Source organism: Phodopus roborovskii, unplaced genomic scaffold, assembly GCF_943737965.1.
Source record: "Phodopus roborovskii unplaced genomic scaffold, PHOROB, whole genome shotgun sequence".
Classification (NCBI taxonomy): domain Eukaryota; kingdom Metazoa; phylum Chordata; class Mammalia; order Rodentia; family Cricetidae; genus Phodopus; species Phodopus roborovskii.
The window spans coordinates 1-120,885 of record NW_026125082.1 but is presented as its reverse complement, the minus strand read 5'-3'; the positions used below and the strand labels follow the sequence as shown (position 1 = coordinate 120,885).

General features: G+C 38.0%; 1 protein-coding gene and 1 pseudogene across 1 annotated transcript; both read left to right on the top strand.

The window, feature by feature from the left end:
• Positions 1–7,531: 7,531 nt before the first annotated feature.
• On the top strand, positions 7,532–98,986 carry LOC127225856 (glutamate receptor ionotropic, NMDA 3A-like; the record flags this gene model as incomplete). The annotated part of the gene is made up of 5 exons (XM_051189478.1): positions 7,532–8,136; positions 38,719–39,766; positions 84,951–85,096; positions 89,600–89,715; positions 98,560–98,986. Coding segments are annotated over 5 exons (2,088 nt in total), but the record flags the coding sequence as incomplete, so codon positions are not given.
• Positions 98,987–120,111: 21,125 nt separating this feature from the next.
• LOC127225847 (calcineurin subunit B type 2-like) lies at positions 120,112–120,609 on the top strand (annotated as a pseudogene).
• The last annotated feature ends 276 nt before the right edge of the window (positions 120,610–120,885 follow it).

Here is a 120,885-nt window from a genome sequence, read left to right as displayed (position 1 = left end):
AAGGAGAGCTTGGGACCTTAAATGAGAAATTTATTATAGACACTATTGAAAAGGTTGCTGCAGAATTGCTCAAAAGAATATAGATCATGCATCCATCACTCATCTAAAGTAAAAAAGATACTACTGTTATAGGAGAATGGTCCTCAGGATGAGACTTTAATACGATGACGTTTATAAATTAATCACTTATGTTCTTACAGTAACCCACTGTTTATGTTTACCTGTATAGTGATCATCTGTTTTCAGATACTTGTCTTTACTCTTCTAAAATTCAATTAGAGAATCCCATACAATACAGGTATCTGCATCCTCCAACTTGTGCTGGCCTTTTCCTGGAATACTACTTCCTTCCTAGTCCTGTGATATTCCATTATTTGATTTCCTGTAACTGCCAGGATTTATAATTACATTAAATGGTTATTTTTCCAGCTACTTAGATGTTGTTCTTTTTTACTCAGTGCATAGGCAATGTGGCACAACTCAGAGTAGAATGTTAAAAAAAATAAGAATAAATAAAGAGGAAAAAGTTAAAATTGCCTTTCTGGATTGGATGAGTGTTTGCTAAAGGATACAGTGCCCATGTTGACTAGGAGATGTTAGTCTATCACCATTGTTGCAAATGTTCTTGGTATTTCATATTCCTTTACTTTTTGTTTATAATAGATTATTTAATGCCAGAAATAATAGATTACAGTATCCAGTTTAATGAGAACTGGAATTATCATATATTCACATGATTGGTCTTTTAAATAATTTTATATTATATTTATGCCATTATTACATAGGAATTTATTAGTTTGTTTTGTTTTTGTTTTTGTTCTGAGACAGGGTTTTTACTGTGTAACCCTGGCCATTCTAGAACTCATGCTGCAGACCAGGCTGGTCTCAAATTTAGAGATTTACCTCCCCTCAACCTTCTGAGTGCTGAGACTAAAGAGGTGTGACCACCACTACCCAACAGGAATTAAGTTTTATATGACAGAATTAGGAATTTAAGTTATTTTATTTTTCTAACTATTTTGCTTTCTCAATTCATGATCTCATATCTCCTTCCATTTTATTTTATATTTCATGTAGAATTTATTAATTCAGTATATTTAGTTGATGTTCTTTATATATGTTAACTTTTGTTCTAATACTTCTTAACCCTTTTTAGTACTTCTATTTTTAAACTATTCTTGCCTTTCTTTTTTTATTTAAATGTTTTTATATTTTTATTTCATTTAAAAACAATCTTATTTTACATATCAATCCCAATTCCCTCTACCTCCCACCCTCACATGTCCCCCACTGAAATCTGATCCCAACCCCAAACACTCCCCAGGGAGGGTAAGGCCTTCCATGAGGGATCATCAAAGTCTGTCACATCATCTGGGAGAGGGCCAAGGCTGTCCCCTGAGAGAGTAGCCCTCCATGAGGGAATGGACTCCCAAAGTCCATTTGTGCACTAGGGATAAATACTGGTTCTATTGTCAGAGTTCCCATAGATTGCCCAAGCCTCCTAACTGACACCCACGTTCAGGAGGCTTGGTTCGGTTCAATGCTGGTTCCAGAGCTTTATGACTGGGGTCTGTGAGCTCCCACTAGGTTGGGTCAGCTGTTTCTGTGGGATTCCCTAGCATGGTCCAGAATCCCTTTGCTCATCCCTCATCCCTCTCTACAACTGGATTACAGGAGTTCGACTCAGTGCTTAGCTGTGGATGTCTGCTTCTGCTTTCATCAGCTACTAGATGAAGACTATAGGATGGCATTTAAGGTAGTCATAAATATCATTGTAGGGGAGGACTATTTAAGGTAGCCTTTCCATTATTGCTTAGATTCTTAGTTGGGCTCATCCTTGTGGATCTCTGGACAGTTCCCTTCCTAGTGCCGGATTTCTCTTTAAACCTATATAATGGCTCCCTCAATTAAGGTATCTCTTTTCTTGCTGTCCTCAATTCTTCCTCAGACTCAGTCTTCCTGCTCCTTCATGTTCTCCTCCTGCAACTTGTTCCCCCTTCCTCTTTCTCCTACCTCCCTTCCCCCTCTCCCCATGCTCCCAATTTGCTCAGAAGATCTTGTTCCTTTCCCCATATCCAGGGCATGATGTATGTCTCTCTCTTAGGGTCCTCCTTGTTTCCTGGCTTCTCTGGAGGTGTGCATTGTAGGTTGGCAATACTTTGCCCTGTGTCTAACATCCATATATGAGTACATGCCATGTTTGCCTCTCTGTGTCTGGGTTACCTCAGTCAGGATGGTTTCTTCTAGTTCCATCCATTTGCCTGCAAATTTCAAGATTTCATTGCTGTTTTTTTCTACTGAGTAATACCCCATTGTGTAAATGTACCATATTTTCTTTATCCATTTTTTGGCTGAGGTGTATCTAGGTTGCTTCTAGATCAGGCTATTGCAGATAATGCTGCTATGAACATAGTTGAACTTTTGTCTTTGTGGTATAAATGTGCAGTCTTTAGGTATATGCCTAAGAGAGGAATTGCTGAATCTTGAGGTAGACTGGATTTCCTGAGAAACCACCATACTGATTTCCAAAGTAGCTGTAAAAGTTTGCACTCCCATAAGCAATGAAGGAGTGTTCCCTTTCTCCACATCCTCTCCAGCATAAACTGTCATTGGTATTTTTAATTTTGACCATTCTGACAGGTGTAAGATTATCTCAAGAGTGGTTTTGATTGCATTTCCCTGATGGCTAAGGATTTTGAACAATTTCTTAAGTGTCTCTTAGCCATTTTAGATTCATCGACTGAGAATTCTCTATTTAGTTCTGTACCCCACTTTTAATTGGATTATTTGATGTTTTGAGATAGCTTCTTTTTATTTTATTTTTATTTTATAAATCGATTCCAGTTCCCTCTCCCTCCATCCCTCCCTCCCTTCCTCTTTCCCTCTCTCCCACCCTCTCATGCCCCCAACCACCCTCCTCCCATGTCCCCCACTCCTCTTGTAGGCTGAAGCCCTCCAGGAGGGGTCATCAAATCTGTCAAGTCAATTGGAATAGGGACTAGGCCTTCTCTCCTGTCTCTAGGTTAAGGGAGTATCCCTCCATGGGGAATGTGCTTCCAAAGTCCTTTTGTGCACCAGAAGCACATCCTGGTTCCACTGTCTGGAGGTCCCTTAGACTGCTCAGTCCTTCTAGCTGAGACCCATGTTCAGGGTGTCTGAGTCAGTCTCATGCTGTATTCCCAGCTATCAGTCTAGGGGCCCATTAGCTCCTCCTTGTTCAGGTCAGCTGTCTCTATGTGTTTCTGCAGCCTGGTTTTGTCCTCCCTTTCTGCATCTGGATTCCAATTCTGTTCAGTGTTTAGTTGTGGATGTTTGCTTCTGTTTCTATCAGCTACTAGATGAGGGCTCCATGATGGTGGATAAGTTAGTCGACGATCTCATTATCAGGGAAGGACATTTATGGTAACCTTTCGACTATTGCTCAAATTGTTAGTTGGGGTCAGTCTCTGGATATTTCTCTAGGTTCAGTTTTCCCTTCAAACCTATAATGGCTCCCTCTTTTATTCTCTCTCTCTCTCTCTCTCTCTCTCTCTCTCTCTCTCTCTCTCTCTCTCTCTCTCTCTCTCTCCTCCTCATCTATTCCTCCCCTGACTCAATATTCCCAGTTCACGTGCTTTCCTCTCCTCCCTTCTCTTTCTCCTAGCTTCTTGAGTACTTTGTATGTTTTGGAAATCAGCCCTTTGTCAGATGTGGGGTTGGTGAAAATCTTTTCCCATTCTGTGGACTGACGATTTGTCTTGTTGAGTGACCTTTGCCTAACAGAAGCTTCTCAGTTTCAGGAAGTTCCATTCATTAATTGTTGATCCCAGTGTCTATGCTACTGCTGTTACATTCAAGAAGAAGGCTCCTGTACCATTTTGTTCAAGGGTGCCTCCCACTTTCTCTTCTAGGAAGCTAAGTGTGGCTGGGTTTATATTGAGATCTTTGATGAATTTGAACTTAAGTTTTGTGCATGGCAATAGATAAAAATCTATCTCCAATCTTCTACATGTCAACATCCAGTTTTGCCAGAACAACATATAATATCTTGGGGTAACGCTAACCAAACAAGTGAAAGACCTATATGACAAGAACTTTGAGTCTTTAAAGAAAAAATCAAAGAAGATACCAGAAAATGGAAAGATCTCCCATGCTCTTGGATAGGTGGGATCAACATAGAAAAAAAAATGGCAATCTTACCAAAAGTAATCTACAGATTCAATGCAATCCCCATCAAAATACCAGCACAATCCTTCACAAATGTTAAAGGAACAATACTCAACTTTATATGGAAAAATCAAAAAATCCAGGATAGCCAAAACAACCCTGTACAATTAATAAACTTCTGGAGGCATCACCATCCTTGACTTCAAGCTCTACTATAGAACCATAGTAATGAAAACAGTTTGGCACTGGCACAAAAACAGACAGGTAGACCAATTAAATCAAATTGAAAACCCTGATATTTATCCACACACTGAGGAACATCTGATTTTTGACACAAGCTAAAATTAAACAATGGGAAAAAAAAGAAAGCATCTTCAACAAATGGCGCTGGTATACTTGCTTTCAAAAATTGCATTTCCAATATTCTAATGTAGGCTAAGCCAAAAAGCTTCATTCAAATTTCCTTAATTTGGCTCAACAAGTGTTGTAAATTTTTGCTAATAACTTTGACAAAATTTGTAAGGTTTGAAGTTGTTTATGACTTCTGTGTGTGTGTGTGTGTGTGTGTGTGTGTGTGTGTGTGTGTGTGTGTGTGTAGTAAGTACCCATATGTGTCTGTAGAAAGCATCACTTTAGTGTCATGAGAAAAATTCCAAGTGAAGCTGAATGTAAAGCTGCTAGATTAGTATCACTAAATGCTTCTTAAAAATTACTTAATAAATATTTATTTGAAGAATTGACTTTCTTAAGATTGTGAAAGAATTAACTTCAACTTCTCTAGTTCCTCAATAGAATTGATTATAGGAATGAGCCTGATTACATGGGTTAATCATTATCTGGTGGAGAAAGAAAAGCTAAATCCTGTGTTCCTTTTTTCTTTTCCTTTTTTTTTTTAAACTTTATTTATTAATTTATTTTTTATTTTACATATCGATCCCAGTTCCCTCTCCTTCCCTCCCTCCCTCTTACCCTCTCTGCCCCCTCACATGCACCCTGACCACCCCTTCCTCCCATCCCCCCACCCCAATTCTTCATGTAGGGCAATGCCATCCAGGTGGGGTCATGTAAATCTGTCAAGTCATTTGAAGTAGGGAATAGGACTTCTCTCCTGTCTCTAGGTTAAGGCAGTATCCCTCCATGGGGTATGTGTCCACAAGGTGTTCCTTTTTCTTATCAAATTCTTTTAAGTCTCCAGCTATTGCTGAGTAATCAATTTGATCAGGTTATTTTATTCTCATTCTTGCTTTCATACAAGACTGTTCCTCACACTCATCAAGTGAATTCCTCTGTGGGAAGTACTTGAATGAACCTTGGTTACAATTCAGGCAAACTGTTGGGTCTTGAAACTATGCTGGGAATGATTTGTTCCCCGTCATTTGATTTTTAGCCCCTCTTATTATCATCAAAGTCCAGGAATTGGGGTAATAAACAAATAATTCCAGTTGACATACACTATATCTGACTCACTCTGTCAGAAAAGAGGTTTAAGACACAATTTTAGTCTATTGTGTGACATAAGCACTATAGTGCAAGCAAGGCTATGTAGTAGAGAGGTGAACGAAATATGACATGCATTGTTTTTGTGGCCATCAGAAATAAATAAAAACTTGTCACCACATCAAGGACTCAATAAAGCAAACACATTGTAAATGCACATGGATATAAACAAATGAACAAAAAAAAATTTAAAAATAAAAGCTAAAAAAAAAACTGTTCTACATTCAAAGAAATAAGAAATAGTTTACTCTGAGCCAATATGGGTGATCACAACCAGAGAACCAGAATTCTAGTCATTCTAAATGAAAAGGGCCACAGTTCAAGAGTTTACATAGGCTTTTATATCCACAAAACTAACTCAACAAATATGTTCATTGGTACATTAGATAGGTGGGATCCAAAAACGCAAGGGGATTGTTTCTATAATTTCCAGATATTATTACCTTCAGTTTCAGAACTTCTTTTTTTTTGAGGGGGGTTTGGTTGATACACACACACACACACACACACACACACACACACACACATATATATATATATATATATATATATATATATATATATATATAATTACACACTGTAAGAAGTTAACCTAATACTCATAAGACTGCTGTCAGGTCAAACACAGAAGTTAAGGTAAATTGTTTTAAAGAGTTTTAAATAGTCTGATTATTTTGGTTCTTAATCTACTATTTTCTCTATAAACACATTGTTCTACCCAGCCAAGGTCAGTCTACAGAATCTTCAATATAGCTACAGCTTCAGCAAACTTCAGTTAACAACAACCTAGAAGACTTTCTAGAAATATGAATGAAAGCACTAAGTTTGGACAAATGAATATAAACACAAACAATCCATTTCCAGGTGAAAAGAGAGTCTGCATGAAAATGCTTGCCCCAGTTCAAGAAAAAAATGAATTATCCAGTATGGCTTGGTATGTGTTTTAGGAAAGAAAAATTATTACAGAGTAGAATTTTGGCACGTTCTCAGAGATAGTTCAATATTTTCCAACTGGAAGATAGTTAATTCAATTTGATCAATATTTTTGGTACAAACATTTATAAACCTTTGTTCTAAACTTTATCAGGAAATCATGTGTCAAGTGTATGTTGTTGGGAAGAATAAATGACAAATATATTAATGTTGTAAGATTACCCTTCAACTATTTAATTTATAATTTGTGACTGTTGATAAACTCTTCCTTAATTAAGCTGGCAAGTTCCATGAGTAGATGAAATAATAATTTAAGTTCCATGAATATATTCAATGGAACATTTTTGATAGCAGGAGTTCAAGATCAATGCATATAGAAATGTAATCAAGCCTTTAACATTGGACTATACACTTAACCATGATGTTTGTGCCCCAAAATAGTTTCTGTGTTTTAGAAGAGCCTTGCTCAAGGGTCCAGAGTTCTATTTGTCTTCTATGTTTTCTTATACAAGAATTGCATTGTGCTAACATGTCTTTAATAGTGGTTTCACAGAAAGAAAAGTAATTTCTTTCAATTATTTCTCCTTAATGGAAAGTCTAACAAATGAGTCATTAAACACAGTGTAAGAAATGTGATGCATTAGGGGGACTAAATGTAAGGAAGAAAAACTCCATAAAAATCTATGACTAAATATATGATTACATCACTTCTTACACTTATACCAAGAGCTATTTGTTTTCTGGTACTCTCAACAAAAATCTTCAGGAAACTGAGATAAAGAGTTGATTGTCATTAGACAAAGAGCATTACTATTTCAAAGTAAGAGAATTTTATCCCAGAGGAAGTATCACAGGAGTAAACAAAGACTTTGGGCTCACAGGACAGCAAAACTACCTTGTCATTGTCTTTGAGCAATACTTTCTAATTCTTCTTTCTTCTTATCTTTAAATACAGAATCCCCTGCACCTACAACTGAGTTTAGAAAATTCATTAAGTTCTGATGCTGATGTCACTGTCTCAATTCTGGCCATGAACAACTGGTACAATTTTAGCTTGCTGCTATGCCAGGAAGACTGGAATATCACCGAGTTCCTCCTCCTTACCGAGAATAACTCTAAGTTCCACCTTGGGTCTATCATCAACATCACTGCTAACCTGTCTTCCACCAAGGACTTCCTAAGCATCTTGCAGGTCCAGCTGGAGCACGTTAAGAACAACACACCCACGATGGTGATGTTTGGTTGTGACATGGAGAATATCAGGCAGATTTTTGAAATTTCCACCCAGTTTGGGCTATCACCTCCTGAGCTTCACTGGGTTCTCGGAGACTCGCAGAATTTGGAGGAACTGAGGACAGAAGGCCTGCCTTTAGGGCTCATTGCTCATGGAAAAACAACACAGACTGTCTTTGAGTACTACGTGCAGGATGCCATGGAGTTGGTTGCAAGAGCTGTAGCCACAGCCACCATGATCCAGCCAGAACTTGCTCTCCTTCCCAGCACAATGAACTGCATGGATGTGAAAACCACAAATCTGACTTCTGGACAGTATTTATCAAGGTAGGATTAAAGACTGGGTTAATTCTCCTCCACAGAGCTGGGATAGCAAGTAAAAGTTTCCCATCTATTCACTGTGCAGAAATCTTGATTCTGGATAGCTTTACAGGCCAATAGTTCTGAGATGGTTAGGGGCAATGAAAGACATGTATCTCATGATGTGTTACTTATTTTGAGTTGTAGTCTTTGCCCTGTAATGTAGAGACAGTACTCAGACCTGGTTAGTTCTTCACTTACTGTTGAGTTTTTGGCAGATTATTTAAAATCTTGAACCTCAGTCCTAACAAGTAAATTGGAATAACATAGAATAGCTTGATATAATATAATAATTAGTCCAGGAAATTGTATGTGAAAATTATTAATGCATACTTGGCTCATAGTAGATAAAAGCAAGGAATTATTTCCTTGTTTATTCTTTCCCACATCAGTAGGCCTGAACAAATCTTTATAAATACATAAAAAGAAAAAAATAGTTGCATGAAAATGGGCATTTCTCTCCTACAATTGTTTAATGCATTTTAGATTCTGGTTAAAAGCAGAGACTTCAGAGCCACACCAGCTAAAATCTTAGTTCTGTCTTTTGGTTCCTGTATCACTTGATCAGGTTACACAATTTCTCTTTCCTTTGTTACTTATGTTGTATGTATACTTATAGAAAATGGATATAAAAATTTAAAGATGTAAGCATAGAATGTGGTTACTTGTAGAATTTTTGTGATAGATAAGATAGAAAATAGATGATTCATGATGTATGGATGATGGATCAATAGATGATATGTAGATAATATATAGATGATTGATAGATGATAGATAGACAGACATCAGACAGACAGGGTGGATATATATTATTTTATACATAATTACATGTATGTATCCTATAATTTGTACCTTTATTCTTTAGTAGATCAGTTGATTCAGAAAGATGGAATGGAAAACTCCATCTAAAATAAAGGACAATCCCTCATACAGAAATAGCCCTATAATTACTCAGAAAGGGAAATGTCCTTAAATGATATTTTTAGGTTACTTGATTTTTATCTAGGAAAGGGTGACCTATAGTCAGAGAGACCAAGTCAGAGAATTAGTTCTTTTTTCAGAGGTGAATCATGCCAGTGTACTAACACACATTTTAAGGTAAAGAAATGGCATTTGAATTACAGAATATAGCAATTTTATGGTGTTTTTTCTTAAGAAAACACAAATATTTGGTAAAAGACCAGGAAGTCATCATAACTTTACACACAATTGTACTGAGCACTTACTATACACAAGCAATCTTCTAATGACCAAGTATGACAAAATTTAAGACAAAGCACAGCCTAATATTGTTAACAAAGATGTAAACATGGTATGACGGTATACACCTCTAAACCCATGCATTTGGAAGACAGAACCAGGAGATTCTTTGTCAGTTCAATGGGCTACACATTGAGTTTCAGGCCAATCAAGGAAACATAGCAGGACCTTGTTTCAAAAAATTAAAGAAATTCAAACAAATTTTTAAAAATCTATTAGTGATAAAAATGTATAATACTAACTTTCCCTTTTCCCATAGCATTTTAATCAAACCAAATATATTTTACTTAGTGGCATTTGCACAAAGTTAACCCATTTGTACCCTAGTACATATCTGAGCTTCAGTATTTTATTTAAGAAAAGAAAACTGTACATCATATAAGCAGAGCTTCAATTTATAATCCCAGTGTTTCTTTGGGAGGACATCATGTCACCTAGTATGCTCTTGTCTCTTGTAAAATTAACAACACAAGAAAAAAAACGTATCTGTTTGGATCTAAAACTGTTTAGCAAAAAAAAAAAGAGAAGAATTTTTTGTTGTCTTGGGTGGCATATACATTTTATCAAGGTCAAACGATCTTTCTGGCTTCCCAAAGTTTAATTTAGAGTTAAATCCCATTTCTCAGACTGGCAAGATTACTCAGTGGAGAAATCGTTATCCTCCAAGACCAAGAATTGAGTTTCATAGTAGAAGGAGATAACTGCCTCCTGCATATTGTCTTCTGACTTCCATAATTGCACAATAGCATATACATACATGCATACACACACACACACAGACATATACATGCATACAAACCCACACACACATACACATGCTTGTGCACATACACATACATGCATTTGCGCATACACACACACACTAAATGAATTTTTAAATTTTTAAATCTTCCTCCATGAGGATCCTATGGCACTTTTTATACTGAATTCTACAGTGACACTTAGCCTATTCTATCCTTACCTACTTGGTTTCTAAAGAGAATACAATTTCCATTAAATTGAAACACTATTATTCAACCTAGTCCAAAGCCTAGCATCTAACATGCTTAATAGATAGTTATTAAAATGTATTTCCCGAGAAAGAAAACTTTAAATTGTATCTGTGTCTTCCACTGTCATTGACTGTGGAAAATGGATGGTTAGTAAGTAAATACTTTCTAAACTAAATATAAACTTTTAATTTGCCTAACTACTTATGCTCTGGTTTTCTTCTTTCCTTTTATTTCTTTTATTTTTTTCTCTTTGGTGAAAGGCTCTGTCCTCACAATTGTTCCCACATGTTTTTATCTCATAAAGTTTGAAAGTCATAAAAGAAGAGTGTGAGGTTTGGAGACCAGCAGCAGTTCACAATGCATAGGGGTCAGTGACAATATTTTCATCCCCATCAGGGAGGTATGAGAAATAAGCTCAAAGAACTTCAGAAAATATGACTAGGACTTTTTTAAACTCCCAGAGGGATACCGTCAAAGAAAAAATTCAAAGAGTCAAGACAGGGTCAGGGGAACTGGGCAAATCCCTGGAAGGTGTCTTTATAATGAATAACTTAAAGGTTGCCTCAAGCCACAAAACCGCTGTGGGTTTTCCATCATCCTTATTTATTTTGTTTAACTCATCTTTTAGAAAGTTAGTTATTCTCACTCCATAAGTCACATCTGCATACAGTAATTTTCTTAATTGTCCCTAAATTTTGTGAGGTTGACCCCAATCCCTGGTTGCATAATAAAAGCCGGTGGGGATAATGAGCTGTGACTAGATGGTACCAGAGTTATGCAAGCTTTCATTTCTCACACAGTCATTTTCGGTTTGGGCTGACAGAATTGTTAACATTTTAAAATGTTAATGAAATCACCCCAAACATGGCATTTTCAGCACAGGCTTTTAAACTAGGAAAATAATTTCTTGTGGCAGACTACACAGACATAATTACAGGTATAAGGGATTTCATTCTTCTCGGTTGCCCACAGTCAGAGCAAATGTCCATCATGACTCAGTGTAGACAAAAGCACTAGAGGACCAAGGTCATCGTGTTATCTTTAACAATGTGTTAGAGAGTTGTTTTACTAAATGTTAATTGTTTGGGGGGCAACTGTAGGAGGCACATTATTGTGACAATCCATCCATGAATGCACATCTGTGAGTTTCTACCCAATCAGTGACCAGTTTTGAATTGGGTGGAAGTATAATGAATACTTGAGTTTGTCATGTTAGAGCTGACAGGATAATACATAAAGGGAAATTATAAAATTCTAAGATACGTACTTTTTCCTCGTTAAAAGGATACTTCTTATGTAGTTCTGTCTGTCCTAGAACTTCCAGTCTTCTGTTATCAGTTTCCCATGTGCTGGGATGACAGGATTGCACCTCTATGCCTAGAGGGATATGCACTTTTTCAAATACACACACACACACACACACACACACAAATAAATTCATTAACATTTTCAGAGATTTTTATGATGTACTTTAATAAATAAATATGTTTTCACATTTGAAATAATTAAAATTTTCTTTGGGCTGCCAAGTAGTTACCAAATAAAGACACAGAAACTTAATATTAATTATGAACACTCAGCCCTAGATAGGGCTTGTCCTACTAGCTCTCTCAACTTAATTTACCCTGTTTCTATTCATCTACACCTATTTCACTTTGGGGCTTTTTACCTCTTATTTTTACCTCTCTACTGTCAGATTTCCTCTGTGTCTCGCTGGCAGGCCCCTGACATATCTTTTTCTTTCTTTCTCAAGCCTAAATTCCTCCTCTTCCTCTCCATGCCTGGAAGTCACACCTATACCCCCTCCTCACCAGTGACTGTTCAGCTTTTTATAAGACCAATCGAGTACTTTAGGCAGGAAAGGCAAAACAGCAACACATCTTTACATAGTTAAACAAATGCAACACATCTTGGCATAGTTAAACAAATATTGCACAATATTTCAGCCTTTTTTTCTAAATAAGAAAAATGTTTGGTTTTTTAATATATTTTACTTAACTTTGAAAACAAACTTGTTTTATATGTCAATCCCAGTTCCCGCACCTTCCTGTCCTCCCTGATCCCACCACCCCCATCTTATCCCCTTTCTGTTCCCCAGGAGGGTGAGGCTTGGGAAGTCATCAAAGTTTGTTATATCATTTGGAGTAGGGCCCAGGCCCTACACCATGTATATAGGATTTATGTGGAATGGACTCCCAAAGTCCATTCATATACTAGGGATGAATGCTGATCCACTACCATAGGCCCCATAGACTGTTCAGTCTTCCTAACTAACACCCACATTCAGGGGATCTGGGTTGGTCCTTTGCTAGTTTCCCAGCTATAAGACTGGAGTCCATGAGCTCCCCCTTATTCAGGTCAGCTGTTTCTGTGGGTTTCTCCAACCTGGTCTTGATCTCTTTGTTCATCACTTCTCCCTGTCTGCAACTGGATTCCAAGACTTAGGCTCAGTGTTTAGCTGTGGGTGTCTGCTTGTCGTTCCATCAGCTACTAGATGAAGGCTCAAGGATGGCATATAAGGTAGTCATCAATCTCATTATCGGGAAAGGGCATTTAAGCTAGTCTCTCCACTATTGCTTACATTGTTAGTTGAGATCATCCTTGTAGATCTCTGGACATTTTCCTAGTGCCAGATTTCCCTTAAAATTTATTATGGTTTCTTCTATTATGGTATCTCTTTTATTGCTCTCCTTTATTCTTTCCCTGACTTAATCTTCCTGCCCATCACGACCACCTCTCTCCTCCTTTTCCTCCTAAATCCCTCTCTCCTTCCCCCATGAACCAAAATTGCTTGGGAGATCTTGTCCCTTTCCCCTTCTTCAGGGGACCATGTATGTCTCTCTTAGGGTGCTCCTTGTTTCCTAGCTTTTTTGGTGGTGTTAATTGTATGCTCGTATCCATATATGAGTGAGTACATACCATGTTGGCATTTTTGTGGCTGGGTTATCTTACTCAGGATGATTTCTTCCAGTTTCATCCATTTCCCTTTAAATTTCAGAATCTATTGTGTTTTTCCAATGAGTAGTAATCCATTGTGTAAATGTACCACATTTTCTCCATCCAGTCTTCAGTTGAGGAGCATCTGGGTTAGTGCCAGGTTCTGGCTATTACAAATAATGTTGCTGTGAACATAATCGAACAGATGTACTTGTTGTATGAATGTGCATCTTTTGGGTGCCTATGTGTGGAATTACTGGATCTTGAGGTAGACTAATTCCAATTTTCCTGAGGAACTGCCATACTGATTTCCAAAGTGGCTGTACAAGTTTGCACTCCCACCAGCAGTGGAAAGTGTAACCCTTTCTCCACATCCTCTCCAGAATAAACTGTCATTGGTATTTTTGATTTTAGCCATTCTGACAGGAATAAGATTGTATGTCAGAGTTGTTTTGATTTGTGTTTCCCTGAGGACTAAAGATATTGAACACTTTCTTAAGTGTCTTTCAGACATTTTAAAGTCCTCCATTAAGAATTCTCTATTTAGTTCTCTACCACACTTTTGATTGGATTATTTGGTGTTTTGGTAACTACCTTCTTAAATTCTTTGTCTATTTTGGAAAACAGCCCTCAGATGTGGATTTGATGAATAATTTTTCTGATTCTGTGGGCTACTGTTTTGTCTTGTTGACTGTGTCCTTTGCCTTACAGAAGCTTCTCAGTTTCAGGAGGTCCCATTTATTAATTCTCAATTTCAGTGCCTGTGCTACTTGTATTGTGTTCAGAAAGCAGTCTCCTGTACCGATTTGTTCAAGGGAACCTCCCACTTTCTCTTCTAAGAGGTTAAATTTGGCTGGATTTATGTTGAGGTCTTTGATCCATTTGGGTTTAAGGTTTGTGTGTGGCAATAGACATGAGTCTGTCTGCAGTCCTCTACACACCAGTATCCAGTAATGCCAGCACAAATTTTAGAAGATGCTTTCTATTTTCCATTGAATAAATTTAGCTTCTTTGTCAATAATTGGGTATTCATAGGTGTGTGGCTTTAAATCGGGGTTTTCAATTCGATTCTATTGGTCCACCTGTCTTTTTTTGTGCCAATACCAAGCTGTTTTCAGGACTACAGCATTATAATAGAGTTTGAAGTCAGGGATGGTGATGCCCCTAGAGGTTCCTTTATTTTACAGGGTTACTTTGGTTATCCTGAGTCTTTTGTTTTTCAGTAGAGTTGAGGATTGTTCTTTCAAGGACTGTGAAGAATTGTGTCGGGATTTTGATGGGGATTGCATTGAATCTGTAGATTGCTTTTGGCAAGATTGCCATTTTCACTATATTGATCCTAATTATCCAAGATCATAGGAGATCTTTCCATTTTCTGTGAACTTCATTAATTTCTTTCTTTAAAGATTCAAAGTTCTTATTATATAGGTCTTTCACTTGTTTAGTAAGCATTACCCCAAGATACTTTATGTTGTTTGTGGCTATTATAACGGATGCTATTTCTTATTTCTTCCTCAGCCCCCTTATCATCTGTATATAGTAGGGCTACTTTTTTTGTTTGTTTGTTTTTTGTTTTGTTAATCTTGTATCCTGCTAATTTGCTGAAGGTATTTATCGGCTATAGGAGTTCCCTGGTAGAGTTTTTCAGGTGACTTTAGTAAACTATCATATCATCTGCAAATAGTGGAAGTTTGACTTCTTCCTTACCAATTTATATCCCCTTGATCTCCTTTTGTTGTTTGTTGCTCTAGCTAGTACATCAAGTACAATATTGAAGAGATACGGAGACAGTGGACAGCCTTATCTTGTTCCCAATTTTATAGGAATTACATTGAGTTTGTCTCCATTTAGAATGATGTTGGCTATTGGTTTGCTATACATTTCTTTTATAATGTTTAGGTATGTTCCTGCTATCCCCGATCTCTCCAAGACCTTTATCATGAGAGGGTGTTGGGTTTTGTCAAAGGCTTTTTCAGCATCTAGTGAGATGATCATGTGGTTTTTCTTTTCAGTTTATTTATATAGTGGATTATGTTGATTGATTTTTGTATGATGAACCATCCCTGCATCCCCAGGAAGAAGCCTACTAGGTCATGGGGATGATTTCTCTGAAATGTTCTTAGATTGATTTTCCAGTATTTTATTGGAGTATTTTTGCATCAATGTTCATGAGGGATACTGGTCTGTAGCTCTCTTTCTTAGTTTTGTCTTTGTGTGTCTTGGTTACCAGGGTAATTGTAGCCTTGTTAAAAAAAAAAAAAAAAAAAAAGTTTGGCAATGACTGGTCTATTGTATGGTACACTTTGAGAAGTATTGATATTAGCTGTTCTTTGAATTTCTAGTAGATTTCTGCACTGAAACCATCTGGCCCTGGGCTATTGGGGGAGAGGGGTTGATGAATGCTACAATTTCATTAGAGGTTATAGTTCTATTTAAATTGCTTATTTGGTCTTTATTTAATTTTGGTTAGTGATATCTACCCAGAAAAGTATTCATTTCCATTATTATTTTTTTTTTTGTGGAGTGCAGATTTTCAAAGTATGACTGGAACATACTCTGGATTTCCTCTGTGTCCATTGTCTAGTCTCCTTTTCATTTCTGATTTTGTTAATTTGCATGTTATTTCTCTGTCTTTTGGTTAATTTGGATAAAGGTTTTTTTCTATCTTATTGATTTTCTCAGTGAACCAACTCTTTCTTACACTGATTCTTTGTATTATTTTCCTAGTTTTTACCTTATTGATTTCAGCCCTCAAATTGATTATTTCCTGGCATCTACCACTCCAGGGTGTTGTAGAGATTTTTGTTGTAGAGCTTTCAATTGTGCTGTTAATTCTCTAGTGTGACTATTCTCTAATTTCTTCATGTGGGCATTTAGGACTATGAACTTTCCTCTTAGCACTGCTTTCAAAGGGTCCCATAAGTTAGGGTATGTTGTATCTTCATTCTCATTGGATTCTGGGAAGTTTTTATTTTCTTTCTTTATTTCTTCCTTGACCCAGGAATGGTGTAATTGTGCACTGTTCAGTTTCCATGAGTTTGTAGGGTTTCTGCAATTTGTGTTGTTGTTGAATTCTAACTTTGAAGCATGAAAGTCTAATAAGATATAGGGGATTATTCCAATTTTTTGGACCTATTGAGGTTTACTATATTTCTAAGTATGTGGTCAATTTTAGAGAAGGTTCCATGTGACGCTAAAAAGGTCTATTCTTTTGTGTTTGGATGGAATGTTCTATAAATGTCTGTTAAACCCAACTGGGTCATAACCTCTGTTAGTTCCTTTGTTTATTTGTTAAGCTTCTGTTTGGTGGACCTGTCTAGTGTTGAGAGTGAGGTGTTGGAAATCTCTCATTGTAAGTGTGTGAGGTTTTATGTGCAGTTTGAGTTTTAGTAATGTTTCTTTTAGGAAAGTGGGTAACTTTGTATTTGAGGCATAAATGTTCAGACTTGAGATTTCATTTTGATAGATTTCTCCTGTGATGAATAAGAAATGACCTTCTTTGTCTCTTTTGATTGATTTTAGTTTAAAGTCTAATTTGTTAGATATAAGTACTGCTACACCTGCTTGTTTCTTGAGACCATTTGATTGGAAAGTCTTTTCCCAACCCTTAACTCTGAGGTGACATCTGTCTTTGAAGTTGAGGTGTGTTTCTTGTTATGCAGCAAAAGGATGGATTCTGTTTTTGTATCTATTCAGTTAGCTTGTGTCTTTTAATAGGCGAGTTAAGATCATTAATATTGAGGGATATTAATGACCATTGATTGTTAATTTATACTTGTTTTTGATTTGCTGTTAGTGATGATGTTGTGTGTGGATCCTCCCACCATTTTTATTTTGGCTGTTGGTAAAGGGGGATTATCTACTGCCTATGCTTTTGTGGGTGGAGTTAATTCAATTGGGTTGGAGTTTTCCGTCCAGAACTTTCTGTAGGGCTGGATTGGATGATGTGTATTGTTTCAATCTGGATTTGTCATGAAACATCTTGGTTTCTCCATCAATAGTGATTGAAAGCTATACTGGGTATAGTAGTCTGGGCTGGTATCTGTGTTCTCTTAGTGTTGCAGAATATCTATCTAGGACCTTCTGGCTTTCAGAGTTTCCAAGGAGAATTCAGGTGTAATTCTGATAGGTTTGCTTTTATATGTGACTTGCCATTTTTCCTTTGCTGCTCTTAGTATTCTTTCTTTATTCTGTTTGTTTGGTGTTTTGATTATAATGTGGCAAGGAGACTTTCCTTTGTGGTCCACTCTATTTGGTGTTCTGTAAGCTTCTTGTACTTTCATTGGCATGTCTTCAGGTTGGGAAGGTTTTCTTCTATGATTTTGTTGAATATATTTTCTATTACTTTGTGTTGGGTTTCTTTACCTTCTTCTATGCCTATTATTCTTAGGTTAGGCCTTGGTTAGGCCTTTTCACAGTGTCTCATTCCCTGGATATTTTGTGTCAGGGATTTGTTGGACTTAAGATTTTCTTTGGCTGATGAATCTATTTCTCCTAGTTTATCTTCAACACCTGAGATTCTCTCTTCCATCTCTTCTCGTAGGTGCAAGCAGTTCTAATACTCTGATGGCTCTCTTACTTCTGTGGGTGGTAGTAGGACTCTTTCCATGGATGGAAAGCTGGAGCAGGATGCTGGCAGTCTCCAAATGAGCTGGTCCAATGGGTGGGCTCCCCTGCAGGCAGTCCTCAGTTCTCAGTCCTCAGGATCCACCGAGCAGGGCACCGGAAGACAAGCCAAAAAAATAGGCCCACACTTACCCACTCCTGTGGTTGGAGGTGGGACCAGGACCAGGACACTGGCAGCTTTTGGTTGGACCACACTGCTAGTGCCCGTTTAAGTTTTAACATTGTAAGACTATATATAATAATAACAATTATCAAGTAAGAATTACATTTACAATATCCAGCTCATTTGCATTTGGCAAATTCAGAGAAAATACTCTATTATGTATCCTATCTTGATGAGTCCAAAGTTGTATACCTAGTTTACTTTCTATCCTAACCTGTATTACCAACCCAAGTTATCTTTTTAGACCTCAAAACACTTTCTTAGATAAATGATTTAAGTGTTTATGTTTCTCAACCTTATAAACTTTGCATCTCTTATGTAAGCCTCTTTTCTAATTTTCATAACAATGAAGACTATAACTACCTTGTCTTTAACTTCATTAGAGACCTGAGATGGATGTAATATTACCCAAGTAAACATGAAGTGCAGAGAAGCCACTTTCCAAACTATAGAATTAGCAAAGACATCTGGCTGTCTGGACAGTCATCCAAAGTTTGTCTGCAACTTTGGGGTATATATCTTCAGCCTAAGGCCTAGAATATCTGACAGATTCCTGTGAAGCAGGGATTTTAAAGGACTGTCCTAATTTGTCTTGGCAAAGTTTAGCAGTTGCATTGTTTTGTGTCCTGCTTGCCAGTTATTACAGTATACTGTCAGCAATCAAGGTAAGGTCAGTTTCTTGCCAAAATGGATAGCTTGGCCATAATGAAAACAAACTTCATATGGAGTTCTTTGATGCATATCATCATTTTATTAAATAGATTGGTGCTGTCAGAAGCAGATATGTCTCACTGTCATGAAAAAAAACCTTAGTTTACTAAAAATCTTAAATGCCATATTCTGTAGATCTCTGAAGTAATTGAAAATCACATATCTATCTAAAATAACTGTTTTACCTTGAAAACATGACAACTTTGGTTGTTATAGATGACTAACTACTAACCTGCATTTCTTAATTATCCTAAATAGTTTGTAATAATGGATTTCAAGAACTAGAACTTTATATTACATTTTTAAGTGAGCTACATAACAATATTTTAAATAAGAATAGAAATATATGTATAGTAAAACAAAAATAACCTTAAATTTGTATCAATATACAAAAATCCTTACCAGTGTAAAATATTTGAGATAAATAGTTGTCTTTTTATCCTATATTCCCATATCCCCACTAAATGATGACAAATGACCATCATCCATTGAGTGATCAAAAACGACCCACACTGCCTCTTGGGAATGTGAGCATTGGGTTCTCTAGACTGTTTTTCTGTTGCCTGGAGGTGACAGTATCCCCAGAGAACCCCAAGAAAATTGAGATGATAATCAAGTCCTATGAAAACTAGATATAACATTTGTTATCCTATCTCAGTGTAATGGAAAAATGTAAGGCTTATCTAAACTCCTGACTAGACTAGTCTGTGAGGCTGGACAATCTCAGCTAACAGCCTTGAATTTTTTACAAATGCAGAACTCTGCCGAAACTGCCAACATCAGCACTCTGAAAAGCAACATGTCTTTACATGAACAAATACGAACATTTTGTATAGTTAAACAAGTATTCTGAAGAGCGTGGTGCTAATTCACAAGCATAGAAGATGAAATGTGTGACTTTATTCAGTCCTGGAGAAGAAATGTAACATAATTGGAGGATTAATTGTATATGAAGAGAAATTGAATTTTTCTAGAATAGTACTCAGAATACCACATATAGCTTTTATGCCAGGCTAAGGAGTTGCATTTCGTATGTCTAATGGATGTCAGTGGAAACAGAGCATTAGCCTTGACTAATTTATAAAACCACAGTCCTATAAAAAATTAGCAGAATAGAACAAGATATTATAAAATCCTTGAAAATATTTTTTAAAGCATCAGGATACAAGAAGTTATATATTTCCTCCTTTGCAGACTCTGGTGGAAGCTAAGGTGGATTTTACCTGCTGTTTCTGGGATTCTGATTCTTCATGCTTATCTTGAGGCCCTGAGTATGAATGAACCCATTGTTCTCTGGGAAACAACTTATTGATTTAAAAATGGTCCAATCAAAGGCAATTATTATATAAGAATCAAAGAACCTAGACAAAGACACCTTCATCTCCCTGGCCTAGGAAATTTTTTACTTTTCAGCTAATCAATCACAGAAATGCTGGTCAATTTCATGTTTTTTGTTGTTGTTTATTTGTTTGTTTGACTGGAGTGTGAACTTTGGGTCTCACACATGCTGGATAAGCCTTTTACCACTGAGCTACTTTCCCAGACCTATTTCTTTTTGTTTGTTTGTTTGCTTGATCTTATTTTTAGATAGGTTCTGTTCAATTGACCAATGAGGCCTAAACTTACTCTATATCTAAGAGTGACTTTGAACTTGTGCTTCTCCTACTTCAGTCTTTCAAGTAACTAGAATCACAAGCCTGTGCCACCAAGTCCTGCTTTAGAGCTCAGCTTTAAATCAAGGAGTAGAATGAGTAATGTCTTCTTTGAAAAGCTTCTGCACTTCATTTTGGTTGTCTGCAAGAATTCCATCAACTGGATAAAGCCATGTGTTCACCCATACATTTGCCTAAGATACTGACATTGCTCATGCCCTCAGCTGGAACCATGAGTAGAGAGGACTCAGCCTTCAGAAAGCTCCCAGTCTCTTTATCTTGCTTCTCTCAGGAGGGAACACGGGCATCTGATCATTTTTATCCATTTACCTTAACCTGGCTGTTCAGTTATCAGTATCTTTGAGCCAGCTACTTCTACTACTGTGTATCCTCTGGCATCTGCTGCCATTCTTATACACTTTGTCTTTATTTGGTTTTATTCAACATGCTAAAGACCCTTTTCCCTCCTAACTGTGTTTGTCTTTGTTTCCAGACAATATTGAGATTCACTGTACTTTCATTATTAGTAATTCTTTAATCTTTGATTCCATACATATTGTTAAGAATCTATTGTGTGCCGGGTACCAAAAGATACTAGAAAATTCTAGGGGGAAGTGCTAAAGCATGTATTAAATAACCTTTAAATTTAGGATGGTGCCATGTCCATGTCTGTTCCTGAACACTAGAAAAATCTTCAAAAAAAATCAGCTTGGGATTTCTTTATTTTCATATAATTCTAATTTAGGATACATCTATCTATTAACACATGAACTTTAAAAGAAATACACTTGCACTGAACATAGAAGCCCCAGGCTGGATGCTGCTGCTCAGCACAACTCTCTAGTGCCCCGAAGAAAACACATTGCTTATGAGTGACCTTTTCTGTCTGACTGTGACCCTCTTAGCTTAACTTGCTCTGCTGGAACACTTGGGGAGTTGATACTTATAGAAGAAAATGCATGTTATAGAGTTTCATATGCATCCATTAGGAAACCTGGTAGCCAGACCAGTTGACTGAAATACTTTGGCTATTTCTCTCCTTCTGGGTCACTTAAGGATTGTCATGAGTTGAGTCTAAAATTTGTGCTAATTCATGAGGAATTAGCTAATTCAGATAAGGAAACTGGAAAATGCACATTAACTTGGGATCTAATTTTGATGAATGCAGGAGGATTCAGGATCCAGGAAGTTTTAAACTGGAATATTTCTTCACATTAGGGAGCTTCCAAGTTGTTATTTTCCTGAAAGGGAATTATATTCTTTGTTCACATTTTTACTTCATATGCTACTATTGTAAAATAAGACAAAAAGAAAAAAAACTCTTAATCTGAATCTGTAGAGAGAAATATTACAGCTCTACTCTGAATTGTAGATCTGTCTCAAGACTCTCTATTCTTCATACCCTGTAACCTTTCAGAGGAATGCCTGACTAGTAAATACTCTGGAATGTTCCATTTCCAGAGCCATGTTCCAGCAATGCTAGAAAAAAAAATCCACAATGATGCAGATTCATGCTAGATCTCAAGAACCAGCACGTAAGTTAGGGCAATGTACAAAACAATCAGTAACAGTCAAAGAATGGTCAAAAACCACAATTATGAACAGCCAAAGTCCTTAACAAAACCCAGGGAATAAATAAAACAGCTGGGATATGAAACAATCTCACTTCTTTGTGATATACAGGAGAAAACAAAACAAAACAAAAAAAAATGTACAGCACATTAAAGAAAAGTAAGAAAAAGATGGGTACCTTAAGCATGCATCAGATTTCTAGCTACAGTCTCCTCTTCCCACACACCAATAACAGCACAGCACAAATGTATTGCATTATGACTTGCATTTATTAGTAATTTCCTCCTCTTGTGGGAAAATTCAAGAATGTCAGCATCTCCCCTTCCACTATGAAGTTTTACTTACAAGTAAATTGGCCAAGTATTTGCCAAATTGCAAGTATTTGGCCAAACACAGACCCAGATGATTCATACATGTGTGCATATATTCATTGTTAAACTGATATTGTCCATTGACTTGTAGAAGTTCTTTTTTTTAAAAAAAAAAAAAAAGATGAGCCTGTATGTTGTTTTGAAATACAACAATATCAGTGATTACAATACATTGTCACTCTGAGGCTCAAAAATTAGCAATTTCTAACTCCTATTGAGTTCATTATCATCAGTGTTTTCCCATTGAACTAATTTCTATTTTTGTTTCTTATCCATTATTCAGAAGAAAACATATTAGGATCTTAATGCTTTAAACACTCCATAAATTAAAAATGCAAAAGCTTCCCGGCTGATTGAGACCATTCTTTCAATAAAGCAATGAACACTTTAAGATACTTGTCTTTTCTGAGAAGATATATATTTAACTGTATTTGCCACCCAGACCTATGAAGAAGTTCAAAGCTGACTCCATGTGACAGGTGCATGTGGGTCTCTTCATCTTCACAGCCTGTGCAGTGAAGCTGACCGGCAAAGGCAGGGTCCATTCATTCCCAAAAGCAATGCTATGACAGTACTGTTTTATTTTTTTTCTCCATGTAAAATATGTCGAACCCCTTGTTTCCAGGGATTCTGTTGTCTAAAAAGTCAAAGATGAGGCTAATCAAGTGACACTTAGAGAACACTTAAAGTTCAAGCTACAAGAAGAACTAGGGGTACAAAGTTTGTTATGCATTTAGGTTAAGAAAGAAGATAGAGTTGAGGTCTATCCTGGAGAGTTATCTCCATTTTGATAGGGTTGGCAATAGGTTCATTCAACAACAATGAATATTTTCATGTTAGCTCTCTGGCTAAAATGTTTAAATCCTTAGTATATAAGGAAGCAGACATGGTGTCTAAGTCTGTAAAACAAGCCACAAATACAAGCTGAGCTAGAAACAGATATGTGAATGGAAAAAGAGCCTCCTGGGATGGAAGAGAAGAGTGAGATAATAAAAGAGAGTTTGAAAAATAAATAGATAAAGGTCATGAATAGTTGAAGTTCACAAAGTACTATTACATAGATGAGCTGGAGAAGTAACAGAGAAGTAGTAATATACCAAGTGAATTGGTTCAATGGGTAAAGGCACTTGCCACTAAAGGTGACAACTTCCATACGCTTACTCAGTATGCACCCAAATGCCCCAATGCAGAAGCACAAACAAAAAAATTACATAAGTGAAAAATATTTTTATTAAAGAACTAGTATATCTGGGGCTGAATAAAAACAGAGCAAGAAACAAATATTCAGGTTGAGTATGTAAGAATAAATATACCTGACAAGTAAGCCCAATAAACCTAACTAGATCTAGATGGTGCTGGAGCATGGGGTATTTGAAAGAATGACACCAGTAGCAGTAATGTTAAAGATCTCTAACCAGTGCTAGGCATAGTGGGGTATGCCTGTAAATCCAGCACTTTGATGAACAGGCAGGAGTATTAGAGTTCAAGGTCATCCTAGGCCACATAGAGAATTCAAGGCTAGCTTGGGCTACATAAAACCTTATCTCACAGAGGATGAAAAGGGAGAAAGAAAGAAAATACAGTGCTAATTGAACAAAGACAAAGGGTCAAAATTAATCCTCACAGGCAAGATTATTAATAGAGTGTAATAGAGGAGGAACAGATCTCCCATTTATCAGAGGAAAATAGTAATATAATGAGATGATCATGAGGGGAAAGTCAGATCATTTTTCAAGATGTGAGAGAATGAGGATGCAGATTTTGTTAATGAACTAAGAAAATTCCAAAGGAGAAAATGAACATTAAGGCTTTATAGAGGAGATAGAAATACTATGTATAGATAAGATGAATGGACTGCCATAGTGGCAAAGGGTGGTACAAACAAAATAGAGAAACATGAAAGGAGCAGAAAACATGTGAGAACACTTGACAGATTCAGAGTTCATGAGCAAAGGAAGACCACAGTAGAAGTCAGTAGATGACCTGTGGGTAGTCAGGGCATGAAAGATGACACACAACAATGGCAAAGCTTTTAAGCAGCACTGGAAGACTGGAAGCAACTAGACGTGGAGAGAATTATTTCAAAAGCAAGAACAAAACACAAATTTCAGATACACATATTTTTAAGACATTATATACCAAATTAGATAAAGAAAAGTCATTAAATTTTTGTTTTTTGTTTTGAAAATTCATCAAATATCTTCTGATCATCATTGCCCTTCTCCCATCCCCTCCCAGGTCCTCCCCCACCTCCTCACCCTTCTAACTTCATGCCTTCTTTTCCTTTAGAAAATAAACAAGAACATTAAGAAAAACAAACCAGAATTTTAAAATAAACAGTGAAAAAACGCAAGAAACACACACCCAAAATAAACCATAAAAACACAAAATAAAGGGGGCTAGAGGAATGGCTCAGAGGTTAAGAGCACTGACTGCTTTTCCAGAGGTCCTGAGTTCAATTCCCAGAAACCACATGGTGGCTCACAACCATTTATAATGAGATCTGGTGTCTTCTTCTAGCCTCTGGCCTGCAGGCATACATGCGGACAGAACACTGTTAAATAATAAATGAATAAATCTTAAAACACACACACAAACACTATATATATATATATATATATATATATATATATATGTATATATATACATATATATATATGTATATATATGAAGCCACAAAATGCAAGCAAAGGATCAGTAAAGTAAAACAAAAAAAAAGGAGACCAATTAAAGAAATATGAGCCAAAAAATAAGCATGCAACAATCTGTATAACCATGGTAGGTTATAAAGTAAATTACTATGGGGGAGTGGAAGATATCCCACGGAAGGGGAGATAAAATATATAATTATGGAGATGCAGGGGGCAAACTCTAACAGATGATTTAGCAGGGAGGTAGAAAGAAGAGGGTGGTAAGGAAAAGGACACAAGGAGAAATAACTAACACTAAGGGCCTTATGGAGGGGTGTCCTATAGAAATTTACCACAGTAGAAGCTTCTTAAAATACATTCATATATGAAGTAGATTGAAATGGAATCACTAAATAACAGAGGAAGCAATGCTCCAACTACATATCTGTCACTACCAAGTGAAACTTCCAGGCCAAAGTTGGTTTACATCTCATTGGGTTCTTGACTATTGTTGATCCCTTGGGGTCCCATTGAATTTCCAAACAACTCAAGCTATTGCCAAGATGATTTATTGATTGCTTTCTAAAAACTAATGGTAAGGCCCTGTTGCTGAAATTTATATAAATATATATTAATTCACTCAGTTATAATATTATTTTTAATATTAAAGTATATCAAATTAATAGTAAGTTTACAAGGATTATTTACTATACATATAGAATATATATGAATATATGTATTTATCATTGAAGTTGGAGAAGTCAAACTGGCACATAAATAGAGCTTTAATTTAAAACTTTTAAGAAAATAGCATTATTTTTGGTAGGTAACACTTTAAAAATTCACTTTAGAATATTTTAGTGCAAGTTAAAATGAAAAATGGATAATGGGACTTATTTAGATAAATTTAATTAGGTAAAATATGAATAATGAAATTTATTAAAAATTAGAATAAACACAGTAGTCACCATTCCATAGAAAATGTTCACTGACTTTTTCTGATTTGTTCCTGGAATATTTACCTGCTTAAAATATGCTATTAAAATAGTAAGCAGAATTTTATTTGTGAAAGTACAGTAAGCGAAGCTCAAACCATGCAAAAGCTCAAAATATTAGAGCAGTTTGTAAAAAAAAATAAATAAATAAATAAAAATAAATAAAAAATAAAAAAATAATAGAGCAGTTTGTATATGACCAAAGTGATAAGAACAGTTAGGCAGCTGGATCCAAATAATCCAGTTGTAAAATTATCCAGTAAACATGGGTGAAAAAAAGAAATTTTATGATAAACCACAAATATAAGACATAAGCCATGTGATAAAACATCAAAATGGTGGAGTCAAATAAATCCAAGGGCTGTTTTGTCTTTTCTGTGTCATTTCTGTTCATTTATTGTGGGGTTTTGTTTGTTTGCAGTCTTGAGGACTGAACTGAGCCCCCCACACATGAGGAAAGCACTCTGTCACCACTTTCCAAGATGTTGGTTTGGAGATAGATTCTCACCAAGTTCCCCAACCTGGCCTTCAGCTTACTCAATTGTCTGAGTAGGACTTGAACTTGTAAACCTCCTTCCTGGGCCTCCTGAGTAGCAGGACTATAGGCTTGGACCATCAGACCCAGCCAAGTATTTTTAAATAAATAATTAAAATAAGAAAATCTCTTGAAATCATACTTGAAAATAGCTAATTGGCAATTAGGAAGTAAACATATTAAAGTAGATTTTTCTTTTAAAGGTACAGAAGGCAAACAAATTTGGCAACATTAGAAATGTCAATCAGTGGTTGTCTACAAAAACAAAGTACTGAAACTGACTAGTAGAAAATTTACAGAAGTCATGAATGTAATTCATTCATGTGATGATCAAATATCCTACCACCACACATAGATTGCTTAAAAATCTCCAAAAATGCACCTAAACTAGATGATTGGTGTAGGCTTCCCAGAGCTTTAAAATATGGATAGCTCTAATGATACCAAGATCCACAAGCGACCTGATGCAATTCCAAAGTGTATTTCTTTCATAAATTAAGGTTAACTATTTAAAAATTAATTTCTTCTACTGCATATTAAACATTTGTTCTAAACACCTTGCCAAGAAACTTCTATACATTATCAAAGTTAATTTGAGTGCTATGAACTCCTTTAACAGTGCCGCAAGCTGAAATGCCAGTAATGCATGAATAGGAAGATATATGGCATGGGTGCGTATGTGCTCATATGTGGGGATTGGATTTGGTTCTCCCCCTCACCCCAAAAACTCAGACCTTTATTAGACCCAGCTGAGAGCTGTCTTTCAAGAATAGAAATCCATTATTAAAAGATCCTCTATTTAGTTTTTGTCAAAACATTATGGCTGTGTGATCCACTGACTTCCAAATGTTAAAAGTATTTAATATATTGTCTAAAATCCCCATATATTACAAAGTTGTAGTAACCATTGATATAATTTTGATGTAAAAACAATAAAATCATTTCTGGTGATACAGACCTATTCAGTATGGCTGTATTAAAAGGCATACAGAAAAGCCGGGCGATGATGGCACATGCCTTTAATCCCAGCACTTTGGGAGGCAGAGGCAGGTGAATCTCTGTGAGTTCAAGTCTAGCCTGGTCTACAGAGCTAGTTCCAGGATAGGCTCCAAAGAAATACAGAGAAACTCTGTCTCGAAAAACAAAACAAACAAACAAAAAAAAGCATACAGAAAGAAAGAACACAGCAATGTCTTATAACTTAATAGACAAACTACACTAAATAAAAATATATATATCAAATAATATGGCAGCTAAGGTTTTTTTTAATATGTAACAGAGAAAATAATTTAAGCACACATGCAAAATTAAATGTTTGTGTATATTCTTCATCATATCTCCTAAAAGCAAATGAATATAGAAGATCTCTAAAAATACGTCTAACAAACTTTAAATGTGAAGCTAAAATAAATAAAACTTAACTTTATATGTGAAGCCAAAATAAATAAATACTTTTTACCCATTGGTCATTTATTGAAATCAAACTTATTCCCCACAAAAGAAAGCAACTCTTCTTTCTATAATACAAAATTAAATAAGCATGCTCTGTTTGATGCTTTGTTTATAAACTTTAATGTCTATTATAGAAGAATTATGATCATAAATGTGTCCTCATCAACATAAAATACAATAGGGAAAGGCAGAAAAACCTAGAAATTAATTAGAATGAACAAAACAAAAAGTACAATCAATTGAGAAGAAATTGAACAAGAACCTTAGCACGTGTAATATTTTATACAGCTCAATAGCAATGAATTCCCAGAATAAAATCGCTTGCCAGTGTTGACCCAGAAAGGGGAAAAGCTTCACTGAGAAACTGGAAATGTCATTAAAGAATTGCATTTTTTCTGACTGAGGTTCAAAGCACAACAAATCTATGAATATAAACATGAATATTCATAGGACAATTTGACAAATGTGACCCATTTACTGAAACAACACCTGTAGGTTCTGAACCAGGGACCTCTGTTTCCCTAACCATAGTTTTTGATCATGTTTGTACTACCAGGCATGAATAGTTTCCTGTGGAACGAGCCTCAAATCCCATACAGAGAGTGGATGGTTACCCCTAACCCCTACAAACAGTTGTGTCACTATTGCATAGTGACCACACCTTGCCTTAACTAGGATCAGTGTTGTAGCATGCAGGGCCACTTAAATAAGTCCATTAATATAATCTTCCCTGTTGGCAGCTTGTATAGCACTTTCCACCTCTATGAAAAGTAGCCAGCAAATAGAGTTTTCTGACCAGCTCAAGATTTATTTCTCAATATCCTGAAACCTCTGTGTGTAGTATCTCAGTAATAAGGACTTACGATCTAGCTCCGTTGGACAACCAAGAGTAATGATAATAGCCTATATTGTTTTGGATACCTCTGGGGCCTCCTGACCAATAACTCACAGAAAGGTAAGCTATTCCTGGTACTAAGATTTTCATTTAATAAGTCATGCTATGTGGCATCTACATTGTTCACTCATGCAAGGTACCTCTGCTCCAACTTCCCTTTTTGTTGTTGTTGATATACATTTAATTAGTTTACAAACTAGTGGGGCTTCTTAAGGCTTCCCATATGTCTTTAGTTTTGGTTAATCCCCCTGCTATGCCTTCTTTCTCCCACTCTGTACCCCAACCCCCAACTTAAACCTTTAGTTCCTGGTATTACCTCCTCTATTTTTTCATATTATGTGTGTTATACTATCTACTCTTACTTTATTTCTTACTTGGGTTTCAAGATCAGACTCCATTGTAGCTTCTTCACGCACACTTCATTTTGGTTAGCCCCTCCCTTGCCCCCTCATTTCATGTTCCCATCACTCCTCTACTTGCTTGAACCTTTCTGTTCCCAACATTCCCCCTTTCTATTTTCATTTCACCTATATTCTAATAACCTCCCATCTCTAATTGCACCCTCCACCAATAACTCATTTCTAATTCCCCAAATTACACCTGTCCTCCAGGTTAGATTCTTATTGTAGTGGGAATGAAATTTTCATAGCTAAAACCAGGAAATTTTCCATTGAAAAAAGCCAAGCCAGTTTTAGAACTGAGTACAAAAATTCTAGAGGTAGAGCAAAACACTGATCCACTAAAATTTATTTTAATCATTTTTTAGGAAAGTACTTGACTTTCTGTCTTTTAAAATTATCTTTTTAACTCATTTTGAAACTGCAACAAAATTTCTCTCACTGAATTAAAAGAAGAGAGACCTAATTGGATCTCTGATTCATCTTTTTAACTTTTAAATTTTTTTAGATTTATGTATTTTGTGTATGAATATTTGCAAATGTATGTCTGTGCATCATGTATATGCTTGGTGCCTGTGGAAGTCAGAACTGTTTTATACCCTGGAACTAGACTTAGCATTATTGCAAACCACTGTGTGTATCCTGGGAAATGAACTCTGGTCCTCTGCAAGAGCAAAGAGTGCTTTTAACCATGGAGTCATTTCTCTGTCCCTCTAAAATTTCTCTTTAAAATGTCTAAATGCATTTAGTCAGTAAAAGACCTCACACAAACTTCCCGATGACATATAGCCAATGCCTACCGGTACCCCCACCCCCTGGCATTTACTCTGTCTGACTTCAATCTCTTATCAAAGGAAAAATATGTCATTCCCCGCATGTACCTTAAGTGCAGTTCTTTGTTTTGTCTCCTCGAGGGTGTCATATTGTAAATGTTCTTTTATTTTTTCCTTTATTAACACATTTTCTATTTCTGCTGAGTCACTCCAATTAGCACAAATGCCAGTGTATCTATAACACCAAAATGAACATACATATGTGTGTAGTTTTTATATATACTATATATACATGAGTAAAACACTCAGGAAGTGTTTCATTTGATTTTCAGCCTCCATTGATATTTATTGTTCTCTTTCTCACAGTATAGCCTTCTAAAAAAGAATTTATCCAGCTTCTCTCTTTACCTTGTCTCTGAAGTTGGTGTACTGGGATACTGTAGTGAAAACCTTCACAAAATACCCTACAAAAGTCACCAGCAAGCCACACATTTATAAGTCAATGGTTCCTGTTAAGCCCTGTTTTCTTTTTTCTTTCTTTTTTTTAACTAAGTTTGTTGGAAGCATTTGAGACTCTTCATGACCTTTCTACCTGGCATCCAGAGTGAAGCAAACCATCTCCCCATATCTGCCTCTTTCTTCTCATTTCCCTTTCTGTGCTTTGCTTACCCATACCACCCCTACCTCTTACAGTGACCCCATATGTTTCCCTTCTACAATGTTCACCATGATCCCATTGGCTCTTCTTAACTACCATGTATAGGTTCCTAATACCCAAATGTGTATGTATGCCCTGCATAGACTTCATTTATTAACTCTAGATGATCCAATTGTCTACTACATGTCTATATTTGGATATTGATAAATTATCTCAAACTTAACATTGACAAAATTGAACTCCAGATTATTCTTCCTAAACTCAAATATGATTTGTTTATGACTTTCTTTTCTCAATTAACAGTAACCCCATCTGGGCTGGCTAGCTTTATGTCAACTTGACACCAGCTACAGTCATTTGGGGAGAGGAAACCACAATTGCGAAAATGGTCCCAACCAGAATGGCCAATGAGGCATTTTCTTAATTGTTGGTTAAAGAGGGATATGTTAGCTCTCTTGTAAGCAGTGTCCTCCCTGGACTTGTGGTCCTGGGTTCTATACTTAGGTTGGCTGAGTGAGCCATGAGGAGCAAGCCTATAAGCAATACTCCTCCATGAGCTCTGCATCAGCTCCTGCCTCTAGTTTCCGTCCTTGAGTTCCTGCCCTGACTTCCTTCAGTGATTAACTAAAATGTGGAAGGATAAACCCTTTCCTCCCCAAATTACTCATGATAATAGTGTTTTCCCACAGAAATAGAAACCCTATGACAGAAATTGGTACCATCAAGTGATCAATTACTGTAACTTTTCCATGTGGTTTGTGGGAGAATTTTTTTTAATTTGGGGCTGGAAAAAAACATTGAGTATTCAGAAACCAAGGAGTTGTTCTATAGAAGGTTAGAAAAGAATATGGAGATTAATGCATACAATAAAGGCCTGATTTATGAAGTTTCAGGGAGAGGTTTGAGAACTTTTCAAGGACCTGTTTATGTGATGTTTGAATTAAGAACCCATGGTTCTGATCAGCTAGAACTGTAGAATCATCTGTGATTAATAAAATATCATAACCACTGAAGTGAGACTTTTGCTTTGCTGGGAAAATCAGTATAGATTAAAAAAAGAGACCAGCATTACTGAGACAAAATCTTCTGAAAAGTGTTTCTTCTGGGTCATACAAAGAAGCAATGGTCCAGATGTGGCCAAGGATGTACTTCATGCTGGCAGCCACACTTGGTAATGTGCAAGAGTTTCACAAGTGATTCTGGTTTTGAAGGCATAGATGAGTCATGAACAGCAGCTGAGGCTTTGCTGAAAGAGACCAGAAGGAACCATCAACAAAGGCACAGCTTCAGTAACAGTAGAAGCTCCAACAATGAAAGAGTCCAGGAAAGCAGTTGAGTTTGGCAGCATGTGACAGGGTCAGAATCCCTGAACAGAGTCTAGGAAAGGTTACCAATGAAGGTGCATCCCAGTTTCAGTAAAAATACAAGCATATTGGAGATGCCAGGACCATGTGATGATCACCAAGTACAGAAGCAGCCATGGAGTGCAGCCCGATTGAGGCTAGGAGACAATCTGTGTGTGTGTTTTGCAGGCCATTTGGAGCACAGTTGATCACAAGTGGATCCCAGATATCAAACACTGGTCTTGACATTGCTGGGCTTTGGGTTTTTTTTCTGTTTGAATGTAGCTGTGCCCTGGTTCTTTCCTATTTTCATAAAATGTGTGTAACTTAACCATTTTATTTTATAGGATCTCACAGTAGAAAGACTTTGGAATTCACAAAGACTTTAGAATTTTTGAAAGAATAGATGTTTTAGAGAACCTTTCATCTTTGAACGCGACATTAGGTATTTTAGAGAGAACTTTTAAACTATTGAAATGTTTAAGGACTGTGGGACTTTTTAAAGTCATTATGTTTTATATTGTTATGCTAATATTAACATGTCATCTTGGGGACAAATGAGAAAGGAAAGTTTCTCTTTGTGTAGTGTTACATTTTTTATGTCAAGTTGACAAGGGTCATTGTGCTGGCTTGTTTTATGTAAACTTGACGCAGAAATAGTCACTTGGCAAAAGGAAGCTTTGACTGGTAAAACACCTGTCACCAGATTGGCCTATGGACAAGTTTATGGGGTGTTTTCTTGATGGGTGATTGATGCAGAAGGGCCCAGCTCAATGTAGGTGGTGACACCCCTGGGCTGGTAGTGTTCAGTGTTCTGAGAGCTATAAGAAATCAATGTGAGCAAGCTATGAGAAGCAAGCCATTAATTGTTAATCATTCTTGGCCTCTGCTTCAGTTCCTACATCTAGGTTCTTACCTTAAATTCTTGCTCTGACTCCCTTAGATGACAGACCATTATATGGAAGAAACCATTTCATTCACAGGTTGCTTATGGCCACAATGTTTTATCACAGAGACATAAAACCTAACTAGACACTAACTTTCCAGTTGTCTAAAGCAATACTTTTATTTAAAGGCATCCTTGAGTCTCCTTTTCCTCAGAAACATTATCTAGATAATCAACAAACTTGTTCATTCCAGCACAAAAACAAATTAATACCTAAAACCCCATCTACCACATTTACCCCTCAACCCATACCACCATCACCTTTGCCTGTGGAATGGGCTCATAACTGGTAGTGTTTCTGCTCTTGACATTTTAATTGATCATCATTTAGCAACATTGCAGTTATATTAGGAGAGAAGTCAAGTCATAGCATTTCTCTGTTCAAATTCCACGAATAACTATGAATCTCACATAGAGAAGAAATAAAAACCATTGTAGTTATCTACAACAGCTAATTTTTTTTGCAGATTCATTGTTTTATACATTTTATCTGATGTCATCTTCAACTACCTGCACTCAAATATGCCAAAGACACCCACATCAGTGATGTGAGATTTGCAATCTTTGCTTTCCCTCCCTTTCGCAACTAGTACCCCATAATATTCCACAGGTTATTACTTTCCTGAAATGCTTACTTTCCTTTCTGTAGAACATAAGTGCATAAACTGCCATTCCCCACTCTGCACCTAGAATCTAGAACAGTGCCTGGCTTATAGTGACTATTTGTGAATAAGTAGACGTTTAATAACTGATGCATCATCTTTTAAAATATCTTCCATTTGTTTGCTGAATACAAAAATCTTTTAGTTAACCTGTCAAGATTTTGTATGCCAACATGGCTTCCAAAATAAATCACAAATATATTAAACACAGATCTGGTACATTCTGTGAGCCCCATTATTTCATGTAGATGATGCCTTGGGGGGTTTGCTGAACTTATTTCTTAAAAAAAAATTATGTGCAAAGCACAGTGCTAAATGATTTCTTCTTTCGTGAGATTCAAGCCACATCAATCTGTGTACTTAACAATATCAATACACTATAATATTCTTCTACATGGCATTGGGGTCATCATCAATTCTTTCTTGTACACATTTTACTTGTTTCCATGTTAATATATCTAAAACCACTGGCTATGTCATTAAACTGCTCAGAAATCTCTATAGTTCTCATTTTACTATTAAATAAAACTCAGTCTTATGAAACAGGTGTGTGAACCTTCATAATCTAGATGCCACCTGTTTTCCCTGCATTAAATTTTAATGTATTCTACCTCACATGCCAATCATATTGTTGTATTTACTATTCTCTCTTATACTTTCTACCACTTTTCATTATAACAGTTCTGGATCCGGAAGATGTGAGGGAGAGTCCATACCCTAGATTAGAGCGGTTGATTTATGAGCACAGAAATTCATAATGTTATTATGTCTTTGGATGCAAGCTCTCAATTCTACTAAACAACCTTAGGATTATTTTTGCCTGTTTTTTATAGCCACAATGCTCTCCAGGATTATCATGCACTTTTAGCTAGCTGCATCCTACAGGTCTTTTCTACATGACCTCTTGTCAAGCTGAGTTTTGTGTATTCTCACTATAGTTTGTGAAATAAATGTAACCCTGTGCATCTGTCCTCTTAAAATCTTCTTTGTGAATATGAAGTATCTCTCACCTCTTTGCATCTGCTACGTATGGAACAACAGAGGAAGAAGAGAATAAGATGAGAGAAAAACCATCTTTCTTCACATCAGAATTGTTGTCAGCTTCTTCATCCTCCAAAAGTATCACCTAGATATCTGGCAAAGAAAAAGATTCATGTCCCTGCCAGACAAAATTCCCTCAGTGGTTCCCCACTGACTCCACTGAGGTCTCAGATCTGACATAGTTTGTTTTCCACCCCTTGTCTCTGAGCATATCTTTTAATCACGTGTGTCTCATGGCTTGCACCCTTGTTTCTAGATTTTGTATGTGTCTCACCCAGATGACTGCATCACTTTCCAGCTTCTCTTCCAAAAAACAAAAATGTAACTTCCCTTCAACACTCAGTCCTGCTCTTCTTCCTTTAAGATTCTGTCCTTGGTATCCTGGGTCAGAATGTTCAAGGCTGTGAAATGTCTGTCATGTCACTTATTACAGGGGCTTGAATCATTACTCATTTTCTTTTCCCCTACATCTAGTCTTTGAGCTCTTTAAGCCAATGAGGTGGCTTTCATCTCAATAGCCATAAGTGCTAAGCACGGTGCCAGGTGGTTTGTATCCATTTATCTTGCCAACAAAATGATTCCTCGCTTTCTTTTTCTCTCTTGTTCATCCAAGAAGAGTCCAGGGCAAGTACAGAAGGGCATGGTGGAATTCAATTTAAGCAAAAATGAGATTTCAACCTTTTAATCTTCCAGGTAATAGAGTGAAAATCCAGACTTAGCTACCCATTGTCATTCTTTCAACAAAGAATACATAGTGAGGATGGCTGTAACTAAAAGCTATCAATGAGATTGTTTTCATTTATCCTCACAATAAAATGAAAGATATGACAGATACAAATGATCTGTCATAAGTACGGACAGAATTTCTCCATGACTGTCTCACAGTAAAATATGCACTGTGTTTTCGGGGATACAGTGGTTGGGGATATTAGAATCCTGAGTGGTTTGCTTTTTTTTTTTTTTTTTGCTACAGAGACACTGGTCATTGTTCTTCAGCCATGGCCATGTTAAATGTTCACACTGACAATGAAGACTAGCTTTACCAAAATATGTTCACACAGATAATGAAGCTTTACCAAAATTTGGAACCATCTAATCAATGAAAGATTTCTACAGACTTCTAATGCCTTTTAACCAGGAGGATTCAAATATATATTTAGTCAGAAGTCTCTCCTGGTTCTTTCCAGTTTGAACTCCATCATCATTAAGCCCTAAATAGTCTCAAACTAATGAAGAGTTCTTTCTACAACTTTTACTTTATGTTTCTGTGATCCCAAAATTAGCTAATGCCCATTTACCATGAGCCTTTTAATTCCCTTAGTTATGCCAGCATCCCATGTGTGGCATGTTTTGAGAAATTACCACCTGGATGGCATTGCCCTACATGTGGAATTGGGATGGGGGATGGGAGGGGAGGGTGGTCAAGGGGCATGTGAGGGGGCAGAGAGGGTAATAGGGAGGGAGGGATGGAGGGAGAGGTAACTGAGATCGACATGTAAAATAATAAAATAATTTTTAAAAAAGAAATCTAAAGGTAGATATCTTATTAGAAACACCATCATACTTGTTCTTCTTTTATGGATCCAAGGGAATTGTCAATTGATTAACCTATATATGATTTTAATGATTTGCTTTACTGCTTCTCTGAAGTAGAAATATGTTTTAGAGTCTAAGATAGCTGAGACTTCATTACTTGTTGCAAAATAGAATTTATTTAAGTAGTAGAGTCCCACTGGGGTACGTTCACATGAGTGATTGCCATTACATGCAATCTACCACAACAAATGGTTTCATTGCCTTCAGTGACAGTAGCATCTTCAAATGTGATTCACACTTATAACTAATGAAAATTAAGGCATATTTCACACTTTCTGATTTTTCTATATCCCTTCTGTAGCAACATGATTTCTTAGCAAGACTTCTTCTACATTTGTAAATTATGGAATAATATATGTTGCAGGCAATTCATGAATATGTTTCTCTGGGCTGCTAGACCTGTGTCACTGGCATCTCAAAACACCTACTAAGCTACAAGTCACATTTCAATGTAACTCCTTTTCATTTTAAATATGCTTAAATCACTACTAAAAGTTTATGCCAATACGTTGGTTTGGTCTCCAGCTAATACCACAACATCTTTACATGAAAGGTTTGTTGTATATTATATGTACTGTTTGAAAGTCTTGTAATGCAACAAAGATTAGTTTCCTCTTTTTTTTTTTTTTTTTTTTTTTTTTTTTGCTAAGAATTAAATTAAATCTTAGAGACAAGTAACCTGCTCAGGGTCCCTACTATTGGGTAATTGGATGAAGGTTCAAATGCAAGTCCATCTAACACCAAAATCTGAGCTTTTATTCTGAAACAAGGTCACCATTAAGTATTTGTGTTAGCTCTTATTATCTCCTCATCCGGCTCAAGAAAGACAGGTACTGTGAACAAGTATTTTCCTGTCTAGTCAGTGTCAGAATGTATACTGAAAGTGCTCAAGTTCACAGGGCTAGAAATCATGTAGAATTTAGTTAGCTGTTTTCCTTGCTTTGACTTCTAGAGGATTCTTTAGAATCAGGGACAGTTTTTGGGTTTTTTTTGTTTTTTGTTTGTTTGTGTTTTTGTTTTTGTTTGTTGTTTGTTTGTTTTGTTTGTTCTTTTTCTAATGATGATGGAGGGTAGCTTAAGGCTGTCCTGCGAACAGCAAGTTTATTTACAATCCTTTTCTTTGTTCTATGGATAATATCCAGCATGCATCTCTGATTGGCCCCAGGAGGAAAGATATGTTAATTATCTACTCTACAAGGAAAAACATTGTACAACAGTTGGCTATTCCCTAAAGTTATAAATGCAATTCTAAGCAATTATAAAAGAATATACATATTTATTAAAACTCATTTCTCTTTTTATTATTTTATTTTATATAACAAAGTCCAATTAAATGAAAACATACATTTATACACAATATTTGGGAATTTGGGCGTCGTTCTTTCCAAACTACTTCCTGCTGGTAAGGGGCGCTGTCATGGGGGATTTGAAGAAGATTCAGAAATCCTGGCTGTAGTCTGTAAGGCTGCTTTGTCCAGCTGTTTTGAATGTAGGATCACCTTGTACTCTGTAAAACTCATTTCTATAACAAAAATTTCATTAAACAGATTCATAACAATCAAAACTTGTAAACAGTAGAACTGAAAGTCAAAGTGTTCAGAACCTCCATAAGTTGTAAAGCTGTGGAAATATATAATAGCAATGAGTGATAGTTTTAACAATCAAATAAAACATTTGGAGTAAAACCAGTTTTGAAGCAACTTGCCAGTACTAGAACTTGAAGGTGAGATCTTAATAGTTCAAAGAAATAGAACATTTCCAGAAAGTCTATATTATTCTTGAAGAAAGACAAAGCCTTTGTTTTTAAAAGTAGGAATCCTCAGAGAAGAGCATACCAATCGGTTTTCCAATATCAAATGGTCAGACCTGAAACATAAATACAAGTAACATTATACAAACTGAGAAAGTTACACATATATGTTTGTAACAACAATTAATGAAATAAGATGCTATGAATTTTAAAAAGAGGAAGGAAAGGTATACAAGAAGGTTTGGTTTTAAGTATGTGTATCCTTTGCTTGTATTTTGTATTAAAAAAAAAAAAAGTAAGGAAAAGAACCCCTTATTGTTGAGCATGTTGGCATTGCCCCCTTTATTTTTAATTTATTTTTTTCCTCTTTTTGGGGACATATGAAGCAAGTTATTCTTTTCTGTATCTTTTTCTTTTCTTTTGTAAACCTTTTGGTTTGTTTTGTTTTAAAATGGCTTTATAAAAGGGCTTTTGTAACCCCCCCCAAAAAAGACTTGTTTTATTAAGACAGAGAAGCAAGGTTCAGCACTGGTTCTTGACTTTGTACATTGCCTCTCTTTCTTACTTTCTACTTTTGGTCCTCTTTACCAGGTTTTTAGCCAACACCACTTTCAGAGGTCTCAGTGGTTCCATCAAAGTAAAAGGTTCTACCATCATCAGCTCCGAAAACAACTTTTTCATCTGGAACTTGCAACATGACCCTGTAGGAAAGCCAATGTGGACTCGCCTGGGCAGCTGGCAAGAGGGAAGGATTGTCATGGACTCTGGAATATGGCCAGAGCAGGCCCAGAGGCACAAAACCCACTACCAGCACTCCAATAAGTTACACTTGAGAGTGGTGACATTGATTGAACACCCATTCGTTTTCACAAGAGAAGTAGATGATGAAGGCTTATGTCCTGCTGGACAACTCTGCCTAGATCCTATGACTAATGACTCCTCCATATTGGACAGCCTATTTAACAGCCTCCATAGCAGCAATGATACAGTGCCAATCAAATTCAAGAAGTGCTGTTATGGGTATTGCATTGATCTGCTGGAACAGTTAGCAGAAGACATGAACTTTGACTTTGACCTCTATATTGTAGGGGATGGAAAGTATGGAGCTTGGAAGAATGGTCATTGGACTGGGCTGGTTGGTGATCTCTTGAGTGGAACTGCCAACATGGCAGTCACTTCTTTCAGCATCAATACTGCTCGAAGCCAGGTGATAGATTTCACCAGCCCTTTCTTCTCAACCAGTTTGGGCATCTTAGTGAGGACTCGAGACACAGCAGCTCCAATTGGAGCCTTCATGTGGCCACTCCACTGGACCATGTGGCTGGGGATTTTTGTGGCTCTGCATATCACTGCCATCTTTCTTACTCTGTATGAATGGAAGAGCCCCTTTGGTATGACTCCTAAGGGGCGGAATAGAAATAAAGTCTTCTCCTTCTCCTCTGCCTTGAACGTCTGCTATGCCCTTCTGTTTGGCAGAACAGCAGCCATCAAACCCCCAAAATGCTGGACTGGAAGATTTCTGATGAATCTTTGGGCCATTTTCTGTATGTTTTGCCTTTCTACATACACGGCAAATTTGGCTGCTGTCATGGTAGGTGAGAAGATCTATGAAGAGCTTTCTGGAATTCATGACCCTAAGGTAATTGTTTCCTTTACCCCAGCTTTTCTTGTTGACATAACTCCATGTATTTTTTCTACTTCTGTGGTATGTCTGTCTCCTTTTGATTCAAGAATATTCTCTAAGTTGGTTCAGTCAGTAAGGTAAGTGCAGTACAAGATGAAAACCTGTGTTTTGTACACTGAGATAACATAAAAAGCTTGGAGGGAGGGTTAGCATCTGCTTCTAATCCCAGCACTGCAGAGGTGGAGATGTGCGGATTGTTGGCCAGAGAGTTCAGTGAGTCAGGGCTAGTGAAAGACCTATGTCTAAACACAAGATGGCTGACATCCTGACCACTAACCTTCAAGGCCCACTGCTTGAATCCACATGAACACACACATAGATGCACATATACACACACAGAATGCACCTACATAAATGTATACACATGAACAGGCTTGCAAGAATATTCTCTCTGACAACTGCACAGACCAGTTAAAAAGGTCTTACCTAGTTAAACTAAATGGATTATGATTGTTGTTGTTAACTCAAAATGCAGAGCATTGTGGGTATTTGTTTTAGAGATAATATTGCTTGTACAAACATCTGTTAGTGTAGCTTTTCCTGGTTGTTTAACCATTTGACAGAATGGCTATTAGGGAGTAGTTCTGAAGCACGATAATTCATAGCATTTTACCCACAGAAATCAGAGTAACCTGATTAATTACTTTTGGAGGAACGTAATAGAAATAAATGTGAGATCATATTTTAAGTAGCAAACCATTTGTTTTATTGTTAAAATACCCAAAGAAATGGAAAGAGGTGACATATTATCTTAAACACACTGAGGTCAGCTGTGAGTACCTTATGAGAATCTGAAGAAGGAATCTGAACTGAGGTAGGAAGGGTGTCCTTACAGGGTAAGGAAAGCTGAAGTCAACCAATTTAAGTTAAGGAAGGGTTCTTACAAAGCCATTAGAATGTTCACAGGCATTTTTAAAAAAATGTATCTATCTTGGATGCCTTAGCCATCCAACTATATGGGTAGAAGGAAGTGGAGAAGGAAAATAAACACCAATCAAGATGTGATGATTAACTTATTTTCAGCTTGACTCAACCTGGAATGACCCAGGGTGTGTGATTCCAAAGAGGTTTAACTGACTATGGAGAACCGAGCCTGAGTATGGGAAGCACCATCCTATGGTCTGCAGACCAAAGATGAATAAAAATAGGAAAACAGATCAGATGAGCATTAACACTCATGTCTCTCTGCTTCCTGACTGTGGGCATATTACCCACTGTCTTACACTCATGTCATCATGGCTTCTTTGCAATTGTCTGTATGAACTCAACATAAAATAAAATAATCTCTTCTTGAATTAATTTTGTCAGGTTTGTCTATAACAATAAGAAAAACAATTAGTTCACTAATACATGTCTATCACTCATGCAAAGATAGCCATATCTATGTTCTCTCTGGATTAAAACGGGATCCCTTTCAATGGGTAAGTAAATAGAGACTTCAGGCTAAGTAATATGAACAGGTCCAGGGGAGCCATTGAAATCAGACCCAAGGGTATACTGAAGCCCTGATGGAGACAGATCCTAAGCAGAGTGCATCCCAATGTATGGAAAGCAGCTGCAGCTGGTCTAGATAGAAAACACTGAGAACACACCAAGATCAAAGCAAGATAAGCTAAGTCATCTTTCAAATGGTGTAGCCATCATCATACCTTTTTTGATGCCTCTCACCACTCAGATATCAAGGTACTGATCTATATGTCTATACCTCTATTGAATTTTCATCCATTTCATAAAACATCAGAAAACTGGAAATCTATCAACTATTCTCAGCAACTGATGGAGTGACCCAGAGGACTGGTGACATCACCAGAGAATTCTCAGGAACAGTTGTGATGAAAATGTAAAGTCTGTACTACTAAAAGAACATGAGAAATTTTACCTGTATGCAACTGCAAACATCCTAATGTGTAAAATGAGTCCACAAGAATGGATTGAGAAAAAAAAAAAAAAAAGCTTTACTAACTAGGAAAGAAATTGTGTTGCTTCTTAATGAACACTCAACACTTTATATTATGAGCTGGAATCCAGCCAAATGCAAATAAGCCCTTTAGAACAAACAAATGTATCACCCCAATACAGACTTTGGTGATGCAGCAGCGATCACACTCTATAGCAGTACTACCATCTGCCACTCATCATTTTCCCCAGTAGTCCTGTAGATCTCTCCAACATTCAGTCTTGGTAGACTTATGCAGACTTTGTGCAAGAATCTTGGCAATGTGACTTTGCAATTAAAAATAGGAAATGGAAACTATTCATCCCACTTTAGCATAAAGACATTCAATCTATGCATGTGGTGCAGATTCCACATTATTATCTTATGTAAAAGACTGAGCACAATACTAACTAGAGTTTCATTCATCAGAAGGTGGTTGGCCATAATTAAGTCCTGAGTGCCAAGCATGAAAAACCTGAAGCAGTAGCTAGTCAGAAGAGTAAGAAGAAAATTAGACAGGTAAATAATACACAGCAGAGTAACTTCTAAGAAAAAAATTAGTTACAGGACTGAGGAGATGGTTCAGTGAGTAAAGTGCTTGTTGTGCAAGCATGAGGACCTGGGTTTGAATCCCCACTACCCACTTTAAAAGGCCGGCATGGCTCTCTTTTACCCAGCACTGGGGGATTTACATCAGTATCTATAACATATATATATATATGTGTGTGTGTGTGTGTGTGTGTGTGTGTGTGTGTGTGTGTGTATTCATCAAGAAAAAACAATTGAATGTTAAAAGGTGGCATTGAACAAAACAGATTAAAATAGCTAATATTTTATCTTACCCCACTGAGAATAGCTAAATTTAAAAAAAGAAAGAAAGAAAAGACAACTAACTAATGTTGGCATGGCTTGAGAGAAAGCAGAGCACTTCTTTAGTGCTGATGCAAGTACAAACTGATTCAGCCACTATGGAAATCAGTGTGAAAGTTTAGAAAAATAGATCTTCCACTTACATCATTCTTAGGAATATACCTAAAAGACTCTATATCCTACTGCCCATTCTTGTTCATTGCTGCTGTGTTCACAGTAGCTAGGAAGTGAAACAACATAGATGCCCATCAAGTTTTATTCTTTTTTAAATTGATTTTTATTTAAATTAAAAATAATCTTATGTTACATACCAATCCCAGTTCCCACTCCCTCCCATCCTCCCATTCCACCTATTATCCTCCCATCCTACTCCATCAAATCTGTCATCATCAAAGTCTGTCACATTATTTGGGACAGGGCCTGTACATCCAGGCCTAGAGACCTTCCCTCCAAAGGGAAGGACTCCCCAAAGTCCATTCGTGCACTGGGGATAAATACTGGTTCACTGCTAGAGCTCCCATAGACTGCCCAAGGTCCCTAACTGACACCCACCTTCAGGGAGCCTGGTTTGGACTTATGCAGCTTCCCCAGCTGTCAGACTGGAGTCCATGAGCTCCCACATGATCAGGTCAGCTGCTTCTGTGGTTTTCCCCAGCAAGGCACTAACCCCTTTGCTCATCACTCCTCCTTCTCTACAACTGGATTCCAGGAGTTAAGCTCAGTGCTTAGCTGTGTATTTCTGCTTCTGCTTCCATTAGCTACTGGATGAAGGCTCTATGATGGCATTTAAGGTAGTCATCAATCTCATTATAGGGGAAGGGCATTTAAGGTAGCCTCTCCACTATTGCTTAGACTCTTAGCTGGGGTCATCCTTGTGGGTTCCTAGAGATTACTTAGGGCCAGGTTTCTTGGTAAGCCCATAATGGCTTCCTCTGTTAAGGTATCTCTTTCCTTGCTCTCCTTCTCGGTCTTCCTCCAACTCAACCTACCTAATACCTGCTTTTTCTCCCATGTCCCTTTCCTTCCCCCCATGCTCCCAATCCACCCCTTCCCTTTCTCAGGGGTCCATACACATCTCTCCTACTTTGATACACTTCAATTATGATATAGAACCACAAATTTCTTGAAGTTTGACATCTGTTTTATTGCTATAAGCTAATAATTCCCCAAATTTGAATTAGAGGTGATATGTTATGTGAAACATCCATCACATCCTGAGAACTTTCACCTCTGACTCACTGTCTGTCTCATTTCACTACATATCCCTTCATCCCCAGTTAAGAAAATGACTGCATACAGTGGAAAGGATACCATAAATGCCCTTCCCTGATAATTAGATCAATGACTAACTTATCCACCATCATAGAGCCCTCATCTAGTAGCTGATGGAAACAGAAGCAGACACCCATAACTAAACACTGAGCTGAACTGGAATCCAGATGCAGAGAGGACAAGACCAGGCTAAAGAAACACATAGAGACAGCTGACCTGAACAAGGAGGACTGATAGCTGGGAATCCAGCTTGGGACTGACTCAGCTCCCCAAACATGGGTCTCAGCTAGAAGGCCTGAGCAGTCTAAGGGACCTTGAACAGTGGAACCAGGTTGTATTCCTGGTGCACAATAGGATTTTGGGGGCACATTTCCCATGGAGGGATACTCCCTTAACATAGAAACAGGAGAGAAAGTCTAGTCCCTACTCCAAATGACTCCTACTCCAGGAGGATGACCCCTTGTGGAAGGTATCACCCTACATATGGAGTGGGGAGGAATGGGAGGGAAGGGTAGTCAGGGGCCATGAGAGGGTGGGAGAAAGGGAGAGAGGGAGGGTGAGGGAACTGGGATCAATATATAAAATAAAATAAATAAATAAAAAAAGAAAATGACTACATTAGCCATCTAAGCATAATAAATCTGATATAGAGGTAAAGGGGTTCCATACCCTGTTTCTTAAAATTTCTTTTCTATTTTATATAATATTTTAAAGCATAATAATGGCATTTTCTTGTTGTTATATAGTTTAAATTTCTAGCCCAATTATCCCAGTCTGTGTGTGTGTGTGTGTGTGTGTGCATGTGTGTGTGTGCGCGCGCGCGCATGCTTGCGTGCGTGTATGTTATGCATGTGAAGATGAGGGTGAGTCCACCCATACTTGCCAGTTTGGAGGCAGAGTTGAGTATCAGGTGACTTCCTCTACTGCTCTCTATCTTATTTGAAATATGATCTCTGGCTGATGTTGGCGCTTATCAATAGATATACCGGATGGCCAACAAGACCCCGGGATCTGCCTTTCTCTATGAGCTCCACCTGTCATAAGGTCACAGACATGTGCCTCCTTTCCCAGATTTTATGTACTACAGGTTCAAACTCAAGTCTTCATGATTATACATCAAGCACTTTAATCAATCATTTTCCCAGCACCTGGAATATATTTTATATAATCTCTCTTGGTTTGTTAAATTTAAGTCATAGTAATATAAAGTATCTCTTTGAGATATTGTACTTAAACACAACAAAAAAGAAAAAAAACATTGACTTAAAAATCAAGATTTATGGTGATCTCTATCTATACAGGGACTACCTAGAAATTGAGTCTTAGTAGCAAAAGAGTCCATAATGTTGATGATAGACAACTTACAGTGAATGAAACACCTACATTTTTTTCTTGAATATAATTGTCTATCACACAAGCTGTTCATTCACACAATTAATAAAACTGTTAAGAAACAAGACGGTGAACATTTCATCATCACTTTGGTGTTAAAATTCATTGGTATCAACCAACCATGTGAATCAGAAATAAAATTAAAAGGCTATGTGAGACAGGCCAATTTACAATTGGTTGACAGTTGCAGCAGGTAGTGGATGCTAGAAATCACCTGAACTCCCCAGCAGGGGTGGGCCTTACCTTGTGAACATACAGATAACCCTAAGACAGAGAGGCTGTCTTGATGTGCAAAGAAATTCAAGATAGTGGTTCTATCTTTATCTGTTTTTTTCCTCCTATAGTAATTTATGTTACACTTAAAGTGGTATATGCATTTTATACATATTTCTACCACCCTGCCTGGAAGCTAGTTCCATGCTTTTTCACAGTAGGCATGCTCCTGAAACATGAGGCCACGGAAGCAGGGTTTATGAGTGATATATTTAATAGAACATACTAGAACATGTGTGGATATTCTCCCAACACTAAATTGGCACTGTATATCATGTAGAAAATGTATCCAACAGACCCACATACCTCAAGCCATTTCCTTGTAGCAATGACAGCTGGATAATTTCATTTCTAACCATCAATGTCTTAGTTTGATTTTTAGCAAAAGTGAAAGAAAATTCTATCCCTGCCATCTATCACTGTACTAGGATATAAGACAGAATGAGAAAATCACTTCACAAATACTGAAGTTCAATGATGAAATAAATCCCCACCCCCTGCCACAGAGTTAGCAAGCACTATTAAAGCACACAGAAGGACTCAAAATGACTGATTTGCTGATTTTTAACAGACTTTCTAGTATTTTTCTCTCAGCTTCTCACATAAAAAAGCTTCCTTTAGCCTAAATCTCTAACAATAAAGAAAAAGGCAGCTCTATAGAGCAGACAGGAGGCTAGTATCACTGTATAGACACATGATAGTTCTGCTTTAGAAAAATCCCCAGTGAACAGCTCCGTAAATTTAAAATACAAATTAGACCTTCTATGAGAGCAAGAACAGATTTAGCCAGAAATGGTATTTCAAAGGACACAGTCCCAACCTAGTAGAATATTAGCAACACTTCCCAAAATAATAAAACAATACCATCTTGATTTTTCTTCATATAATAGCAAGCTACTTCCCAATAAAGCAAATGAATTTATATCATATATGCTAGCCATGAAGAAGGAAAGATTACCATAACTCTAATACAACGAAGACCCTGAAAAAGGGATCTTGAGGGAGGGAACAAAGAAAACCACACCAACCCATTCCTTTATTCTTTAATTTATCCCAAGCAGCAACTTCTATTTCAGGTATCTTGCTGTGTGGCTGGCAATTTATTAATGAGCTGAACAGACACTGCCCTTGCAAGTTGGATTTATTGAAAAAGAAAAACATTTTAAAAAGGAGCCTGTGGGTCATCGAATGGTTTTAAACTGAATTAAGTTGCTTTGTAGAAGAATACAACATGGCCAGTGCCTTGTAGGACATAAAATCAGAGGATACCCCAAGAGAGGTCAAACAGCTACAGAGCAGTTGAGTGGGGAGTAGGTGTTAAAGGAGAGCACTTCCAGGTGATGTGGCAGTTATGCAGAAGGGACGCTTTATTGAAACATGTGGATCCCTTAGGACATGGGGTCGGCAGAACTAGGTTATTAAGCATGAACCTCAGCATGTCATCCAGCTTCTAGCTCCTGTCAATGTTCTTTGCTTCCTGTTCCTCCATGATATGAACAGCACAGCCTCATCTTCCCACCACCACAGATTGAACCTCTGCCACAGACTCCAGTGACATTATTTCCCTGCTTCAAGAACTGAAATCTATCTGAAACCATGAGCCAAAATAAATCTCTTTTTCCACATATTGTTTCTTCCAAGAATTTTCTCAAAAATGATGCAAAAGTAACTAATACAGTAATCATATATTAAGCTGTCCTAATTTAACATTAGTTAGTATACCACATTATTATATTAACTATTTAACATATATCTTAATCTTTAAAAGTGAATCCAGAACTTCCACATCTTTAATAGCATTAATAGCAATGACTAGAATATTTAATAGTTAATAGCAATGATAACAAATATAACAGAAATAACATATAATAGCAATAAAAAAGTAAAGCTAATGCTCATTGACCACTCCTCATATGTCAGGTACTGGGGTATGTGGACCCCTGGAGAGGGACCTCATGAATGAGTCTTACAAATTTCCTAACCTTCCTGAGTTTGATGAACCCTCTCTTTCCCTCAGGAGGGAACATTTCAATCCAGACATAATACCTACAAAACATTTTGTAGCGTTTTTTATTACTGTCATAATCACTGTTCTATTGCTGTGAAGAGATACCCTGTCCAAGGCAACTCTTACAAAAGGGCTTTCTTACAGTTTCAGAGGCTTAATCCATTATTATGGTAAGGAACATGGTGGCACATGCAGACACAAGAGCCATAGCAGAGAGCTGCAGTCTGAACCACAGGGAGAGAGAGAAAGATTGAACCTGGCATGGGCTTTTGGTACCAGTGACACATTTCCTCCAACAAAGGCACAACCCTAATTCTTGTAATCTTTTCAAACAATTCCAAAGTCCAAACTTCAATGTCTCTTCTGAGATGCATGGTAATCTCTGTAATTCTGAACCCCTGTAAAATCAAGGTCAAAACGCAGATCACAACATACAATAACACACAATATGCATTACCATTCTAAAAGGGAGGAAAGGAAGAGGAGTGGGGAAATGACAGACAAAATCAAGACTAAAAAACAGCTGGACAATTCTAAATTCTGCATCTCCGTATCTAAAGTCAAAGTGCTCTTCAGACCTCCAACTTTGTTTTAATCTCTCAGTTTTAATCTCTCTTAGACCACATGTGGTCTGGAACTTTTGGGGGGGACAGGTATCTCATGACTCTGGTAAATGCAAATACTAATTTACTAATTATATTTATTTTTTCTTTTTTATTCTCTCACACACGTGCAAACACACACACACACACACACACACACACACAGAGGCACACAAACACACTGCTAGTATCAATCGATAAATGACAACATTCTCCCATTGAGCTAAGTCCTAAACAGAAGCTAAGAGGCAATTTCAATTTTTGCTCATCAGTAGCAGATTCATTGACATCCTAAGTCATTTCTGGCTTCATACTGTTTCTTTTCCTTAGATTTTCTCACCTTTTTCTCTTGTTTGTTTTTGTTTTTTGTTTTGTTTTGTTTTGTTTTTGTTTTGTGACAAAGTTTCTCTTTGTAACAGACCTAGGTGTTCTAGAACTCACTCTGTAGACCAGGCTGGCCTCAAACTCAAAGAGATCCACCTGCCTCTGTCTTCTGAGTGCTGGGATTAAAGGATTAAAGGCATGTGCCACCACTGCACTGCCTAATTTAGCCATTTTTAAAATGCATGTTTATATTTGCTTCAAGTCTTTTGGTGATTGAGTCAAAATATATATTATATACTATTAAAGTAAATAAATAATAATATTAAAATCAACCTAGAAAATAAAATTACCAATGAATATAAAATATGTTCAATTTCTAATCAATGAAGTGCTAATTAAAACAATAAGGCTATACTATACTTCAATACCAAGAATTTTTATTGGTGGGTTTTGCTACAAGCATTAGGATGATGTTTTACAGGATTATTTAGAGAATAAATCAACTTTACCACAAGCTACCAAAAGTCTTAAAATCCTTTCACCTTTGGCCTCTACTTTATGAATCTGTCAAAACAAAATAATCTAATGTGTGGAAAGCAATTTGTTGTTAAAAGTCACTACAGTTTCAGTCAAAACAGCAAGTACTTGGAAATCACATGAATATTCAATCACAGTATAATTAATGAATTATAATGTTTCTGTGTGGCGATTAATCCATTAGAGATAGCTTTTAAGATGTAAAACTATTGAAATACAGTAAATGAAAATTCAAGCTACAAAGTTCTACAACAGTTCCATATATAAAATTTTCCATTTTAAGATACATATATAATCAGAAAAGTGATTTGAAGAAAATAACCCATAATTCACACAGCACTGTGTATGTATAATATCACAGCACAGATTTGGGGCTACTGCAATTGTAGGAAGTACTTATTGTGCTATTCAACTCCATGCTTCCTGCAATGTTCAAGTAGACATATGAAGTTTAAAAAAGTGCTTAACTGAGTATGAAAACAACTCAGACTGGGAAACAGTCTCTGTATGATGGCTTCCTATGAGCTGCTGCTGACAGCAGCCTTTTAATTCCATGTAGAATGATGACTTCTCCAAGGTGCAATGTTCCCACAGTAAAATAGCCACACCTTAAACATACTTGGACTGTTCACAGAGATTTTAAGAATGAAATTTTCATCCTCTCCTCATCCTGGGATTTAACACAACCTAAGATAATCATGTTGACTATTTGCTAATTTTGCATCTTTCTAATTTGCCACCATATAACCTAGCATGTTGCTAGGTGAACAATAAATTTTCTATTTAAAAAAAAATAGTCAGCATTGTTGAATAAAGGTATAGCATTTTGCAGTGATCACTTTGAAATCAGTGCTTTTAGGGTGGCTTTCTGAAAACAATCTCATACCAGAGGCTATGGAACAAACAGCAAGAAAGTCTAACACTGAAATAAGATGCAGAGGGCACAGTTCTTTCAGAGGACATTTGTATCAACTGCATATTGGCTATGTGTTGTTTGGCAAGTTGTAGGACCTCTGATAGCTCAGCATAAGAGATTCTTGGTGGGAAATATTCAGCTAGTATTTGCATTTCATCCACCACTACATGATAAACTATATGGCACTAGAGACCAAATCTGTCATATACAACTAACTCTGGGGCCCAAGAAAATGTTAATCACTTAAGTAATTGTTAGTTTAAAGAAAAAATAGCTATGACTGTGAAGCCAAGCAAAGTTGGCTACCAGGAGTCCAGTAGGACAGAAATAGAGAAATTAAGTTACAAAATGCATCCAGCAGCAGTTTGCAGTATGTGAGTCAGGAGACTAGACATGAACAAACCTACAAAACAAAGCCCAACTATCATCATAGAGCTTTCATTCAGTAATTGATGGAAACAGATTCAGAAATTCACAGCCAAGAATCAGGCCGAGCTCTGGGAATTCAGTTGAAGAGAGGGAGGAGGGAATATATGAGCAAGGGAGGTCAAGATCATGATGGAGAAACCTACAAAAACAGCTGAACCAAGCTCATGGAAATTCATGAACTTACAACTGTGGAGACTCCAGGGGACTGAACTAGGCCCTCCAAATGCAGGAAATAGTTGTGAAGCTTAGACTAGCTGAGGGGTACCTGACAGTAAGACCACAATACAAACCTGATACACCAGCTATTGTTGGAGCCTATTCCCTATGGTGGGATGCCATGCTCCAGCTTAAAGCATGGGAGAGGTGCCTGGCCCTTCCCCAACCTATTGTGCCAGACTGTATTGACTCCTCATGGGAGCACTTACCGGTGAAAAGTGGACTAAGGGTGGGCTAGAGGTGGGCTAAAGGGAAGGTAAGGAAGGGGACGGTGGAAGGAGGTGAGATGTTACATTTATTCTCTCCAGCCAACCAACTGGGTCCCACTGTTGCTTCAGGCCCCGAATAACACACAAGACACTATATTAATTATAGAGCTGTTGAACGTTGACTAGGGCTTCTTATTAGCTAGCTCTTTATTAATCTCTAATCCATTTATATAAATCTAAGTATTTACACATGGTCTTATCTTACTGGAGAAAAGGTACAGGCCTCTTACTCCTTTGCGTTCTACATCTCATCTCAATGTGCCTACAGTGAGATGTAGCAGGAGAAGGGGTGAGAGGAAAAACTGCAGTTGGAATGAAAACTTAAATTTAAAAAAATGGAAAAACAAAGAAACCTAAAGCCATACTCTACAACGTGAAGTTAAGAGCCAGATGTAAGATCCTTAGGAAGGCCTTCTCCAGGAACATGAGGGAGATGTTACAGCCCCAGTCAGAGTTGTTGAATCCCTGGGAGGAGAGCTGAATCTGAAATCTTTAGTGTTCTACTGCAGATCAAGAAAACTGTGCAGGGAAACCACTAGAAGCTGAAATTTTGGGTGATTCCCTTCCATCCCTGAAGGTTTTCAATCAAGGAACTCTAGAAAAGCCATCAAGTCCTTGCTAATTCTGGTTGATAAATGGAAATCAGAACAAATGGGCATGTGATCTATTTATTTGTTCACCTACTCCTAAAATAATTTTCAGGTGGCATCTTTACAGATTTTTTAATAACTACAGGTTTATTACTTTCTAATAGATACATTAATTCATACTAAATGCAGAAAAGTATTTTCAATTAGACACCCTGATGAGCTTGCTTTAATAAATGTCTAAGATCATTTCCTATGTTGAAATACAAACAAGGAGAGTGCCATTTTGAAAACACTTCTCCTAAATTAGGGGAAAATTGCCTTATAACTTTGTTTACATTATTAACCTACTTAACAGACACTATGTCTGCACATAAATACTTTCTATATGAATTATGATGTCATATGAGGTCTGTAAATGTTCACATAACTTATCTAATTATAAATTGTTATCAGCAGGCATGTATGTTGACTCTGTTCCTGTAGTACTTACATTATACAGACTTGGCTTATAGTTCAGTAGTAGGGTGCTTCCCCCAAAACTGCAAGAAAGTGAGAACTCTGTGAATTCAAGTTCTAGGTCCCCCAGGGTTACATAGCAAGATCTTGTTTCAAAAGAAGGAGAAAAGTTAATGAAGTCTAAATCCATATTTAGAATTCAGGAGAAATAAGTTAATCATTATTTACTCTGTGAGGAATCTTATTGTCATTGTCATACTCAGTAAGTATTTAAATATATAAAGCTATTGCAGGCAGTCTCCTAAAGGAGCTCTTTTGTATCTAAAACACATATTTCAGTTCCACAAAGAAAAGTTGGATTTTTCTGATTTAACCCATTTGGATATTTGATCCTTAAACAGATCAATAGTCAGTGTGATGTCACCACTGACGTATTTGGAAGCAAAGCCACAATCGTAACTGAGTTCAGATCTGTTTTGAGATGAGTCTGGGAAACAGAGACAGTTAGGCTTCATTTTATTTGTGTCTAACTATAACTAGATGCAAGACTGTTCAGGCCTATTGCACAACCTTACATAGTTCAGAAATGTATTATGTCAGAACCCATTAATATTTTTCAGAGTCGAGAAGTTCTCTCTCCACAGCATTTTATGAAAAGCTAATACCTAAAAAGAAAAAGAAAGTCAAATGAAAGAAAATTTAGCAAAACAGTTGTTCCAGTTTACTTTCTGGTAGTATAATAAAACACTCTGACCAAAAGCAACTAGAGAAGGAAAGTGTTTATTTGGGTTACAATCCCAGGCCATAACCCATCATTGAAGGAAGTCAGGACAAGAACTCAATGCAGAAACCTGGAGGTAGGAAAAATAGGACAGTGCTTCTTACTGGCCCACTAGTGACCAACCATCCCTAACTGTGTAGGGTGGCATCATGACTATCTGCCACAGACATGGCCACATGCCTAGCTGATCAAGACAAGCAGTCTACTGAGGCTCATTCTGCCCAGATGACACTAGGCTGTGGTCAAGTTAAATTTAAAAACCAAGTAAGACAGCAACCAAAACAGAGGTCATTAATGTTTCTTTCTTCAATTATATTCCTACTAGTGAATTTTTTGTTTTGTCATGAATAATTCAAAGACACCATATTAATGAAATTGAGTATGTTGAAAAATACACGAATGAATATAGTAATACAAATGTGTAACTTCTATAGTTTATATACCACTACTAATAGCCAATCATTGTCCTAAAGATCAAACATAATGACCATAGCTTCATAATGAGACTACAGATATATAATATTTGAGATAGGTTCTAAAAATATCAATAATAGTAGTAATAAAAATATTAATTATAATTGTTAGGTATCTGTGTTCTAGGTACTATGTGATCTGATTTAAATGAATATATTTCATGCAAAATTTAGTGTATCCATACAGTGAAAGTAACTGAGCTAGAAAAATAAAACAGGTATCTTGTACAAGGCCATATAAACAATAAATAGTAGAGGATTTGTATAAAACAATGTCTGACTATGAGTTATTCCTACTAGTATTTAATTTACACACACAGTAAGACTATCCTCCTCAATTTGATTTATTCCAGCCATTCCATTACCCACCCTTGGGTTTAAGCTGGGAAAGCTACTTGCTTACACCACAAAGAAAATTCAAGGGCAAATGCTGCTGAGGCTGTGACAGTTGAATTTGTGCTCCTGGGATGAAAAAGGCAAGAAGCCAGACCCAGGAGGATTAGTTCCCATCTCTACCCATCACCATCTTGCCACACAGTATAACCTAACTCAAATGTTGTATTTTTATTGAACCATCACTCATACAAAGGGTGCTTAATACTAGAACACAAAGATAGCAAAAGCACCTTAAAATTCCCTTCCCACCACGCATTCTAGGAATTCCCATAACGGACATTGCTTTATATTAAGAATCTTGCTTTCAGAAGGTCTTTACTTATACTGCATACATTTCAGGGTAAGACAGATGGTCCCTGAAAGAGGTGAGTGTTCTGTTGGTTTCCTATGCAGCTCATTAATTTAGGCTAGATGATTCCATTCTACTTTTACATTGAGAGTGAAAGACTGTGTGCAACTGAACACTGTGATGAATTTTATGGAGACACAAACCATCAGTTTTGTTGAAAGAGACCAAAGTGTGAGGCAGCCAGCACAGCTTCCTGCAAGCCTCAGTCCCCTGTTACTCTCTTGAGTCTAATGGCAGAGGCTGCCTCTTCCTCATGCTTAAATGTTGTCCGTTACCTTTTCTTCCCCAGCCACCAGGCTCAAATTCCATTCTTATTCATAAAGCTTTATATAGATTCTTTCTTCTCAGAAGTGTGGTCCAAAAGGATCAGCAGTTTTGGTGTCTCCAGGACCAAATGCAGTATTGCAGAGTCTCTATACTACTCTAGACGTGCCGAACCAGAATCTGCACTTTGAACAAGGTCCCCGGGTATTTTGTGTAGGCTACACTATAGGAGGAACAGTGTGACTAATAGCTCCCACATGGTTGGTGTGCTTCTGCTCAATGCTGGTTTCATTCCCATCCTTTACCCTTGAATCCATGACATTGACTATGACTAAGCTCTACGGTTCTACCTTTAAAGTGGTTCTCTTGATAGCAAGCTCACTGCTCCAGGGACTTCATTTATGTGGTGCTACTTAGCTCTAGCCATCTCTCATCATGTGAGGCCTACCTTGCCAGTTACAATATTAGCTCAGCTTCTTGACATTGTGGACAATAGAGCCAAGCAATTCTCTTTTGCATTGTTCATGCAGAACTCCCCCATCACACTGCCAACCCAATCCACTCTTCTGTCAGTACCTACAAGCTGGCCCATCTTCTAAAGAAATTCAGAAAATAGTCCCTTTATAAGCCGTTTCACTCTTGTCCTCTCCTTTGTGAAAACAGTAACTAGTTTCATCAGATTTACTGTTGAAATATTATTAACCCTTTCTCACCCTGTTCTTCCCAACCTGCACACCATTTGACAAATCTCTTTCCAGCTTCTCTGGAAAAATGAAAGCTACTACTCCTACACTCCTCAATTTTAACATTTTGCACACTTTGACACTGGTTCTTGTCTGTGGTTGAATGCTAAACAATAAAAAGCATTACATATGAAAATTACCATTTTCTATCTCAACCCAATGAGTTCCTTTTCATTTTTCATGCTCTTAGGAAAATGATGCTTTTGCTTCACTAATGATACCTATCATTAAAAATGACACACTCCATTGTGAAACTCTTCATGGTTTCCTTCCCTCTAGAACCTCAGCTGATTAGCCACATCCTTGTGAGGCTGTAAATGTATTTAAAGTGGAGGAGACTGAGGCGCAGAGGAGTCAAGTGATTTTTTTCTCAAGGTTCAAGCTGATAATCACATCCAGGTTTTGTAACTGCAGAACCATCACGATTACCAGTACATCTTTATGTTTTTTATTAAGTAATTTCCAAAAAGATACTAAGCAAACAACAGTAAAGATATCCATAGCCCCCAAAGATTTCCTCCTTATTTAAAAAGCAATGTTTGAGGAAACAATTACCATAACAAATAATAACTTTATAATATGCATAGCTGATGAATTCTCAGTGTATATCTAGCACTAGTGATTTAGGGATTTTTCTGTGGTTTGAGTTTCAGGACGCCAATTGTTTTAAGTCAAGCATGAATTCAGGAAGTCAGCACATTAAGAGCCAAATCGAAGTCCAAGAATGCAGAATGTATTTTGCTTTGTGTCATGTACCAAGTGACTAATAGGCAGTGAGGGCTCTCAGGGTTATAATTTCTGCTCAAGGTTCTGGTAACTACATGAAATCTTTGAGTGGTTTATGATATCATAAGGTGAAATTATAGCTTCCCATGGGCGAAAGCTGTTGAAAGGTTTTCAGCCATTGAGTACCATAACTAGAATGTCCTCTATAGCAATTATAGGAAAATCTATATTAAGTGCCTAGTCATATTGACTAATGACTTTAAACACAGAAATTATTTTTCAAAATGAGAATGGCAGGCAAGGAAATTCATTCATTCATCCACTCCATAAATATGTATAAGTTGCCAGATGTTCAACCCTTAGATAAAGGCAAGGATTCCAACCACAGACAAGTCAGATCTCTAACTCCAGTTTCCAAGAACTTTGGTTTTTGCAAAGGAATTTGACATGAGATTACCATAACCAGGAGGTGAATTTCCTGACCATGATTAGAACTCTCTGACAGGTGTCTTGGCAACATCTCACCTATGGAGAAGGGGGCTGGGAAGGCTTTTTGATGGAAAGTAGCACAGAACTGACCTTAGAGTGATGAATTTAAATTTTTCATTCTTTGAGAATTTCGTGTATGTATACAATGAACTGTGATCACATTCATCCCTCATTTTCCCCCTTCAACTCTCCCTCAACATCTCCTTCCCAACTTCACATCTTCCTCTTTTCTTTGCTTTAAAAATAAAAATAACCAGTCAAATGCAGTCAATGTTGTTCAGTGTGCACAAGTGTGGAGCCATCTTCTGAAGCATGGGCAACCTGCCAATAACCACATCTCCAAACAAAGATGTGAAGCTGAATCGTAAAGCAAGAGACACACATTCTTAACAAGCAGGTAAAGAAACCAAAGAAAAATAATAAAGTGCCTATAGCAGAAGGCACAAGTGCAGCCTCCCTTCAATTAATAAGAAAAACTAGAGAGATATGAGATATGGCAGAGAGAATACTGGTAAAGAATGAGACAATATCATGTGTAACAATGAATCCAAAGCATCTAAGATATGGGTAAGCTGGCATGGGTAAGGATCTTCTGTAATCCCAAAAGAGAGGTATGTGGAGGCAGGAGGTTTATGAATTGAAGGCCAGCCTGGAGTATACAGTATGACCATGTTTTGAGGAAAAAAGAGGAGGGAAAGGATAAAAGAAAGCAGAAATAAAGACTGATGGAGAATAAAAATAAATGGGTATGTAAGTTTCTTATTACATATACACATATAATACACATATTCTAAGTGCATTACACCTACAATGTTGTCATATATATTCATATTATATATGCTTATAATATGTGAATTGTATGTGATATGCAATGAAACATAGAAACTACCCATAGATTATAACGTATACATACTTTATGTGTTTCTGTGTGTGTGTCACACCAAAATTTTCAATGATGAAGCCCATTTGTGTAAAATGCCTCATTTACAGTCTCACAGGAAAAAAATTAAGATTCAAAGACTGCAAAGGTAATAGTCAAAGAGTAATTAGAATGACAAAACCCAGATAAGATCATAAAATTTTGTGCTGAAGAGAACAATAGTTTCAGGATTCCAAAAGAGACTAAGAGGTTATTCAACGTGAAACACTTACCTAGGCGGACGATGTAATTCATTTTGGAGGAGAATACAAAGATTGTCACCAAACAGAAAATCTCAGAGTGAGTAACCATACAAGTCATCTCTCAATAACATTTCAGTATCATTTAAAACAATCAAATTGTACTATTACATTAGTGACAACACCATTTTCATTGTATCAACATCTCATGTATTTCTTAATTGAGTGACCTAGATAAACTAACAGTACAGTTTTAACATTATTAGATATAAATAAATCATCTAAAGGAAAACACAGGAAATGAAAAACGAGACATAAGCAAGTTTGTGTTTCAGGACACAAAACTATGTCAACAGTGGGTAAAGGAGAATGCAAATTAAAGATATAAAAAATTAGATCAAAGCCCTTACTTAAATACATGCCTTGAGATCTAAATAGAGATCCTAGCCTAACGAGAAGCTGGTTTTAAGTATTTTTTTTAATCCTGTTTCCCAAAAGTTGTCTTCAATTAAAAAGAGTAACATTTTCATTAAAGACCCACCAATATGTCATTTATAATAAGCACATTTGGTAGAGATTCACCTAAAAAGTTAAAAGCTTGATTATTATTATATAAAAAAGATAGAAGATATTTTAAAGTGTTAATCACAAATTCAAAATATAAATCAACCTAGATATTTATTTCCCCCTTTGAAAAGTTATTTCTTAAGCAAACATTACAATCAAGTTATAAGAAATACTAAACCACTTCAGCTATTGTTATACTAAAATATCTTGACATTGTTATAAAAAGAAAGAACCTTGCCACTGGTAATTGTAATTCTTTTAAAATGTTAGTCAGGCATTGTCCCTGGGAAGAGAAGCTTTTGAGGGCCAGCTTTAATAGTCATTCAAATCTGCAGCATTTATGCATTAATATTTAGAGTGAAAATAAGCAGTGTTTTCCAAAGACAATAATAAATGGAGATATTTGTGCAAATGTTTCATTTTTTAATATCACCTTGGGCTGAGTCAAGCCATGGAAAATTTTAGCTCAAAGGAAAATTCTTCCTCTTCCCTCCACCCCTACCAAGAAAAATCACAAGGATGTGAAAGCAGAGGATTATAATGGAAGCTGCCTTGCACCATTAACTGCGGTGTGCCTTCCCCTAAAAGCCATAATTCATGGCTGCTCTACAGCCTTTTCCTTTCAGCAATTATGTATATTAGAGGAAAGTTTGAATACATAAAAGCTAAATGCTGATGGAAAGTCAAGCCTCATAAAGGATAAGTTTAATTCCACTAGTTTTCCCTGAAGGCAGATGTGAAAACTAACTAGACTGTCCATTCCAAGATGTCCCAGGTCCAGAGATGTCCAAAATATTATGCAACTTCAGCTGCAGGGCCATTTTATAGGACTTACTCCCTGGGAACTCTGTAGATCCATCACTAAAGGACCATAGCTTTGGTGTGAGGAGGGAGGCTGGCAACCATCAACTCACTGAAAACTCAGTATAGATATTGCTCTCTGTGTAGACAAATTGGTATACAGAGTTCCTAAATGCCACTTAACTGTTTTACTTTTCTTCCTCTCTTCTTACAAAGTCTACTGGGCATCACAGAACATACCTAAGGAAAACTACTCCAGACTATTTAGACCATATTCTATGTACAGAACAATGCAGAACATCACACTTGCTAGGGGCAGGAAAGATAGCTCAGTGGTTAAGAGTACTTGCTGCTCCTCCAGAAGACCACATTTCAGTTTCCAGCACCCACATAGGATGTCTCACAACCACCTACAACTCCAGCCCCAGGAAATCAAATGCTCTCTTCCAATCTCAACCTGTGTGCACAAAATGTGTGTGCGTGCATGCACACACAAACACACACACACACACACACACACAAATCAAAAGTTTTTAAAAATCCTTAAGAAATGAAAATAAAGAAGCAATTAATTTCTTTAAGTTAAAAAAAATAAATAGAAGAAGTAGATCTCAAATTTCAATTTCAAGCCAAACTTCTTGAATTTGGATTTTATCTCTGCCTGAACTTTGAGATTCTGAAGACATCACTGAATTTCTGGACCTTAGAATTATCTATGCTCAATAATTATTTATTAAACCTAAGTCCACATTTCTTGTAATCTCAGAGCTGTAACAACCAAGTAAGTGAAGAATAGGTTGTTTTGAATATAGGAGCTAAGGGCTCAGTCCAGTTATTTGTCATACCTAAAATACATCAAGACCAAGTGCATCCTTGACTTCTCTGGGAAGAATGACAGCTGACATTCTGAATTTATGCTTGGTCATATATCTTCAGAGTAAAGCACATATCATCAGGATTCCCAAAAGAATCCTAAAGGTATTATTGAGGAATGGGAAATGTACATGCTTATATGACTCTCTAAAAAAGCGACAAATTTGAAACTAAAAAATAAGGTACATACACATGCATGAATGTGCATGCACACACACACACACACACACACACACACATACACAAAATGAACTTTTGTGACCCTCATTATCAGATTAATAAATCAACCAAGATACTTTGTGTGTGGAGTCTACAGAATAGAAAAATAATGCAGAAAGCTATTGTCCACAGAAATCATACAACGATGTTAAGATTAAAATTATGCTGTACAACTAGAAAGAAAAAATGTTGTTCTGAACATCAGATAAATACTTTAGTGTTAGTAGTATAGTGGTGAGAGGAACTACCACCCAGTAAGTATGTCAGTGCCCCTACTCTCTTCTATCAAAAGTGGCTTCCCAGAAGGTTTGCTAGCATCTCATATCATTTTCCCTTGTGTGTGAACTATGTGTGTATACATGTGTGAGCACACGTATGTTTGTGTACTGAATTGTGTTCTTGAACATATCACATGATCCAGATATCCTATATACCATGGCAAGTAAGAACAATAAGAAACATGCTGAAAATATTCGAGAAACTGTCCATACTGTTTCTAATAATAAATAAAATTCCAAAATTAATAGTGAATCCCTGCAATAAATCCTAAAAGACTTCTGAGAAATATATTTTCTTAGCAAATTACAATGCAAATAAACAGCAGGGCTGTATTGCAGTTATAGAAATTATGAGTATGTTCCTGTCACCCATAAGAATAGTTAGCTTTCTTGAGAGGGTCAGAGAAAGAGATGGCATCGAATTGTGGATTCTTATATTGCATTATTACACTATATTGGGGACCTGTTTCTACAACAATGTACCATAGCAAAGAACCACAGAATATCAGTGCATACAACAGAAAGCATCTATGGAGTTCACAAGTTACCAGGTGCAGCTGACCTAAATCAGAAAAAAAAATTGAATCAGACAGTTTTTGACTGATGCCTGGTGGCTTCAGTAATTTGCTGAGCTCATGCTTTCCTATTCTTTAGGTGTCATCCTCCAGTAGGCAGAGCTAAGTACATCCTGGTCGTGACATGGACATCACACAGACTTAAAGGCACAGGCATTTCCCTAAGACTACGCTGATGTCATGTCTGCTAACCTTCCAGTGACCGAAACAGCCACATAGTGGAATAGAGGAAGGATAGAAGCAGGTTAGAAGGGTACATCTAAAGGGAGGAAAGAATGGGAGCCATCAATAAATAATCCCCCACAGCCACTTCATCTTCTGAATTTTCCTTTGTTCTATTGGAGAGCAAACTGAATACCGCCCCCCTTTTGACATCAGGGTTGTTGTGAAGAAGTGTGTTGAAGTTATTTTTGAAGCTGAAAATAAACAACAAAATGTTTTGTAGAAATCTAAGACTGTGTCATTGTGGTTTTTGTACCCACTAGTTACACATTTAAAATTAAACTGCCATTTTGTCCCTCCAAGAATCTAAACGTGAGTTTATTTCCCAAGCATCGGTTAAAAAAAAAAATGGCAATGAAGTACAAAACCATTCCACATGAGATATAGGATGCACACAGAGAGTGAGATGAACTCTGGAACCCACAGGACTGAAATACCAAAAACAGCCACGTGTGGAGAGCACAGCACAGCCTTCTGAGAAGAGAAAGGATCACTGTGCAACAGACTTCCCTGTGGGGACAAGTCCATGTGAAACTTGTAGCTTTGTGTAAATGCATGATGAATATACCTTTGAAATATTTAATAAAGTAAACTATTTAAATTTTCCCATGATCCTTGCCTAAACAGTTCAAATGTGGGCCCATGTTTACTTTGTACTCTCCATATGTCTGTATGTTCACACTTGACTGTTACTCACATGACTCATGACTTCTGGTCCCAATTTTGCCGTGGTCAAGTCTTTGCCTTTGAACAAGCCACTCAAATATGATTGAGTATGGTTTTTCATCAGTACGTTATAACCTCAGTTTAGGTCAAATATTCTATGATTCTGGAAATAAATGATCCATTTACAAATGAACAAATGAACCAGTTTATGTCAAGATTATCAGCATAAAAGGAAAAACAAAGAGTTGACTGAACTGAGAACTCTTAATAACTAAACAAATCTGTACAAAACAAATTTAATCATTTATTGTAACAAATAAAAACTGATTACAAGTGTGCAACTTGACATTTTGTTATATTGTATACACTGGGGCATGGTAACCATAATTAAGACATCTACAACCTCATATAATTAGTTTTAGAGGACTGTTTAGGGGATGCAGAGGATAACAACCCTTAAGATCTATTCTCAGGAAAATTTACATATACCATGGAGTTATCAACTATAATCACCATGCTGTACACTAAATTCCCAGAACATTTTCATCTTATCAACCACATGTCATAACTTCTGACCTACCGTTCCTCACTCCATAACCTAGCAAACATCCCATATTCTGATTCCATTCATTTGTTGTTGTTGTTTTCCTTTTTAGATTCCATAGATGTGAACTCATACAGAATTTGTCTCTCCATGTCTGAATTACCTAATAAGTATAGTTTAGGCTGAGACATATTATCTCACAAATGACATCATTTCTCCCTTGATACAATGAAATATACATATGTATGTATGTGTATATTATATAATATTACATCATCAGCATCATCATAATATGTGTGATAGTATATAGATGTCTAGATATAGATCCCCTCCTAATAAGGTTTAACAATCACACACATACACACACACACACACACACACACACACACAGAGGCAACACATTTTCTTTATCCAGAAATCTCTCACAATCTTCCAACAGAAAGTTGACTTACTTATCATGCCTTAGGTTTAGTGAATAATGCTGAAATGAATTTGGGAATACAATAATTCTTCAAGTTACTGATTTCAGTTCCTTTGGATATATGCTCAGAAGTTTCTAGATTATGGGGCAGTTCTATTTTACTTATGCTTCTTTGGTTGACAGGATTTAGGAAACTCAATAGTTATGCCATTGTTCAAGGTTTACTTTGTCCTCTCCAATCTTTATTGCTTGGCTTTTCTACAATGGCATGCTAACAGACATAAGCTAACATTTTCTTGTGGGTTTGACATGTTTTACAAGACAATCAGGGGTTTTCAACAATTTTCCATACACTTAATATCTTTTTTCATTTTTTCATATATATATATATATATATATATATATATATATATTTCTTATTTTACATATCGATCCCAGTTCCCTCTCCTTCCCATGTCCCTTCAACCCTCTCCCATTATATTCCCCCACACACACTCCACAGGGAGGGTGATGCCTTCCAGGAGGGATCATCAAAATCTGTCAAGTCATTTGGAGTAGGGTCTAGGCCCTCCCCCCTGCCTCTAGGATAAGGGAGTATCTTCCATAGAAAATGTGCTCCCAAAGTTCTTTCGTGCACCAGGGTTACATCCTGGTCCCACTGTCAGAGGTCCCTTAGACTGCCCAGGCCTTCTAACTGAGACCCACGTTCAGGGGGTCTGAGTAGGTATAATACTGATTTCCCAGCTATCAGTCCGGGGTTCCATGAGCTCCCCCTTGTTCAGGGTCAGCTGTGTCTGTGAGTTTCTGTAGCCTGGTCTTGAACCCTTTTCTTATCATTCCTCCCTCTCTAAAACTGTATTCCCGGGGTTCAGCTCAGTGTTTAGCTGTAGGTGTCTGCTTTTATTTCCATCAGCTACTAGATAAGGGTTTATGATGGCAGATACGTTAGTCATCAGTCTCATTATCAGGGAAGTGAATTTAAGGTAGCCTTTCCACTGTTCTTCAGATTGTTAGTTGGGATCATCCTTGTAGGTCTCTGGACATTTCTCTAGAGTCAGTTTTCTCTTCAAACCTATAATGGCTCCCTCTATTTTGGTATGTCTTTTTTTCGCTCTCCTCTATTTGTCCCCCTACTCAATCTTCCTGGTCTCACCTGTCCTCCTCTCCTCCCCTTCTCTTTCTCCTAACTCCCTCTCCACTCACTGCCCCCCCCACTCCCAATATGCTCAGGAGATCTTGTTCCTTTCCCCTTCTGTGAGGAACTTTGTATAAAACTCTTAGGTTCCTCTTTGTATCCTAGCTTCTCTGGCAGTGTGAATTATAGGCTGGTGATCCTTTGTTCTGTGTCTAAAATCCATATATAAGTAAGTACATACCATGCTCCTCTTTTGTGACTGAGTTGCCTTATTCAGGATGGTTTCTTTTTTTAATTTATTTTACAAGTTGATCCCAGTTCCCTCTGCCTCCCTCTCTCCCCCCTCACATGCACCCTCACCACCCTCCCCTTTCATCCCCCCCACTCCACATGTAGGGCTATGCCACAGGATGGTTTCTTAATACCTTTATATATATATCTTTATAGGAAAAGTGTCTATTTGATGCCTTTGCTCATTTTTTATTATTGGTTTTAGTTCTAGTTATTAGTCTTCCAGAAGAGTGTTCCATGAGTCTTTGTTTTCTTGTCTTGGCTCTTAGCCCCCCTCAAGTATCTATATCTATGGCTTTAAAAACACTTTCCCTTTCCTTCCATCTTGCTGGTTTATTGGTTTGTTGTGCAGAAACTCTTGAATTTGATATAATCTCCAGTGTTAACTTCTGCTTTGTTGCCTGTACATTGAGAATTATATGCTACAATACAAATGGGGTGTGGGCTTGGGGGAGGTGAAGGGAGGAAGCGGGGAGGGAGGGGAAACTTCAGTTAATGTGTAAAATAAAAAAATAAAATAAAATATTTTAAAAGATAAATGCCTAGAAGCTCTTCCCCATGCTTCCTTCTGTGAATTATTATGATTTCAGATTACATTTAAGTCCACAGTCCATTTTAGTTGGGTTTTGTGTATGACCTTAAATAAAGACCAAAATCCATTGTTACAGTGTGAATGCCAGTTTCCCTATTGTTGAAGAGATTCTTCATTCCCTATTGTATTATTACTGGCATGTTTGTCAAAAACTAGTTAATCACATATGTGTGGGTTTATTTCTAAATTCTCTGTTTTGTTCTATTGGTCCACAAGTCTGTTTTTAATGACAGTGCCATCATGCTTTGATTACTGTAGCTCTGTGGTTGACAGTGTCATCCTGTTTTGGTTACTATAGATCTATAGTTGGCAATGTCATCCTGTTTTGATTACTATAGCTCTGTAATATATTTTTAAGTCAGGTAAGTTATACCCCTAGCTTTTTAATCTTTCTCAAGACTACTTTAGCTATGAAAGACCTTTGTGTATTCCAAAATAATGTTTTACTGGAAAATGTTATTTTTTTTTTTTAGATATAATGCTGTTGGCCTGTTATTAGCATTTCTTATTGGCTAGATCTGTCTTAAATATTAACCCATTCCTATTAATCTATGTATTTCCACATGGTCTTATCTTACCAGAGAGAGGCCCCGGCATACTACCCTGTAGGTCCTCCATCTTGAGTCCCCTACCTACTCCTTCTTTTCTCCACCTAGTCTTCCTAGTCCCACCTACCTTGCTTTCCTATTGGCCAACAGTGCTTTATTCATTAACCAATAAGAGGAACATATTTACAGAATGACATCTCCCATCATCTCCTCTTTTCTGTCTACAATAAAGAGAAGGGTTTTAACCTTAACATAGCAAAATATATAACAAAACAGTTATCAAATAAGAACCACACTTAACAATATTTAGTCCATTAACATTTAGCAAGATTTAAAGAAAATATTCCATCATCTATCCTATCTTTGTGAGTCTAAAGTCCTATATGTAACTCATCTTTAATCTTAACTAAGGAAAACTATAATCATAACTATTTGTTGTCAATTCCCTCAAAGAACACAGAAGGATAATATATAAACTCTAGAAATGACAGAGACAACTCACTGCCTGGTCAGTCACCCGAAGTTCTTCTATAATGTTTCATCTTCAGCCTATAGGCCATAGTGTGACTGGCAGACTACTCTGGCAGTTTGTCAGTCACTTTTCTCTGTGCCCTACAGAAAGTCTGGCAGACTCTTCCATGAAGCAGAAACCCTGTAGCAATGTCCATCTTGTATCAGCAGTCACTTTTCTGTGGGTCCTGCATGTCCAGTTTATACAGCATAAAGTCAAACAGTCCACACAAGAGCAATATCTTGCCCAAATAACTAGTCTTGTTTCTTCGATGTCCATCTTCCTTTCTGATGTAGGTGGTGTTGCCAGGAGCAGTTATGTCTCACTGTTAAGAAAACCCCTAAACCATTTTAAATGCCATATTTTGTAGTATTTGAAAGTTTGGAAGAATGTCTATTCATCAGATATATATCTCTGTATATCTAGAAATCCTAACTTAACTATAAGTTTTGACTAATATAGGTAAATATCTAAAATATGTATTAAATTATACATTACATTTCTAAATGAGCTATATAAACACATTACCTAAACAAGAGAAATATACATATCACAAAATTGACATTAAGTTATATCAATAAATGAAAATCCATTCCAAAACAAAGTATTCATATCTATACCTTAATCCCCTTTTTACCTTTAAAAAGAAATTGGTTGTGGTCATTAACCACTTATAATCAAGCCTATTTAAATGTAAGCAAACATTTATAAGCAATATTTGGGAATTTCGGCAGTATTCTTTCCAAACTGCTTCCTGTTAGTAGGGGGCGCTGTCATGGGGGATTCTAAGAAGATGAAGAAATCCTGGCTGTAGTCTGCAAGGCTGCCTTGTCCCAACTGTTTTGAATGTTGGATCACCTAGGATGCTGTTTCAGGGGGTCTGGCTTGATCCTACCATGTTAGTCTGGAAGGAATCCACAGCTTTTCATTTGGAAACAAAAATAGAAATCCTTTCCCCCAATAACCTGTCCTTAGACATAAATTTTGAAGTCAAAGCATTTTTAAAATATATAAATTTAATTAATCCAGCGGCATTTCTTTTAACAGTTGTTATTTCCTCAGCAGTAATATAATTTAAAGACAACAGAACAGCATATAGTAGCCACACTCTTTTTTGTGCTTCCCATCTTTATGTGGCTTCTTTATTATTCTATTACTTCTACTTCTGTTTTTTCATTTTTTGAGACATGGTTTCTCTGTGAAACTTTATCTGTCCTGTAATTAACTCTGTATACCGGGTTTACTTTGAAATCACAGAGATCTGCTTGCCTCTGCCTCCCAAGTGCTGGAATTAAAGGCATGTGCCACCACACCCAGCTACTCTGTCTTTTTAAAACCATTTTATTCTTTTTCTCTCCCAAGCCTAAATATATTTAAAAACACACTGTAAACCTTTAGCGGTTTTTCTTAATGTGAATCTGTCTTTACTGTAAATCTTTATCTTTTTGTGTCCACCAGTCTTTTATCTGGTAAACTACAACATTGCTAAAATGAAAGCCACAGCTGTATTAGCCTCAGACTGTCCAAGATGGCGGCAGGTGTTTTTACTGCCAGAACTGAGAGCTCATTGCCTTGGTCTATGCTGCCACCCAACAGCATGTTGCTGGCTTGGAGATGTGGTTATTGCCATTGCCAGCTCTCATACATATCATTTAGTTGTTAGCAGAGCTCTTTAAAAGCCTTGTGGGTTTTTGCCGCTTATGCTGAGTCAGGAAACCTCCCTTAAAAGAGCCATGCAAGTCTCTAGTAAAACAGATTATAACCAAAAAAATTTTGCTACCAGGAAGTCTTGCTTGTCTCTGTTCTTTTGTTTCTAAAACCCTTTCTTAAGCTTTTGTTAACTTTTAAGTGGAAGTTCTTAGGTCCACGTTGGTCACCATTTTGTTATGAGTAGTTTTTTTCCCTGCGGGTTTGGTCCCACTGCCATGTTAGCCACAATTAACATACAGAGACACTATATTAGATATAATTCTGTTAGCCAGTTACTAATTTCTTATCGGCTATCTAATTCTACTAATCTAAGTACTTCCATGTGGTCTTATCTTACCAGAGAGAAGGGTTGGCATTCTTCTCTCTCCATCCTCCATCATGAATCTTCTCCCTACTACTTCCCCTCTCCTCCTTGTCTCCTAGTCCTGCCTATCATGCTTTCCTATTGGCCAACAGTGCTTTATTCGGAAAATGTTATTTTTAATGGATGTTCATGCAATAGGCAATGATGTCAAATGATTCAATAATTACCACTCATAATTACTTTTTTATTATTTTTGTTTTTGGAGCTGGGAATGAATCCAGGACCTCATATGCACCTAGCGTCTACCCTGTCACTCAGTTGCATCTTCAACCCAACAATCACATTTTTAGATTAGTGAAATAAATTTAATTTATAGAGTTGTATAAATCAAATTGCATCATGAATCTGAGTCATACCCCCACCTTTTTTTCTCTACACTTACACATGTAAGTTCAAGTAACACTTATTAACTTTCCTATTCTTCTCTGGATGGGGAGAGAGATCACACAGCTCACCTGCTATTCTAGTTTTTACCTAGCCTGTACATAAATTGAGAAGTCTTCATTTCATGTTCTCAGTTTCTGTACAGAGAGGCTGCATGCAAGTCTAAATGTTAAATGTGTATATGACATGGCTCCTCCAATCAGCTGTCAAACCTTAACTAAATTGCTTAGTCCTCTTTTTTTTCTCAACTACAAACTTTATGAATCACTGCAATGTTTTATTACATGTGAACATTTACTCAAATTTTCAGAAACAGGAGAAAGCGCATGCTTTTTAACACAACTGGCTGATGCCATCTTCTTGGCTCACAAAACGCTACTTGTACTGCTCTTGTGATTCATTTAACTGGAGCAAATGTGCCGAATAGAAAAGATAAACACTAGTCTAGCTATAAACTGCAAGGGGGCCTCCAGTGAAAACAGTGGGAAGAGCCTGCTAGGCAGGCTGGTCAGGGGAGGAAGAGAAGAGAGCAAGCATTCTCTCCTAAATATGCTTATTCAGAACAGATGACAGAGTCTTTGAGAGCCCCTCCATCACAGTGGCTCCATTGCTAACTCTACAGTCAGACTTTTAAACCATGGGAAATGAAACTATGAAATTCAGTTTCTTACCCTAGGGGCTACCCCAGGAGAGAAATGGAGCACAAGCAAGTTCGTGTTTTCTAACCATTGCCCAGCATTTTTTTCTTTCAGTCTGATGGAACTTTTGCTGAAGCAGCCTTGTTATGAGACTGATTTCCTAGGGTCTCTCCTGAGGGATTTGCCAATCTTCTATTGATTATTTTACATCCAACCTACCTTGAATTAAGGCCAAGTTGGACATGTTTTAATATTTAATTTTCTGAGTTATATAATGGAATAAAAAAAATATGGATGTGGGTACACTTGTGCCAAAAGGCTTATGTCATTAGACTAGGGGTAAATTTATAGTTGTTTTCATTCATTTGCATTTAATCAGCCCAGAATTGCTGACTCTAGATTCAACAAGGACCTCACTGCCTTCCCAGCCACAGGCCTCAATACATTGCTGGTGATGGGCAATGATTCAAGTTTGAGTGCCACAATCCACAGGTCATTTTTCACCTTGAAAATTGGCTGTACTATCAGCCAATTACATAAACAAAAGGCTAGGGTTATTCTGGTGCCTGAAGCTTAAAGAAATCTCCCAACCCCTTGGGAGCTCTGTAACCTCATAGCTTTGTCTCTGGACCAACTTTACTTGATGCTCAACTCTGCCACTTGCTTTAGAATCACATATTTAAAGGGATTATGGCTCTATTGTGACTGCATTATGATCATAATTATCTTTGAAAAATCCCAAGTGTGACATCATCTTACATAGTAGTTGAAACTTAGAATCAGTTTATATGTGAGTATAGCCACTTGAGTATGTGGGTCAATGAGTTGGGGGAAGTTACTTCATGTCTCCAAGCTTCATTTTAGCCATCAGTGAACTTAAGTTACTCACAAAACTGACTTCACAGGATGAGTTCAGTCTTAAGTGATATTTTATGTGTGCATGGGGCGGGGGGGGGGAGAGTTGCAGAAAAGAGGTTGCAGACATGACCACTCCATGTAACCAGTCCATGATATGATTAAAAGAAAGGTTTTTGTTTTTATTCAGAGAGGAGAGAGAGAGAATATCCCGAGGCATCTGAAAGAGTCCAGGGCAGAGAGTGAAAGAAGACTGAACATGAGCATCAGATTGGATGTGGGCAGAGTTATCTGTGGAGGGAGGGGCATGTAGCAGTGGTAAGGAAGGGAAAGTACAGTGAGAATAGTGCAGGGGCAGTTAGAAAGAAGAGTGTGCATCTGGAGAGAGGGAAGGGCCAAGAGACTGGGTGGAAGCTTTGAAATGTACAAGTTGTTGTGATACTGAAGGAGCCTGGAGCCTAGCATATGCTTTGATATGCAACCACAGTTATATGTCCATGAAGAGCCATGAATTCTTTCTATCTGTAATACAGAAACAAGTCCTTCTGGCAGATAGGAACCTATTTCACAAGCCAGGCACACTGGCTTTTATCTAACCAGAAATCCTCCTATAGCCAAAGTTGAGTTCATTTCTTGATATATGTACTCTTTTGAGGGTTTGGGGGATTGGAATTCCCTTTGAATCTGATAGGGATGATAAATGTAAAGGCCCAAGCATATAATCAACACAATAAATGGTAGCTTACTAGTATTAACTGGATGTTAGAAAGCTTATTAAGCTCCCACAATGGGCCACTGGCTACATGTACATTGGCTGAACTCCTTCAATTAGCCACTTTACTGCTAATGGAGCTGAGTCTTAACAGCAATAAAGGGAATAGCTAGAAAAGCCAACAAGTTTTCAACTGCAAATGACAGCAGTCCAGAATATCAACAGGACACACACACACACACACACACACACACACACACACACACAAACACACACCTTTCTAGTCCTATCATTTATTGGCTCTGAAAGTGTAGACAAGTTAGCAGTATGAAGCCTCAGATTCTTATCTGCATAATAGTTATACAACCAGGAATGGGGATACACCTGTTCCCAACTGCTGCGAATGTTTAGGCAAGACAGTCCCTTACGTCTAGGAATCCAAGGTCAATATGATCCACATGAAAATACCTCATTTAAAAGGGTTGAGTATATAATAGAATCATCTTAACAGAATTGTTACAACAATTTATAAAATGTTAAGTGCATAAAGCATTTGAACAATATGTAACACACAATGAATGACACTGTCACTACCATCATGTGGATTATTATTATCCCATACTTAAAATAATTATTCCAGGCATAGTGACCCATAACCTTCACTCCCAGCACTTGAGAGGTGAGAAAGATTGTTCTCTCTGAGTTTGATGCCAGCCTGGTCTACATAGTGAGTTCTAGGCCAGCCAAACCTACATAGTAAGACCCTAACAAACAAAGAAAAAAAGAACACTTTGACAATGTAGTGAAATAATTCACCTGACATGTAAGGGGTGAAATGGGTTTAGTTCCACACAATTATCAAACACAAAAGATAATTTTTAAATTAATGAATAAGATCATATGTACTTATTGGGTGTTGTGTTAGGTTTTGAAGTGCACAAACATTGTAGAGTGCATGAATCTATCCATGTATCACATGTATGATCTCCAAATGCTTTTACAGTAACTACATTTAACATCAATTCTCTTAACATTTTTAAAGAATATACTATATAATAGTTAACTGGCATCAAAAATCAATCTCATTTTATTCATCCTACCTGAAAGTGATTTTTTTTTTAGCCAATAACTCTCCAATCCAGATCCCATGCTTCCCAACCTTTGATAACTACATAATACTCTGTTTCTGTGAAATTAACTGTTAGACTCCACACATAAATGAGACAATGATGTATTTGACTTCTTGTGTCTAGATTATTCCATTTAAAACTAATTCTCACTCATTTTTTTTTAGTTGTTACAAGTAGCAAGAGTTCATTTTTGTGGCTGACTAATATTCATAAATGTGCTGGTACATGTGTTCGAGCATGTGTGTGCATTCCTGTGGTGTGTGTCCCTTTCTTATTCAATTATCCATTGATAGCATTTAGTCTGGTTCCATCAGCTGATGCCATTTTCTTTGAATATATACTTCATAGTGATACTGTTTGACAATATATCAATTCTTAATTTTTTGAGGAGGCTCCATACTGTTTTCCATATTCATTTATATTGGTCAAAATAAAGAAGGGTTCTATTCACTCCAGCACTTTTTAATCTTTTGGCTGTTTGATAACAGCCATGCTACCAGGAGTAAAGTCATATCTCAGTTTGATTTTGATTTACATTTCTCTGATAATGATATTTAATATTCTTCATGTGCCTCTTGGCCATTCATGTATCTCTTTTGATAAATGTCTATTACACTCTTTTTGATCATTTTAACAATATCATTGATTCTTCTGACCATTTCATTAGTTCTTCCTACATTTTATATGTCAACCTCTTATGATGTATACTTAAAATATTTTCTCCCATTCTTTAACTCCTCCTACCATTGGTTTTACCCTCCCTACATTTAGTTTACTAATACCCTATCTTTAGTTTTACTCCTTTTGACTGTACTATTTTATTATTATTCTGAGACTGTAGTTTAATTACAATGTTTTTCTCTTATTTTACTCCCTCAAAATCCACCTATTTGCTTCTCTTTGATCTACTTTAAATTCATGGTGTTTTTTCATCAATTGTTATCATATATATATATATATGTGTGTGTGTGTATATATGTATGTATATAAATATACATATATATATACATACATATATTCCTAAATATAACCTGCTATGTCCATATACTGGTGTGTGTGTGTGTGTGTGTGTGTGTGTGTGTGTGTGTGTGTGTGTTCTCAGGCTGACTGACACTAGACAATCTATGGTGTGCTTTCCCCTGGAGAGGGCCTCAGCTTCTGCTCCCAACTTTCCTTTGTTGCCTGTTGTTCTTTGTGTGGAATTGAGACCTGTGGGCTTTTCTCCACACAGTTTGGCATGTTTGCCATTTGGCCTCCATGTTCAGCTTACTCAAGTTTAGACAGTCATGTTGGTAAGACTTTATGGGTTCAGTTTCTCATGTTGCTAGGAGATACACTCTATCAGCAGAGGCCCTTATCCTCTGACTCTGACAACCCCCCAAGCCCTCTCCCACAACATTTTCTGAGCTTTAGATGCAGGAGTGAATTGTAGATGTATCCACTGAGACTGGCTTCTGTGGTTTGATTGGTTATGATTTTCTGTAGTGGCCTCTGTTACAAAGAGAAGTTTTCTTGATAAAAGGTGTACACTACACATATCTGTGGCTATGAGGACAAATGTTTATAAACTGTTGTTAGACTTTTGCTAGGTTAATAATTAGTGATTGTAAATTCTCCTCCAATAACCATGACTTCACTAGTGTTGAGTAGTTGGCTAGGCTCCCATGACATTCCTCTTGTTGTCCAGTCCAATTAGAAAGCTGTTGCCTCCTAGTGGTCAAATGGACTTGCACTTATTAAACAGGGCCCAGAGACCTCTGAGCTGGAACTGACTTGAATGCTCCAACCCTGAGGATTAGTGTTCATGGAATCAGAAGGTGTATACAATTTTTCAAAGAAGGGACACAAGGGGCACAACCTAACAATCCTACCCAGCTATGATGCCCACAAACAACATCAATGAACAGCATGGCACTATAACCTTATGGATGCAGTAGTAGTATACATACCTTGATAGTTTCCTGTACTTTGGGGGTCATATTTTTCAAAATCATTAGGGCTGGTTTGTAGATGTGGCTCAACAATTAATAGCACTGACTGTTCTTCCAAAGGACTCATATTCAATTCCCAACACCCACATGGTGACACAGCCACCTGAAACTCCAATCTTAAGGGATCCAACATCCTTTTGGCCTCTGTGAGTAGTGTACACATATAATCCACAGTACATTAAAGCAAACACTCATACACATAAAATCTTAAAAAATACTAAAATCCCCCTAAGTATCATTAACTGACTGAATGTTAAATAGCATGTCTTCTATATTTTCTTGCAGTACTTTCATAGTTTGAAGCATTATATTTTAAGTATTTTATCTGCTTAGAGATAATTTTGCATGGAATGTAATAGTAATCTAATTTCAGTACATGCAGTATATGCAGTACAATGTGCAGATAGAAAACCTATGGAATCAGATGAACTTTACAACTTAAGGTTGTTGAATGACTTGTTTAAACTAGCTCCTCAGTCTGTCACATGAAAGTTGAAGACAATAACAGGTTTTTGTATTTATTGTTGCTGCCCTGTGCTTTAAATTACATAATCTACATTTAGGCATTATCAGTATCCTTGATGCATGTAGAGTACTAAATAAGTAGAAGACACATAGCATTTTCATCAAGAAAAATAAGTGACTGGGTTAAATGATCTCTAACATATCAGATACTCATTTTCCCATTGGCCTAGACTTCACACTGTTACAGTTGAAAAACTTTAATATCTTCCTTTTTAATTCATTTCTAGCTTTCACCCATATGTAAAACAAGTATAATAAATAAATAAACAAATGCTAACTTGTCCAGAACAACAAAAGAAATGTATGCAAATACATGTAGTGCAGGGATCGGGAAAATTGTATCTAAGGAAGGGAAGAGATGTGTTCAGTTCTACTCCTCCTGCAAAGATCACTGGGTTTTGAACACATGTCTTTGAACCTCACAGGACCCAGGATGAATATCTGAGGCAACTTAGAGAATACTAGCTTTTATTAGCAGAATACTGGTACCATAAGGCTTCTTGTGTCTCATTAATGGATACTATGCACAGTTGCTTTTTGTAAAAAGCATACTCTAAATGTTGCTGTTTCTGATAGAAATAGGATGAACATCTTATTTAAAGACACACAGGGTATCAGCACTTTGTCTTATTGTTGTAAGCTGCTACTAGTCACTTGGCTGAAACTAATCATTATATTTATAGAATGTGTACTTTATAGCTTCTCAGAGGAATCTCCCTAAAAGAAGCTGTGTCCTAAAGAAAAACATGAAATAATATACTATCCACAGTTCATACCAGAGATAAAGGAAGAAGAGATTGGTAGTGCAAGTTCTTGGGTTCCTGGGTTCATTTCCTTGATGTGATGTTTTCTGGCTGTGTGGACTTGGTAAAGCTACTTAATCATGCCATGCTTCAGTTTCTCCCTTTTTAAGATTGGGGTGAGGACTGTATGTGCTCTAAGGGTTATACAAGGTGGTAAATATTGCTATAATATTTCTCATTGCTGGAATGAGATATCCAATAAGCTTTAGGTATCATAATTGTTAAAATAACGAAAATAACAAATCACTCCAGCATTAGTGAAATAGAAGACATACAGCAAAAAGAATAAGAAATAGAACAATGTCAAAGTACAAAATTAAAATGAACAAATAACCACATCTCATGAGGAGGCATGCCATTGGCCCTTCTCATAAACTAAGACCTGAGGTGGCTATCCCCAAGGCACCTGCTCATTGGATAGAATGCAAATCTTCTTTTACTGTTGATTTAACTTCAAATTCTATGATTGTGCCATAACTCACCTTAGGAAGAAACAAAGGATGTAGTCATAGAGACCTTGACCTGTAAGATCAATACCCACAATGAGAGTATGATCCCATCACACAAAAGCCCACATACATCAACAATGCATGGAAGCCTGACGTGGTTTATCATACCTGTACTGCAACTGTGGTTCTTCTCAAGTGGTCACTGAGATTTGGGAGGATACTGGAGGAAAATTAGAAACATCAGAGTTGAAGAGCTAGTCAGACTTCATAGGGTCTCTTTCAGGGGGGCAGACAGTAAAGATTTCAGGCTTTATGCTCAGATGGTCTGCTTCACACCTGCTCAGCTCTGATGTCATAATATAAAGCTGCTATAGATTGTAGTGAATGGGCTTGGTTGTGGTCCAATAAAACTTTTTATTGGGTGATTTATGAAACAGGTGGAAGGACAGATGTGGCCCCTGGACCATAGTTTGCTGACCCATGGTCTATACATGGACCTGATGCAATGACACAACTTGTCAGAAGGACCGGGGCTAATACTCGTATAAATTAAATATGATGTCATGTCAAGGAATGCTGTTGACTTGAAGTTAGCTGACCTAACAGAAGGGGCTTTGGACTGACAGTAACCCTGATTACCTATAAACAGAGAAAGCAGTTTTTGTTTTTTTTTTTTAAGAAAATACAATGTGTAAAAGAATTGGAGGCTAAGAAATGTTTGTGTTTGCAGAAGGAAAGCACTAGAACGTGTTCAGAAAGCATTTGACAGGGATGAATATTCTCCCTTGTTTGTCAGAGACAACCTTAGTGTGTCAGGTGCCTGTGTAATTGTCAACAGTGAGCTGTTTAGAAGACAACTAAAATGACCAAAACCATAAAAAATAAAAAAGTACACAAAATTGTACCGCAGGTAATTATGTGTAATTTAACTTTTCACAAAACTTGAGCAGTAAAACACATCTATAAATATAGACATGTGCCTACATAAGGGCAAACATGAGCTCTAAATCCAACCTTATCCCCTTGTGCAAGTCTTAGGTACTATGCTAAGTCCTCCCGCATCTCAACTGCTCAGATACAACAATAAATAATGAAAATATAAATCTCTACACTGCACCATCCATCAACACCTGAGAGGGGTGAGAGAGCTGTCCCTGACCCTCATCAGGGCAGCACTAGGGGCCCCCACACCTCTCCCGGACAGTACAGTTGAGGTCGCCCTGAAGGTGAAGGTGTGGTAGAACTGATCCTGTGGACATAAAAGCAGGAGAACTGGCCCTACCCCTTGCTCTTCACTACAAAGGGTGAACTGGCCAGGGCTATGCCGGAGAGCTTACCCTGATGGTGAAGACAGGAGAGAACTGGTGGACTGATCAAACCTGCAACTACCCAGGCCCAGAACCAGGGTTATATGTTGGCCCACCCCAACATCCACCCCATCTATGTTCTGCTGGAGCATTGGAGAGGGGGTCAGTCCTGTGAACCCAGGGCTACAGGATCTCCACAACGTAGGAATGCAACAGGATGTCCAAGAGGAGTTCCAGTGAGGGCCCAGGGTCGATGGTGTAGCAGAGACCAGGGGCTTTGAACAAGACCAATGATTCTTTGCCATGAATGCCTACATATAAAAATGTATGGATAAAGAGGTTTACTGTGTGACTTCACTGTGTCACACTCCCAACTCCAGCTTCCACGATGATATTTTTCCTTTTTTTTTTTTTTTTTTTTTTTTTTTTGCCTTTTCTTTCTTAATTTTAATTTTATATTGTTTTATGGGAAGGGATGGGTGGGATATTTAGAAAGTTATAAAGAAATAATATTTTGGGGAAATTCTCAGGCATTTCACTTTGAGAAAGTTAAAATGGCCCTTTCCACCAGAGTTGAAAGGCACTGTACCAAGCCCAGTGATAGTTCCCATTTATAATCTTAAGTATTGCTCTCAGGTAGGTGCAAATAAACTGTAGGGAATGCTCTTCATTGGAATTGCTTTTAATCTGAAGCCTCATGCCAATCTTGAACACAGAAGCTCATTTCCTGAGCCGGCTTGCATTTGTTTTGAGACATTTCTCTCCTTTCGGGGAAATGTCTGCCTGGTTGTTCGCTATGTGCTGCAGGTAGAGTTTAAGTATTCCATTAACACTGAACAACTCACACACAAATAGATAGTTTAACCTTAGATTATTTCCCCAAGGCCTGAAGAGGTTAGTACAATATAAACAGAATTGGGTGAGCTGGTAGAGTATTTAGTGGAATCTGAAAAGAACTATTTCTTTCCCTAGGCCTGCCTGGCGGTGGCTGGAATGCAGCTCAAATGTTTTAGCGCTTTGTAAAACTTTGTCCTCTGTCCCTGACTCAAGCATTCTCATATCCCTGCTGTCTGAATTATGCACAGAATGGACTATGGTGATCCACTGAGATGCATCAATCACTTCTTAGATTTCATTTGTGGTTCTAGTATCTCTGCAGCTGCTGAGAAGCTCACAGTAATTTTCTATTAGAATATCACACAGAAAAATAGAATGCCTTGTTTTTCATGAAGGCAAAAATTAGAGGAAAGGGTTTTAGAGAGTAGCATAAACTAAAATATAAAACTTGTAATGAACTAAACTTGAGAGAATTCCATGTTGAAAATGATGTTTCTCTTATTATCCCTGAACCCTCCAATACCCCCACAGTACTAAGTGTGTTTTTATCAGATATTAACAATGACAGCAGTTCATATTGTTCAAAACTCATATCACATGAATAGGAAAGACTTGGGTCCTGCTCTCATGAATATGTAGCAGGCAGTTGTAACAAATAGTTTCAACTATTATCAACACCACTTGAATCTTTAGGTACAATAGGAAATTTTTACAGGTGGCCTGGCATACTCTGAGAATCAATGAAGGCTTCCTTGAGGATGTGACATGCAGGAGTCAACAAAGAAGGCACAAGAGTAAAAAGAGGTCCTTCTGAGCAGAGTGAAGACTATACATGGGAGCTACCATAAAGCAAGAAGTAGATCATTTTAAGTCAAAAAAAAAGTGAAAGAGAAAATTTAAATTGAAGAAACTGTTTAAGCATTACCTTCCTGAGTGGAAAGATAAGTCTAGAAATGAGACAGGAGCAAACTATGCTTAACCTGAGAGGCCATGTAGGCACTACACCTTACGCCAAGAGCATGAGAAGCCACTGGTGAGCGCTAGGGGGAAAAGTAGTGTGACAATATTTGAGTTCTATAATGGTCATGAGTGGGTTGGAAGAAGACCAGAAAAATGGCTACTTGGACTGGAGAAGTGGATGTGTCTATGAAATACATCTAAGTTAGTCTGGCTAATGGCATGCTTTCTACCCTGGAGTCTGGTTGTTAGTTAACACTTGAAGTAATTTTCCACTCTCAAAACCTCAAATCTACTGCTTTACCAGTCACATGAAGCCAATGGAAGTGCTGATGAGAAATGGCAGTAGATAGTCAGGGAAAGGAAAAACACCAAAGGCCACTCTGGGTCTGCTGGTTCTTATCTCCTAATTCTTAGGGACATTCTGTAGCAGTCAACACGGAAAAGGAAGCTCAGAAAGGCAGAGTTGCCTACAGTCAGCCCATAGCTCATAAAGATATTACAGCAGTGAAATGTGATGAAATGCATGACCAGAAAAGATTTTTTTACACATATAAGGTAAAAGTTTAACAACTAATGATCCTATGGCTCCTTCAACTAAAGGCAAGACTCACTTGGAAACCCTGAGTAGTGGCTGGAATGTGGGCACTGAGATCAAAGACTAGTTACCAATTACCAATTAGCAATCTGTACACTTTTTTAAAGTTTTATTTAGCAGTATGGAGATTTGGGGTTTATTTATGGCTGTAACGTACTTGTGTATTATGCATGTATATATGGGCATGCATGTGCCACTGTGTGTGTGTGTGTGTGTGTGTGTGTGTTTGTGTGTGTGTGTGTGTACAGAAGACATCTTTGTGAAGCTAGATCACTTCTTCCACCTTTACATGGGTTCCAGGAACTAGCTAGACTCAGGAAGTCAGGCTTGTGAAGCATGCACTTTTACCTGCTGATCATCTCACTGGCCAATCACAATGCCTTTTTATTGTGAAACTATGTGATGGAAACCATTATGGAAGGCAAAGATTAAGTAAAATAAATTTTGATTTATATAGAGTTTCCATTGCTGAGCAAAAGCTGATAGTCTAGATGTTAACCAAATAATTATATCATTGACTTTAAATCTACAACTAGATGTGTGTGCTGTGTATGAAGATCTATGAAAGAAAAATCTGTGAGCCCCATAGTGTAATGAACAGTACTCAGGACTGTTAAAAGAAGGTTCTAGCTTAGATACCAAGTTACAGAGTGATGACTGAAGTGAGAGTAGATATACCTACACAAGGTCAGTGGAAAAATACAAACAAAAGAATGGTGATCAAATGAATTAACTTGATAAAAAGCTACAGAATGTTTGCAAGTACCAGTGCCATGATCAGTAAGTGATGTACAGATGAATTAAACCAGCTCTACAAGCCAGAGGAAGAAATCTTGCCCAATATTAATAATGTAATTTTGAATATTATTTTTGTCTCTGACTATAAAATCAAGAAAATAACACTTGTCATATAATGCTATGGCAAATGTTTAAAGATCTTGGCTCATCACCTGGTACACAAGTAGTAAATTTTCTACTGACCTGATCTAGGGAGTCACAATATGTGACAATGATCACAAGTTGAATGTTTTGATCCAGCTATCTGGGCTCAGATCCAAGGTGCACTACTGTAGTGAGATAGTCCTTCTGTGGCACTGACCACGCCCATTGGGGGGTGGAGCCAGGGGCAGAAGTGACCTCTGGAAGGAGGTGGGAGGGGGCCAGGAAAGGCTCTCTCTTTCTGGCATGACTCGGACTGGAGAGGATAGGGTTGAATTTCCTGGTGTTCATCTGTCTAGGTTGTAAGTTATTTCTCCCTGAATAAACATCTATTCGGCCTATTTGTTTATCCTGATCCTTATTTACCGCAATATCTGGTGTCAGAAGCAGATTTACCTGGGTTTTGCCCCCAGGCGGCAGAAGCCGCCCCCCTCCCCCACCTTCCCCAACGGGCAGGGTTTAACCAGGTGGACTCACCACAGCTTTGGGACATTTGCCTCTTCCTTACTGACAATAATAACGATTCCTAACAGCAGTCTTTGACTCTCCGGAAAGAAGATGGGGCCCCACATCATCGTTTCCACTTGACTCAACCTGATGCATCGGAACTACAAACATCACCCTAAAACCAGTTTGAGACTGTTTTGCTCGAGACAACTCATGACTAGCTAGCTGTAATGGTGCACCTTTTTATTACACCCTGGCCAGAGTTTCAAATAGAACTACAGTCAAGAATTTTCTGCTACACAGTGACTAACTACATATGTCACAGCCAGTTCTGTTGAGAAATGGTTGCTAAAAATTTTCTTCCTACAGGATCCATTGGAGCAATCATCATCCCATTTCAGCAGAAAGTAATCTTAATATGACTACACCCCCTTTCCCTACCCTTGGAATTTTGGGATAATAGTCATCGTCTTTGGGTTGGTTTTAGTTATTTGGGATTGGGTGATGCTTACACTCGGGTTTATCTTTTAGACAGGAATAGGGAATGGTTGGTAAAGGTATGGTTTAGATGGGATATAGGTAGATTAGCCTATTTTCTTGAGAATTTGAGTAAGAATGAGATAGTATTTTACAGCTTACATTGTTGTGTATTCTTATGTGGTAAGCTATGTAAAATTAAGTTTATATTTTGTTATATTGTGTTAAATATTTCCACTTACAATGTTTTATGCACATTATTTTTTACCATATTCTATGTATGTATACTTTTCTTGTATTCAAGACATTTTGTATATTGATACAATTTGGGATATTTATCTTGCTGCCCTTTATAGTTCTACCTCTTGTCTTGACACTTATACTCTACCTCTATTTTAGGGATTTACATGTATGTATATGTAAATAGTTATATTGTTTAAGTATTTGTTCCTGCTTTACTCAGGAAAGTTTTAATCAGTCTTTTTAGCTAAGTTCCCGAGTATTACAGATTATCTTCACTCACATTTCCTGTACCTATGAGATTAGTCAGATATAGAAGCTTAATCTTCAATCACTTCATAGACATGCAAAACATGGCATGTAAATGTTTTAATATTAGTACTCCATTGACATGAGACACTGTTGCTCCTGATAGCACCGTGCACTTTCCCGAAAATATGTTGGACACTGTTGTTGCTCCTGCTGGAGTTCAATCTCGCCTCACCTAATGGCCTGTTGGGCATAGAATTGCCCCCACCTTGACCACTGATTTGGACATGCAGTCCTATGTGCTTACAGGAGACAAATATAGAAGACTGCTTGACCTTGCCAAGTCAGGGTAAGACAGCCATTCTATTTCCCTGCTGTTGTTGTGGTCTGTCAAGTTCTCTTGGCCTTAGCCAAATCTGGGTGTACCAACGTCGCTGTGAGACCTAGGGTGACTATTCAGGTGGCTTGCTGTTTCTGTCCTTGCTGCACCTTTTGGAAGTTGTCCATCCGCATTTCCTGTCTACTCTAGTATTGTTAATTTCCTTCTCAGGTCTTGATGAGGTTGAAGATTAAACTATCACAACTATTATTCTCTCTTCCTAGTTAGATATATTAGGTACTAGACTTACATTTTCCAGCTTAGGACAACTCTATTGTAAACTCCATTATGCCCTCACCCTAGAACTAGATATGTAGGTCATTTTGTTCTCGATTTTCCTTTTCTTGGAGCACACTTGTTATTCACTGTTTTGTATATAGTTTTGTATTAAGCCTAAATCTTTTCTTTAGACTAAAAGGGGAATTGTAGTGAGATAGTCCTTCTGTGGCACTGACCATGCCCATTGGGGGGTGGAGCCAGGGGCGGAAGTGACCTGTGGAAGGAGGTCGGAGGGGGCCAGGAAAGGCTCTCTCTTTCTGGCATGACTCGGACAGGAGAGGATAGGGTTGAATTTCCTGGTGTTCATCTGTCTAGGTTGTAAGTTATTTCTCCCTGAATAAACATCTATTCGGCCTATTTGTTTATCCTTATCCTTATTTACCGCAATACACTACTTACAGGCTTTGTGGCTTTGGGAAAATGGCAAACATTTTCTGTGAAAGGAAGATAATGGAGATGTCTAAGGCAAAACATTCCTGGGAGGGTCAAAGAAGATAATGCATCCATGTGTGAAAAACTGCTCAAGAAAACACCTGGGCCAAATGTTTTAAATCTACTAAACATTGTTTTTGAATATGTAAGAAGTCCATTATTATTTTTCTTCTTAACTCTAAGTAGGATAATGAAACTAGATTAAGACCAAAGGCTTAACATAGAGAGTTTTGATCTAGGATTTAAAAGGTGAACAGATTATGAAACCTTTTCTCAAGCTGTGGAGCAGCAGTTGCTATTGTAAGGATTGGCCTGGGATTGAACACTCAAGAGAATACTAAAAAAAATGGCTGCCAGGAGCTGAGATAGCATTTGCTTCATAAGCATAAAGACCTGAATTTAGATCCTCCATGCAAAAAAAAAAAAAAATACCCCAGCATTGGGATGTAAAGACAGGAGGATGATCTGTATGGCTTGCTGACCTTCCAAACTAATCCAGTCAATTAGGTTCAGGCACAAGAGATTCTGTCTCAAAAACTAAGATGAAGAGTAATTAAGGAAGAACTCAGTGTTGACCTCCAGCCTGCTTGCACACACATATATGCACATGAACACATACACAGAGAAAAGGGAAGATGGGAGCTATTTGGTTGCTTTTAATGAACACTTCATCCAGCTACTCATAGGAGCTGGAAGGCAGGATGGTGTGGTCAATAACAGCATCAGCCTTTAAATCAGACTGAGTTAGGTTCTAACTCATTCCTGTCTATTCACTCTGAGTTATTTTATACTGGTTACTTCACTTCATTGAGTTTCAACACACCAGTCATTTCTTTAAAAAAAAAAAGAGGTATAGTGTTCTTGCCCACAAAGCCATGGGAACTAAACAGAACAAGGCTCTGAAGTATTCAGTTCTATATATGGTACAATATAAGCACTTGGTGTTAGTTGCTGCTCTTTTTTGTGCCTCATTTAGGTTATGTTGGCAGAAAATGTTCAGCGTGTAAGCTAATTATATTGAACACAAGGATACGCCATATTGCCATACTCAACAGTAAATTATTCAAAGAAATAGCATTAATAGCCAGATGGTTAGAGTTCAGGTTACAGGTATGACTTTGAGAGGAGTACATTACAGGATCTCAGTAAATCATGAATAAATAAATTATATGTCTGGAAAATTATAGTATTTAAACAAACACATACACAGGTAACTTTGGTTCAAGCCCCATAAATGTTTTTCAATTTCTGTGAGAGCACCTATTTTAGTAAATACATTTCACAAACATAATTCATACACTGTATAACATTCTGTAAGGATATAACATGTAGGTTACTTAACTGTTGTAAATATCAGACTTTTAATATGGATCAAAATTAATTCATCTTCAAATATATCAAATGTTCCTATATTCAGTGAGTTCGTAGTTTGTGGAATGTAAATAACTTGAAATCCTGATTATTTTTATTAAAAAGAATTCTGCGTTGTCTCCTCCCATAGAAGACAATTGTAATGCATATTTATATGCAAAGTTTCTTGAAATTTCAGGAGGTTTAGAAAATTCACAAAGCCCATCTATGGCTCCTTATCCAGGGCTTCAGGTCAATACCAGTGATGTACAATATGCCAATACAAAGCAGAACACAGACGCTGAAAGGCTTTACTCAACAATTGAGAAGAATAATCTCTATACTACTGCTGACCAAAGGCTCCATGAATATGTTCATAATATGGCCCAATCCCAGCTCTTGTCTATATACATTTTACACCCCCATGTCAGTATATCTCTGTAATTGAGCTGATTAAAGCATGATATATATGCAGTATCTTCATTTTCCTTAGTGAAGGATGTCTCATCAGGGGTCTCGGTGCACTGCCTCTTCCCTGTGAGGTCTTGAATCCTGGAGACCTAGGGCATTCCTGGCTCTGATCCTTCTATCCCCTCCTCCCTTGTGCCTGTCTAAGGCAAAGTTCCATTTGAGAACATGGACAGCATGACTCAGCACTGGGTACTGCAACTACTTAAAGGAGAAAAAAATAATTCTTAACAAAACCAATAGTAAATTCAATACATTTAACATGGAATACAGCATCAATACTAGTAACATAAAATGAAAGTATTCACAGCATTGAGCAAGGCATAATATCACCCCAGGATACTTTTAACTTAGCCTTTGTATACTTCTAACTACTGAGGGTTATAATCACAAAGATATATTTTAATATTCAATTCTCAATATGATGCTGATTCTATGTGTCTATTTAGACATTGCCTAGAGAATCCTATCTACTAGGGAGCCAACAAGATGACCAAAGTAAAGATAATTACCACCATGCATGGTGAACTGAGTTTAATTCCCAAGACCAACATAGTAAAAGGAGACATGTGACTCCTACAAGTTGTCTCCTGATCTCCACATGTACATCATGGCCTATGTGCCCCCCAACTCCTCCCACAACACACACACACACACACACACACACACACACACCATATGTAAGTGTATTAACATTTTTGAAAAATGTACTAAGTTCTCAATATGAAGCAAAATGACTGTTTGATATATTTGGCTTGCCATTCCTATCTCCTTTTGCAGATATACCTACCCCCTGTCTGTGTCTGCACACTTTGTTTTCATGTCAGTGCTTTTAGGTATTTAAAATGTGCTTAATTATTGAACTTTGAAACATAATTGTAAAAGGTTTTAAACAAGTAATTAAATGATTACTGCATATTAGAAAAATTTCTTTTTCTCCCCATAGCTTCATCATCCTTCTCAAGGCTTCCGTTTTGGAACTGTCCGGGAAAGCAGTGCTGAAGACTATGTGCGTCAGAGCTTCCCAGAGATGCATGAGTACATGAGACGGTATAATGTGCCAGCCACCCCTGATGGAGTGCAGTATCTGAAGTGAGTATCAGTTGTTGGATCCTAAAAGTTCCAATGAAAGAGAAATCATTTGGGCTTTGCCTTTTTTTTTTTTTTCTTTCATTCTTTTTTCCCTTCTTCAATAAGATGAAAATCCCTAATGTTGTATTCAGGGTCTGTACAGGTGGCTCAGTCAATAAAATGTGTGCTATACAAACATGTAGAATTGGATTTGGATCCCCAGCACCTGTGTAAGACTCAAGGCACAGACAAATACTCCCAGTGATGGGCAAATGAAGGCAAGAGGATTCCAGCGTCTTTTTGATCAGCCAAGTCAAAGAACTCCAGGTTCACTGAGAGACCGTGTCTCAAAAAATAGAGCATAATTGAGAAAGACACCACATGTCAGCTTCTTCTAGACTAAGCACACACACACACACACACACACACACACACAAACACACACATGAACATATAACCAAATGCACACACACACACATGAACATATAACCAAATACACATAAACACACAAACAAATAACTCATACATTGTGAAAAACCAAAAGACAATATAGAATACTGTGCAGGAAATTAAATGACCAAGATTACCAGTTACCTACACAGTCTACAGTTTACAATACCTTTAATTTCAGAGCCAGTAGGGTCATTAGTTGAGTGGATGACAAAGGAAGGAAATGTTGGCTTAAACAACAATGCTGAGATGATTAAACACATAAGAAATGTGACCAAAGGATATAGTGTCCCTAAGCAACCTTTCCCTTCAAAGTGAATCCCTAAGCCTGTGGAATGTCTCATTTTGCCGCAAGGAAATGGAAATTTATCTCAGAGATTTCCTGTGGGAAAGAAATAAGATAGAAGGCAGTGACTCCTATGCCTGAATTCTTCTCATCAGAATTTATGAGAAGCAATCAAAGGCAATCATGTTGCCATGACAGATTATCAGAGCCTGTAATTCAGTAGAGTCAAATGCCAAGCCATGCAGTGATGTGTCAGCTGGTCTGGGCTGTCTGAAATAAGGGACTGAATGGCTTTAAACTTCTGCAAGAGGTACCTGTCCTCTCTCTGCTGCCTGATGGCATTAAGACAAGAATTTGTATCCAACCTCCTAATTCCCAACCTTGGTCCATCACCAGTAAACAGGTTTCTCCATCTTAATGTTAGAATTTCACCAGTGAACAGTAAGTAGGCTCAATTCATTTTTCTAAAAGGAAAGAAAGTAAAGAAAGACTTTCACAGGACATAAGTGCTTTGTGTTCCTCGAGAGATCTAGTAATAGGCCCTATGTCAATTTTATGGATTTTTTTAAACTAGACTCAGAGAGGCAGGAAGCTGTGTGCTCTTAGGTTCACAAAATTATTTATGAAGTTTAAGTGACACTTAATTTTGCAAGAACATCAAAACATTAGAGTCCCTATCTAACACACTTTAGAGCTCCATTGCCTCCCAGACTCCCTTCTGTTTTCTCTCCAGACAGTTGCACAGGTGTGAGAGAAAGGATGGAATGTCAGACAGATAGCAAGGGCCCTTAGCTGGAAGTAGTTGTAAAATAGCATGGCAGAATAAGGTGAAACTTTTCTGGGTACCCAGCAGCTCCCCTGCACTCAGAGCTTTTATTTTCCAGTGGCTCTACCTGAGAAGGCCTTCATCTAATGCCCAGTGTCACAAAGGTAGGACATTTCCTAAAGTGATATTGATAACAGGTGGCAGAAGCCATACAAAACTGAGATTATAGCTTTGTGCTAGTCCAGAAGCTGTGATGGAAGAGTCTTTGATGATTTAAGTATAACCCATGGCCAACCACACCCATTTTATAGTTGGTATGAGGGAGCCAGACAGAAATACAGTTTGAGACCCATCCCAAACCCACCACAGTTTTACAAACTTCCCAGGTGACTCATTTGATTGACATAAATAGTAATATGAGCATAGCTTATCATCAGTGTCTCCTTATTTCTTTCTGGGCCTGTCACCACTTTTGACCTAGCCTCAGTGAATACTCTTAGGTAACACTCCAAACAACCATAGTTCTCATGCTATATCATATCCCCAGCCCTCTAGAGCTCTGACCTACAACACTCAGAGTCCTCTACATTAGATGCTCATTTATTTTATCATGTTAGTACATGACTGATTTTGTAGTATGTAAAACATACTTTTAAATGAATGCCTCTAAGACATTATTCTACAATAGAGTAAGCTAAAAGCTCTGCCAACTACAACAATGGTTCAGCCAGCCTAGAACTACTCATGACTGGCTCATAACAGTACACATCCTCCTCAGTGATTCAGGTCCCACGGAAGTCTATGAGTTCATTGCTTCTGTCCTTTTTATGGCACAGAAATCAATCAAGGCCAACTAAACTCACTATGCAATTCTAAACCATAAGTACTTATACAAGGGTATCAGTGACACAGGGGATCAGGAATTACTGGTTTCAAAAAATGTATATGAACCTCAAGGGAAATTTTTTTCTATTTGTCCTGTTTTTAGCATAGACATGTATGAATTATTGGCGTGTTACTGTGTAGCCCTTTCCAATGGGGCATTCTCTTGCTGTGGCAATGACATCAGACTAGAATTTGACTTTATTACCTAGATTCCATTAAGATGCCTCGTCACCAATTCCTGGGAAGTAATTCATGCTCCCCAGACTTCCTCTTGCTAGGGATCTGTGTCATGTTTTTACTTTAGTTGATGTTAAACAAGTTATTGTAACTTAAGTAAAATATTCCTGGAAAAATAGATGCATTCTGTAGCATCTGTTTCACTTGCTGGAAGAATGGGAAAATAATTCAGAGGCAACTTATGCCAAAAAGAGGATCATTTATTATGTGTCTATGTGCAGTCCAGGCAACCTTAGCAATTTCTTGCCTGGTGGTGAATCTCACCTGTGTCTATGGATACCCTTCCCATCCAATTTGTTAATGAGCCCTCAACTTACTCTCCTGAGATCATAAACTACTTCTCTGTGCTGTATCTATACAGCCTCACTCTGGTTTTAGGAGTGGAAAGACTGACACTATATTAAATTGAGAGGTGCTGTCTTGCAAAACTATTTAGACAATTCTAATGGTAGAAATGTCTTTGTTATTAAAAGGAAAGTATTTAAGGGGGAAATGAGTAGTAAGGGGGTTGTCATTAGTAATGAGAAGCTATTGAAGAAAAGTAGATTGGTGAGAGAAGAGGGAAGGACAAGAGAGAGAGGATATGATCAAACTATTACATTCATACATGAAAATATCAAAATGAGTGAGAGTGGTGTCTCAACTCTGAACCCTTCTTATCATGAGATGAATGTAAAAGTGTGTGTGTGTTTGAAATCATCCCAGAATATGTGGTGAGACTTTGAAAGAGAGGGGGAAATCCTGGAGGGAGGGAGTGAAGGAAGAAATAAAGGGAGGTAAGGAGGTTAAGAAAGAGGGATGGTGGGAAGAAAGGGTGGAGGAAAAATTCACAATGAAGCCCATTGTTCTTTATAATTAATCTACACTAGTTAAAAGAGAAGAAAAGTCTTAAGTGCATAAATTGTATACTTTAATAAAAGAGATTTGGGATGACTAAAAACAAAGAAGTTTCTTAGCTGGCTTCCCTTCCAAACGCTGCATTTCCTGTAAGGGTTGTCCAGCCTGTGATAAAATATAGCTTTCCACTAGGTCATGTCTACACCCATGTTCAAAATAATAGAGAATTCTCATAAAGGACACCCAAGACACTTTATGGCAATTTCAGCCCATTGACAATTAACTAGTATAAGCCTAGTGGACCTAACTTAAATTATTCTAAACTACCTATGCAGTGGGAAGAAATGTGACTCTCTGGAGACAGAGTATTAAATTGGTCCACTAAAATCTGTTATGTAAGCTTCACCTTTTCAATTTATTGGATGGTATACTATGGACTTAGAGATACCACAAATTTATTTTCTCTAAGAACACTATATATTTTCTATGTATTTCCTTGATATCTATTCCTAAATACAAAATTATAGTCAGTTTCTGAATAATAAAATGATGATTGTGAGAGGAAGAAATAAAAGTTTCAACATCTAATTCCCAAGAACACTTGTCTCCCACACTTACCCAGGTGTGGCCTATATCAAAATACTTCAAATCTCTGAGCCTCATTGCCATCATTATTTGTTTCACAGTCCGGATGAAAAATTAAATGTATTAAAATACTGAGTGCAGTACTTAACCTTGATAAATAATAGAAATCAGCCTTCCCTGTGTGCCTTCCAATTCAATTAGTAGTTATATCTGGCTTTGGTGTTGGGCTTGACAGTTAGGAATGAGATTGGTAGATAAACTTATGAGAAAGATTTTGCATGCTCTAAAAAGAATGCCTATTCCTCTGATATCTATTCTACCAGTGAATCGGATGCCAAACAAGTGCCAGCAGCTGGCAAGTTTGTGCTGCCCTTGGTATCCAAGTTTCTATCCCCAAACCAATGCTATCTGTCAGGCTGGTCCTTACCACTCAGTAATGAACCGCTTTCATTTCTCTTCCCTTTGATTTTAAATATAGGAATGATCCAGAGAAACTAGATGCCTTCATCATGGACAAAGCCCTTTTGGATTATGAAGTGTCAATTGATGCTGACTGCAAGCTTCTGACTGTAGGGAAGCCATTTGCCATTGAAGGTATTAATCATTCTTAGTTCACTTTTTCCCAAGATGTGCTGTTTGCAAACCTAGCATGTAACAGGTGACAGAAACAGAGAGTCATTCATTGTTCCTTGTTTTCATTTTCAACTCATAAGCACTCAGCTACTAAGCTTGTTGACATTAGAGATTTATTTTTTTTACCAACTCAACAAAATTTTATTTGTAAAATTGTTAGAGCAAAAAATAATAATTGATGATGTCAGTTCAGGTTTCAGAGAGTGATAATCATAAGGATTCTAACACTATTTAATGGGCATTTGTGTTTGTGTTTTGTTTTGTTTTCTGTGGTGGTTAATTATCAAATCTTAGGCTTTGTAGTTACTATGTAACTTTGTAGTTATTAGGTAACTGTCCCAGCCTCTATATAATGAATATTTTTGAAGGATCATGCCATAATGAATCTGATTTTAAAAAAAAACTAGAAATATGATGGGATTCTGTGTATCTTCGGTATACTCCAGACAGTGTCAACCATGTGGACTTGATGATGAATCTCATAGGTATCTGAAGATAGCTTCAGCTTAAATTTTTGAGGAGACTTATCCATGTTCTCCTGTGAGTTTGAGCTTGAAATAATCTCATTGAGGTGACAAAGATATATTTCTAGAAATCTGTGTTTGCTGTGACAATGCAAGCCTGTGAGGAAGTCCCAATGTTGATGAAATTTAGTCTACTCATTTTTGTACAAAAAAAGACCAAGAACTAATATTATATCATATTTTCATAATTCATAAATTAGGTGACAATAGTAGAATCATAATCCAAATCTTGTATTTCCCAAAGAATGCTATCTGCCTGTCTGGAAATAAATATAAAACCCCCAATTCTGAAATTTAGTATCCCTTGGGGCCTTAAACCTTGTTTGAGCCCCAGGATTGTTTTTCCCCCACTGCAATAAGTTTTGCTTCCAAATAGATAATCCCATCAATCAAACTTCAGTACCAAAGAAGCATTGCTTTGACAGTATTTTTTCTCATTTTGAACAGCAGTTGATATGTGGACTACTTAGTCTGAACCAGCAAAGCAAATTCCATGCCTTCCATTTCCAGGCTTCCGCTCTCTGACAATACAATCTGGTGCTCATACACATTTGTCAGAAAACATTTTTGTTTAAAACAATTTCATGGTATACCAAAGTTTGCTTTCAGAAATCTGTGCTTGTTTGATGTTGTGCTTTGTGTATGTTAGCAGGGCTGTAAGGCTATTATGGTTTCAGTCTCACAACTGTAGTTGATCTCTATCTCCTCTAAACGTATCAGTGGATTTTTTTTTTATTCAGGCTTTGTGTTTTTAATGAATGGGAATTAAGCAAATACTCTCATTTTTTTCAAGCCTTTTTGTGGGAGTTATAAGTCTCCTCTCCAGACAAGATGACAGTGATGAAGTCAGGATGAGAGATAGTTGGTAGTAGCATTGTTCTGTTAAGACTAGAATATGAAATGTGTGTGGGTTTTTTTGGTTTTTTTTTTTTGTTTGTTTTGTTTTTTTTTTTTTTTTTTTTTTTTTTTGGTGTGTGTGTGTGTGATGTGTATGAGAGGGAGAAAGAGAAAAAAACCTATAAAACTCAAAAGCCTATTTAATGTAACAATGGAAAAATCCATTTTGTAGCATCTGGGGACACAGAGAGACTTTTTATTTATGTACTGGATGTGTGGGGTAATTGAGGTCCCTTCTACCATCAGTGGTTGCTAACAACAAATCATCTGTAGAGGACATAATAATAAAGGGCTCTATTTTCCACCTTTGTCTCCAGGGAGCAACCCCATCATGTCAAAGAGTAGTGGTAAGATGGCTTGTTTGCCTCTGCTGGACCTCAGTGCCAGATGCCACACAATTAACTCCCCACTGGTTTCCTGTTTACATTTCCATCTGTGCTCATGCTCCTGAGACTAAGTATCTTGTAATTCCTATCATTGGAGACACTGCTTTGTTCTCAAAAAGAATAAATACAAAATGGCACACTCAAAGAACAAAGGTATGAGAAGACAAGCATGACCATCACTGTTCTTTGAATTGAATAAGATGTGTGATGCTCAATACCTACTGTCAACTTAAAGACCTAGAATCACCTAGAAGATGAGTCTCTAGGCATGTTTGTAAGGGATTGTCTAGACTGACTTAATTGAAATTGAAAGACCCACCCAGAATGTAGGCAATACCTACATGATTCCTAGACTCCTTTAAATTCCTGCTGCCATGACTTTCTAATCATGACGGACTGTGCCCTCAAACTATGAGCCAACATCAACTCTTTCCTCCTTAATTTGCTTTCTTTTTCTGGCATTTTGTTATAACAGCAGGAATGCAAATGAAAAAAAGTTAGTAAATACTGCCCCCATGTGTTCACAACCCAAACTCAAAATATGTCAGTCAGCTCTCTATCACTGTAACAAGCTATTTGAAATGATTTTGGGGACTCACAGTTGCAAGAGTTTAGTGAATAGTTGCTTGGATGTTGTTCCTGGGTCTGTGTTGAGGCAGAACATTATGGCAAAGAGAACATGGTAGAACAAGCCTGCTCACTTCCTGGTGACTATGAAAAAGAGATCAAAAGAGGAAAGGGCACATCAGGGTATAAAATAGACCCTTAAAAGAATATAGAAAATGACCTCCTTCCTCCAACAGAGGAACAAACCAGCCACTCAGTGAATCATAGCCTTCACACTCCAATCACCTCCCAAGTGCCTGACCTCTGAATAATGCTTCATTGAGAGCCAAACTTTCAACACAAAAACTCTCCAGGAATATTTTAGATTCAAACCATAGCACAAACATTACAAAGGGGTGTTATTTATAAGTTACACACAAAGGTGGGAGAGACGAGTGAATCTGAAGTCCTTTCGTGGGTCAAATTATTTTGCTACAAAAGTGCTAAGAGTCAGAGAGTGCTGAAGAGTACTGTGAAATATCCTATAGACATGACATTGCTATAGCACGTAATAATTCAATGTAGCGAAGGTTTCCTGTACAAAACTGATCCAGTCAACATTCCAGTATGGATAGGGGAGGAACTCTCAAAGCCCCACTCCCTATGGAAAAGCTGTTGGCTACTGACTGTTACTGAAGTTTGGGGGAGAGTCACTTTCCTTTATGGGTGGGACCTTGCCCCAGTGAATGGCACCATAACCCTGTATGTACAGACAGTATTAAATGAACTCTGAATTATTAAGAAAAATATGGGGATGAAGTTGGGAGAGAAATGTGTTGAAGAAGCCTGAGGGTGTTGGAAAGGGGAAGTGGGGGTGGATATGAACAAGATATACTATATACATATATGAAATTTTCAAAGGATAAATAAAAATATATTTTTTAAAAAGTCTATTATCAGTTCAAGGACATGCAGAAAGAGTTTGGTCAGAAGAAATGCTGTGCAGCAAAGGCACAAAGACATATTATGTTCTTGAGAATAAAAGGGAAAGTGTTAAGATAAATGAACACATGCCCCAAATTTATGCATTGGTGTTAGCAGACAATAAAGGTCAAGCAGAGAGAAAGAGTAATGTAACTGCACAATAATGATCTGTGACCTTTCAGCAAAGGGCCTTGCCTGTTTCTGAGCTGTTATTTTACTGGCTTTCCAATAATTATTTAATGCAGTGCTTAGAGCACTGACTCCAGAGTCTGGATTAAAATAAAATTGCTGTCACTCACTGGCAAATATCTTAATCTGTCCTTCCAGCTCCTCATCTGCATAACGAAGATATGAAATAAACACCTAGAACAAGGTTGTTATAAAACTTAAGTAAAATAATGATGTAAAACATGTAGAAACACAGAAGATGTCCTCAATAAGTTATTAATAGTCAATGTACTGATTAAGTTGAAAATTATGCATGACAAAAATTCGCCCAATATATCCTTCATAGATCTCAGCTCATCTCATGCAAGACACTTCTTTTCCCAACTTGATGTTCTAGAAGCAAGTGAAACCCATTTTTAAATACCTCTTTCAAATTGGGACTTTGATAATACGCTCTCAACCACTATCTCAGAGTAACTAAACATATGCAGAATCAAATGATTCTTTGTACTTATGGCTTTTTTCTAAAAAAAAAAAAAAAAAACTGTATTAATGTTTGAGTTCTTGTTTTCAAAATATCTATTTTCCAGCCACACATTTGGAAGACACTTTTTAGCTGTGAATTTATAACTGTACATTTGCTAGTCAAAGTACGTTTCTAAAAAACTGACTTATCCATGGAGGAAAGATCAGGATTCTATTTAGGAAATCATTTTCTTGAGCTATTAAATTGTATCCAATTTCCAGGGTGCCTGATGCCTTCATCTTTAGGGTTGAAGGGTTCCATTTCGCTTCATCCATCAACCACAAGACAAGCCTGTGTGTACTGCAAAACCGAGTTTCTAATGATAATTTAGGCAACTCTGACTAATGTCATGTCAGCAATTTAAAAATAAGATTTCTTTGACCAATGAATACAATCAACTTTGAAAAGTAACTGATAAAACAAAAGGATAGAAATGAAACTTTAAAACTTTTACCATTTTTATGTTTCTGAGTAAAATGGATTTTTATGTCTAGCAGTAAATTCCCCTCTCACAGACACATAACTTTTTTCCTATTCTTCTCTTGTTTTAACTAGTTAATAATTACTATTAACGCTAGAAATCATTGAAACATCAATGTTCAAGGTATGTTGTAAATTAAAAGGATATCTATCTATTTTTAGCAGTTCATTACAAATTAGTCTAGGCATGATGGAGTAGAATGATTTAATATTCATTATTTCCTAGGTAGCCATTTTTTATAAATGTCTTTGTAACTTCAACATAGCTTTCCCTTGGGGACTCTTACTGCTTGTGTCATAGTACCAAATTATATCCTTAGCATATGTAGGGTTGATTGTAAGTCACTTTTCAAACTTTTTTATGTATTTCGGTCTCCCCTACTTTAAAGAAGGACACTATCAAAAATCAATCTAGGATGCCCTTGTCTTCCTTTTATTCAGTAGCAATTTCTCATCCACAGAATGTCCTCACTCTCTCCATTGTGCCTTGGTTGTTATGTATTACCTGTATTGAGTTTATGCCTCACCTATCTTTTTTCCCAAGAAAAGTCGTATACCTTTCGACTGTGCTGTACACCACCGCATATACCTCAGCTCCACATGCCACCCTAACCTCCCACAGATAGACTCTGTATCCAACTTAACTCAGACACCTCCATAACATTATACATATTTTGTGGGACTCATGAGCAAATAAATATGTGCAAAATCAGTATTTTCCAAATAAAAATTGAAAGATACCCTGCCATTATTACACTGACATGGATTGAAATTATTAGCTTTAAGGGGAATCTTTATGATTTTTCTAATTAGTGAGGGGCCCTTCCTACTTGGTTTTCTGACATACATTAGGGCTATTCTTATATTCACTTCAAAATGTATTGCTATGTTTATAAACAAAATCTGTCTATGAACAATATTTTTGGCTAATGAAAACTTACTTTTGAAGAGTGGGTTTTTTTTCATTTATTTGTGTATGTGTGTCTTTGTGAGTATCTGATGCATAAAGAGGGGAACCCACAGAGGACAGAGGGGGGCATTGATCCCCTAGAGCTGAAATTACAAACTGTTGTGAGCCTCCCGATATAGGTGCTGAGAAACTCGGGCCCCCTGGAAGAGCAATGAGTGCCCTTAACAGCTGAGCCACTTCTTCAGCTCCAAGACTAGTTTCTTAATAAATTAATTACCTAATTGGGGAAGGATGGCATCCACTCAGTTACATAGATTAGGTCCACACTGAATTGAAGGAAATAGGCCAAGTGTTCCCTTGGCTTGTATTGAATATAGTGGAATGAACATGGATTTTTACAATCTAGCAGATCTACTTTCAAACATTAGTTTTGTTGGCTACTGACTGGGATTTTGGCAGTTTAATCATTCAAGTTTCAAATCTCTTTAGGTAATACTCTGTAATGGGTCCATACATGAAGACTATATATGACACATAGACAAACTTGGTATATCCTAAACTTTATGTTAGAATCCTAGGGTGATCTGACTGAACTGTGTGTCACAAAATAGTCAAACTTTATGTCTAATGCATAATTTACACTATGGATAAATAGTAAATAGTAGCTTAAAATGTGCTACTATTAAAGAACAGTGCCTGATAACAATGTAAAAAGTCCTTGCTAAATTTGTTGTTGGAAGCTATTGCTCCAGTGGGGAAAATGCATTAGTATTCAGCAGTTAACCCAAGCAGGATATCCTATATGTCAACCTATTTCAATCACATAATTCCAAATCCTTTCCCACTATGTTTTCAATATCCATCTTTTTCTCCTCCCTCCCATTGCTTGTCTCAATTGTAAAGAAACTACTTAAAGTAGTTAACTGTTTAATATGTCTCCCCACAAACATGCATGGACCATTTTACTTTGTAGATATTTTCTCAATAAAGTATTTGATAAATGAACAGATGGATGGTTGAGAGTCAATAGATTAATGAATATTATTATACATAGGCCTTGTATAGCACCCAACATGGTAATATATACTGAAAATATGTTTGGGAAACTGAATTACCAGTAACATTCAAAACATTTTTTAAAGAAAATGAAAACTTCCTTAGAAATTTACCTGTGGGCTGGAGGGTGACTCAGCTGTTGGAAGCACTTGCTGCTCTTGCAGAGGACATCAGGTAGTTCACACACCACTAGTATCTACAGATCCAGGGTATCTGGTGCCCTCTTCTGTCTTCTTTGGGCACCCGATATACACATGGTGTACTTACACACAGAGAGATATTCATAATGCACAGTTTTTTTAATCTTCAAAATAGCATAGTCACAACTATACAAAATGTAACTTAATTAAAACACCAGTGACTCATTCAACTTCTATTCCTGTCAGTCTTGCCTTTTAATTCAAAACCACCAGTCACAAAGAAGACCTGTTTAGTATCTATTTGAACAGAAAAGTTTACATTACACTTTTGACATTGTCATTATTTTCTAGATGCTGCATTCTTAAGAAACAAACAGAATTGCCACAAAAAAAAAAACATGCAATGCTTTAAAACTCAAGAGCTGTTTAGTACTACATATTTCTATTACACATCACTGGTCTCATATTCTTCAAATGAATTGTATATCTGCATTAAGAAAAAGACAAAAACTAGCAACTTTGGAATTGAGTTGTAAAGTGAATAATCAGAGCAGGTATTTGACTCATTAAGTATGAATCTTTGACAGCCTTTTAGTCTTTAATCTATGAAAAGGGAACTAACTGCATTTTTAATTTGTCTTCCTCAATCATCTCGAAGGCAAAAAGAAAAATCTTTCTTTCTTTTTGACTGTGAGATCTAATAACCAAAACAAGATGTAGTTAATTAGCCTCTTTCACATGGTTCCTCAAAGTGATTAGCAGTGTGTTAACAGTTAGGAAAGCCATGGAGTCAGACAGTGTAAGAATACACTGTCTAGGATGATTACTAAAACTCTGATAATACACCCAACTTTGTTCTCTTTGTCTATCCCCTTTCCTGCTTCCCCATGCTTTGAATAACTGTCATCTTGGATCTCAAAATTATATCCTTGATTTGTTTTAATGTTCTATCCACCCATATGCATTCTTAAAACATATATTAATGTATCTTTTTACATGAAAAAATAAATTCATACTGCAGGTTTCAGAAGAATGGCATTTTCCCCAATAGAATATTGCTAAGAGGTATGCATACAAATCTATCCATTTCTAACTCATATATCTCAGTTATGTAATGTTCCAATCATTAAAATATTCAATTTATTTTCTCATGGTTTTGTTGAAGAGCATCAGGGTTCTTTTCAAGTTTTGTGGTTATGAAACAGTATTCTTAACCATATCTCCTGGTGTACTTGTGTGGGGAAGTTGTTTAGAAATGTTCTTAGGTGTTAATATACATGTTTAACTACATGAAAGATTACCAAATTGTTTTCCAAAGTAACTACATCAATGTGCATTCTTTCCATATCTTCTCTAATATTTGTCATTACTGCTTGTTTGACAATTAAAGTTAGTCATTGTTAGTCCTTGTAATCTTTAACCTCTCATGGTGTATTATTTGTTCATTTGGTATTATGGTTTGAATATATGTCTTCTATCAGTTCTTATGTTAAGGGTTTGATTCCCCAATTGATGGGCTTTGGAGAAGTGAATGACTCCTGGGGGCTCTGACCTAATCAATGGATAATCCCTTGATGAATTCATAATATGACAATATTGTTTGGAGTTATATCTATGAAGGCTACATTTTACCTTCTCCCTCTCTTGTATGCCCTTCTGTTTCCTGGATGTCAATGTAAACTCCTCTTCTAATTCTTCTCCATGTTAATGGAGTGAAAACTCTGAGACTGAACTGAAATAGATAACTTTTTCCTCAGTTATTTTGCTCTAATAATGCCTTCCCAAACATACCCAGTGGTGTACTTTCCTAACCTTCTAGTCACTTCTCAATCCAACCAAACTGACAATTAAGATTAACCATCACATGAAATTTTATTGGGAAAGATGGCTAGGAAATCCCAGACCTGGTAAACACCTCAAACATTGCCTCTAAAAGCACTGGGAAGAAAAAGGAAGAGGTCATATGATATTTTACAAATATAACCTGAACATCTCTACTTTTCAGACTCAGACTAATTGCGTCTTCTCAGAGATGCAGCTCTAAGTATATCCTGGAGCCCTAAGATGGAAATGTAATACAGGTTCACCATACCCTTATTACCAGATCCTGTGGCAATATTACAGAAGTATGGTGGCCACCTCTTAGAAAAAGTATAAAGAACTCATGTGAGATTGCATTTTCTTCTAGGATATGGCATTGGTCTCCCTCCCAACTCTCCATTGACCTCTAACATATCTGAGCTCATCAGTCAATATAAATCTCACGGGTTTATGGATGTGCTACATGACAAGTGGTACAAGGTGGTTCCCTGCGGAAAGAGAAGCTTTGCTGTCACTGAGGTATGGAAAGACTGCTGGTAATGCTGATACTTTTTATAGCTTTCCTTTGAAAACTATAAGAACATTAGGTTAGTTGTGCCTTCTAACCTATAATGTACCAGGATCCATGACACATAGATCACCTGTGTATTTGCTTGAAAACTGTACATTCCTACAATAATGTTCAGTGAGGCATGTTTGTTTTCAATTTAAATGTGATTTTATTCCAGTGGATAAAAGTCAAAATTCAACTTCTGTCCCATAAACTATCCTGAAATATCTCTAAATATGGAAGAAATTTTTCTAAATTGTAGCAAGAATATCTGGGACTAACAATGAATAGTGTTTTGTTTTGTTTTAACCATGAATAGATGGTTCTGATGTAGTTCTCACAACATCCCTTAAAATCTAACTCAGAACATTGCTAAGTCCCCAGTGATGAGTGTTGAGCAATAAGACCTTTGTTGATTTAAAATTTAGACATACCTTAACTAATAACTGTCAGGTTATAGTATGATAATTTTTCAAAACTGAAAACAACCAGTGCTTCTTACGTATTTAAGGGAGTAATAGCAAGAGTTGCCATGTGACTGGGCTAAGGCACACAAGTAGTCAAAATTTCTTCTTTTTGTTGAAATGCTATGTCTTTACAGTGTAATTAAAAAGAAGTTTGCAAAATAAGGCACAATTCAGACAATTGAAATAGGAGGCTGAAAACTGTAACCAGTGCCACAGCCCAAATACTCTAAAGAGAAGAGCCAAATAAAACAAGTACAAGGCCATCCTGACATTAAAAAGAGAAGAAGAAAGCCAATAACTGTTCAAATAGCCTCTATTTGTCCAGAATTCCCAACAGAGTGTCTTCCTGTATGACATCTGCTCTTGAATATCCTGCAGGCATCTCAAATTTTACTTGTCACAAACTGGAGCCTTAATGTTTCCTCTTCACTCTGCTTTTTCTATTCTTGGTGGTGGTACTTCTGTGTGCCTAGTCATACTTTCAATATATTGGGATGGATTCTTCCTACCTCTCATGTCCACCTTTTATATCCTCTCATGCCCACCTTTTGCATCCATCAACAATCCATATCTTCTATGAAATAGGTCTCAAATATGCCCACATATGTAGTGAGATAGTCTTTCTGTGGCACTGACCACGCCCATTGGGGAAGGTGGGAGAGGGGAGCGGAGTCTGCAGCCTGGGTAAAACCCAGGTCTCGTGAAAATCCTAATCCCACTTCTGACACCAGATATCGCAGTTAAATAAGGATCAGGATAAACAAGTAGGCCGAATAGATGTTTATTCAGGGAGAAATAACTTACAACCTAGACAGATAAATACCAGGAAATTCCACCCAATGCTCTCCTGTCCCAGTCCCTCCAGCAAGAGAGCTTTTCATGGCTCCCTCTCTGACCTTCCACCACAGGTCACTTCCGCCAATGGGCGTGGTCAGTGCCACAGAAGGACTATCTCACTACACACCTATTGTCAGCTCTGGTGTCATCACTCTGACCAAGCTGTCATTCCTTCCCTAGATCACTACAAAAGTCTGTTATCAGGTCTGTTTTACACATGCCTTCCATTAGTTGTCTTCCACATAGCAATTCATTCTTCTGTTTGTCACCCATGCTCTCTGGAACAAAATCTGAAATGTTGGCATGCCCTGAAATACCTTCCCTTGCTTTCTCCTCAGCCCTTTCTCATGCCACTATCCAGTTCATCTGTACCACAATGTTCATTTTAGAAAGAAGATGATCCATGCCTTCCTGACTTGGATTCCCTAAACCTGCTGTTGCATCTTTCCCCTCAAATGCTCTTCCCCACTGACATTTGCTCAATTAATGCCTTCATATTACAAAATCCCAGCTAAGGGACTATGGATGAAGTTCAGTGGTACACTATCTGCCTAGAATGTTCAAGGCCTTTGGTTTAATCCCAGTGCTACAAAAAATAAACAGAAGAGTCAACAAAAGAGTAAACTCACAGCTAGCATCTCTCTTTTTTAAATCTCAGTAGACACTGGCCAATATAAATCATACTTCCCTTTTTGATCTCATGTATCTTATATCATTTAATAGCACTCAGACATAACTATTACTGTTTTATGTTTTAAACATAAATATATTTTAAACATAATTATAATCAGAGTATTTCTAATGCATCTTTTCCTTGAACTATAAGAGCTCTAGGGCAAAGACTGCCTTATATTTTCAGTGCCTTCAAATAAAGTAGATACTCAAGATGTTAAGTAGATAAACCAGAGAAAAGAAATAAAGGTCTATAGGAACTCATAGAGACTATGGCAGCATGCATAGGTCCTGAACAAGCTCAAGCCAGATGAGTCCCAGTGCTGAGAAGGGGAAGCAGACAGAAGCTCTCATCCCTAACCAATAAGCTATCAATAACAGCTTGCAAAGAAAAATTCTTTCTCCAAGTACTTTTCTCACTGGGTGTATAAACCACACTTAAGGGTAGGTCCATAGGCCCATGCCCGTGCCCAACAATGAGATACCCAACACACACACACACACACACACACACACACACACACACACACACACACACACACACACCCTACCTGAGAGAGTAGAGAGAGAGAGAGAGAGACACTCAACATTTTTGTCTCATATTGTTTGTTTGAGCACTCTTTATCTTACTTGTATATTATTGCCTTCTGCTTGTATATTATAGTTTCCAATTATAGTTTCCACTTCAAAGCCCACACCTATTATCTTTCTGGGAGCCATGATGAAAATAAATATAAGATCGGCGAAAGCCAGACATAAGGGTACATACCTATAAACACAGAGGTGGAGACACTGAGGAGGAGAGTTACAAGTTCAAGACCAGTTTGGGCTTTATAGCAAGACTTTGCCTGAGGGTGGGGATAGATGAGGTGTCAACAATGGAAAGCTTTATAATCAGAAAAAGGATGCCTGACTTTAAATGTTTAAAATAATTATTGTATGTAAAAATGACAGTATCAGAGCTAACAGTGTTTTCAAGATGAAAACCTATTTCTCGTCTGGGTAATTGATGGCATTTTATCTCTGTTGGTGAGTATTTATATAGCTTTTCCTAAAGGAAATAAGTCTTGGCTTATACCAGTCAGCAAATTCAGCCAAGAAAGAAAGGAAGTCAGTTGCTTACATTGAGCTAAATAACAATCACTTGGAGTTCTCTGTGGTGTCTGTCACCGACTTAAATCAAAATCTCCAAATGATTCAAATGTAACAGGAAGGCATTAGCCATAAGGAAACTCTCAGCCATATTCTCCAGCCAGAATTACTGAATAAATGTAACATCCAGGCCATTTCAGAGGGTCATCAAACAAACCAAGCCTCTTGCTGTGCATGGCTCTTCAGACTCAGAACTCAGCTCCACTTGGACACAGTTTTGAAGAGTGAATATACTCACAAAGGCCTCTGCAAAATGTATTATTTTGTGAACACACCTAGTACAAAGCCTGACATATCTGAAACTATGTATTTTTGGGTTTGAATGCTGATTTTTGTCAAGTAGAGCTTGTTAACTGCTCTTGCATCTGAGAGGCTCCATCTGGGAAGGGGTGTCATAAAACATGCCATTTTTCCCATAAGAATAAAACATGATTTGTGGAAGCATCTAGCAAAAAAAAACTGATACAATAAGTGGTAAATAACAGAAATACTATTTCTTCTCCCTCTAGTCAGAAGGAACATCCAATTATTCTTAGAAAAACATTCGAAGAGAACTACAATTGTATCGTTTCATGGTTTGTTGCTGCCTGTGTCTAAACCAGTCACTGGTAAGATAATGTGATCGCCATAATAGATTAGGCCAATAAAAACTCTGGAGCCAGTAATGATGAAACCTACCTTATGGCACATAGAGAAGGGTGGAGGCATGAACAAAGGATTGCCTTGAGATAGGGGAGGGAGCAGAATGGATGCAGTATAGACAGCCAACAGCTTCCTCTACAAATGCCCTGCAAAGTTACCATTTATGCTATGAAATATTTGGATTTTTCCATCTGTACAGGCTCTGATAAAGAGAGCCCAGCTTCTCTGAACATCTTCCTGTAATATGAACATCTAGTATTCTGTATGGTGTTGATAGTTGAGAGCATCATCTATAGAGGCTCCCAGTTCTACCAGCTGTGAAATACAGGACATGATCCATAACCACTCTGAGTCTCCTCTTCTGTAAACTGACTGAAAGTAACGCATACTTCATAGATTAGAATAAAACCAAGTCAACTGAGGCCTCTAAAATACTAAGCAGGAGTTAGAGAGAGGGCTGGGGAATTAAGACCACTTCCTTCTTTTCCAGAGGTCCTAGACTCAGGTTACAGCACCTACATGGTATCATATAACCATATAACTCCAATTCCAGGAAATCTGATGCTCTCTTCTGACCTCCAAAGGCACCAGACATGTATGTGGTACACAGAAATATGCAGGCAAATCACTCATAAACAAATAAATCTAAATAAAAATGAGTATATTCAGACATAATAATAAAGATTATGAGTTTTTACCATAAATGATCCATGGATATATAGATTTTATCAGCACTTTATTTTTTAATGAAACAAATATTTTATGTATATGCATGTTATATATATGTACATAGATATACATTATTTTTTTCTTATTTTACATATCGATCCCAGTTCCCTCTCCTTCCCTCCCATGCACCACAACCCCCCTCCCATCCCATTCCCCCACACACTCCACAGGTGATGCCTTCTAGGAGGGATCATCAAAATCTATCAAGTCCTTTAGAGTATGGTCTAAGCCTCCCTTCTGTCTCTAGACTAAGAGAGTATCTCTCCATGGGGAATGTGTTCCAAAGTCCTTTCGTGCACCAGGGATACATCCTGCTTTCAGTGTTAGAGGTCCCTTAGACTGCCCAGGCCTTCTAACTGAGACCCATGATAAGGGAATCTGAGTCAGTTCAATGCTGGTTTTACATCTATCAGTCTGGGGGCCCATGAGCTCCCCCTTGTTCAGGTCAGCTGTCTCTGAAGCCTGGTCTTGAACACTTTTCTTATCACTCCTCCCTCTCTGCAATGGAATCCAGAAGTTCAGCTCAGTGGTTAACTCTGGGTGTCTGCTTCTGTTTCCATCAGCTACTAGATAAGGGCTCTACGGATGGCATATAAGGTAGTTATCAATCTCATTATCAGAGAAGGGCCTTTAAGGTAGCCTCTCCACTGTTGCTCAGATTGTTAATTGGGGTCATCCTTGTAAGTCTCTGAACATTTCTCTAGAGTCAGTTTTCTCTTCAATGGCTCCCTCTATTATGGTTATTATGGTATCTTTTTTTTTTTTTTTTTTTTTTTTTGCTCTGGTCTATTCCTCCCCTGACTGGATCTTCCCAGTCCCACATGTTCTCTTCTTCTCCCTTCTCTTTCTCCTAACTTCCTCTCCACTCACTACCCACCTCACTCCCAATATGCTCATGCTCAGGAGATCTTGTTCCTTTTCTCATGTGAGACCTTGTATGAATCTCTTAGGTTCCTCTTTGTATCCTAGTTTCTCTGGCGGTGTGAATTATAGGCTGGTGATCTTTTGCTCTATGTGTAAAATCCATATATGAGTGAGTACATACCATGTTCCTCTTTTTATGACTGGGTCACCTCACTCAGGATGGTTTCTTCAAGTTCCATCCATTTGCCTTTTATCGGCATTTTTAAATAAAGCCAAAGTAATAGTATATAAAAAAAGAGAGACTTCAAAAAAATAAGCATAAATATAAGCTATGCATAAATAGATGCAAAATACACCAACACTTCTTCAACAAAAATATTTTGGTTTTTGTCCTATACTTATAACTTTACTGTGTTCTGTGCGTGTGTGTGTGTGTGTGTGTGTGTGTGTGTGTGTGTGTGTGTGTGTGTGTAAGAGTTTGCATGCATGCATACCCAACATGCATGGCAGGGTGTATGTGTAGAGGTCAAACAACAACCTGCAAGGGTCTTTTCTACCATATGGGCTCCAGTAAGAGAACATGGTTGTCAGGCTCAAGAACAGCACTTCTCCCTCCTCAGTCATCTCAATAGCCTTTAATCAAGAATTTAGCAAGCAAGATTGGGAGAGAGATCTGCAGAAATCTTTGGTGTGGTTAGCTGGAAGTGTTAGAATAGAGGCCGTTCTCAGAGCAAGTAGTGTTTGTTAAGACAACCTGGGCTCACTTCCCAGGTTGATTGAATTTGGGTGGTAGAAGGAAGTATAAAGAAAGGGGGAAAGATGTGCTTATAACTGAGCCTTCAGATGCAGAAGGAAAAGGTAATTCTGGTGATACCTGTATTTAGAGAGAGAAGGCAATGTCAATGAACATGCATAGCACTATCATTCCTTCTAAGACAGTGGTTCTCAACCTTCCTAATACTGTGACCCTTTAATACAGTTCCTCATGTTGTGGTGAACCCAAAATCATGACATTTTTTTGTTGATACTTCATAACTGTAATTTTATTACTGCTATGAATTGTAACATAATTCTGAAATGTAAGATACCTGATAATGCAACCCCCGTGAAAAAAAATCATTAACCTCCAAAGAGTTTGTGACCCACAGTTAGAGAACCACTGTTCTGATGATGATCTATACTATGAAATATCCTCATTTATGCAATTATAAACAATTCTATAAGATGTTCACCATATGCATTTAAATGGCAATGCAGTCCACCTTTGGGCACAGACTGGCATGTTTGTCTTGAAGAACCTAAAACAGGACCTTAGGATCACCCTTACATAACCTACAGATATTGTGTCGCCAAAGCAACCAGGCCTGTGTTCATTGGCATCTCTGGATCTCCTCTGTAAAGACTTCCCATTTTCTTTGTTCACTAAACCTATACACAATTTCCCACCTCTTGTATTTGCTGTTCTGTTCTGTTTCGTAATGATTTCCCAGAAAAAGAAAATTCTGTAGAAGAAATGTGGCTAGTAGCACTTCTCTTACTTACTCTTTCGTCAAATGTCCTGCACTGCAACAGTGTGTTTATGCAGAGAAACAAGGATCTTAGAAAATCTTTCCACCCAGATCCCTATGAGTCATCCCTCTGTGCCATAAATGGAAGAGTGGCTTAATGAACACATCTCCCTTCCCCTTCTTCCCCCATCATCCCAGGAGAGGGTCAAAGGACTCAACACCACACAAGTATGTATGCTTTTCACTGGACCATTCCAAAAGGTGCTCTTGACCTTGGAGGAAAACATCCCTCAGTTTGTTTCTGACCTCACACTCTATTGTTCCAAGTATAGTCCCAGTCAATGTCTGTTCCCACAAAGTAATTAAACACTTTCTTTCGATATGAAAAATGTCTGAATTTGGACAATGATTTATGTGGTCACCTAGTATGAAATCATAAAAGATACTTCTGGCCCTCCATTTCTGGTAATTGGATATTCACACTTGGCCTCAAGTGGGAACCTTGATCTAGTCACCTCCCATCTCTTCACAACATTGTTGATCTACCATTTCCCTGGAAGATTAATTCATTTTAGAAAAATCCAAGGTTGTATCTTGCTCCCTAGAGTTACCAGGATTTTTTAAGTCCAGCTCTGCAGATCAAACTGTGACAACTTTTAGAGAGTAATATTAAATTGACCTCAGAAGTGTCCCCACAGTGCTCACAGCCCAACTGTATTCTGTCACAGTGGACTCATTGCTGATCAGTTCTTTTGGGGAAAACATATGGCAGGGTATAAATTCCATTCCTCTTCCTTTGACTCAGCAGAAACATCCAATACAATTTTTAAGTTGCAGAGTGAATTTAAGAACTCCAGGGCAACAGTCCTATGAAGCTTGTTTTTACAAACCAGGGACAGAAGGCAGCTGATTACAGTTTAACGAGCTCCCCAGATTCATCAAGGCATTACTCAAGTGGATGATGAGCCCCTCTTTGCAAGTGTCCTTTAAACAATGTTTTGAATAATTGCACCTTTTAACTAAAAGAGGCTGAAAGGAAGAGGAAATAGTGGTCTTGGCAGAGAGGAAAAAGCATCCTCACTGACAGAGGGGAGAAAATATTGTTTAAGTAAGTCAGCACAATTCCAAGACTAGATAAAGAGTTGCCACTATTACCATTCCAAGGCTGTAAGGAGAAAATGGGGAGGGTCATTCTCAGAACCAAGGCAAGTAATGGGATGGACTTTTCTAGGAAACTGGCCACTTGGTTGGTGGCGTTTGATATCAATATGGGGGAGAGCTTGCCAACATGCCCAAGTCCCTAGATTCAATCATCAGTACAACAAAGAAGGAGAAGATGACAAAGGAGAAGATGGAGGAAATGGTTATTTAATTAGGGGCTTAGCCATCCCCCCACAACCTGACTGAAAGAGAGCTAGGGAACAAATACCCTTTCTCTGTCTCCCCCCACACTCAGATGTTTTACCTTTGTCATGGGGTAAGAAGACTATCTGTGTGGTCCTTGAAGTTAATTCCCAGGACACAAAAAAGGATAAAGAAAGGTGTAAATAAATTTGGAAGGGAAAAAGCCATCTGGCACATCCTTTTGTGATAGAAATGAAAGAGAGGGTACCAGTGAAGCATTCCTAGCTGCACAGACTTCAGAAGGTCCAGCCTTCTGGAGATACAACCATCCTTAGTCGAAGGAGAGAGAAGTAGAAGCCAAGTTCACCAGAGATTACCCTGGTTCTACTATTGTGGTGAGGATGCAGCTCCAGGTGCTTGGGATAGCTACTTGACCTATCCAGAACTTCAGGCTGGATTGAATACAAGGGTTGCTACTGAGTACTAAAGGAAAGAGAAGATAGTAAGCAAGAGCTCACTGTTGTAGAGAAAGTTTTAGCCTTGGATTGGGGAAAAATAAGTATATTTAAAAACATTATCACAATGGGCTATTAAACTTCTCAATGTATCTTTTAATTCATTTATTTTTCTTTGTTTAAACTGTTTTCATACAATGTATTTTGATAATGTTTTCCCTGCCCCACACACACACAACCTACCCCCTCCAACTTCCTGTTATCAAGAGAAGTATTCACCTGAAACCTCTGCCCATTCCTGAACTTTCATCTTTCGGTCATCTCTTCCTGAACTCGCTTTCCATCCTTTCATCATCTTCCCAGTCCTTGACCTTCCCCAAGCTTTGAACACTGTCCCCTATGGGGTGGGTCTCCAAGGCAGGGATGAATTGAGTCTGTCAAGCCCATTGCGTGGCAATTTTAAAAGCTGAAGTTTAATGTCTTATTATTTTGGAGCTCTGTGTGGATAGGAACAGAAGCAAAAATTATCATGGTAGTGAAATAGCCACATCAGAAAAGTCATATTAAGATGTCACAAACATAAATTATCTTCCTTTCTGAGTTGCTTCCCTATGAAAATGGAGATGTCATTTTGTTTTTCTGGCTTGGAAGAAAGTATACATGAGCTTCTTGACATATGGGTGCTGAATATGGACAGCACTTTTCAGATCTGTCTGGATACCACTATGAAGCAATTATGTGACCTCTACAGATCACTTAACTTCTCTGAAAAGGTTTCTTTTTCTTAAAATAAAAGATCCATGGGGCATAGCCATCAAGAAAGCTTTGGTTTCCAATGAGAGCTGTTAGGGGAGATCTTGACTTAACCAGCTGAAGATTGGAGAAACAGGAACACAGAGAGGATGCCTAGCCTCCAGTATACCCTACCCATCCATGAGCCAGACTGACTCCCCAAAGCCACCAAAATATCCATCTGTTTATGCCAATAACTCCTCAAATATTAGTATTTGCTCACTGAGAAAAACAAAATAAAGTTTTCCTACAGTAGATCCATTTTCCTTCTGTCAGTTTTTAGAGAGAGAAAAGAGAAGGGTTTGTCAGTGCCTAAATGTGGCATGTCCTCATGGGCTCTTGAGTTTGTAAACACTTGGTCTCCAGCTGGTGAGACTATTTCTGGAAAGTTGTAAAACCTTCAAGAAGCAGAGTCTTTGTGGTAAAAGCAAACTACTCATGATATGCCTTGAGGTGTTTGTGCTCTGGCCCTACTTTCAGTCTGCCTCTACTTCCTGACTACACCTGCAATAGGAACAGCTGCCTCTGTCCCCTGCCGCCATGACCTCTCCACCAGAGTGGACTGCATCCTCCTGAGAGGCAAACAACCCCTTTCTCTACTAGGTTGCTTCTTGTCAGACACTTGATGACAACAGGAATAAAAGAAACCAATACAGTCAATCACACTGTGAAAGTCAAAGAGGATCCCATAAGTCACATCTAGAAGCTTCCATGTCAACTTCCTGTCAGTTAATCTTTAATATATTAACAGCCCAAAAGCAATGGTCTCCTAAAGGAGAAAAAAAAAACCAGGTAGAAACAACCTTAAACTAAGGCTGAGCATTCATAATTAACAATAAGTCTCCAAGTCATGATTTGGAGTCTGGCTGTCCAAGAAAGCCGACTATGAATCCTAGCACTAGAGAAGCAGAGGCAGGAGGATCTCTATAAGTTCCAGGCATCTAGGAAAATGAGCCCCTTTCTAGAAAAAGAAAATGAAGAAAAAGTAGAGGAAGTACATTGCAAGTGATATTAGGAAAGATTCCCTAAAAGTATCTCAGGAATTGACCAGACCTAGGCTCAGGAGTGTGATGATGAAAAGTCCTTTGGAAAGCTGTGGGTTGAGGAGAGTGTAAGGACACTATTGATGCTACCCTCTGTCATAAGCTGGGTGTTTGTTTCATTACTATTATTAGTAATACCACAGATTGAACTATTTTGTGTGATACAACCATGTGCTCATTTCCTAACACCAGAGCTTAATATTTTTATTTGCTCTAATGTCAATAAAACAAGAATCATAATAAAACACTCTTTTACCTCCCCCAACACCAAAGCAACCCTCCCAAACCTATATGTATCAAAAAAAAAAAAAAAAAAAAAAAAAAAAAAAAAAACAGTAGTTAAGACAGTGGAAGGGGGTGGATTTTAGTACAACATTTTCTGCTTTTGACAGGGAGGACACATCTCAGCACCCTTCTGCCCCTCTCATTCTACCCACTCACGTGAACAAAGTCCTTGTTCTACGTGGCTACGGGGCCAGAAGACAGGTGGGAACAGTGACAAAAACAAGGTCATGAGTTAGAGATCAAGAAAGATTCAAAGCTGGCATCTCAAAGGAGGTAATACCTAGAGGGATTAAAAAAACTACCCAGGCAAGGTGGGAGTGAGACATTAGAAGCACGAAATAATAAGTACTGCAAAGTGTACCTGCCCCCTGAAAACATCATCCCGTTATGCATGCTTCAGGGATGCTAAAATTGCATGGGCATTCTTTCCCTTCTTCAACATGGTAAATACACACAGGTAAACCCACAAGGAAATTATAGGCCTTTAGCTTCTTCTGCATTCCTCTTTTTGGATTCCTTAACCCCTTCAAGGCAGGAATATTGTTCTTGGATTCATTGGAGCACAGTCAGGTATAACAAAGGACTTAACTCTAAAGGAGACATCAGGATGAGCTCCCAGCTCACCAATGTGTAAGCCAGACAGCTTCCAAAATATCCGACCTAGAAGCCATCAAGATTGCTCAGTGGGTAGGAGGCACTTGCTACTGTATAAACTGAGGGTTTTATCACCAGATATATAAACTGAGAACACGACTGCTCCAAGGTATGATGAGGGAAAAGGATTTATTGTAAATATGTGGGAGAGGATAGCCAGAGCCATCTAAAAGAGTCCAGAGCAGAGAGAGAAAATAATAAACTCAACATGGCCAGCAGACTAAACTGGACCATGAAGGGAGACAGACAGAGATAGAGAGACAGAGAGGAAGATAAGGAGACAATCAAGAAGTGGAGCAAGAAAGAAAGGTCCAAAAGAGGAAGACAAAACAGAGTACATACTGAAATGGCAGGGTTATATGGGAATGAGAAGCTGGGGAGGGAAGGAAACCCATGAGCTGGAGAAATTTAGGGCAGGGATGAGAAGAGCTGAGGAGACCCACAGGTAGTTATGATACTTGGGGAGCTTGGAGGCCAACATGCACTTTGGTATGCTAACGGGGATCACCGACAGCCATTTTCCCCTAGTTCCTTTTGTACATGAAAACTGCCAAGCCTGAGTTCCATCCCTAGACCCAATGGTAGAGGAAGACCTGTGACCTGTGTCCTGTGACCTCCACATGGATGCTTTGGCATGAGTGCATTCCACATGCATACCCACAGATAGATGAATAAATAAATACAATAGATTCAAAAACGATTACAACTTCAGATCTTCCCCTTCAAAGCCAAAGATATAATAAGGCCTGCCTCAAAGTGTGAAGGTCATTTAATGAAACTGTTAGTGGAAATGTCTGGACTAACCAGTGTTCTTTCTCTCTCCCTGAGTAAGATCTAGGTCTAAGCCAAGCATGGAGGAACAGACCTATAATCCCAGCAACCAGAAACTGAGTCAGGGGCACCATCAGTTTGAAGTCAGTCTGGGCTATACAGAAAGAACCTGTCTACAAGTAAAAATAAATATATAAATAAATACAAATAAATAAACAACAAATAAATACTAAAACTAAAAACTACCAAATTATGTGCAAAGAATAATTCAGCTTGGGAAATAACTACTTCTCGTAAGACATTGCATTTGTCTAATCCTCTTAGATCATTTGCACAGAGACACATCACCAGCCTCTTACCGTTCAAAGATGGCTAGTTGTTGCTTCTGTGTGGAACTGAAGACTTCCTGATGGCAGGGAGAGACCCCCTGACCCTGAATGTTCTGACTGTGTGCTGACTGAACTAGCTTTTAGAGTGTGGTGCTGTAATTTGTTTCACTTTCTTCCAACTCCGCATTGAGGTTTCTATGGGGAAACATGGAGAAGGGCTATTCAGACCATTAGGTAGCACTTAAAACACATCTAGAAAAACAGTAACAACTACTGTCTACACTGCTCTGGGGGCAGGCCTTCAGCCCACACTTCGGGTTTTGCTTCCTCTTCACCCAACATCAGCAAAAGCAGGCCTGCTTGTCTGTTGATTTCTGGTTTGTGTAGGTTGAATTCTGTTACAAGGAAAAGCAATCCAGCAAATGTCCCCATCACCTGTGGTAATGAGCAAATAAACAAATCTTGTGGAATAAGGATCTCCTCTTTTGCATTCCAGAGAGGCTCAGGCATAAATTACACCCAAGACCACATACTGTTAGTAGTTCCTGCTTTTCTCCTAAATTCCTCGAGCTAATGAATATTTATGAAATGTCATTTACTATGCAACTAGAAGGCCTGAACAGTGCTCAAATTGATTAGAGCTGTTGTGAGAGACAGGTTTCTTTCCATTTTCTCATATGTCCATGTACTGAAGTCTATGGGGCATCTCATGAATTAGGACTCCTCCCTCATCTACTTTATGCACAGAAAGTCCCTGCCTCCAGGCTCTGGAGATTCCAGCTTGAAGAAAACAAGGAATGAAAGCGAGGAGTGAGTGCCATCTAGTGGCTCTGAAGTGAGGTGTCGCAAAACAGAAATGCATGAACTTGGTGAACTATTCAAAGAGATGGTCAGCCTGTTGGGTTCTAAGGACACTTCTTCCCTCATGGGAGCAGTTAGAGTAGGTGGGATTTTGGGGACAAGGAAACATCATCTTGGGAAGCCCCTGAGTCTTTAAAGGGATTTTTGCCTGCAACTTCTACGTGTAGAGCTATCAGCCAGAAAGGCTAGGTGTTGTTCTTTTGCTGCAATGTTAGGATAAAGCTGGAAGGGGGGTCCTGTATGGGGAACCATGGCAGGTGAGGGTGACTGAGGCGGGGGACAAACATGCCAGGCAGACAGAGCTTGAGTGAGAAGTTTTATTAGAAAGGGGAGAGAATATCCAGTAGCTGATGAAAACAGAAGTAGACTCCCACAGCTAAACACTGAGCCAACTCCCCTGGAATCCAGTTGCAGAAGAGGGAGGAGATGAGCAAAAGTCCAGGCTACAGAAACCCACTGAGACAGCTGACCTGAACAAGGGGGAGCTCATGAATCCCAGACCTGATAGCTGGGAAACCAGCATAGGACCGAGCCAGAACCACTGAATGTGGGTCTCAGTTAGAAGCCTGGGCAGTCTATGGGCAGTCTCTGACAGTGGAACCAGGATGTATTGGGATGTATCCAGAGTACATTCCCCATGGAGGGATACTCCCTTAACCTAGAGACAGGAGGGAGGCTATCCCGAATGACTTGACAGAGTTTGATGATCTTTCCTGAAAGGCCTCACCCTCCCTGGGGAGTGGGTGGGGAATGGGATGGGAGGGGTTGGGGGCATGGGAGGATGGGAGGGAGAGGGAACTGGGATCGATATACAAAATAAGAAAAATAATTTTTAGAATGTGATTTTTAATGAAATAAACCATGTTATAATATAAAAAAAAAGAAAAGAAAAAGGAGGGGAGAGGAAAGGGAAAAGAGATAAAGAGACAGGACAGAGAGAGGATAGAACAGGGAGACAGGAGCAGAAAGAGAGGAGAGCAAAGATAGCAGAAAAAGCAGTAAGAGCAGAGAGAACAAAAGGAGCCTAAATGGGTGGGGTCTGTCTTTTAAAGGGGTCCCTTGCACCTGCGTGCCGACTAGTACTCATGCAACCCTGGGTGACCAGAGTACTGCCTGAGTGCATTCTGCCAGGTGACAGTGGTGGGGCTTCTGGAATACAGTTACGATGCCCCTGGAACCCAAATAATAACACTGAGAAATTTCAAGCCACCAGGAATGAGGGAAGGGCAGAGAACAATGGCTTCTGGGGTTTCAGGAAGAGCATGTTTCTGCCAGCTTCTCTATTTGGAACTTCAGGCTCCAGCACTGAAAGGCAACCAACCTGAAGGTACCTGGATGACATCTACAGCTGTGACATTTGTCTACCTTTTGTCAGAAGGATTATATATTTCTTGCAAAAAGAAAAAAAAGCCTCTATTTGTTGCCAGAAAAAAGAGTTCATTCCTTTGATGGCATCTTTCATTCTATATCTTCTCTTTCAATTTGTCACAACTCTCTTGTACTTAGGAGCCCATAATCTTCCTGAGCAGGGGGCAGCCTCTGCGTGTCCTCAGTGTTTTTGTATGTTAGACCCATTGGTGTTCCCATAAGAAATAACTGAATAAGCACTGCCCTGTCCTCAGTGTCTACTGGCATGGTCAAACCTCATTCCACTTCAGCTAATATGACTGCTGTCCCTTGATGTCCCTGTTCTAGTCACGCAGGTCTTCTTTCTGTCCCTGCCACTGGCTTTATTCCCCTTGCTCCCATGCTTTTGCATGTGGGGTTTCTTCCATTTGGAATGCCCACCTCTTCCAAAACCATCTGGTTAACCTCTTCTGCACCATGAGATTTCAGTTCTAGCATCCCCTTCCTCAATAAAAATTTCCCGGCTGAATGAACTCTTTGGATGCCAGCTATCTCTCACCTGTAATACATAGCACAAAGGCTCCATTACATCTCAGAATGTGACAGTTTTAGTGTCCATCTCCCCCCACCCCGATCTAGGCAACCGTTACATTACTCTAATCCAGTAGCTGCTCAAAAAATACTTGCATCCATAGAATTACATATATTTTCAACTAGTCATTGGTTTTCTAAACACCCAATTAGAATATTCAGGTAAGTCTACAGTAGTCAAAAAATTATTCCTTATGCCAATTCTGGACTGCGCATTGTGCCTGGTCTTCATGTCCTATATTAGTCAGTGTTGGGAATGAATCTGAGTTAGCAATAGTTCTCTCATTTTCCAAATGAACAGTGGCTTGGTTAATTAATTCTGCTGGAGGTTACAGAATTGTTAAATAACAAAACTTTAAAAATATGCACATCAAGACTCATATTTAAAACTGTTCCAGAATGACAAAAAGCCAAGTTTATTATGATTCCTAAACCTTTGGAATATACATGATAAGCATAAAAGTCTGACTAAATGATGTTACACCTTAAATCCACACTCATTAAACTAGATTTCTCAGTGCCACAACTCAATTACCCCAGGGACTGTACCATCTTCACCAAAGTAAGTCCACTATCTGGCACAAGGCCAACCATGTAGGTTATGTTCAGTATAATCTGTTGAATGATTTAAGCTTGATGAAACCTTCCTGAGATTCAAATAAAATAAAAGGTATGTAGTCAGAGCAAGCAAACAAATAAATAGAAAGGAGAGGGAGGGGGAAGAAAGAGAGAGGAAGAGAGGCAGGAAGGCAGGCAGGCAAGCTGTAGGGGATAAATAATGTTTAAAAAGAAATAGGAAAGAGAGCAGTATAAACAAACATGCCGCATTCCCATGCTGTACTATAGCCATTTTATATGTGTTTTAAAGACTTTCACTTTAGATGGTATCTTCTGTAACCTTAAATGTACCTTCAATAACACTATGGCTTCATTCTTTCCCTTCTGCTTTGCTGATGAGAACCTGATACTCAGAAACAGCGTGAGCTCAGGGCCTAAGCTACAACTTAAGCTGCATTTTCTCACACCACACTGTGGCTCACATCAATATAGTTATGTCAAGTGTGGCTCCAAGACCACAGAAGCCCTTTCTGGGGAGGCTTGGGACTCCCTGCACAACTTATAGGAGAGCTGCTAGATGTGTCTCCTTGCCCAGAAACCTGCTCCCTGACTGACAAGGAGAAGGGAGTGGAAGACAGACCACATGTCTTATCACTTCCAATTTCATTGTCAGTTATTTTATGCATTTTGTTGTCTCATGGCTCTTAATCTGAAAGTTATTGGGGAAAATAAACTGAGGGGGAATGCGTTTTGTTAAAACAGGAGTGCATCAGGTTTCTGGTGTCTAACAAATCAATCAATCAACCCTTTTTAATTTATTGCAGTCCCTTATACCCTGCAGTGATACACAGAAAAGTAACAAATGGTGTTTTCCATGGAAATGACTAAGAATAATGAATAGCTAGATAAAATGGAAACAATGGCTGGAATCCCATTATGATGCCAAACTAAAAAGTTTATGAAATGTAGAACAACAGGGGACTCAACCTCATACTGACTGACAACTCTAGCTTTCAAGATGGTATTAAATTCCTCTACAATGCAAGGACCAAAAGGAATTTTTGTATGTTGGAAGCATTTAAATGAGGTGGCGCCATCTCTTCAATGGTGTCTTATCTCTTCAATGGTGTCTGTCCAATCATTAAATCATTAATTCTTGTGACAACTTTTTTCCTCATGAAAAGTTTCTATGTGTACTACCTAAACTGCCCATCACAATCATCACATGAATAGGTATGTTCATGTGTCTAAGTGTTCAGGTGGGTGCATGTGTGTGTATACAGGTTGGAGGCCAGAAGTCAACCTTGGGTATCATTCCTCAGGCATCATCAACCTTGGTCTTCTGACCAGCATCTATTACTGACCTGGAGCTTGCCTGCAAAGTTAGGGCTGGCTAGCAAGCAAGCCCCAGAAATCCTCTTATCCTGTTTTCCTGGCTCTGGGATTACAAGTACATACCCATTCCCTTGCCTCCTGGTAACACATGTGGAGTCCAGCCCACTAGTGTCTCCTTTACAGCAATAAACGTCAAATAATTATTCAGGAAAAGCTGTAAGGAATCTTGAGTGCCTAGCAACTATCACTGACTTCCACAAGCCTACAATGAGAAGTCTGAAGAGCCCAGCGAATGAGTAGAAAGCGTGGAGAGCAGGGTGCAGCAGAAGAATGTAACCAATGTCTAAGCAAGTCCATCTGCCCTTCCTTCCATTCTCTGTCTTCCTTTTCCTCCCTCCCCCCACATCTTGGTCTAGTTCACAGCCAGCCTTTAATGAAATAAAATCACTTATAATAAAATGAAACTGTCTTGATTCCTTCTATCTGCCTTGCCTGGCAGAGGTCCTGGAAAGGGTCAGGCCTGTATGCCTGCCTGATTTGGTCAAAGAGCCACAACAAAGGAGTGGGTGATAAGATCCAGTTGTCTAGCACTGTTAATGACTGAAAACTCCCTACTTTCTATCTTGTTGTGGCGTTGCTTTTTCCTATAAAGTTACTTTTTCCTAATAAAACTTCATGTTCAATACAAATCTGCAGAAGAGCACATTGATTTGGGCTTACAGCTTCAGGTTAGAGTCCGTGATGGTGGAGCAAAGACATGACAGGCAGCAGGAGCAGCTGAGAGCTCACATCTTGATCCACAAGCAGAAGACAGAACACACCTGGGAAGGGCATGAGCCTTTGAAAACCTCAAGCCCACCTCCAGTGAGCTCCTCTTCCAACAAGGCCATGCCTCCCTACCAACTGGGAAGCAAGGAATTCAAACATGTGGACCCTTGAAGTCACTCTCACTCAGACCACCACACTTATCCAGGTCCCTCATGACTCTCTCATTAGCTGCCTGGTTCTGACAGGCAGACACTGTTCGCCATGTAATCACACATGGTCCGTCCTCTTCAGTCAAGTGAGGATACAGGTGGTGTTTGGAAAAGCTGATGTCTTCCTCTGTCTCGCCTACATTTGAAGATCCAACTCTTCAGGGCCCAGAGCTGATTATGGATAGTTTTTGCCTTGGATTCTGCTTCCTTTCCTTTAGAAGGCCTTCCTACCCTGTACCCCTCAATGCCCAACCTTATGCTCCCCACTCCTGCCGAAAAACAGAAGGTTTAGGCAGGGGAGGGGCAGGCTTACGTGGCCATGTGTTCCTGAAAGACTACCAGCTCCAGCTGCTGCTCACCTACCTCCCCACACCCCCAGCAGCTTCCACACACATTTAATCATTCTTACCTGTGTCTTGGCCACCAGCTCTCATACACATTCCTAAGATCCCAAGTGACTTCGCACACTGCCTTTGGTGACATGTGTGTAGCATAGGAACTATGAGTAGGGGCAGCTAGGGTGGCCACATGTCTGGGTCCCTTGACTGGTGTGTCAAGGAACCTTATATGCAAATTCTATGGTAGAAATCTGTCCACTGATGTGCGTTTATTTGCTATGGGACCAGCCTTCTGTGTGCTTGGACACTGCCATGTCTTAGTGGCCTGGAACTTTCTGAACACCTTGGCAAAGGCTTGTGCTCCCTTGATACTGATGTTGAAATCAGAGGTTGTTTACACTGTAGTTTGCAATCTATACCAGAGGATTCACCAGGTTATCCACTAAAGTCTGTGTATGTGATTTAGCATTTGTTATGGCTCTTTTCTAACAAATGTTTGTTAAATGTACACATACACTAACATGTCCAGGGCTGCCAGAACTCTTCCCTTAAGACATTGCCTGTACTAGCAGAGAACATAAAAATAAAATTAGTTAAGAAAAATGGCAATGACCATTTTGGCCAACCTCAGCTCTAATGTTCATGAACCTGTACAGAGCACTATTAGGCTAATTAATTCCTCTTCATAGATGAAAACTTAACATCAGACGCCCTCAGGGCTTGCCTATCCCCCAATCCCAATCTAGAAAAATTGTGGGGCTCTATGAAGGGCATAGAGCAGAGTGGTGGGATAAGTAGCATTCAGAGATGAGCACTGACTTCAGAATCTTACAATTCAAGGTGATCTCTGCCCACTCCCTTCTTGAGATGGTCACAGTATGTAGCCACAATGAGTAAAAACTCCTGAGCCCTCCTGCCTCAGTCTCAAAAGTGCTGAGATTTATAGGTACATGGAACCTTGGAGCTTAATTCCCTTTAACATTACAAATTCACAAAAGGCTTTATACAAACTATACCTGTTAATTTCTCTGGATAACTGGGAAACAAGCAAATAAGCCAAAATAAGTCTCTGGTAAACAGCTTGGGTTGGTAAAGGGTGTTTTGTTTAATTTTTTAAAGCCAATGGAAGGACTCAAGAGAAAGCTCAACTGTAAGTGTATGTACTGCTATTGCGGAGGTCCTGAGTTTGTTTCCCAGTGCCTACATCAGGCAGCTCACCATTGCCTGTAACTCCAGCTCCAGGGGATCTGATGCCCTCTTCTCACCTCCATAGACAGCCTCATTCACATGCACACAGATAGCTACACATAGACATACAGCAAGAATAAAAATAAGTCCCTTTTATTAAAACAAAAAAAGTGAATTATTACTTAGCTACTTTTCTATTGCTATGATAAACACCATGACAATGGCAACTGGTAAAAAGAAAAGGGCATATTTTGGGGCTTTGGCTCTCTGAGAAATAGGAGGTCCATCACCATCACAGTGGATCTGGAAGCAGAGAGCCAAATGGAAAGAAGCAGAGAGCAACCTAGGAATGGCATGGCACAAGCCTTTAAAAGTCCTTTCCAGTGATAAACTTCCTTAAGAAAGGCCATGCCTTCTCAAACCTCCCCTAAACAGTGCCACCAACTTGGGACCCAGCATTCAAAGGCCAAAGCCTGAGGGGTAGGGGGACATTCTTATTCAAAGCACCACAATTATTATGTTTTTACAGAGAAAATTAAAATGATCCAGTGGCTCAGTTGTGCCAACGTCACAGACCTTCCAGCTGATATCTTCCTCTGAACTAAAGAACATAGACATGATACACAACTTGTTTTTGGAAGGAGGATGCTTGCCTCTCTCAGTGAGATTTAGCAGCCTGAGGTTCCCCCAGCCCTTTGAACTAGATTGTTCTTGGACCACATGTATTTTTTGTATGTGTAGAGAACTGGAGTTGCTACTCCAAAGAAAAGAAAGATTTAATTCTGGCTGAGAGAACAAAACCTTAGTGGAATCGAAGGAGGGAGTGAGAAATGTAAGCTGCCCCTCTCAGCACACAGGCTGTCCCGACACACAGTCAAAAGATCTCTAATGAGCTCTGTGGGACAGCCAGCCCCAGGCATCAGACACAAAGCAACAGAGGCCAGTGTTCCCTGGGAACAGTAACTATTATTTTATTTTTTTAAAGTGCTCTGAATTACGAAGTTTTTGCATTTCTTAAGAGCTATGTTGGTAACTGTAATTTCAGTTCCTGAAAGAGGTCCAAAAGGACGCCATTCTGGCTGCTCCAGGGAGAACTATGGGGAATTTACTTCATATCACCGCTTGAACTATGATTTTATCTGACCCTTACACCACCCTGCAAAGGAAGCATCAGTCTGATGTTATCCTCAGTCAGTGGTTTAATATATGTCCGTTATGTATATATTGTCTGTCAAGCTATGTATGTAGTCTTTGCTGGAGATAACACAGTGGATTATCTAGATATGTTTCTTGCCTCTTGGGGCTCCCATTTCTTGGGAAAGGGAGATGAAAGAGAAAAATAATTTCCAGAGAAATTGTAAGGAAGACTCAGGTTACAGAGGAGGTCAGGCTCAGTGACAGCTATCCCTTTCCTGAATAGCCCCCGCTTGTCCTCCGATCCCCTCCTCCAGCCTCCATTTCCCCTCTTATTGTCCTCACTGAGTTACTGGATTTCACCTTCCCTGCCTGCTGCCCACCTCTGGCCTCTACCGTGCGGGCTCTCGCGAGATGCACAGGCCAACGGCAGCACTCTCTGCCTTGCTGTCTCCTCCCTCCCACTGGCTTTACCAGCTCTAATACTGCCCCCGCCATGGGAAACGAGGCCAGCTACTATTCCGAGATGGGCAACCACTTGACCAGGATGAGATTAGAAGGTTGTGCAGAAGCTTCAAGAAGATGGACTTGGACAAATTCGGTTTCTGAGCATAGAGGAGTTCATGTCGCTGCCTGAGCTGCAACAGAACCCACTGGTGAGTCGAGTAATCGACATCTTTGACACGGATGGCAACGGGGAAGTGGATTTCCACGAGTTCATCAGGCTACCTCGCAGTTCAGCGTCAAGGGCGACGAAGACCAGAAGCTAAGGTTCGCCCTTCAGAATCTACGACATGGACAAAGATGGCTACATCTCCAACGGGGAGCTCTTCCAGGTGCTGAAGATGATGGTGGGTAACAATCTGAAGGACTGGCAGCTGCAGCAACTGGTAGACAAACCATCTTGGTCCTGGATAAGGACGGCGATGGCCGGATATCCTTCCAAGAGTTCTGTGATGTGGTTAGAAGCATGAGATCCACAAGAAGTTGGTCGGTTTGTGTGAGTTTTGTGGGGTTTTTGTTGTTGTTGTTATTGGGGTTTTTTTTTTGTTTTTGTTTTTGTTTTTTTTGTTTTGTTTTTTTGTTTTTGTTTTTTAGTTTGATCTTTTAAGGGCTTCAGTCAACATATTTAGCTTTCTTCTCTTTCAAGATGTATTCAAGATATTCAGCTACTGTCTCTCTGGCTAACCAGGAAGTGTTTCTCTTTACCTCTGCCACCCTGCAGTGTTATTAAGTTACCTCTCCATAACTACAGACAAAGGGGGAGGCA